This window comes from Oncorhynchus masou, chromosome 8 (genome assembly GCF_036934945.1).
Source record: "Oncorhynchus masou masou isolate Uvic2021 chromosome 8, UVic_Omas_1.1, whole genome shotgun sequence".
NCBI lineage: Eukaryota > Metazoa > Chordata > Actinopteri > Salmoniformes > Salmonidae > Oncorhynchus > Oncorhynchus masou.
Window position 1 is genome coordinate 43,922,938 of NC_088219.1, and position 142,515 is coordinate 44,065,452.

The window sequence follows — 142,515 nt, forward strand, 5'->3', positions numbered from 1 at the left end:
GGGATATTGTGGTTGACACTATCAAACAAAACTAGTGTGCAGCCAATTAAACATTTTTATGAAATTGCATTGCCTAATCAGTGATATTGAGTAAACAGAGGAGCTTACAGCTACAGTGAAGAAACTGACAGAGGCATTGGCTTTGCTGTATGTTGAGGCACCCATAGAGAAGGAACTACAACCAGAGGCTAGTTATTCTGTCAGTGAGCAGAGCTCTAGCCTGTCCTGACAGGCCTGTCTCTGCTCAGGAACTCATTGTTCTGTTTTTCCTCTCTGTGATTTCACCATAGCCTCAGCAAATGCATTCCACACACACAAAGTGTACACACCCACACACATACATGCATCAACACTCACCATAGCCTCGAGACATACATTCCCTGAAGTCAGAGGGCAGACCTGCTTCCTGTGACATGTTACACACTCACTCACACTATGAATATTTCTGCTGCAATTAAGATTGACTCCACACATTAAAGGACAAGGTACTATACAACAAAGGTATGCTTAGATTTTTGAGAATAGCTTGAGTCAGGTCAATGTCAACCTCTTCACTTGAGGTCCAAGATTCCACCCCATGCTTCTCCTAAATGACTAGTATTGGTATTCTAATTCCTAATTCTATGGCTTCTCCCTTGGCCCCTCGGGATAGCCGTGGGTGGATAAAGGATGATCCAGATCACTAAACACTGACAGAAGGGAATGCAGATCCACTCTGCCAGTCAGATCAATTATTCAGAACAAGAAGATAAGGGCATTCTCACACACTGACTTTTTCATGCTAGACATGCTGCTTTGTGAGTTAATTTATTTTGGCACTAAACCAAGATAATGTAGGCTAGCCTGGTTTGTTAGGCCCACCGGGGTTGACAGACAGAGACCTCGTACAGAATTATACTTTATAAGGCTTATAATATAAAATACTTATACAATACTTAGTTTGTAAAATATCCAGTATATATCCAGTATATATCTGTCAACAATTATATAGGCCTATAGTATTTGGTCAGAGTATTGTTATATAAATGGTTTAATTGTATTGCTCCCTCAACCTCTGAGCAGCCCAAACGTCTTCACAGATCGTAGCCACAGGGGGCACTTTCCACTGAAATTGAAACCCACCCGCTTGCTGACCAAATTACGTAGCTAACTCCAGGCGCAAGGGGGCGCTGCTGTCCATGTCGAGGACACACGGTTCACGGTCGTGCTGTGTTGGTCTCAGCTCCTCGCTCAGTGAAAATTGCTGGGAGACCGAGAAGAAACAGTTTAATACATCGTTTCATGTACATGTGTGTGTGCCACAAATTTGGTCTCGTACCTCCAGCGAATTCATCTCACGGACACGTGTGAAACAACAATGCGGAGATAATTGAGGGAGACACGGCGCGACAGTTTCTTGTTGTTTTTATTGCGAGTGAAATCAGTGCTGGCGACGAAATGTCGGGGAAAATAGAGAGCAAGCAAGGTAAGCGGTCCAGCCGACTGGCGCCTCATACCACTGCTCTATCCTGGGGACTGGGATATCACACACATTGGGGACGGGTAGGCCCGGCTTGGGGGTCTCGTTGCGTCCGGGACTCTTCACATATTTTCCATATGACACGTTTTTTTGCCAGCCGTGCTTATCTCTTACCCAGTAGAGTAAATGGGTTTTCCACACCATGTCTGTGTCGGGTAACGGTGTAGAAATGTTCGCCAGTTAGCTAGAATGTTGTTGGTCAACATACGCTAACTAACGTTAGCACTTTTCCTTAGCTTGTAAGATAGTAACGGTACGAACGTTCAAATGGTGCTAGTACTCGAAGAAATAACTAAGTATTAGCTCGCTCAACTTCATCTAGATACCTTTCTCCTTTACAGATGTTTTCTAGTTAATGTTAGCTTAACCAGCTGTGCTGGCTAAGTTTTAAACCAGTGGGGCAACGCCACACAGCAACAAGCATATCTTCTGTGCTAGACAACTTATTTGCAGGCTAAGTAACTCAATTTGACCTCCAGCTTTAACTGGGGTTGCAATCACACCGGACTAATGTATCACACCCGCCCTCCCTGTGTTGTCAAATTGACTTTCCATTGTGCACGTGGCATATCTGCTTTGCAATGACATGTGTTGCAGCAGTGTCTGACACAGTATTTACACGCTGTGATGCAAACGTGAACTATGTGTAATACAAAGTGAAGGCATCCTTATCTCGGAATATGGCGTTCAGTACAATGGGAGGCCTGACTTCATCGCCTGGTGAAGGGAACTATCTCCGCTAGTAGCCCACCCCTCCAGCTGTCTCTCTGTTTCGCCTCTTGACCCCCGCGGTGATGCCTGCAGCTCACGGTTGCACACACTACACATTGGGCAGTGGTGGGAGTGTGTTGTCCACAGAGAGACGGCCCACCAAACAGATGTAAAGTTTCCGAATGTATGTCTATTAGTTCTTATGGCAGTGGCAGAGCCATTGGATTGTTGCAACCTGGTCTAAGATCATTTCGTATTATTCTGTACATAAATCCAAGACAGAATTTAGTATGTTATGTTTGGTATGGTTACTTAAGGCTGGGTGGGTGTATAACACAAACATCTAGCAACCCAAAGCTAGCAGTTCGAAACTCATTATGAACAGCTTTAGCTTTTTAGCCCCTAACTTCATAGTACTTTTTAGCAACTACTTAGCATGTTAGCTAACCTTAAAAACTCCTAAACTTAACCCCTAGCCTCGCTAATGCCACCTAGCTAGAATTCGTGACATTTACGTTCAGCAAATTCGTAACATCTAGTATGTTGTGCAAATTTGTAACATAATACAAATTGTAATTTGTAACATATCATACGAAATGGGTGATGGACATCCAAAAAATAACCGTTACCCATCGAATACCGTTTGATGAAAAAACATCATACTAAATGGAACATCACAGATTTACGTACAGAATAATACTAAATGCTCTGAGACCGGGTTGTTTGTCTGACCTGCCCTAGATGTGTGCATATGTATGACAGAGTGATATGACATTATGGGGTATTGTGTTTAGATTGATGAGATTTTTATTTAGTTAATACACTTCAGAATAAGGTTGGAAAAATGTGTGAAAAGTCAAGGGGTCTGAATACTTTCCGAATATAGTAAAATGTTTTCTGCGCTATGAGAATGACTGAATGCCATGTGTGGCTGTCTGGCTGGTCCCTTGGGGTTTGTCCGCCTGCGCATGTTTACCAGGTCACCTGTTTAGTCTGCTGTCTTTGCCGCTCTGTTCTATATGTGTCCATCAATTCCAGATCTGTCCCCCCAGGGCAGGGCAAACAGACACACTATGTTGGATGCAAGTAAGCTGGAAAGAGGGACTAGGCCCAGCCTGGGCGCCATGGAAACAAACTAAGCTGAGGCACACCAGTGGCACAAGGGCTGGATCTGTAGCTACTGTAGGAGAGCTGGAGAAAAGCACATGTTTTGTTCCTCAGAGAGAGAGAGGGAATGAAGGAAAGATTAAAGGGTGTCTGTGTGGGCTGTAAGAGGAATCTTCAGAGAGCTTTGGTTTTATGGTCAGGAAGAGAGAATTTCTCAAATTCCTTGACACCTGGCAATACTTGAACTAAAGGGGCAGAGTGTATGTACAGTGCATTTGGAAAGTATTCAGACCCCTTGACTTGTTCTACATTTTGTTACGTTACAGCCTTATTCTAAAATGGATTACATAATATTTTGAATTAATCGGCCATTCCGATTAATCGGTCGACCTCTAATAGAGATAGCTGATGTAAGCGGGCAGTGGTGGTATGTCATGTCACTGTTAGTAATAGTGTCCGTGTAGAAACACAGGCTTTATAATTAGCTCAGTGACTTCTGTCTGACCGGACAGAGCCAATGGAGCAGCCGGCCACAGCGTAACTGATCCATCAATTTCCTTATTTTAGCCTCTCTGCCTGCCCTACCCCTTGCTGTGTGTGCATGCGTGCACACGCCTTACAGACCAGACCACAAGTCTTCTGGATGAGCAGGCAGCACAGCGACACTGGCGGCATAAAAAAATAGATATTTTGCTTCTGCTGCACTGTATAGACTAGAGATAGTCTCCCTTCTCCAGTGTGCTACAAACAAACAATACCAAAGTAGCTTTTATTATGACAACAGGGTGTCTCACAGGGTTCATGTAGGTTTTGGTGACTGAAAGAGTGCTCAGCTATAAGCTGTGGTGCTGCAATTTTGAGTATTTTAGCGGTCCCTTGGAATGAGAGACTTTCACTTACTCTGTAGACCTTAGATGTGCTTTAATTGTGTTTGGGAGCGCACAAGTGTGAGGGGGAGCCAGAGAGGGCGGAAACCGACTGGAGGCTTGGTTGGAATGTAGTTACTGACGGAGTACTGTCCTATCTGGAGGAACCAAGGATGGGATAAACAAATAGATGGAGGAGAGCAATGCAGAGCTGAATACTACATTGGAAGAACGCAATCTTCTTCCAATAGAATATTTTCATGATCAGAGTGCTTTACAGTAGCTACTGAGGACACTGTTGGCATCAGTTGGGGAGCCCAGTAAAACTTGTGCTAGGAGTTGCAACTCTGTACTCTTTTATGAAATTCCTCTTGTACAGATCCATTTAGCACTGAAGCGATTCTCTCAGGGGTTGTGCAGCCCAGTTCCAATGAATTCCTGTTTATTTGTGGTGTTGGGTCATTTGATGCAGTAGGACCAAGTGATTTGATCCCTGTATATACATCATGGGTCTGACCTCCCACCCCTTAGATCTAAATGCCAATCAATATTCAATGAATCCTTCTCTGGGTGTCACTGATACAGACAGCCATGGACTTGCTTCCCTTGATGACTGGCCTGGACTTGTTTACTAAGAACCCCTGCTAAAGGAGACTGGAGTATGTTACTCCTGAAGCCCATTTCTCAATACTTATACAGGATTCTTCTCCAACCTCTCGTGATCCAGGGAAAGTTTTGAGCCAGCTCATCGTTAAGGATATTCTATTCCTATGATCTTTCTACCCATGTTTTGGGGTCTAAGGACGGCAGTTTAGTGAGTGACTAACATGGACACACGTAGACTCTGAATTGGCCAATCTTCTGTCTACGTGAAGTGTGGAGTTCATCACACTTACAGCAGCAGCTTGACTGTCGACAACAGTTGTGAAATGACTTCTACTCTGTGAATTTGTCGGTGATCATCATCTAGGTAGCCTAGCTTACATTCCCCTGAGCTGACTGTAAACAGTTGTTGGACAGTAACTCAAGGTTGAGTCAAATTGGAAAACCTGGACCAAGTGTCTGAATGGAGGACTGCAGGACTCCTAGATAGGAAACACAAGCTGGAGGAGCCAAGGCTCTTCTGAAGATGCAGATTCTTTACACGGAGAACTAGATGAGGAACAATCAGGTGGTTTAAACCAACACACACCTGGTCACATCAACAGTAATTGCACAACTATGGGTATGTATGGTGATCCCCAAACACTGATCATGTTTCATATTGAAGCATTTCTATTTATGGTGGTTGTTGGTTGAACCGTTTTATTTTACTTGATCTGTTGATTAGATGAAGACCAATGGAAGTATTTGTTCGTTTGTTTCACTCTTGCACCTCAGTAGGCCTATTTATTTATTGCGCTAAATGCCTCCACGCTTGAATATGTTCTTCTTTTGGGATGGATGGAAAAACCTTATTTTCTTCTCAAAGTCGAGCCATTCAAAGCCATCCTGTTTTTAGAGCTTTTATGTAAAGAAAAATAGAAGTGCAGCACCGGGACATTCCTCCCTGGGCTTTTTGTGTATTGTGGCATTTGTAAAGGTGCTCATTTGCTGTACTGCAGTTTAGGGTGGACCCAGCCAGCCAGAGGAGTACACTAGCAGCTCTCCACAGCCTGGCCTGTGCAGAGTAGACTGCATGGGCCTGGGCTCTCAACCCTGAGGCTTCTCACTGTTTCATCCATCTGATCCATCTCGTTTCATCCACCAGCTTCAGATAGATTGAAAACAGTATTAGCCTCAATGAGGAAATGTGTTTGCACATTGTTATTATAATTGACCAACTGAAAAGATGGCGCTGAAGCACATGGCTGACGTTTTCTCCCAAACAATCATTTTTTTTGCCTTTTGTGTAACTTATTTTTTTACTTATTGTGTACATAATGTTGATGCTACCGTATCTTGTCACCCAAAATAACTTTTGGACATCAGAAAAGAGATTACTCACCGCGGACTGGAAAAAACTTTTCCTTGAACGAGTTTGATGAGAAGGATATCCTGCTTTCATTGGAACAGGCCCAGATCCACCACTTATGTGTGAAGAAAAAACGCCGGGAAGGGGGTTGCAGATCGGGGATCCTTCTGAGAAGTCGGAGGCGAGCGATGCCTTCCGTTCTCCTTGCTTACGTGCAATCGTTGGAAAAATAAAATTGAAGACCTACTATTAAGATTATCCTACCAACGGGACATTAAAAACTGTAACATCTTATGTTTTACCGAGATGTGGCTGAACGAAGAAACTAACAATATCGAGCTGCCAGGATTTTCCATGCACCGGCAGAACAGAGACGCTACCTCTGGTAAGACAAGGTGTGTGTGTCTTTTGTCATTAACAGCTGGTGCGCGATGTTTAATATTAAAGTCTCGAGGTGTTGCTCGCCTGAGGTAGAGTACCTTATGATAAGCTGTTGACCACACTATTTACCAAGAGAGTTCTCATCTGTATTATTCGTAGCCTAAGACCGCTCTCAACCCACTCTTTAAGGCCATAGGCAAAGAAGAACATGCTCACCCAGAAGCGGCGCTCCTAGTGGCCTGGGACTTTAATGCAGTCAAACTTAAATCAGTTTTACCAAATTAACAGCCTGTGCAACCAGAAAAAAAAATCCTGGACCACACTTACTCCACACATGGAGATGCATACAAAGCTCTCCCCCGCCCTCCATTTGGCAAATCTGACCATAATTCTATCCCCCAGATTCCCACTTGCAAGCAAAAACTGAAGCAGCAAAACTTGCTCAATACGGAAGTGATCAGATGACACGGATGCTACTCTACTGGACTGTTTTGCTAGCACAGACTGGAATATGTTCCGGGGTTCATCCAATGGCATTGAGGAATACGCCACCTCAATCATCGGCTTCATCAATAAGTTCATCGATGATGACGTCCCCATAGTGACTGTACGTATATATCCTAACCAGAAGCCATGGATTACAGGCAACATCCACATCGAGCAAAAGGCTAGAGCTGGCCGCTTTCAAGGAGTGGGAGACTAATCCGGACACTTATAAGAAATCCCGCTATGCCCTCAGACGAACCATCAAACAAGCAAAGCATCAATACAGGATTAAGATTGAATCCTACTACACCAGCTCTGACGCTCGTCAGATGTGGCAGGGCTTGAAAACTATTATACTACAAAGGGAAACCGAGATGCGAGCTGCCCAGTGACGCGAGCCTACCAGACGAGCTAAATGCTTTTTATGCTTGCTTCGAGGCAAGCAACAGTGAAGCATGCACTAGAGCGCCAGCTGTTCTGGATGACTGTGATAACGCTCTCTGTAGTTGATGTGAACAAGACCTTTAAACAGGTCAGCATTCACAAGGACGCTGGGCCAGACGGATTACCAGGACGTGTCCTCAAAGCATGCGCTTCACTGACATTTTCAACCTCTCCCTGTCCGGGTCTGTAATACCTGCATGTTTCAAGCAGACCACCATAGTCCCTGTGCCCAAGGAAGCGAAGGTAACCTGCCTAAATGATTACCGCCCCGTGGTCAGAGAATTTCCAGTGTGGTGCCAGGACAACAACCTCTCCCTTAATTTGAGCAAGACAAAGGAGCTGATCATGGACCACAGGAAAAGGCGGGCCAAACAGGCCCCCATTAACATCGACAGGGCTGTAGTGGTGTGGGTTGAGAGTTTCAAGGTTCTTGGTGTCCACATCACCAACGAACTATCATGGTCCAAACACACCAAGACAGTTGTGAAGAGGGCACGAGACTCGGGAGACTGAAAATATTTGACTTGGGTCCTCAGATCATCAGAGTTCTACAGCTTCACCATCAAGAGCATCCTGACCGGTTGCATCACAGCCTGGTATGGCAACTGCTCGACACTACAGAGGGTAGTGCAAATGGCCTAGTACATCACTGTGGCCAAGCTTCCTGCCATCCAGGACCTATATAATAGGCGGTGTCAAGAGGAAAGCCCATAAAATTGTTAGACTCCAGTTACCCAAGTTATAGACTGTTTCTCTGCTACCACCCGGCAAGCTGTACTGGAGCGCCAAGTCTAGGACCAAAAGGCTCCTCAACAGCTTCTACCCCCAAGCCTTTAGACTTCTGAACAATTCTTAAAAATCGCCACCGGACAATTTACATTGACCACCCCCTCTCTTGTACACTGCTAGTATTCGCTGTTTGTTTGTTACCTATGCATAGTCACTTCGCCCCCACCTACATGTAGAAATTATCTCAACTAGCCTGTACCCCTGCACACTGACTCGGTACCGGTGCCCCCTGTATATAGCCTCGTTATTCTTATTGTGTAACTTTCTATTATTACTTTTTATTTTAGCCTACTTGGTAAATATTTTCTTCTTCTTGAACTGCACTGTTGGTTAAGGGCTTGTAGGTAAGCATTTCACAGTAAAGTCTACACTTGTTGCATTTGGCGCATGTAGCAAATAAAGTTTGATTTGAAAATGTGCTGTATATCTAATTTCTTATCTTTTAGTTAATCTCTCCTCGTTTGTCCTTCAAGCATCCACGTGGGTTTGTATCATCCTGATATCCAATAAGGAGGGGACTTGCAGCGCATGCAACGTCTCAAATAGAACCAAGTTCTATTTTAGCTCTTGACTACGTAGATGTTCGTGCGATGTGGCCGGTGAGGTTTGAATGTTAAGGCTTTAACTTTGGTCAGGCTATTCTCAATTGTAGAAAATAATTGAAAATACGTTGATTCCACTCATTCTAGGTCAGTTTTGTTTAAAACTAGTCAGTGGCTTTGATTGTCTGTGCCATGTGAAAAGTAGCAGCAACATTTACTTGCGATATTTAGCATTAGCCTCATTAGCCCTGTTCATTTGTAACTTCGTAATAACTGCCTTTTTGGCTCAGCCAGTTAGCAGTGTGTGAACCGAGATACCCTGGTGTGCTGCTAGCTTCGCATAAAGAGAGAGGCTCCATAATTGAGGTGGTTGAGTCCATCATTGTGTAATTACACAGCGCAGAATGAGGTAATGCCTTGTTTGTATGTGTGTGTGTGTGTGTTAGAGGTCGACCGATTTATGATTTTTCGATTCCGATTATTGGAGGACCAAAAAAAGGAGATGCCGATTAATCGGCCGATTTATAAAAAATTAAAAAAAGTTTTGTTATAATAACAATTTAAAACAATACTGAATGAACACTTATTTTAACTTAATATAATACATCAATAAAATCAATTTAGCCTCAAATAAATGATGAAACATGTTCAATTTGTTTTAAATAGTGCAAAAACAAAGTGTTGGAGAAGAAAGCTAACGTTTAAGTTCCTTGCTCAGAACATGAGAACATATGAAAGCTGGTGGTTCCTTTTAACTTCTTGAAACTCCCCAACCCGGATCCGGGTTTGTGACTAAAGCCTCAGGCTCATTAGCATAACGCAACGTTAACGATTTCTGAAAATCGCAAATAAAATGAAAATAATGCGTCTTCTCTCAAGCTTAGCCTTTTCTTAACAACACTGTCATCTCAGATTTTCAAAATATGCTTTTGAACCATAGAAATTGACTAATTTGTGTAAGAGTATGCAAAGCTAGCATAGCATTTTGAGTAGCATGTAGCACGCAACATTTTCACAAAAACCAGATAACCAAATAAATAAAATAATTTACCTTTGAAGAGCTTCTGATGTTTTCAATGAGGAGACTCTCAGTTACATACCAAATGCGCAGTGTTTCCTGAAAGCGTCTGTGTGTAGGAGAAATCGTTCCGTTTTCTACATTGCGTCTGGCTACCGAAACGAACCAAAAATTCAGTCACCTACAACGTAAAACTTTTTCCGGATTAACTACATAATATCGACCGAAACATGGCAAACGTTGTTTGGAATCAATCCTCAAGGTGTTTTTTCACATATCTCTTCATTGACATGCAGTTCGTGGAAGCTTGCTTTCCTCTCTGTATCGCATGGAAAAATACTGGCAGGTGACTTTTGCGCACCAATTTCGGCGCAGGACACCGGGCGGACACCTGGTAAATGTGGTCTCTTATGGTCAATCTTCCAATGATCTGCCTACAAATACGTCACAATGCTGCAGACACCTTGGGGAAACGACAGAAAGGGCAGACTCATTCCTCTCGCATTCACAGCCATATAAGGAGACAATGGAAAACAGAGCCTCAAAAATCCTTGTCATTTCCTGGATGCCATCTCATCTTGGTTTTGCCTGAAGCTCACGTTATAGGGCACGCACAGAAAATATCTTTGTATTTCTGGACACGTCAGAGTGTTTTCTTTCGAATGGTAGCAATTATATGCATAGTCGAGCATCTTTTTGTGACAAAATATCTTGTTTAAAACGGGAACGTTTTTCATCCAAAAATGAAATAGCGCCCCCAGAGATGTAAGAGGTTAACATGAGACTTCAATTTTCCAAGAAGGAATTTTAGTTTGTAGTTATTATAAGACTATTTCTCTCTATACCATTTGTATTTCATTAACCTTTGACTATTGGATGTTTTTATAGGCACTTTAGTATTGCCAGTGTAACAGTATAGCTTCCATCCCTCTCCTCGCCGCTACCTGGGCTCGAACCAGGAACACATCGACAACAGCCACCCTCGAAGCAGCGTTACCCATGCAGAGCAAGGGGAACAACTACTCCATGTCTCAGAGCGAGTGACGATTGAAACGCTAACTAGCTAGCCATTTCACATCGGTTACACCAGCCTAATCTCGGGAGTTGATAGGCTTGAAGTCATAAACAGTGCAATGCTTGAAGCACAGCGAAGAGCTGCTGGCAAAACGCACTAAAGTGCTGTTTGAATGAATGCTTACGAGCCTGCTGGTGCCTACTATTGCTCAGACTGCTCTATCAAATCATAGACTTAATTATAACATAACACACAAATATGAACCGTAGGTCATTAATATGGTCGAATACTGAAACTATCATTTCGAAAACAAAACGTTTATTCTTTCAGTGAAATACGGAACCGTTCCGTATTTTATCTAACAGATGGCATCCCTAAGTCTAACTAGGCAAGTCGGTTAAGAACACATTCTTATTTTTAATGACGGCCTAGGTACGGTGGGTTAACTGCCTTGTTCAGGGGCAGAATGACAGATTTTCACCTTGTCAGCTCAGGGATTCAATCTTGCAACCTTACGGTTAACTAGTACAACGCTCTAACCACCTGCATCATGAGGAGCCTGCCTGTTACCGAATGCAGTAAGAAGCCAAGGTAAGTTGCTAGCTAGCATTAAACTTATCTTATAAAAAACAATCAATCAATCATAATCACTAGTTATAACTACACATGGATGGTGATATTACTAGTTTATCTAATATGTCCTGCGTTGCATATAATTGATGCGGTGCGCATTCGTGAAAATGGACTGTCGTTGCTCCAACGTGTACCTAACCATAAACATCAATTCCTTTCTTAATCAATACACAGAAGTATATATTTTTAAAACTGCATATATATAGCTAAAATAAATCCAGGTTAGCAGGCAATATTAATCAGGCGAAATTGTCACTTCTCTTGCGTTCATTGCACGCAGAGTCAGGGCATATGCCACAGTTTGGGCCGCCTGGCTCATTGCGAACTAATTTGCCAGATTTTTACGTAATTATGACATAACATTGAAGGTTTTGCAATGTAACAGCAATTTTGAAATAATTGGCATCCAAAAATACTGATTTCCGATTTGTTATGAAGAAAACTTGAAATCAGCCCTAATTAATCGGCCATTCCGAGGAATCTGTTGACCTCTAGTGTGTGTGTGAGTCCACCGTGGCCTGTTCAGTCACTTCAGCTGAGCAGTGTGTGTGAGTAATAGACTCTGTGTCCGACAAGCAGCAGACTGGTGGGAGATCTAAAGACCAGCTAGCCATAGTAGTTAGCCACTGCAACCACAGCTGAGCCACGCGGCAGTGGAGGCGGGTCCCTGCCTAAAAATGTCATGCTGATATGTCATGTCCACTTATTTGCTTCGTGCCGTGACAGAACCAACTCTTGACCTTCTCCAACACAAATGCACACTCTGGATATTGGGTAATCAATAATATACTTAATATGAGTCCATCACAGAAACACACACTGTCTGTCCTGCAGCAGTTTGTGTATGTAATGTGGACTCAAACTCTGCTGTATTGCGTAATATTATGTTTCTGTAGCCTCAGCAGAGCAGGGCAGCATAAATGGCAGCAGCCCAGGCTGACTAGGGGATGGGACGAGGCATGTGGGGAATGTGGAACTCCAGGGCTCCCTTTTTAGGTGTGTGGGAGAGAGAGCGCGCGCTAGGAAATGGGCAGGGCTGTATCAAAAGACAGAATGGGGGCTATTTGAAAGAAGGGGGATATTCCTTCACTCCATGGCAGCTGAGTATATCACATGACCATTTTCCCATTTCTGAACCCAGTTGAAATAGGAAGCAGAGAGGGGGGTGTGATACCTCATTCCCTCTCTTCCCAACCCCATGGCAAGGTTTGCCCTCTCACCAATCCCTTAGACATCTGACTCAAAACTGTGATCCGAACCATGAGTTTTGTGATCTGTTGCACCACCAATAGTTACATATCTGGATATTATTTTGACAATATCGCAATACTTCTGCGTATTGGCACCAAAGCATCGTGGCGTCAGGGTAGCCTAGTGGTTAGAGCGTTAGACTAGTAACCGGAAGGTTGCAAGTTCAAACCCCCGAGCTGACAAGGTACAAATCTGTCATTCTGCCCCTGAACAAGTCAGTTAACCCACTGTTCCTAGGCCGTCATTGAAAATAAGAATTTGTTCTTAACTGACTTGCCTGGTTAAATAAAGGTAAAATGAAAAAAATGATAGTATCGTGAGGTCCATGGCAATTCCCAGCCCTGCAAACCATATCTTTCCTCATGATTTGCCCAATTGCATTTGATTTAATGCTATTGCCCTCCAAGATAATGAAATTGGACAAATCATGGTGAAATATACAGTCGTTGGAATCCTGGACAGAGGCGAAGTGCATCCAAGTCTTTTCTAATATTCCTTTCTGGTGGAGATTCAGCATGGAGCGTGTGAGTGTGTGTGGCGCGCTGTGATGGAGCAGTGATTGTCTAATGAGAAACGGTCTTATACCATAGTGACGTCATGGGCTAAATAGAAGCAGTCTACTGTCTTCAAAACTGGATCATTTCTTTTTTTGCCTCATAAAATTATAGAAAAAAAAATAGTTTGTTCTATCATAAAGCTGTGATTGACAATAGGCTTAGGCTATAGGCTTTCATTCTTGTTATTTTTGAAATGCCCAACTTTAGGACAGCACCTTCATTGGCTAGAATATTTGGCAAATAAGCTATTGTTCATAACTTTTATGATATGTTATTGGACTTTGGTTTTCAACCTCGCTTGGAGGGATTTTCCCAGCCTGTATGGATAATTTCTTTAATAAGCTTAAACTTGATTCAACTTGTCATTTTATTTTTCTAAAGGCTATTGATATTGTTTGCTCTCTCATTATTAGTCTCCTGACTACCTTACGTTTTTAGCCTATTCAAATAAACCAAATAAAATCATGCATAAAACGGCGAAGCGTAGCTTTCATATTTATATAGCCTATCGAATGTGGAGAAATGGGAATATAGGCAAAAAAAAATTAAATGGCTAAACACAAGATATTAAAGAAGTATCTGGTTCTATAAAAAAAAATGAACAGGTTAGGCTATAGCCCATGCATCCGACAGAGAACAAGATTTTCTGACTGAACATTTTGTGCTGCTTTGGTCAAATTTTCCGCTCTGTCTGGCCTATATTCCTCCCTTGCCATCTGTATCAGATATTTATTGAAATAGGCTATAGTGAATAGTTAAATTACTCGGAATGTCACTTGCTGCCCTGTTGTGCGCTGCGAGTCTCCATGCCAATCAAGTTCAAATAGGCTAAACTCCTCAAACTCAACTCTGTACCTCGAAGCCAGTTCCACTGCTTTTTGTCATTGTCGCATCACAATGTCGTCACCATTGACGATGGCTGTCAATCATAATCGATAGGTGATGCTATTGTAATATTGCCCAAAACTTTTCCCCTCCTCTCCCCCTGCAACAGGCCGTCTGGAAGCCAGACCGAGGCAGGGACCAAACCTTGCAGGTCCTGCCCCACTCAGAGCCTTTCCTGTGTGTTAAATGTTTCCCGCCATCGTTCTCACCTAGTGCCAGCAATGAGAGATCATTTTCAGCACTGACACAGAGAGAGAGCTGAATGAACAGGATGATTGTGTGGCGCGCGAGGGAGAGGCAGAGCGAGAAAGAGGCTAGTGGTACTCTCTTCTCGCTAATGTGCTGAAAGCCATTTACTCATAGTCATCAGTGCTTGCTCACTTCAGCACTGCTTAAGTGTAATTGGCTCTTCTGGGGACTTTGTGCTCAAGAGTGTCTGACTGAAGAGCTTTACAGTGGCTGGCGGCCTTTCTCTAGCCATCTATCTCTATCTCTAGCTGGTCTGTCTCCTCTGTTTGTGGAGCAGTTTCCAAAAATCTATTTTGGTTGTTGAACCTCAGTAAGTGAAGTGGATTCACACCTGGTGTGTCTTGCTCGAGGGCACATAGATTATTGTTTTTTTCCCACTTTGTCGGCTTAGGCATTTGAACTAGTGACCGTTCGGTTATCTATCTGCCACCCCCCAGGACATTAGTGTACTCAACTCTGAACTACATTCCGCTCTACAGTAGAGTACTATACTCTACCTTTACTCTACTGTCCAAACTTGTGAAACGTAGACGTCCATGATTGGTTAAGATTTAGTCCAGACAAAACCGAACCAATAATGGACATCTATGTTTAGGCCAAATGAAGACCGGTCCAGATCAGATGTCTGTGTACATTGAAATCAAGGCTGGTCCGGAACAGACCAAAAAACGACATGTTGACATTGAAATCAAGACCAGGGTGGCCTGACCAAATTTCGGCTACTTTTCAATGTGAGGATGGTGGTTACAGTAAATAGAAAGCAGGGGATTATGGCTGGTATCAGTAAGAGCCAGGAGAGGTGACATTAATTGTCCAGACGTGCCTTTGATCAAATCAAATTTGATTGGTTACATACACATGGTTAGCAGATGTTAATGTAAGTGTTGCTAAATGCTTGTGCTTCTAGTTCCGACTGTGCAGTAATATCTAACAAGTAATCTAAGAATTTCACAACAACTACCTTATACACACAAGTGTAAAGAAATGAATGAGAATATGTACATATAAATATATGGATGTGCGATGGCCGAACGGCATACGCAAGATGCAGTAGATTGTATAGACTACAGTATATACATATGAGAGAGCTAGAGAAGCTGTTTTTCAGTCTCTCGGTCCCAGCTTTGATGCACCTGTACTGACCTCGTCTTCTGGATGATAGCGGGGTGAACAGGCAGTGGCTCGGGTGGGTGTTGTCCTTGATGATCTTTTTGGCCTTCCTGTGACAACGGGTGCTGTACGTGTCCTGGAGGGCAGGTAATTTGCCCCTGGTGATGCGTTGTGCAGACCTCACTACCCTCTGGAGAGCCTTACGGTTGTTGGGCGGAGCAGTTGCTGTACCAGGTGGTGATACAGCCCGATAGGATGCTCTCGATTGTGCATCTGTAAAAGTGTGAGTGTTTTAGGTGACAAGCTACATTTCTTCAGCCTCCTGAGGTTGAAAAGATGCTGTTGTGCGTTTTTCACCATGCTGTCTGTGTGGGTGGACCATTTCAGTTTGTCCGTGATGTGTACACCGAGGAACTTAGCTTTCCACCTTCTCCACTACTCTCCCATCGATGTGGATAGGTAGGTGCTCCCTCTGTTGTTTCCTGAAGTCCACCATCATCTCCTTTGTTTTGTTGACGTTAAGTGCGGGGTTATTTTCCTGACACCATACTCCGAGGGCCCTCACCTCCTTCCTGTAGGCAGTCTAGTCATTGTTGGTAATCAAACCTACCACAGTAGTGTCATCTGCAAACTTGATGATTGAGTTTGAGGCGTGCATGGCCACGCAGTCATAGGTGAACAGGGAGTACAGGAAAGGGCTGAGAACGCACACTTGTGGGACCCCATCACCCAATTGAGGATCAGCGGGGTGGAGATGTTTCCTACCCTCACCACCTGGGGACGGCCTGTCAGAAAGTCCAGGACCCAGTTGCACAGGGCGAGGCCGAGACCCAGGGTCTTGAGGTTAATGAAGAGTTTGGAGGGTACTATAGTGTTGAATGCTGAGCTGTAATCGATGAACAGCATTCTTACATCGGTACATCTCTTGTCCAGATGGGTTAGGGCAGTGTGATTGCGTTGTTTGTGGACCTATTGGGGCGGTAAGCAATTGGAGTGGGTCTAGGGTGTCAGGTAGGGTGGAGGTGATATGATCTTTGACTAGTCTCTCAAAGCACTTCATGATGACTGAAGTGCGTGCTACAGGGCGATAGTCGTTTAGCTCTGTTACCTTAGCTTTCTTGGGAACAGGAACAATGGTGGCCCCTTGAAGCATGTGGGAACAGCAGGCTAGGATAGGGATTGATTGAATATGTCCGTAAACACACCAGCCAGCTGGTCTGCGCATGCTCTCAGGACGCGGCCTGGGTTGCCGTCCTGGCCGGCAACGTTAACACGTTTTAAATGTTTTACTCACATTGGCTGCAGTGAAGGAGAGCCCGCAGGTTTTGGTAGCGGGCAGTGTCAGCGGCACTGTATTGTCCTCAAAGCGAGCAAGGAAGTTGTTTAGTTGGTCTGGGAGCAAGACATTGGTATCCGTGACGGGGCTGGTTTTCTTTTTGTAGTCCGTGATTGACTGTAGACCCTGCCACATATGTCTCGTGTCTGAGCCGTTGAATTGTGACTCTACTTTGTCTCTATACTGACGCTTAGCTTGTTTGATTGCCTTGCGAAGGGAATAGCTGCACTGTTTTATATTCAGTTATGTTTCCGGTCGCCTTGCCCTGATTAAAAGCAGTGGTTCGGCTTTCAGTTTTGCACGAATTCTGCCATCAATCCACGGTTTCTTGTTGGGGAAGATTTTAATATTCACCATGGCTACCACATCACCAATGCACTTGCTAATGAACTCTCTCACCGAATCAGCGTATACATCAATGTTATTGTCCGATGCCTTCTGGAACATATCCCAGTCCACGTGATCGAAGCAATCTTGAAGGGTGGAATCAGATTGGTCGGACCAGCATTGAACAGACCTGAGCACAGGCGTTTCCTGTTTTAGTTTCTGTCTATAGGCAGGGAGCAACAAAATGCAGTCGTGGTCAGACTACAGAAAGTGAAAGAAAACCGTTATCAGCTGAATATAACAATATGCCAGTGGAAGGGAGGACAGTAGCAAGTGACCCAATTGTGGTTTGTGACTATGATTTCCGATTGGAGCCAATTCAATTATTATAATAATTTTTTAAAACAACCTTATGGAACAATCCTTGGATAGCTTTTCAGAATTCACCGATTTTAAATTGGTCCAAAGGCGTAGAGTAAATGACTTGGTAACAAGAAATTAATTTATTTCCATGACCGAATAAAAAAGGGCATTTTTCCCTGACCAATGTAGATAGTTTCAAATACTTGTAACTTAATTTACATATCACATTTCGAATTTGGAGTCTTTGTTCTGATGTCAATCTTGAGGGAAACTTATTTGAGCCAGAAAAGGATGTTCATATGTGACCAACCGGCTCGATTCGGCCTTATGTAGCAAATTTTGAAAGTATTTCTGCTTTGAAAGTTGAGAAACTTGTATCCTCCAATTTTGAGAAAATGGCCTTTGAATGTATTTGGTACCTACTGGAGAGCTCTTCTTGGTCTACACCCATTCAGCATCGTTCCCACCCTCTTAAGCTTTAGACCCACCCATCTCTTTTAGGATTAATCTGAGCGTTCTGTTCTAACAGCAGTCAAGCACCCAAGCCTGCTATTAAAAGACTCCTCTGTGCAAGTAACCATTTCAATGGAATGTCACTGCGAAACTGTTGATAGACGTAGCTGGTAAATTCGCTCTGGCTATCTACTCTGATTCCATAACGCTCTCGTCGGAATGCGCAGAATAACTGACAAATTTACGAACGCTCCACACCTGTTGAATATGGCAGGCGTCAGTAAACATTGGCAAAAAAGCATAAAATTGTTGTAAGCAGCACATTTGCATTCGCCAACGCTCTGGATAACATAGAAACAGCTTAAATAGCTCTGCTAGGGCGAGTAAAATGATCAGGTAGCTGTCCTCTCGTGTGTCTGGAAGTAGTTAATAACATTTTGGAACTACCCATCCCGGATCCGGGAGAATTCTCATCAACTACACTAATTAGCATAGCGCAATGGTCAAAAAATATTACTAGAAAATATTCATATTCATGAAATCACAAGTGCAATATAGTAAAACACAGCTTAGCCTTTTGTTAATCACCCTGTCATCTCAGATTTTGAAATTATGCTTTACAGCCTAAGCAAGACAAGCGTTTGTGTAAGTTTATCGATACCCTAGCATAGCATTATGTCCAGCTAGCAGCAGGAAAATGGGTCACGAAAATCAGAAAAGCAATCAAATTATTTGTTTACCTTTGATGAGCTTTTGATGTTTTCACTCACGCGACTCCCAGTTAGACAGCAAATGTTCCTTTTGTTCCATAAAGATTATTTTATACCCAAAATACCTCTGTTTGTTGTTCACGTAATGTTGAGAAATCCACCGGAAATAGCGGTCACGACAACGCAAAATTCCAAATTATATCTATAATATCGACAGAAACATGGCAAACGTTTTTTATAATCAATCCTCAAGGTGTTTGTCCAGTGAAAGGAAATATTGATGCGACAGCAGACAATGACGTTCTAGACGATTTTGTGCTTCCAACTTTGTGGCAAAAGTTTGGGGAAGCCCTTTCCTGTGGAAGAACTTGACTGGTCTGCACAGAGCTCTGACCTCAACCCCATCTAACACCTTTGGGATGAATTGGAATGCCAACTGCAATACAGGCCTAATCACCCAACATCAGAGTCCGACCTCACTAATGCCCTTGTGCCTGAATGGAAGCAAGTCCCCGCAGCAGTGTTCCAACATTTAGTGGAAAGCCTTCTCAGAACCGTGGAAGCTGTTGAAGCCGCAAAGGGGGGAACCAACTCCATATTAATACCCATGATTTTGGAAAGAGATGTTCGAGGAGCAGGTATCTGCATACTTTTGCATGTAGCCATCCCTTAACTAAAAAAAAAATATAGACTCTCAGCTTTCATGTCACAACCAACTTGACATGCTCCTATAAACTTCAAGTTGGTGCTCATGGGTCCTTTTACATGGAAATGACCCATAGTGTTTGTCTCCCTGGATCAGATTTTATGTGGCTCGCTGCTGTCAGCTGGTGTTTGAGCAATTGACTGTGTTTATATCAATACAGAAAAGGCCCTAGACAAGACTGGAGGAAAGATGGCAAAACAATTTGCACAATTTCAGTGTATAAGAGACAAAGACCAGAGTTCATCTCATTGTCACTGCATGTAGCTGACTGATGCAAATTTCAGTTTGTGATTATTTAGTTAGCCTGCTTGTTTCAGCTCAGCCAGCCCAGCCTCTCACAACAATACGCTAAAACACACAGCGGCCAAAATACATGCTGAGAAATGCACCAAACTACAATTACTGTACACAAAAGGTCACTTGAAAGGCCTGGCTGGTGTGTGTGTGTGTGTGTGTGGATCTAACTTGTGTGTGTGTGTTGTCAGCCTGGCGTGCACATCTAGCTCTCCCACAGAACAGTAGAAAACATGACTACTGTGAGCAGGTTTAGGTCTTACTGACTGGAGGGGATGTGACAGAAATACCCATAAAATCATTATCCATAGTGTTGTAGGATAGGCTCTTTGGACACAATCGTGTTCAGGGTGTATAGGCCAAGATGTAGTGCATTCGGAAAGTATTCAGACCCCTTGACTTTTTCCACATTTTGTTGCGTTACAGCCTTATTCTAAAACAGACATTTTTGCAATTGTATTAAAACAAAACAAAATATAACAAAATAAATCACATTTACATAAGTATTCAGCTCCTTTAGTCAGTACTTTGTTGAAGCAACTTTACCAGCGATTACAGCATCGAGTCTTCTTTGGTATGATGCTTTGGTATGATGCTACAAGCTTGGTAAACTTGTATTTGGGGCGTTTATCCCGTTTATCCCATTCTTCTGCATTCTTCTCTGCAGATCCTCTCTGCAGATCCTCTCAAGCTGTCGGGTGGGATGGTGAGCGTTGCTGCACAGCTTTTTTTCAGGTCTCTCCAGAGATGTTCGATTGAGTTCAAGTCTTGGCTCTGGCTGGGCCACTCAAGGACATTCAGAGACCTGTCCCAAAGCCACTCCTGCTTTGTCTTGGCTGTGTGCTTAGGGTCATTGTCTTGTTGGAAGGTGAACCTTCGGCTCAGTCTGAGGTCCTGAACACTCTGGAGCAGGTTTTCATCAAGGATCTTTCTGTACTTTTCTCCGTTCATCTTTCCCTCGATCCTGACTCGTCTCCCAGTCCCTGCCAGTGAAGAACATCCCCACAGTATGATGCTGCCACCAACACACCTCATCGTAGGGAGGGTGCCAGGTTTCCTCCAGATGTGATGTTTGGCATTCATGCCAAAGAGTTCAATCTTGGTTTCATCAGACCAGAGACTCTTGTTTCTCATGGTCTGAGAATCCTATGGGCACCTTTAGGCAAACTCCAAGTGGGTTGTCATGTGCCTTTTACTGAAGAGTGGCTTCCATCTGGCCACTTCCATAAAGGCCTGATTGGTGGAGTGCTGCAGAGATGGTTGTCCTTCTGGAAGGTTCTCCCATCTCCACAGACGAATTCTAGAGCTCTGCAGAATGAACACCATTCTCCCCGATTGCTTAGTTTGGCCGGGCGGCCAGCTCTAGGAAGAGTATTGGTGGTTACAAACTTCTTCCATTTAAGAAGGATGGAGGCCACTGTGTTCTTGGGGACCATCAATGCTGCAGAACATTTTTGGCACCCTTCCCTAGATCTGTGCCTAGACACAATCCTCTCTCTGCGCTTTATGGACAATTCCTTCAACCTCATGGCTTGGTTTTTGCTCTGACATGCACTGTCAACTGTGGGACCTTATATAGACAGTTTGGTGCCTTTCCAAATCATGTCCAATCAATTGAATTTACCAAAAGTCGACTCCCATCGAATTGTAGAAACCTCTCAAGGATGGTCAATGGAAACCGGATGCAGCTGAGCTAAATTTTGAGTCTCATAGCAAAGGGTCTGAATACTAACGTAAATGAGTTATGTCTTTCATAAACACATTTTTTAAATGGGCAAAAATGTATAAAGTGTTTTCGCTTTGACAGTATGGGGTATTGTGTGTACATTGAGGAAAGCCTTATTCTAAAATGTATTATATTTTTATACATTTTAGAATAGGGCTGGAACATAACGTGGAAAAAGTCAAGGGGTCTGAATACTCTGAATGCACTGTATTGCTTGTGAACGTATTTAGTTTCTGTCTGTAGGCTGTGTGTATTGAGTGTTACACTAGTATTTGGATCACAGCATCAATGGCAAAAGCCATTTGAATTCAGAGCAGTTGGTTCATTCTTGCCTATGGCCATTTCTATATAAAAAAAAAAATCCCATGAGCACTTACTGTGAAGTTCATAGGAGCATGTCAAGTCTGGCGTCAAATGAAAGCTAATAGTTGTATTTTGGGGGGGAGAAATGAAGGCATATATTTTTTTAAATTGTTTTTATTTCACCTTTATTTAACCAGGTAGGCTAGTTGAGAACAAGTTCTCATTTGCAACTGCGACCTGGCCATGATAAAGCATAGCAGTGTGAACAGACAACAGAGTTACACATGGAGTAAACAATTAACAAGTCAATAACACAGTAGAAAAAAAAGAGTCTATATACATTGTGTGCAAAAGGCATGAGGAGGTAGGCAAATAATTAAAATTTTGCAGATTAACACTGGAGTGATAAATGATCAGATGGTCATGTACAGGTAGAAATACTGGTGTGCAAAAGAGCAGAAAAGTACATAAATATAAGCAGTATGGGGATGAGGTAGGTAGAACTGGTAGGGCTATTTGTTGATCGACTATATACAGCTGCAGCGATCGGTTAGCTGCTCAGATAGCAGATGTTTAAAGTTGGTGAGGGAGATTAAAAGTCTCCAACTTCAGCGATTTTTGCAATTCGTTCCAGTCACAGGCAGCAGAGAACTGGAAGGAAAGGCGGCCAAATGAGCTGTTGGCTTTAGGGATGATCAGTGAGATACACCTGCTGGAGCGCGTGCTACGGGTGGGTGTTGCCATCGTGACCAGTGAACTGAGATAAGGCGGAGCTTTACCTAGCATAGACTTGTAGATGACCTGGAGCCAGTGGGTCTGGCGACAAATATGTAGCGAGGGCCAGCCGACTAGAGCATAGAGTTCGCAGTGGTGGGTGTTATAAGGTGCTTTAGTAACAAAACGGATGGCACTGTGATAAACTGCATCCAGTTTGCTGAGTAGAGTATTGGAAGCTATTTTGTAGGTGACATCACCGAAGTCGAGGATCGGTAGGATAGTCAGTTTTACTAGGGTAAGTTTGGCGGCGTGAGTGAAGGAGGCTTTGGAGGTGCTCTTGTTCTCCATGGACTTTACAGCGTCCCAGAACTTTTTGGAGTTAGAGCTACAGGATGCAAATTTCTGCCTGAAGAAGCTGGCCTTTGCTTTCCTGACTGACTGCGTGTATTGGTTCCTGACTTCCCTGAACAGTTGCATATCATGGGGGACTTTTCGATGCTATTGCAGTCCGCCACAGGATGTTTTTGTGCTGGTGGAGGGCAGTCAGGTCTGGAGTGAACCAAGGGCTAAATCTGTTCTTCATTTTGCATTTTTTGAACGGAGCATGCTTATCTAAAATAGTGAGGAAGTTACTTTTAAAGAATGACCAGACATCCTCAACTGACTGGATGAGGTCAATATCCTTCCAGGATACCCGGGCCAGGTCGATTAGAAAGGCCTGCTCGCAGAAGTGTTTTCGGGAGCGTTTGACAGTGATGAGGGGTGTTCGTTTGACTGCGGATCCGTAGCGGATACAGGCAATGAGGCAGTGATCGCTGAGATCCTGGTTGAAGACAGCGAAGGTGTATTTGGAGGGCAAGTTGGTCAGGATGACGTCTATGAGGGTGCCCTTGTTTACAGATTTAGGGTTGTACCTGGTGGGTTCCTTGATGATTTGTGTGAGATTGAGGGCATCTAGCTTAGATTGTAGGACTGCCAGGGTGTTAAGCATATCCCAGTTTAGGTCACCTAATGGAACAAACTCTGAAGCTAGATGGGGCCGATCAATTCACAAATGGTGTCCAGGGCACAGCTGGGAGCTGAGGGGGGTCTGTAGCAGGCGGCAACAGTGAGAGACTTATTTCTGGAGAGAGTAATTTTTAAAATTAGTAGTTCAAGCTGTTTGGGTATGGACCTGGAAAGTATGACATTACTTTGCAGGCTATCTCTGCAGTAGACTGCAACTCCTCCCCCTTTGGCAGTTCTATCTTGGCGGAAAATGTTATAGTTGGGCATGGAAATCTCAGACTTTTTGGTTGCCTTCCTGAGCCAGGATTCAGACACGGCAAGGACATAAGGGTTAGCGGAGTGTGCTAAAGCATTGAGTAAAACAAACTTAGGGAGGAGGCGATGGAAACCCATTTTAACTTGTATTTTTTATTCGATACATGGGAACTCAACCGCAAAAGCTTTTTATATGCACTATGTCATTAAGCCAGCCTTTTATCTGTTAGTCATTTTCGACGGAAACACTTCTCTGATAAGAAAATGTGCAGTTTATATGCGTATTCTAGAATATTCACATGAAAATCTGTCCTAAATTGGATGGAAACTAAGCTACTGTCTAGCTTTTTGTTTTGGTGATTGATAGTTCTCAAAGATTATATTATAAAAAAATCTTTGTCCATTATCTTGTCTACATACTGTACTTTATCTGGTTTCAGTCATTTAAGTGTACACTGAGCATTTTTCCATCCCAAAAATGGAAAAGTACACTGTTTGGACATGGACTTCTTGAAAAAATGCTGGATTTCAATGGCAGAATAAGACCTTATGTCCAAAAGTTATTTTCGGCGGTAGGTACTAATACTACAAATGTTCTGAGCAGATAATTTAAGAAAAATACTGGAAAGTTGGCTTGGAGCTATCGGCGCCATCTTGTTATACTGTACAGTAGAGTGGAATAGAGCACACTAGTGTTGAGTTCACAAATGTACTGTACTGTACAGCTGAAGTAATTGGCCTGGCTGACGTGACTCAGGGAGAGCTTAGACCACACTGGTCTGGAAAGGAGGCCGTTTGTTAATGCAACATTTGCTCAGAAATTGTGCAGTCTTTGATTGGTTCTCTCAAATGTTTTTTCCGAAACCTCTCATTGTTTGGAAAGGGGCGGCGCTCGTGGGCTTTGAGTGTTTGAGTGAGAAAGAAACAGAGAGCCAACAAGTAAAAGTATAGCCCCCTTCATTATCGACAGATTGTGCCAACATTAAAGAGCCTTTGCAGAATCTGAAATCAAGAGGACTTCGAGAGTTAGGTGTTAGCCACAATAGGGTAGTATGGTTTGTTAAATTTTGAAATCAATGGTTTTTGTTTGGCATAAAATCTTAATAAAAATATCAACAGAATTCCATTACTGAGGATTTTCCCCTATATTTGCGTCTATATTGAGTTGGTCTGTTTTTCTCTTGTTGGTGTTATTGTTGTCCTTGGCAGGGCCTGTTGCATCCTCTCAGCTACACGGTTTGAATGAATAGCCTCATGAATAGCCTAGAGTGGTCTTTGTGTGTGTGTGTGTGTGAGCACTTTGAGTGTGTTTTTGGGTCCGTTTGTGTGCCTGTGTGTGTTTGTCCGTGTTTTTAGATTTGGGCGGTAGAAACAATGTATTAGATTATTTTATGTATACATTTGAGTAGTGGGTAGCTTCGTTCAAAATCAAGCTTCATAACAGTGAGCATTCTCTATGGGATTTGACATTTAACTTGTTAGCATTGCTAACCTAAGGATTACAAAGGATCATTAGCATTGCTAACCTACAGATTGCACATGCTCAGTGGGATTTGAAAGTAGTGTCCCATGTGTTCAGTGTCTGTGTTACCGAATATCCCGGTATGGCACAAGGTCAGTATGACTATCTGGACACCGCCCAAGCTTTGTGTCTGTGTGTGTTCCATGAGTGTGTGCCTGCGTTTTTGTTCCATGTGTGTGTGCCTGCGTTTTTGTTCCATGTGTGTGTGCCTGCGTTTTTGTTCCATGAGTGTGTGTGTATATACAGGACAATTGAATGACCCAGCCCCCAGGCACAGTGCTGCCCCCATGAACACCCATAGGGGAGAGTGCGGTCATTTGAGCCACTCTTGTTTTTAGGAAAACATACTCAAAATCAATCATTTGACCAAATATTGAGGAAGAGGTCGTCATTTCATGGAAAGAAGAAACAGATCCCCAAAGTTTTTTCACCAAGTCTAACAAATGTATTATGTTAGAGGATTCATGACGCTTGTACCTAAACCAAAGTTGATATTTATTATTTTGTTCTATACATCAGTTGGGGTCTCCTATAAGCTTCAATATAAGGTCCTGAACCTAACATGAAGTGCATCCGTATAGCTGTGTGGGCGAATATAGTCAAAATGTAATGCAAGGCATTATCGCTGGATAACAGCAAGGCCTGCCCTATGTAAAAACGGTTCATTTTTGGGGGGTAAAACAGTTTTTATTCTGTGTTAAAAGATTCTTAAAATACAAAAAAAAGAGATTGTGGTTGTGTTGAATTGTGTTTGGGAAATGAAGATGGACATAGTTTTAAAACAGTAGTGGCAACCACTTAAAAAAAAACATCCTGAAATACATGTAGATGTCTTTGTTAGAAAGAATACCATATTTCCCTTGATGGAGTGATGCTGTGATGTACAAAATCACACATCTTACCCTACTGGCTGACCTGAGCTGGTGACATGCCCTCAAAAAGATCTGTCGTCAAAATAATGTTTTTACATGTATTTTATGTTGGCGTACACATGTGTATGCCTGGTACGCCCACTGCACTTGGAAACATTCGATCCAATAACTAGTCTTTATTGGGAACACGCTGGAAAGGGGAGAGGGAGTACTTCAGTTTCAGCCTTACTTTGGAATCGAAATAGTTGACCTTGCCTTTTTCCAGCCTTTTGCATATGGATTAGTTATAAGCCCAGGAGGCTTTCTGCTAGTTGCTGGGCTGTTTGAATATGCTGGATAGGCTATATCGGACACACACAGGCCTTTAGTTTGTACCACTAGGCTATTCTCTTTGATGCAGCGTGTGTGCGACAGGAGAGACTCATAGATTTAATGGGTTTTGTGTGTTTGTTTCCCCCCCCCCCCCCTCAGGCCCCTTATGGTGTAGCATTGTGTTTTAGCACCGGCCCTAATACGGCTTGTGCCTTGCACCACTCACCAATATAATCAACACGCCATTAGTGAGAAACGTCACTCCCCAAGGCAGAATGAGAGAGGGTGTGATGGGGACTTTTTGGCTCCATACTTGGTTGAACAGCGGGGCATTGAGACGAGACTCGGCCAGTGTTTGTGTGCTCCACACAATGTACACACAAACCCTTAACCCAACCATTTCCTTACTGTCAAAGTGCTACTGTCTTACATTTGACACAATGGCTTCTCTGAGTAGGTGTTGGAGCATGTTTCTCGTAGTTCTATTCTTCGAAGGAAGACTATGACTAAGTGGTATCATTGTAGTCCTGGCACAGTGTATTGGAATGGTATTAATGGGCTATGGCTCATTCAGTATTGTTTCAACAGTATGTGTCTTAAGTTAGGCTACCTTTTTATAAGCTTTAATACCCCCCACATATAGTTATCTTTAAATCTCCTCAACAAAGAGCTACTAATTTCCTGTTTGGAGTCGCAGTTTGTGTCAGTGATTGCTGTATACTACATCACGGCTGCCGTTATTTTGACTAGTTTTCTTATCTTTCTAAAGGTGTGATCTTGACGAATTTGGCAGTGATAAGACTTCCCCCAGATAGTGGCATGATAGGCATACTTCCTCATCAGACTTAGATGTAGAACATAATAGTTTAGAGCCTACGCGAATATCACGTTTGTCAAAAATAGATTTTATAGTGGTGTCACAACCATAGAGGGAGATCAAAACACATTCCAGGGTGTGCGTTATAATAGTACTATAGATCTACTAGTACTGTCTATTATAGAGTCCTAATATGGATCCCTCTGTACATTGCATTCTCACTATGCTCTGTTAGACATGGTCCACCAGTCCGTCAGTTCCCATTATCTCCAGTGTTTTCCGTAAATGCAGGGAGTTCCGGGCTGGGATTTTGTCCAGGGGGCATGCAGAACGAGCTTTATTTTGGTGGCCTCTAATACCTACAGTGCCTTGCGAAAGTATTCGGCCCCCTTGAACTTTGCGACCTTTTGACACATTTCAGGCTTCAAACATAAAGATATAAAACTGTATTTTTTTGTGAAGAATCAACAACAAGTGGGACACAATCATGAAGTGGAACGACATTTATTGGATATTTCAAACTTTTTTAACAAATCAAAAACTGAAAAATTGGGCGTGCAAAATTATTCAGCCCCTTTACTTTCAGTGCAGCAAACTCTCCAGAAGTTCAGTGAGGATCTCTGAATGATCCAATGTTGACCTAAATGACTAACGATGATAAATACAATCCACCTAATTTTGCACGCCCAATTTTTCAGTTTTTGATTTGTTAAAGTTTGAAATATCCAATAAATGTCAACATGGATTACTGAAACAATATAGAATTGCAGGAAAATGGTTTTAAAATTGCAACAAAAAAAAAAGATACCCTCCCCGCCAGATTGTGCACCCCCACTTTTATACAAAGTCATGCGCCCATGAGTAGTCCTACAGGTATGATTGAAGAATGCAGCAAGTGTTAAACATGGGCTTTACTACACAGAAAGCAGAAGTTGACTACTCCATTGTCAACACTTTTATCAAATCAGTAGGCCTATATCTACCTTTTAATAATAGCATATACATATTTTTAGCTTTAATAACCTTCAATCTGTTTTCTGTTAGCATATTTTGGACCAAAATGGGTCCCTTTCTCCACTACCTATTTTTCCTGCAGTGAGGATTGAACATTTTCATCTAATGTTTATAATTTATCTGCATATAATCGGCAAAAAGCATTATGCTCATTAGGGACCCAAATGATTGACTCTTACTGATGCGATTTGGTCCCTTTCACCTAAAAGAGCTGTTCCTTCCTAGAAGAATGGGTAGACACACCAGAGGAAGGAAGCTTCCCCCCCATGCCTACAAGTCATTGAGTTAACATGTGGCATAGTCACACTAGTCAAGCATTCTATATGGGAGTAGATGGAGAGTGGTTGGTCACTGGAGTCCCACAGAGGGTGTGCACCGACAACGCTCCCCTTTACACAGTCTGATTTCCTCTCCACCCCAGCACTCCTTCCTGTGGCTCATTGTTCTGGAGCACGGCTCAGACCGGAAACCCACCAGGAACAACTCCACCAATCGCTGGACTCGACCCAGTCCTCCATGACTTCTCACCTCACGTGCCTAGAGTAGTCTAGCATTCCATTCCTCCGTTCCATTTCTCTGTAGGTCTCTTGCTCAGTGTTCTACAGTGTGACCATATACTCACATTTACATCTAAAAATAGATGTGCGAACTGAAAAAGTAAATGAGCTAGGGATATGCTAAATAAGGCTAACAAAGTACGAAATTAGCATGAACGTTAGCAAGCCAAATGCATAGCTGGAGCCCTGAGCTGGAGAGAAAATATTTGGCACATCCCTTAGAGGGATTTGTAACTAAACTCATCAAAAAAGGAAACGTCCCTTTTTCAGGACCCTGTCTTTCAAAGATAATTCGTAAATATCCAAATAACTTCACAGATCTTCATTGTAAAGGGTTTAAACACTGTTTCCCATGCTTGTTCAATGAACCATAAACAATGAATGAACATGCAGCTGTGGAACAGTCGTTAAGACACTAACAGCTTACAGACGGTAGGCAATTAAGGTCACAGTTATGAAAACTTAGGACACGAAAGAGGCCTTTCTACTGACTCTGAAAAACACCAAAATAAATCTGCGTGAACATCTGCGTGAATGTGCCTTAGGCATGCTGCAAGGAGGCATGAGGACTGCAGATGTGGCCAGGGCAATAAATTGCAATGTCCATACTGTGAGACGCCTAAGACAGCGCTACAGGGAGATAGGACGGACAGCTGATCGCCCTCGCAGTGGCAGACCACGTGTAACAACACCTGCACAGGGTCGGTACATCTGAACATCACCTGTGGGACTGGTACAGGATGGCAACAACTGCCCGAGTTGCACTTGGAACGCATATATCAGTGCTCCGACTGTCCGCAATCGGCTGAGAGAGGCTGGACTGAGGGCTTGTAGGCCTGTTGTAAGGCAGGTCCTCACCAGACATCACCGGCAACACCGTCGCTGGACCAGATAGGACTGGCAAAAAGTGCTCTTCACTGACGAGTTGTGGTTTTGTCTCACCAGGGGTGATGGTCAGATTTGCATTTATCGTCGAAGGAATGGGCGTTACACCGAGGCCTGTACTCCGGAGCGGGATCAATTTTGGAGGTGGAGGGTCCGTCTGTGGTGGTGTGTCCACAGCATCATCGGACTGAGCTTGTTTTCATTGCAGGCCATCTCAACGCTGTGCATTACAGGGAAGACATCCTCCTCCCTCATGTGGTACCCTTCCTGCAGGCGCATCCTGACATGACAATGCCACCACACACAGAATGAGCAGTATTGCAGATTTCCTACAAGACAGGAATGTCAGTGTTCTGCCATGGCAAGCGAAGAGCCCGGATCTCAATCTCATTGAGCACGTCTGGGACCTGTTGGATTGGAGTGTGAGGGCTAGGGCCATTCCCCCCCTGAAATGTCTTGGACCTTGCAGGTGCCTTGGTGGAAGAATGGGGTAACATCTCACAGCAAGAACTGGCAAATCTGGTGCAGTCCATGAGGAGGAGATGCACTGCAGTACTTAATGCAGCTGGTGGCCACACCAGATACTGACTGTTACTTTTGATTTTAACCCCCCCCTTTGTTCAGGGACACATTATTCCATTTCTATTAGCCACATGTCTGTGGAACTTGTTCAGTTTATGTCTGTTGTTGAATCTTATGTTCATGCAAATATTTACACGTTTCAGTTTGCTGAAAATAAACGCAGTTGACAGAGGACATTTCTTTTTTGCTGAGTTTATCAAGCATTAGCAGTGAAATTCAAGTGTAACTTTGTCTCTTGCGCTGCACAACAGTGGATAGGCACATTACGAAGCTTCCGTTTTCTCCATGAGCTCTTTGTAAACAAACATACCATGTGACTAGCTTAATCAGTTGCTTTGAGGAACGGCCCTGTAATGAAAAAATAATGCAAAGTATTTCTGCCATGTTTTCATAGCTGGTAATTTATCATACAAACTACCTAGAGTCCAATAAATCCCACCTAGGTCTGTGATGATACCAGTATCGCAAAAATTTCCATGGCAGTAATGAAAACACGACGCAGACAACTCTTTGGTCCTTCAAAATCTGCTGTATCGTCCAGAACCCTAATCGTTAGTGCTTGTGCATTTTGTGAAGTGTTGAAATATATATATATTAAAAGTTTTGGTCGAGTTGACCCGGAAGTCTGTGACTTTGTCCTCGTGTTTTCTTGGCTTTTTACTTTTTTTTCACACACTAGATTAGTTTTTTTCCATTTTAGTTTGCGCTTGCTCAAATGCTAGTAAACAGATCCAATTTGTAAGTCGCTCTGGATAAGAGCGTCTGCTAAATGACTTAAATGTAAATGTAGATGTAGGAGAAGCTCATGTCTCACAGACAGACATGTGAGTTCCCCCTTTACTTACCATGGTTACATCCCACCCTTAAAGGGGCAGCAGAACATTTTGGTCTCACCTAAATGACTCAAATATTTGAGGGTACATAGTGCTTGATTTGAGCATGGAACACTCCAAAAACCTTTATTTATGAACTTTTAGCAATTTCTTATCATAAAAACTATTCCTTAAATACTTTAATTGTGCTCCTTCTTTTTTTGCTACTTGTAAAAACGTCAGCATTAGCGTTAGCCATGCTCTTGCTTAAAGATTCTACTTGGTTGCAGCCTCATTGTGGTTGAACCTAGTTTAGCCTCACAGGTTTCTGTGGTCTTCGTTTAAAACGTAGGCTCACAGCTGTTACTTAGTGGGGTCTTCATTAGTGACTGAGACTGCTTGAGATGCATTGCAGATAGTCTAGCACTCAGGGCTCTAAATGGTGCTCCCAATTTTTGTTTGTATATGTTTGGAGAACCACATGAAATTAAGGAGCACCAGAAAATTAGTATTTTTTTTAAAATTGATTGTCATCTAGGCTATATGAATTCTCGATGCTTTTGAATGTTGTGCCCTAGAAACTAATATTTAACACTGTAATGACATTTGTTTATTATAAAGCCTTAAATGTTGATTTGAATACCTGTCATTGTATTTAAAAGGTCATTGTATTTAAAAGGTCATTTGTGGAATATTAGGTTATTACCTACATTGTGTAAAAGCACATTTTTCCTATTGAGATGCATTACATTAAATTGTACACTGTCTCTTGTTAAAAACGTCAGGTTTGTAATGACAACATACAAGAGAGCAGTCATTCATTCATTCATTGCTATGATCATTGATCATCTGAAGAAACTGTGCCTTTTCCTTTCTTTCCTTTCTCTTTCTTCCTTTCACGTGTTTGGATATACTGGTAAAGTTGCCACATTGTTAGCTAGCCAATGAGGTAACATGACTGACCAAAGTGTAAAAATGGTTTATGAATGTAAAATGTGGTTCCTGTAATCCGCTATGGGAAGATAAACATGTTCCACTGGTAATATGGGTCAGATATTTTGACCTGTTTGGGCTATAAGGAAGCCATTTTTGCTGTAAACTGAAACTATGGTACAGCGAAGCCTCATTACTACTATTATTATCTTGGAGATGTCTTTCCTAGTCGCACATTGCTCCCAAAATAAAACAACTAGTCACACAGAAAAATATTTTATCGCATATGCGACCAAATTGGTTGCATTTTAGAACCCTGCTAGCACTAGCCTCTGTTCTGCGAGGTCTCACGGCACGATTTCAGTAATACACTATATATATATATCCTGTATTATAATTCATTTTGCCATTATGTAGTACACCCATGATGGTGGAGCGTTCCAGTATAGAAGTATTCATTTATGCGAAGACGAGCGTGTGTATGTACTATGGTTGTGGTGATAGCAGAACCACATTACATCTAGCTTGTTTTTTTTGCAGCTGACAGACTTTCTCTCCTTCGGCGTCACGATTGCAACGTTTCAGATCTAGGGGAACGATTGCAACAGCTGAGTTATTTTAGACTATTGAGACTGCGTGCGCTGGTGAGCATGGTGTGTGTCTAGTCTCTTCATGTCAGCCTCTTAGTGAAGCTGTTTTTAATGCTTCTTATTATGGGCTTTTAACTATACATGTTTCTACATCACTGGTGTTTTCATAGTGTCACACGCACGCACACAGTCCGTAGCTCCGAGCCTCCCATTGTACCCATCTCACTACGGAGAGAGGAGAACAGAACAGGGAAGTGGTTGCTTACTCTAATTTAGTCATTCTCCACACACCAATTTATGATAATGTGCTTGATGAAATGGGGGGAGTCTTGCTTTGTTCAGAGGATGATTCACTCATTTAATCATCCCTGCGCTACTTTTAGCTGATATTCTCTCGCTATCTCTCTGTCTCTCTCACCCTCTTTCTGTTCCCCTTTCTCTCTCCTGCTCTCACTGGCGGTCACATTGAACTCTTCCCATTTCTTAACATCTGGCACCGGGACCCATGTTTCTCCCTCTGTCATCATTTTGCCTAGCAGCCTCCAATTACACACACACACACACACACACACACACACACACACACACACACACACACACACACACACACACACACACACACACTTCAATTGAACATTACCTACTAGCTCTGTGGTTCAATGGTGGGTGAACAGCTGTAATAACCCAAAACACAGTGACTCCTCTCCTCAGACCACAACAGTGGGTGGGGATGTAGCTGTCATGTAGAGTAAACACCTGTACAGTTGAGGCCAAAAGTTTTGAATGACACAAATCTTAATTTCCAAAGTTTGCTGCTTCAGTGTCTCAATAATTTTGTCAGATGTTACTATGGAATACTGAAGTAAAATTACAAGCGTTTCATAAGTGTCAATGACATGAAGTTGATGCAAAGAGTCAATATTTGCAGTGTTGACCCTTCTTTTTCAAGACCTCTGCAATCTGCCCTGACGTGCTGTCAATTCACTTCTGGGCCACATCCTGACTGATGGCAGCCCATTCTTGCATAATCAATGCTTGGAGTTTGTCAAAATTTGTGGGGTTTTGTTTGTCCACCCGCCTCTTAATCCCATTGAGAACTTGCAGTCAATCCTTAAGGTCTGGGGAGTTTCCCGGCCATGGACTCAAAATATCAATGTTTTGCTCCCATTTAGTTATCAGTTTTGCCTTAGGGGAAGGTGCTCCTTCATGCTGGAAAAGGCATTTTTCGTCACCAAACTGTTCCTGGATGGTTGGGAGAAGTTTCTCTCTGAGGATGTGTTGTTACCATTTTATTCATGGCTGTGTTCTTAGGCAAAATTGTGAGTGATCCCACTCCCTTGGCTGAGAAGCAACCCCACACATGAATGGTCTCAGGATGCTTTACTGTTGGCATGACACAGGACTGATGGTAGCGCTCACCTTGTCTTCTCCGGACAAGCTTTTTTCCGGATGCCCCAAACAATCGGAAAGGGGATTCTTTAGAGAAAATGACTTTACCCCAGTCCTCAGCAGTCCAATCCCTGTACCTTTTGCAGAATATCAGTCTGTCCCACCAGGCCATCCTACAAAAGTTTTTGCCTCACTGTGTGTGCAGATGCACTCACACCTGCTTGCTGCCATTCCTGATCAAGCTCTGTACTGGTGGTGCCCCGATCCCGCAGCTGAATCAACTTTAGGAGACGGTCCTGGTGCTTGCTAGACTTTCTTGGGCGCCCTGAAGCCTTCTTCACAACAATTGAAACGCTCTCCTTGAAGTTCTTGATGATCCGATATATGGTTGATTTAGGTGCAATCTTACTGGCATCAATATCCTTGCCTGTCAAGCCCTTTTTGTGCAAGACAATGATGACGGCACGTGTTTCCTTGCAGGTAACCATGTTTGACAGAGGAAAAACAATGATTCCAAGAACCCACCCTCCTTTTGAAGCTTCCAGTCTGTTATTTGAACCCAATCAGCATGACAGAGTGATGTCCAGCCTTGTCCTCGTTAACACTCACACCTGTTTTAACGAGAGAATCACTGACATGATGTTAGCTGGTCCTTTTGTGGCAGGGCTGAAATGCAATGGAAATGTTTTTTGGGGATTCCGTTCATTTGCATAGCAGAGGGACTTTGCAATTAATTGCAATTCATCTGATCACTCTTCATAACATTCTGGAGTATGCAAATTGCCATCATACAAACTGAGGCAGGAGACTATGTGAAAATAAATATTTGTTTCATTCTCAACTTTTGGCCACGACTGTACATACAGTATGACTGACCCAGGTCAATCTGCTAACTGACAGACCTGGTGATTCACACTCACAGCAGCACAGTGTGTGGTAAACACCTAACAAGGCAATTCAATCTTTAAATTTCTTTACTCCGTTTACTCTCTGCTTGAGATGAGACACCGTTAGTGCATTCGGAAATTATTCAGACCCCTTGACTACACATTTTTACACATTTTGTTAAAATTGATTAAATAAAAAATGTTCCCCATCACTCTACACAGACAATACCCCATAATGACAAAGCGAAAACAGGTTTGATACTGATACCTTGTTTACATACAGTACCAGTCAAAAGTTTGGACACCTACTCATTTGAGGGTTTTCCTTTATTTTTACTATTTTCTACATTGTAGAATAATAGTGAAGACATCACAACTATGAAATAACACATATGGAATAATGTAGTAAAAAGTGTTAAACAAATCAAAATATATTTTAGATTCTTCAAAATAGCCATCTTTTGCCTTTAACAGCTTTGCAAAACAAATCTGCAGCATTGAAGATCCCCGAGAACACAGTGGCCGCCATCATTCTTAAATGGAAGAAGTTTTGAACGCCCGGCCTAACTGAGCAATCGGGGGAGAAGGGCCTTGTTCAGGGAGATGACCAAGAACCCGATGGTCACTCTGACAGAGCTCCAGAGTTCCTCTGTGGAGATGAGAGAATCTTCCAGAAAGACAACCAGCTGTCTGTGACCATGCGAAAACCCCTTTCCAAGCCAAACCTTCATCTCATAACCGCTACACACAGCCTACATCGTTGTCACCATATTAGCCAACATCATACCAATGATTTTTATAACTAACCCAAGATTGACCAGAGCCTGTCGTTTCCAATGGGAGAAAATTAATCCTAGTGGGCAGAACAAGCAAAGGTGGTGGGCAGAGCCAAGGACGAGCCAGTGAGATCCTATTGGCACGTTCTAACATTTATTTGCCTATTTCCTCTAGGAAACGCTTACTCTGTTTATTATGCGTATGCCACAACTCAATTTGCCCTCCTAAACAATGCAGCTTTTAGAAACAATTGGTGAAGTCTACAAAACATAGTCCACTCTTACAGATTCTAGCTTTGGAAACAGAAAACTGTATGGAAATAAAATGTTTAATCAATGACTAAATGTGCATAATGTCTGAAAAAATTCATCTCGCTCCATCTTCTCCCACTGCCGGCCACTGGGCTTCCTCTCTTCACCATATTTGGTAGTGAGTATAAACACCAACAGGATGCTTCACATTTATACATCCAGTGAAATATCTGGCTCATTATCTATTATCTATGGACATAGCGACCTGAACTAACACGTTAGTAAACCCGCTACAATCATGCAGTGCAATAAGCAAGCAGTGTCGCAGTTACACCGGCGGGCCCCTGTGGCAATAAATTTCATAAAACCAAAAGCTTACCTTGACTTGTAAGAGTTCCAGTGTTGGATATCCATAGCCAGCTAGCAACATAACATCCCTCTCAGTTTGAATGTGTATGAGTAAGCTAAACTAGTTAGCTGCATTTGCTAGCTAAGTGGAATTTTAAAAAAATGTTATAAAAAATAATATAAAATGTTTTATACCTTTTTTTTATTTAACTAGGCAAGTCAGAACACATTCTTATTTTCAATGACGGCCTAGGAACGGTGGGTTAACTGCCTTGTTCAGGGGCAAAATGACCTATTTTCACCTTGTCAGCTCGGGGAACAAATCTTGCAACCTTACAGTTAACTAGTCCAATGCTATAACCACCTGCCTCGCTTGTTGCACTCCACAAGGAGCCTGTTACGCAAATGCAGTAAGCCAAGGTGAGTTGCTAGCTAGTTAAACTTATCTTATGAAAAACAATCAATCAATCATAATCGCTAGTTCACTACACATGGTTGATGATGTTACTAGATATTCTCTAGCGTGTCCTGCATTGCATATAATTTGACTGAGCATACAAGTATCTGACTGAGCGGTAGTAGGCAGAAGCAGGCGCGTAAACATTCATTCAAACAGCACTTTCGGGCATTTTTCCAGCAGCTCTTCATTGTGCGTCAAGCATTGCGCTGTTTATGACTTCAAGCCTATCAACTCCCGAGAAGAGGCTGGTGTAACCAAAGTGAAATGGCTAGCTAGTTAGCGAGCGCTAATATCGTTTCAAACGTCACTCGCTCTGAGCCTTGGAGTGGTTGTTTCCCTTGCTCTGCATGGGTAACGCTACTTCGAGGGTGGCTGTTATCATTGTGTTCCTGGTTCGAGCCCAGGGAGGAGCGAGGAGAGGGACGGAAGCTATACTGTTACACTGGCAATGCTAAAGTGCCTATAAGAACATCCAATAGTCAAAGGTTAATGAAATACAAATGGTATAGAAGGAAATAGTCCTATAATTCCTATAATAACTACAACCTTAAACTTCTTACCTGGGAATATTGAAGACTCATGTTAAAAGGAACCACCAGCTTTCATATGTTCTCATGTTCTGAGCAAGGAACTTAAACGTTAGCTTTCTTACATAGCATATATTGCACTTTTACGTTCTTCTTAAACTTTGTTTTTGCATTATTTAATCCAAATTGAACACGTTTCATTATTTATTTGAGGCTAAATTGATTTTATTGATGTATTATATTAATTTAAAATAAGTTTTCATTCAGTCTTGTTGTAATTGTCATTATTACAAATATATATTTTTAAATCGGCCGATTTAATCGCAATCTGCTTTTTTGGTCCTCCAATAATCGGTATCTGTATCGGTATCTGTATCGGCGTTGAAAAATCATAATCGGTCGACCTCTAGTTTTTTATAAATTATTTGGTGACGTGAATATATTTAGTGTAGTTTTATCTAAATAGGACAACTTTTTTATATTTCACTTTTTTTTTTTTTTTTTTTTTTTTTGCTGAGGAGGATGGTCTTCCCATAACTCCTCTGTGGACCCTCTGAGTCTGCTGCCCTCTCCCTACGCTGAGACTGACCAGGGTCCATCAGCCCAGTAAAATAAAAGGCAAATTATAAAAATCTATGCTCACTCTGCTGTGCCTCACAAGTAATACAAAAAACTGATCTGTTACCAGTGTGATCATTTAGCCTACCTCAGATGTTGAAATACAATTTAAAAATGGTCTGAGAAGAACAGCAATGCATTGGCAGGGCAATTCAAGCAAAGCCAATATGCAGTGATAATGATTTAAGCCTAAAGCCTACTGTACCAACTTCATTACTACCGTACTGTTTTTAAATATGTTCATGTTACATGGGCTTATGTTTTTTTTTAATATATACAATCTGAATGATAGATCTCAGCTTGCGTTTTGACTCAGAAAGTGATCTTGACTCAAAAAAGGTTGGTGACCACTGCTCTAAAAGGAGCACCTAGTCTAAGAGACTATTGATCGAGCCAGAGAGAGACAGGACCAGCAATGTGTTGCATTGTCTCTACTTCCCCCAGGATCTGTACTGCATGTGTCTAGACAGTGCCCCCCCACCCCCCTCTCTCTGTTCCACTTACTGCTGCTGGCACTATAAGGGACAGACAGACCGAACACGCACACTATTTATAGGCTATCCCCTCTAAAGAGAACACTAGCTACTAGCTCATAGCTGCCTATCTGAAGCTCTACGGGCTTTCAGCCATTGTGATTTTAGGCCATTGCATGTGTATTAGGTACCACAAATATAAGAAAGCAAAAAGAGCAGGCAATAGAAAATTCTTTAGATAATTTTGTTGCCCTTAGAATTGATAACAAGTGATGCAATTTTTATCTCTTTGAATGAATGTCAAGTCATTGAAGCATTTCTAATCCAAATAGTCAGTATGATTCTGTGTGAAAATGAGTCAGACATTATCTGAGCATTGTAGTTTGGGGGCAGCCAATCATGTTCATATCAGGCTAAATGTTGGATCAAATAACAATGCACTGTTCAATCATAATTCAGAGAAATAGACTGAATTAAAGGTTAAAATGAGTGATTCTTTTTTATATATGATTTGTCAGTACATTATGTAAATGTTTTGATGATACAGGTCACGTTTGGCTATAACTGGATGCATATCTCAATATTATTACTAGCTCTCCTCCTAGGGGCGAGTGACGTCATCTCACAGTAATGAAGGTGTGTCCAGGAGTCATACTGGATGGATGTCTCATAACCACACCAAACACGTGCTACTTGTTCTACTTAGAAGCCTGCTGATCTATGGCTGCATTCATGTGCTGGTTATGGGGAGATGGAGGAAAAGAGGGATTTGATTTTATTAGGATCTCTTTTAGTCCCCATTTGGACTAATCTTCCAAGAGTCCTTAAACATTAAAATACAATTTATAATACAGTCACATTTTCACATATAACACAATGTTAGAAACATACATAATACAAATCAAATCAAATGTTATTTGTCACATACACATGGTTAGCAGATGTTAATGATAAATACTGTGAAGACGGGGGACATCTATTTGTATCTGTCTTTCTCTTTAACCTCTCTTTCCTGGTGGCTTACAATAGTGCTGTTTAGTATTTATCTCTGTCAGTCTGTGTGTGTTGTGGGGGAGGGGGGCAATTCACCCGGGTGGAGAGAAGCATGGATCACTCCCCTCTCGCCCAAATCTCTAACAAACTTCAGCGGCTTGGGGAAACTCAGCTAAATTATGACCCAAAAAATGATTCATGCTAAAAATTAAAGTAAAAAAAAACATATAGTTGCAATTAACTGTCTGAACAACTCAATGTTATATGGCTACTTTTCAATTTTGATTTGATATCCAATTAATGAAGCATTTCATGCATTAGTGCTTTGAATGTGTCCTCAGGTGTGATGACATAATTCATGTTAATATAAAGGTTTAAAGCCAGACTCAGTCCCAAATAAATGTTCTCTTTTCTGGTTTAAATTATCTAAACATGTATAGACGAAAGATGAATTTGCCATTTGGGTCACTTCAAGGTAAGGGTGTAATGACATGTATTTTTACCGAACCGTTCGTAAGGGGACCTCTGTTTGGTCTGCACTGTGAACCCAAATGGATACATTAAAAATAAAAAGATATCTTACACTGTTTATTTTTTTATTGTAAAAAACATGTCATGCTATTCTGTTAAAACAACTAGAGCCTATGTGCATGTTGTAATCAAAATTCAAATCTTAATTGGCTCATTTCAAACTGCTTTTGAGGTGCAGCCAGGAACTAGTTCTGTACGATGGCGAATGGTGGGGTCGATAAACCAGAATTGGAGGATCTGCCATAATTGTTTAATTCTCCAGGTTGCATTTTGGCTTCCTTGTAGGTTACAACGGCAATGGACAGACCATAGTGGATAAAACGATTATATCGCCACGCTCAACAAAAATAGCCTATGCAGCTGCCAACATCTAAAATATGTTGACACATTTACACCGACATCCCCCTAGTATACCCGGAGGAAGACCGAAACGCAAATATACAAAATATCAAATAAAATTGTATTAGTCACATAGACATAGTTAGCAGATGTTAATGTGAGTGTAGCGGAATTCTTGTGCTTCTAGTTCCAACAGGTGCAGTAATACCTAACAAGTAATCTAACAATTCCCAACAACTACCTAATACACACGAATCTATAGGTGTGAATGAGAACATGTACATACAAGTATATGGATGAGCGATGGCTGAGCGGCACAGGCAAGATGCAGTGGATGGTATAAATACAGTATATACATGTGGCATGAGTAATGTAAGACATGTAAACATTAATAAAGTGGCATTATTATTAAAGTGACTAGTGATCCATTTATTAAAGTGGCCAGTGATTGGGCCTCAATGTAGGCAGCAGCCTTTCTGAGTTAGTGATTTCTGTTTAGCAGTCTGATGGCTTTGAGATTGAAAAATGGCTTCTATCTCTCTGTCCCAGCTTTGATGCACCTGTACTGAACTGACCTCGCCTTTCGGGTGGTAGCGGTGTGAACAGGCCGTGGCTCGGGTGGTTGTTTTCCTTGATGATCCTTTTGGACTTCCTGTGACATCGGGTGGTGTAGGTGTCCTGGAGGGCAGGTAGTTTGCCCCCGGTGATGCATTGTGCAGACCGCACCACCCTCTGGAGAGCCTTGCGGTTGAGGGCAGTGCAGTTACCGTACCAGGCTGTGATGTGATACAGCTCGAAAGGATGCTCTTGATTGTGCATCTGTAAAAGTCCTTCAGGGTTTTGGGTGACAAGCCAAATTTCTTCAGCCTCTTGATTGTGCATCTGTAAAAGTCCTTCAGGGTTTTGGGTGACAAGCCAAATTTCTTCAGCCTCTTGATTGTGCATCTGTAAAAGTCCTTCAGGGTTTTGGGTGACAAGCCAAATTTCTTCAGCCTTCGGAGGTTGAAGAGGTGCTGTTGGGCCTTCTTCACAATGCTGTCGGTATGGGTGGACCATTTCAGTTTGTCTGTGATGTGTATGCAGAGGAACTTAAAACTTTCCACCTTTTCCACTGCTGTCCCTTCGATGTGGATAGGGGGGAGCTCCCTCTGCTGTTTCCTGAAGTCCACAGTCATCTCCTTTGTTTTGTTGACGTCAAGTGAGAGGTTGTTTTCCTGACACCACACTCCCTCACCTCCTCCCTGTAGGCTGTCTCGTCGTTGTTGGTAATCAAGCCCACTACTGTTGTGTCGTCTGCAAACTTGATGATTGAGTTGGAGGCGTGCATGGCCACGCAGTCGTGGGAGTACAGGAGAGGGCTGAGCACGCACCCTTGTGGGGCCCCAGTGTTGAGGGTCAGTGAAGTTATGTTGTTTCCTACCTTCAACTCCAATTGCACAGAGCTGGGTTGAGACTCCGGGCCTCCATCTTGATGATGAGCATAGAGGGTACTATGGTGTTTGAATGCTGAGCTGTAGTCAGTGAACAGCATTCTTACATAGGTATTCGTTTGGGGACCTGTTGGGGCGGTATACAAACTGAAGTGGGTCTAGCGTGGCCGGTAAAGTGGAGGTGATTATAATCTTTGACTAGCCTCTCAAAGCACTTCATGACGACAGAAGTGAGTGCTACGGGGCGGTAGTTATTTAGTTCTGTTATCTTTGCCTTCTTGGGTACAGGAACAATGGTGGCCATCTTGAAGCATGTGGGGACAACAGACTGGGATAGGGAGCGATTGAATATGTCCGTAAACACACCAGCCAGCTGGTCTGCACATGCTCTGAGGGCGCAGCTAGGGACCAGTCTGTCGGTGCCAGCAGCCTTGCGAGGGTTGTCACATTTAAATGTTTTACTCACGTCTTCCACGGAGGGGGGGATGCAGTCCTTGTTTGCTGATTCTGGTTGGGCCAAATAACTTACAAGAACAATATGTAGGCTATGTTTTACAGGCTTTGGTTTATAGCCACGGATATGCGCCCATTCTCAGTGGTTGAGAATAGGGGATTCCAGCACTTAGTGAAATTCACACGTGTTTTCCCAGCTCCGTAGTTGGTGAAGAAATGGTGCATGTAGTTGATGACATCGCTGCTGCCTTTGCTTGCTTGGGCCAGTTCTCTTTTTGATGACCATATGACTGGTGGATTAGTCAGGTGTGTTGTACTGATGAATGCTGAAAGACAAATTCCAGATACAAATATTTTAGCATTATTATACAATAGATGTGAAATGGCATTCTGAGAACATCACTAACGTTACACACAAGTTAATGTTAGCTAGCAAGCCAGCCCCCTAACCTCAGCTAACATTAGCTAGCTAACAGCAAGCTTCAACTTGGGATCTTTTGTTTAGACATGTCACGTTAACGTTAGCTAGCTAGCTAAAAAATGAACTATAATCCCAATCCATAGAGTAACGTTACTAGCAATACAAACCGATTGTCATCACTTACGTAAAGCTGGCAGCAAGCTATAGCTTGCAATGAAAACAACTTTCTGACCACATTAGAAACGTATGATATCTGTAGCTATATTCTTGCCTGTATACTTGGATGAAAGCTTCAAGGCAACTGCAACCCCTTTTTATAAAACATCCTGTGTTTCCATTTAGTTTACATAGCTTGTTTTGACCGTTCTGTTCCACTGATTTCAAAATGTGTTAATAAATGAGAGAGTCCGTATTGCATGGCACGATGATCGTCCAGAAGGTAGTTCATCACATCATTTTTCCCACTGACCTTTGTCGATAGCTCCTGGTGATAAATTCAGGGCAGCAATGTTACTGAGGGCAGTAGCAACATATTTGCAGTTCTCCATGGATAAAATATCTTTCGAAAACTGCAGTCAAGTTATTATCTACGCAGCAGCTCATTTTATAGACACAAGATGCAACACCGCAGACCAATCCAAACTCCTATTTCGGCATGTCCAGCCCACTCATTATCTCAGCCAATCATGGCTAGCGATAAGGTTGCCGACTTTTTTTTTGTGGCTAAACCAACTAGGCTCGTCATTTAACAATTGTATTCGTATTTACAGATGACATGCTTGAGTTTGATTTTAAGGCACATGACAGTTCGAGAAGGCATTTCTGACAAACGCATTTTGATTTAAAACAATGTACGTTCAAAAGGCTCTCCTGCGATGTAGTGACTTATTTGGTATGCATTTGGTATGCATTTGGTATGCTTGGTATGCATTTGGTATGCTTGGTATGCATTTGGTATGCTTGGTATGCATTTGGTATGCTTGGTATGCTTGGTATGCATTTGGTATGCTAGGTATGTATTTGGTATGCCTATTGTCCTTTAAATCAGTTTTTACTAATTATTCTGTCTTTAAATCAGTAATCATATTCTGTCATTTCAAATGAAAAACATCAATTTCCTTAATAACAATAACCCATTGCAATAACCAATTGTCTCACTATTATATTTTTAGTAAGATTCACAGTAATTTTGCTAAACCTAGATATAAAAAAAAGCCATTTTATTATAATATTATCTGCCTCATGCTTAACAATTGTTAATACATTTGGTATAGGACATCTTTTTTCCCATGTGTGCGTGCAGATGCTTGAGCGCCTGTGTGTCTGTGAGCTGCTGTATGCGTGCGTGGCTGCATCTGTCCGCGCACTCACTATCAGCCTGGCTTCTCCAAGATGGGAGCAGAGCCTGGCAGTGCGTCGACCAGACTGCGACCAGCAGCAGTGTTATCGACCAGGGGACGCTGAGGACAGCGTGGAAATGTGAACATGATTAGACCTGATAGCATCTCTGTTGTACCCTCAGCTGGACACAGACAGATAGGACTACACCAGCCTGGCTGCTGCTACTGTTGGGCCCTGCACTAATACAAACACACATCTACTGCAGTGGTATTTTGTCAAGGCTATGATCATTGATTGGCGCTCTCACTTATTGATCTGCTTCTAATTATATTATTTCTCTCTGCCTTATATTTTAGCCTGGGTGGTGTTCATTAAGGCACCGTAGCAAAAAACTTTGCAACAGAAAAAAAAACTGTGTTTTCTCTTGGACAAGTTCAGATCGTAACTCCCAGTTTCAGACAGTTTTGTGCCTGCTGAACACAACCCTGGTCTGTGCTTTAGCCTACTTCTCTGACATTTACTATGGTTCCAAAGTCCTACATATCTAATAGGCTACTTCAATCTTCCCTGTCTTCCTCTCCTCCTCCTCAGACTCGCAGCGCTCCCACCTTTCCTCCTTCACCATGAAGCTGAAGGACAGGTTCCACTCTCCAAAGATCAAGAGGACCCCATCGAAGAAGGGCAAGCAGCTGCAGGTCGAGCCAGCCATCAAGAGCCAAGAGAAACCTGTCAACAAGGTGGGTGGGTGGGTGGGAGGTAGAGCTAAGCAATACTAAAAATTATATTGTGATAAATTGACCGTTTTTAGGCACAGTTACTTTCCATTGGGGCTCTAGACTGATTTTTTTTTTCCAGTGCCAAGTAGGACATAAAAGGAGTTGACTATTTCATCTAACATGATCAGGGAATGCATGATGGATATTTTGATGTTTTGATCCAGAATAATCAGATGTATCTTTTTGGCTCTTTATAAATGAATTTGCCGGCATCTCTTTAGTGCATTTTGGCCTAGGTTATGCTACATTATTCACCACCTGAGGAAGTAGGAACTCGAAAAACATTGGCTAAGTATGATATTGTTGCTAGATAGTCATGCAATTGATCTAACAGTAGTTTCACCGCAAATGGCACACTCCGCTCTGTTCCGCCAGCGCGTCATCTGAATTACATACTCCGTTACTTCCTAAATATTGAGAGTTGAGAAATCATTTTTAATTGTTATACTCGCATAAAGCTGAGTCTATCCTAATATTTTTAACAGAAGTTTCAGTAGCAATTTAATTTTGAAATGTTGCTCAACTGACCTACAATGCCTTCAGAAAGTATTCATATCCCTTGACTAATTCCACTTTATATTGTTACAGTCTGAATTCAAAATGCATTAAATATATGTTTTGTCACCCATCTACACACAATACTACATAATGACAAAGTGTTTTAAGAAATGTTTGCTAATGTAATGCAGATGGCTGATTTACAGTAAACACGAGTCAATACTTTTATAGAAACGCCTTTGGCAGCGATTACAACCGTGAGTCTTTCTGGGTAAGTCTCGAAGAGCTTTCCACACCTGGATTTTGCAACATTTGCCCATTATCCTTTCAAAATTCCTTAAGCTCTTTCAAATTGGTTGTTGATCATTGCTAGACAACCATTTTCACGTCTTGCCATAGATTTTCAAATGGATTTAGGTCAAAACTGTAACTCAGCCACTCAGGAACATTCACTGTCTTCTTGTCCTGCTGAAAGGTGAATTGATCTCCCAGTATCTGCTGGAAAACAGACTGAACCAGGTTTTCCTGGAGGATTTTTCCTGTAATTTTCTCAATTCCGTGTATTTTTATCCTGAAAAACTCCCCAGTCCTTAACAATTACAAGCATACACATAACATGATGCTGCCACCATTATGCTTGAAAATATGGAGTGTTTTACTCAGTAATGTGTTGTATTAGATTTGCCCCAGACATAACACTTTTTATTCAGGAACAAAAGTGAATTGCTTTTCCACATTTTTGCAGTTTTACTTTAGTGCCTTGTTGCAAACAGTATGCATGTTTTGGAATATTTTTATTCTGTACAGGCTTCCTTCTTTTCACTCTGTCAATTAGGCTAGTATTGTGGTGTAATTACAATGTTTTTGATCCATCCTCAGTTTTCTCCTGTCACAGCTATTAAAACTCTTGAACTGTTTTAAAGTTACCATTGGCCTAATGGTGAAATCCCTGAGCGGTTTCGTTCCTCTTGGGCAACTGAGTTAGGAAGGACGCCTGCATCGTTGTAGTGACTAGGTGTATTGAATCACCATCCAAAGTGTAATTAATGACTTCACCATGCTCAAAGGGATATTCAATGTCTGTGTTTTGTATGTTTACCCATCTACCAATTAGGTACCCTTGTTTGTGAGGCATTGTAAAGCCTCCCTGGTCTTTGTGGTTAACCGGTCTATGAAATTCACTGCTCGGCTGAGCGACCTTACAGATAATTGCATGTGTGGAGTACAGAGATGAGGTAGTCGTTAAAAAATCATGTTAAACACTATTATTGCTCACATAGTGAGTCAATGTAACTCATTATGTTGCGTGTCAAGCAGATGTTTACTTCTGAACTTGGCTTGTCATAACAAAGGGGTTGAAAACCTATTGACTCAAGACATTTGAGAATTTGTAAAAATTCAAAAATTCTGAAAAACATAATTCCACAGGCCAGTGACATAAAAAAATAAAGTAATACATTTTAAATTCACACCAACATCTGTAAAACGTCTAGGTGTGAATACTTTCTGAAAGCACGGTATGCTTGGGCTTACCAGAATGCATCTCTCCCTTCACACAGGTTCATGCACGTTGCTGTTGACCAAATCATTGTTTTATAACCAAATAATCATCAGGACGTTGTGTAGCCTAATCACCGAAATTACAGATTGCTTCAGGAAGAGGACATTGTGGTAAGAGGAGGGAAATGTCAGAGTCTTTCATTTTCGGTTTATGGTTCCAGCTCTCGTGGGAGGGGTGCTAGTGTGTGTACTCGCATGTCGTGGGAAACCAAGCTCTCCCGCCTATCCCATGCTCTTGTTTACCTGTGTGTGTTTGTGTGTGTGTCGTTTTCCATCCTGTGCCTTTCTATTGCTCTGCCATATTGTGTGTTTGTGTGTGTGAGAGGTTCCCGTGGGTTTTCTGTTGCTGAGCTGGCTGGGGTATTGGTGCTAGCCTCAAAAGTGTGAGACCCAGGCTGCTTCCCAAATGGCACCCAATACCCTATATAGTGCACTACCATAAAGCCCTGGACAAAACTAGTGCACTATATAGGGGATAGGGTGGTGGAGTACCCATACAGACATGAATGGAGCTGAAGCTGGCCAGTTTCATGAATGAACACTCATTCCCAATGCTATTAAGATAATGACTTGACTTCCCCAACAGTGTTGTATATGGCTTAGTGCCATATGAGATAGGGATTCTCATGGTGGTGCTTGTAACACTGGAGCTGTGGGTTTGATTTAGGGTTGGGTGATATTACGATAGCATCGTCCATCAACGTTGATGGGGACGACATTGTGACGTGACAGACAATTGTTTAGCCTATTTGAGTTGAGTTGACTGGCGCAGCGCATAGAATAGCTGAGTCTTGCAGCTCACAGCAGGGGAGCAAGTGACATTCTGAGTAATTTGACTGTTCCTATTTTCTGTATCCTATTTCAATGAATATATTATATAGCCTACAGAAAGCAAGAGAGTAATGTAGGCCAGACAGAGCGGAGAATTCCTTCAAAGCAGCACGAGATGTCCGATCAGAAAATATTGTTTCGCTCTCTGTCGAGCATTAGACTATAGCATTTGGGCTCCCGAGTGGCGCAGCGGTCTAAGCCACTGCATCTCAGTTCAAGAGGCGTCACTACAGTCCCTGGTTTGAACCCAGGCTGTATCACATCCAGCCGTGATTGGGAGTCCCATAGGGCGGCGCACATTTGGCCCAGCATCGTCCGGGGTTGGCCGGGGTAGGTCATCATTGTAAATAAGAATTTGTTCTTAACTGACTTGCCAAGTTAAATAAAGGTTAAAAAAAAAAAGATTAAGAAGAAATGAAAAAATATTTACGTATTTATTTATATTATAATAAATCTTGTGTTTATCTGTTTTAAAAAACAGCCTGTATTTCCTCCTTCTATAGTCCATGAATATGACTGAAAGTCGCGCGTCATCGTTTTATGCATGGTTTCTCACCATCCATTTTTATTTCCAGGGTCCAACTTTTCCTCAGATATCCCTCATTATAAACAATGTACAGTCCCTAGTAATAAGAGAGAACAAGGAAAATCCATATACACTTGTTGACTGACAGGTTTTAAAGCTATTGGGTCTCTATCTTGGCATTCCCTCTCCATTGTAATTTTTATTTTATTTAGGAAACTATAGAAATGCGTTTATTAATGTTTACATTTGTTGTTTGGTTTATTCTATTACAGACACCTTAATGTATCTGGTTGTCAATGTCTTAATTGAAAGGAAATTAATAAAATCCCGCAGACCCTCCATGGAACGAGTTTGACACCCCTGCTTTAAGACAATTTAAAGTTATGAAAAGTAGCTTATTTCCCAAATATTCTAGTCGAAGGTGTTGTCCTAAAGTATTTGTGGCTTTCAAGAGTAGAAGTTTATAGCTAAGCCTAGGCTATTCTCAATCGCATCTTTGAGGGATAGAACAAACATTATTTATTTTTTCTATTATTTCTATGTGGCAAACAAAGCCTGAAGGCTGTAGACTGCCTCTATCCAGCCCATGATGTAGGCCTATATCACTACGATAAAACAGCCTGTTCCTCATCAGTCACTGTTCCGTCATGTGCACGACACACAAGCCTGTTCTGCTCTTCCACCAGAAAGGAACATTTGAAAAGTTTTGCCATTGCCTGCACTTAACCTCTGCCCAGGCTTTCAACATTATCTTTTGTCATGATGCGTCCAGTTGCATTTCATTTTGCGCTATATCCCTCCTCTTGTTTTAGCTGATTTTATAAATGTTTTAAATTTTAAAAAATAGGCCAATAGGGACGATAGCATCGTGTATCACAATGTTTTATGGGTACATAATCGTGATAGATCAAATGTTGACATTGCCTGAACCACGTTAGGATATTTGGGTATAGTGGTTCCTCCTTCAAAAGTTGCGAGCTTGCTCCGTGGGACTTAGAGGTACCCAGCATCACGGCTTCATTGCTCCAGACCACCACAAGGGGGAGTTAGAGCACTCATTATGCATTTGGTTCCCATGGTTTTTATATGACCAATCATACGACGAATTTTGACGTTAGCCACCCGTGCCTTTGGCGTTCTTCAACAAAGATGGCTGACAAAACATTACGGTGGAATGAAATGTAAGTTGTTATAACGTCATAACGAAGTCAATCAAACATTTTACAATTGAGAGGAATATGTTAATGTAGAGAAACGATTGTGCATATTTTTTTGTCATAAAGTTAATTTACGAAAATCGCTATTTATCAAGTTATCTTACTAGCTACCATTAGCCAGCTAGCTAATGGAGAATGAATTGGAATTTGTGTTTAATGTTTTAGGGACTCCTGAGAATACCAGCAAACCAGGCTGCCGTCATGTGAAATGGATGTGGATGTAAAGAATCTAGCTAGCTAAAGCATTTACTGCAAATTGAATGTACAATTGTGTAAGCTTGCCTTGCAATGCAGCTGAAGTAACATAGCTAGCTAACTATTTACTTGCTTCTTGTGTATTTGAGGATGAAAATAACTGTATGCCTATGGATGTGTAGCTAGCTACGTATGTAGCCAATCTGTGTATGGAACCTAAAACATTAGGTTCTGAACTAATATTAATACCAATCTGTAAACCTCGGCTATCATAGTTGTTGTATCAACTTCAAGTCTGAATGGCATTAATGAAGCCTATGTGTGAAATGGTTAGCGAGTTAGCGGGGTGCGTGCTAATAGTGGTTCAATCAATGACGTCACTCCCTCTGAGACCTGGAAGTAGTTGTTCCCCTTGCTCTGCAAAAGCAGCAGCTTTAGTGGATCAATGGGTAATTATTCTTCGAGGGTGGCTATTGTCGAAGTGTGCAGAGGGTCCCTGGTTTGAACCTAGGTAGGGGAGAGGAGAGGGATGGAAGCTATACTGTTCCATATGGATAGAGTATAATAGCTTTATTGTGCAAGTCCTTAATTACACATGTACTGTAGTTATTACCACGCATGAGATCCCCACATTGTAGCCTGTACATTGAATATATTCACTGATCATGTACTCTTCCTTGGCAAATAAAGGTGCGGTTCAAATATAAATCTGAGACATTCTTTTTCAGTCATTTCAAACTCCATTATTTGAATGATGCTGTGTCTGCATGTACAGTGGGGCAAAAAAGTATTTAGTCAGCCACCAATGGTGCAAGTTCTCCCACTTAAGATGAGAGGCCTGTGATTTTCATCATAGGTACACTTCAACGATGACAGACAAAATTAGAAGAAAAAAATCCAGAAAATCACATTGTAGGATTTTTAATGAATTTATTTAAAAATGATGGTGGAAAATAAGTATTTGGTCAATAACAAAAGTTTATCTCAATACTTTGTTATATACCTTTGTTGGCAATGACAGAGGTCAAAAGTTTCTGTAAGTCTTCACAAGGTTTTCACACACTGTTGCTGGTATTTTGGCCCATTCCTCCATGCAGATCTCCTCTAGAGCAGTGATGTTTTGGGGCTGTTGCTGGGCAACACAGACTTTCAACTCCCTCCAAAGATTTTCTATGGGGTTGAGATCTGGAGACTGGCTTGGCCACTCCAGGACCTTGAAATGCTTCTTACGAAGCCACTTCTTCGTTGCCCGGGCGGTGTGTTTGGGATCATTGTCATGCTGAAAGACCCAGCCACGTTTCATCTTCAATGCCCTTGCTGATGGTAGGAGGTTTTCACTCAAAATCTCACGATACATGGCCCCATTCATTCTTTCCTTTACACGGATCAGTCGTCCTGGTCCCTTGGCAGAAAAACAGCCCCAAAGCATGATGTTTCCACCCCCATGCTTCACAGTAGGGTGAGATCTTGCGTGGAGCTCCAGATCGAGGGAGATTATCAGTGGTCTTGTATGTTGTATAATTGCTCCCACAGTTGATTTCTTCAAACCAAGCTGCTTACCTATTGCAGATTCATTCTTCCCAGCCTGGTGCAGGTCTATAATTATGTTTCTGGTGTCCTTTTACAGCTCTTTGGTCTTGGCCATAGTGGAGTTTGGAGTGTGACTGTTTGAGGTTGTGTACAGGTGTCTTTTATACTGATAACAAGTTCAAACAGGTGCCATTAATACAGGTAACGAGTGGAGGACAGAGGAGCCTCTGAAAGAAGAAGTTACAGGTCTGTGAGCCAGAAATCTTGCTTGTTTGTAGGTGACCAAATACTTATTTTCCACCATAATTTGCAATTAAATTAATTAAAAATCCTACAATGTTATTTTCTGGATTTTTTTCCCCCTCATTTTGTCTGTCATAGTTGACGTGTACCTATGATGAAAATTACAGGCCTCCTCTTTTTAAGTGGGAGAACTTGCACAATTGGTAGCTGACTAAATACTTTTTTGCCCCACTGTATGTATTACAATTATACACTTCAACAATGTTTACCACTCCTGCTGCTGGGACATCAATGATTACACATTGTAACTATGCAATAGACTAGAAACATGATTGATTTGTAATTCATATATAAAGAAAAACTACGCATATCTAACTCCCTTCATTCCTCATTGATACTTCAATGAGATACTTAATTTCAACCAGTGGAGAATGTGAAACGCTTTTATTGAAAGGAGTCCATTATCCAGGTGTTATAAACACATAGATGCATGAAAATTATGATATTTGTAATATTGTATTATAAATACAATTTCAATCTGTACAATGCACATATGGTGTACTTTATAAAATGAGGAAGAATGACGGGAGAGAGGTAAGAACAGTAGCAGACAGCATATGATTCTTGAATTACAGTGCTACCCTAATATTCTCTCAGTTCATCACATTTGCTGTGTCTCCTAACCTCCGGGCCAACTAGGGGGCCATCTTAAGTGCGGGTGAGGTGGCGCTGATGGGACTGGCTTCCTCTCTCACATCAAAACATACCTGCAGACGAGTGACAGCTGCATAGAGAGCATAATTATGCCTTGGTTTTTTTTTTATTCGAATTTATTATTATTTCAATGTAAAGCATCTCTTCAATAATACTTCCTGTTGACCCGACCCAAGTGACATCTCAACTATGATCATGCTGTGCCCTCTGCGTCAGCCAGTTCAGATGCGGGAGGGGTTCACCAAAACAGCTGATATAACCTAGAGGATTTAGGGAGAGGGATGAAGTGAAGAAGAGAGACTTATTGTGTGTGTGTGTGTGTGTGGTCTCACCTGGTGTTATGCTGAAAAACAGACACATGAGGACAAACAATAGAAGATGATGTCAATAGAAGATACTGTATGTGACGCAGACACCTATCGGAGTGTACCTGAAACATTTAAATATAGAGAGCTATGTGTCTCATCACTTGGTTATTCCAAGGCTAACACCCAGGGAAATCATGACTTGGCAGCAACAGATAGTCCAGTGAAAATGTCTGTGTTTATGTGGTGTAAATCTGACAATTAGCAGCTGACATCTTACGGGTTTTTTTAATAAATGCATGTGAGACAGGTTCCATGTACAACAAGACAGGCAGAGATGGAGAAAAATAACAGAGAACATTTCAATTACCTCTGGTTATGGACTCTTTTGCCACAGAAAGCTTCCACGGCCAGTTCCTCGGACTGTGAACATCTGGAAATATCTACATTTTCGACCCCTTGATCAGCTTGCTCTCTGAAAGTAAAGAAAACAACTTTTTTATAGATATGAAAACAATAACTGAAATATGACCGTTCAATCTAAAGCAGCAGATGTCATTTTCAGGATACGTCAATACAGCCCAGCAGGTTGGGGAGGGGGGCTAATAGCTGAACAATAGACTATTCAACCTTTACTAAAGAATAGTCTAATAGTTGAGCTAGGTGTGAAAACCCCCCTCCTATCAGAGACCAGATTTGCCCTGACGACCAAAGTAATGACTTTTCAAATAAGTTACCTTACACGTTATGTTGGCTGACAATTTGTTAGCTACGCTGTCCTTACGACAATAGAATGAGTTAAAATTCACCCAAAGCTGAGAAACGGCTTAAGAACGTTGGCTAAACTGGAACACTAGCAAATTAATGGAATCAAACTTTCGCAGAGCCTGTTTTGACTGGAGGGATGCTTAGAAATCCATAAAAAAATGTATCTCTTGTTATTTTACCACTACAATATGTTCGTTGGACGAAACTGAAAAAAAAACTTGTGTTGAAACACCTCGATGGTGTCAACTGTGCTTATGTCTGCGTAATAAAAAAATTAAACCTGACTATTTCTGGTCTAGCGATCGATGACAAACGAGCTCGCTGCCCAGACTTACATAATTAGAAAGAGGATATTCTCATGATTTAAAATGGCGTCCGACTTGCGATGTGTATATTTAGATATTTTTCAAGATATTTGGCAAAATAGACAGACATGCCTATATTTCCCCCATAGGCAACAATGGGAAGACCAGAGTTCCAATATTAATTTAGTTTACATTTTAACTATAAAACAACGTGAGCAGTTCTCATTGCCAACAATAGCGAAGCAAGCGTTGTGACGTTGACGATAAGCTGGTAATAGAATGGTCGGAAAGCGAGTTGGTACTACGGGGCTCAATAGAACTAACAGGAGCTGGCATGGTGAAAAATGCAGATGTTGATTTAGTTATGTATCCATAACGAATTACTATGGGAATAAATATCGCTGATTTACAGAAATATTGGAACAAAGTTGTCTCAATAAGGCAAACAATTTAGAATCCTGTAGCCTACTCCCGACTGTCACGTTGTACAGCGCCATATTTTCCACTCCATCCTAACGTAAACCCTGAGGGTTTAATTTTTCTCCGAATGGAAATACCATAATATTAGTAAAATTAATTAAGTCACATTTCTTCAAATCAATCCCATATACTATGTTATTACAAAAAAGGTTTTAAAATCTCTGGTAATGCCAATAGGGAATACTATCAAATGCTTCTCAAAGATGCCCTCTGGTGGTAAAACTAGAAATAACTTGCAGAAATATAAGAAATGGCAGAGAATTAAATGACGTGCCACAGAATGCAGGCAGCAGCATGCAGTGTCCGCAGTATGGCACAACTTTTAAAGGAGACACCACTGTGTTTGTGCGGAATCTATGTCTCTTTGGACAATGCTACATTTCGTATTTTTTTTGTCAAAATGTGTGCTGTCATTTTTAAAGAGAGAGATCGGGATTTTGGCAATAACGCCCTTTCTCTACTTCCCCAGAGTCAGATGAACTCACGGATACCATTTTTATGTCTGCATTCAGTTTGAAGGAAATCGCTAACTTGCGTAAGCGCAATTGATAACCAGCGTTAACGCAATAACCCCAAGTCTATGGGAACAGCTAGCATGCTAGCTGTACCTGTAGAATTCCAGTCATTGCACTAATGCTAGTTAGCAGGGGCTTGCAAAACTACCTAATATGTCCTTCATTCTGGACAAAGGTACATAAAAATGGTATCCATGAGTCCATCCGACTCCAAAATCCCAAACCATCCCCTTAAGGCTGGAGTGACAGACTTACTGCCCAATCCGGCCCGCGGGTGGTTTGAGTAAAACCAAATCACAAAACTGTGTAGAAATTATAATGGACCTATATTCATTATGGGGCGGCATGGTGCCCTACTGGTTAGAGCGTTGGACTAGTAACCAAAAGGTTGCAAGTTCAAATCCCCCAGCTGACAAGGTACAAATCTGTCGTTTTGCCCCTGAACAGGCAGTTAACCCACTGTTCCTAGGCCGTCATTGAAAATAAGAATTTGTTCTTAACTGACTTGCCTGGTTAAATAAAGGTAAAACAAATAAACAATACAGTTTACTGGCTGTGCAGCTCTCTAATAAGCACTAGACAGTCAGGGAGCATTAAATTCCACAAGCAATAGATAGAGGACTATTTTCTGCAAATTTTGACGTCAAGGAAATATAACTAATTTTCATTACAGCCTCGTTGAAGACCAACTGCGGTCCCTGGGCATAATTAGTTTAGACACCCCTGCTTTAAGGGCTGGATTAAGCTTCCTTTGAAAATGCTAATTATATTATATGAAAAGGGTTTCCTCCAAGTTACCATGTTTCATTGTGTTCATTGGGGCCATTATTTGATTTGACTTATTAGGATCCCTATTAGTCGATGCCAATGGCGATAGATTATTGCGATAGAAAATTACAACAGGTTCGAATAGTACCTCCCCGATTCACTGTTTCCATCCTTTTGTTGCCTACTGAAAACGACTCAGATTTCCTCTAAGCTTGTCCATGATTTTCATTCATTCTGTTCCGTAGAAGGTGAGTCGGCTGGAGGAGCAGGAGAAGGAGGTGGTGAGCGCTCTGCGTTACTTCAAGACCATAGTAGACAAGATTATGGTGGAGAAGAAGGTGCTGGAGATGTTGCCTGGCTCGGCCAGCAAGGTCCTGGAGGCCATTCTACCCCTGGTGCAGGTGGAGGCTCGGATAACACACAGGTATGTGGGCTGAGAATGTAGAAGGCCTTATAGTGAGCACAAGATGTTTAAAATGTCTTTTCAATCAAAAAGATGCATTTTCAACGTGTTTTCAATGTATAGGGGGCTAGCATGCACAATAGTATGCAGGTAAAAGTAGATGGGCTTAGGAGTATTTAGCATAGATTAGTGGGATCTTAGTCTGTCATTTCTCATATATTGTAGCCTAGGCATGTTGCAACTTAGTGATATGGGCTTTGTGCTACATCACAAAGCATTCTTGCAGATTTGCCACAAAATAACAGAAACAAATGGTGGCCCCAAGATGTAACTTCATGTTGTGATTTGGGTGAGATATCCCTATTAGTTTCCTTACCCTGTAAGCAGTCTATGGACAAGGTATGACAGCGATCCATGCTTTGGTTTTGTTTACCTGGCCACTGTTTCAAATGCAACATTTTTAGCATTTGTGGCACAAATCCAATGGTGTGATCACTAACTGCTAGCTAGCTGCTTGTGGCTGCGAGAAGGAATGTGTTGTAACATTTCTCAAAAAAAGGTAAGTATGTTGCAAAATGATCAGGATCTCCACCTGACAAATATGTATTCCATACCGGGGCATATGCTATTTCAGGAAGTGCCCACATGGGGCGCTATTTCTTTAAAAATAAAAATGCATTTGGGCACACAAAACAATTTAGGGTCTTGATTCCAGGAGGAGATTGATTGTCTCTGCTGTCAGCGAGAAGCTTGATCTTGCCGTCTTGCAAGTTATCAAACCAAATACATTGCTGGAGCCCTGAGCAAATATAATATATTTGGCACATCTTAGATAGTTAACTTATAGTTAATCAGTGGCATAGTATGCACCCCCGTATTTAAAATCATACCAAAGGTATGTATAGATACCGTGGTGTATGGTATATTGCCCGAGCCTAATAGTGAGGCATAATCACCTTCCTGGACTATTCAGTGTACATCTTGACCGGTCAGGTGTTTCATACCATCGTGTTCATGTTGTCCCTATTAATCTCCTCATCTGGAATGTGATTCCCTGTGGTGGAAAAATGTAGTCGGCCGTAGCTGTTTAGAACACTTACAGCTGGTTAGAAAGAGAACCGGGTCGCATTCATTAGTGCACACCTTAACAAAATGTTTTGTCACAGAAAACAAAGTTCAGGTAGTCCCTCCCCCTGTTTCAGTCCTTTTTCTTCTGTTTGGTGCCAAATGAATATGGCCAAGAACAAATCCTTCACTTAACAGTATATTTTATAGAACAGTCTTTTTTTGTAGAGCCCTGAAAGAGACACTTGGAGTTCTCTCCTCTGGAATGGCTGTGCTTGCCAGAACTAGCGTACTGCTAGCACAGCGCCATCAGTCATTGTTGAAGGGGGTCAGATGTGACAGGTTTTGTATCCGGACCCTGTTTTTAGTGCTGAGTGACAGATAGTGCTTACAGTGATTGAGGAATGGGTCTCTGGGGGTCTGACCTCAACTCACACACACATCAGCCTCCTTGTGCTTTTCCAGCCGCAGACCCCAAACCCGATAATACTTCTCAGGCCCCTAGAGGTCAAACTCACACTCCCCAAGTTAACCATACAGGTCTAGATCACCGATCACACCCCCAGCCTCAGGGACTCAAGTCCTACACCTCTGCTTCTGGAAGAACCTGGGTCCAGTGCCCATTTTCATAAAGAGTCAGACCGGATCCCCACTGTCCATGTAATCTTAATTATTGTGATTTAAAAGGAGAAAGTGATTGAGATGCTTATGAATACAGCCCCAGTTATTGCTGAGTTCTTTACTTGATTCTCCTCTTGCCTGTGTAGTTAGTTCATCCTGGCTACGAGCCATAGTCTTTGGCTCCACTTTGCCCATACAGCCCAAATGTAGCTGTGTCATAGAAATATAATCTATAGACCGGGCTTGGAACCACTAACCCACTAACCCTGACAATTTGACTAGTAAACTCACAGGGAGGCTCGTTCTATAGATTATATTTCTATGAGCTGATTCCTGTAGAGGCACTGGAGGGATATTCCAGAGTTGTGAATCAGCTGCAACGTGTTGGAACTGGTCTGAACCTTCACCACACCCTACTGTTTCTCAATGCTCAATTCAGAACAGACACTATACTGTAGTTACCAACCAGACAATTCCCTCCAGTACACAAACACATTCTGCATTTAATACCACCACAGGGGAAATATTGAGTTAACCCCATGTGTGGATACATCTGGCTGTTGAAAAGATACCCTAGTAGTTCTTTAGTCTAGTTGTCTGTGTTATCAATCTATGGAGTCTGACATGAAATGTCGGCGTCCACGCCCTCCCACCCCCTATCCCACCTATCACTCGTGACTTCCCCCTTCGCTCTCCTTAGTTCGGCGGTGTCGTCGTGTCACAACCGTGTGTACCAGAGCCTGGCCAACCTGATCCGCTGGTCCGACCAGGTCATGCTGGATGACATCGACCTGGACGACAAGGACAACGTGGTCGCGGTCACCACCGTTATCAAGGCTGTGCTAGACGGGGTCAAGGTGAGAAGAGACGGTCGTGGGAATGTGAAACGATAGTTTTCAGCTCTCCGGGGCTCACAGAGGGTCATATTCCCTGTTTTCTCCCTTGCAGACCTGGGTTGAATACATTTGTCAAATATGCCTACTTTCAAATACTTACAAAAGTACAAATGCCAAGCTGAATCAAGTGCATCTCAAATGTATTTTTGTTTAACCAGGTAGTTCCATTGAGGTCAGAAGACCTCTTTCCCATGTGAAACCTGGTCAAATTCTTTAACAAGTCATTCAATATGATAGTGTATTGGACACTATTTTAACCTCTGTCCCTTATAATAAATTGACACCACTTACAACAGTAGTTGTACATTAAATTAATATCAATAGTTGTTGACTGGAGTTGCGTGCTTTTCTTAAAGGAACTGGTCAAACTCACCATAGAGAAACAGGAGCAGCCCTCGCCCACCACTCTCAACAAACCACCACCACCTATTGCCACACCTGAGAGGTAAGTGGACGTGCGCACATACAAACACCCACACCAGACTTGACCATTTCTCTCACTCACACATTCTCCTGTTATGTCTCCAGCACATCCGAGTTGCCCCTGACGGAACGGGAGCGGGAGATCCTGAGTAAGACCACGCCCACTGTCCCGCCCACCGAGGCTATGACGGACATGGCAGAGGAGGACATAGCCCCGCCCAAACCCCCCTCCCTAGCCTGAAGATGGATGCGCTCAGGTTAGGAACATTGGGAGGCCATCTTTAGATATTATCGACAGTGTCTTGTCAATAGTATGCAGCAGGACCCACCAGACTGAATCTTTGGGCCTTTTGCTTTTAGGGCCTAACGTTTTAACATTAGGGCCCACAGTTTTCCTGGTCAAGTCAGGTGGTGAGAAGAAACTCAGGGTCTGATGATGTATTCAAAATGTTAAAATAATCTTATAGCGCTTCATCTTCTCATCCACCTGTCTTCATCTGCAATGAATTGAATTTGCTTTGAGATATTTAAAAAAAAACATTGGAGGCGAGGAAGCTACTTTAGACTATTGAGATGCACCCATTTGAGAGTGGTCTGTTCGTCTTTAAGCGGTCATGTAGATCAACTTTTTCACTCACGAAAAACTTCATCATTGCGGAACATTCCGCCCCCCTCCGAACGTCCGGCTGGATATTGCCATCTATCGGCGTACTGTAGACCCATGCAACCTCCCCCACCACGGTCTTATGCAGAAAGAGAAGTCCCCCCCCCCTTCCCACAGTCTATAAGAAGGAACCGGACCTGCAATCTGTCTGCGGTCGGAGAAAGCAGAAGCGGGCCTGCCGCCCGCATTGTGTCAGCGATTGCTTCTGTGATCCTGTAGCATTAGAACTTCTGAACTTGTTCTTCAGTGTAGGCAAATCTGTTTGTAAACTGAACAAGAATATAAAGTGTTAGTCCCATGTTTCATGAACTTAAACAAAAGATCCCAACAAATTTCCATACGCACAAAAAGTGTTTCTCTCAAATGTTCTGTACAAATTTGTTTACATCCCTGTTAGTGAGCATTTCTCCTTTGCCAAGATAATCCATCCACCTGACAGGTGGGGCATATCAAGAAGCTAATTAAATAGCATGATCATTACACAGGTGCACCTTGAGCTGGGGACAATATAATTCCACTCTAAAATGTGCAGTTTTCTGTCACACAACTTCACAGATGTCTTAAGGTAGCGTGCAATTGGCAGGAATGTCCACTAGAACTGTTGCCGGAAAATGGAAATCAGCCGCGTCCATCGTTTTGGTGAATTTTGGTGAATTTAGCAGTACTTCCAACCGGCCTCACGAGCGGTTTGCTGATGTCAACATAGTATCGCATGGTGGCAGACAGGCCCAAACTACTGACAACGAACACTATTGCATTTTTTTCGATTTGCAATTTGAATGCACAGAGATACTTAGGCCCATTGTCATCCACCACCATCACCTTATGTTTCAGCATGATAATGCACGGCCCCATGTCGCAAGGATCTGTACACAATTCCTGGAAGCTGAAAATGCCCCAGTTGTTCCGTGGCCTGCATACTCACCAGACATGTCACCCATTGAGCATGTTTGGGATGCTCTGGTTCAAAGTGTACGACAGCGTGTTCCAGTTCATGCCAATATCCAGCAACTTCACACAGCCATTGAAGAGGAGTGGGACAACATTCCACAGGCCACAATCAATAGCACGATCAACTCTATGTGAAGGAGATGTGTCGCACTGCATGAGGCAAATGGTCACACCAGATACTGACTGGTTTTCTGATCCACACCCCTACCTTTTTTTAAGGTATCTGTGACCAATAGATGCATATCTGTATTCCCAGTCATGTGAAATCCATAGATTAGGGCCTAACAATTTTATTTCAATTGACTGATTTTCTTATATGAACTGTAACTCAGTAAATTGTTGCATGTTGCGTTTTATATTTTTATTCAGTATAGAATTCTACCAAAGAGGAAGTGAAGCGAAGATACAACTGAAACGTTGACTAAGTCAACATTAATCATTTTTTATTGACTTGAGATGAGGGTTTATTTATGAACTAAGCCTAATTGAGTCTGTGAAACTCACTTTCATAGTATCTCATCTGCTTCTAAGGATGTGTCTCCAAATAGCACCCTAGTCCCTATGTAGTGCACTACTTTTGACCAGTGCCCCATAGTGTTCTAGTTAAAATCAGAGCATTATATAAGGTATTCACTATGTAGTACAGTTTTTAACAGTGATTTAGTTAAAAGTAGGGCACTATTTAGGGAATATGGTGCCATTTGGGACATCCACTGTCAATGTGGAAAAACCAGACTATGTTCAGACTTTTAAAACATTTTATCTCAAAGGGGAATTCTAATAATCTAGAATTGTTAAGCCTAGAATATCTTCCTCTCTTAAATTGAAAATGATAGTCATAAGAGGTTGGAAACTGAGGGTTATAGGCAGGCAGTCACTTATTCAGTCACTATGTGCTTAAGGAAGCAGAGCTTTGACAAATCCATAGACCTTGGGCTGAGCCAGTAGATCAGATAATATGACAACTAGGATTTTGAATTGCACTGCTGTCTCTCTTTTTCTCACTCTTCCTCTCCTCTCTCCCTCTTCCTCCCGCTCTCTCACTTCATATTTTTTTCTGTGCTTTCCATCCCTCTCTCCATGTCTGTTGGGGAACAGAGCACACTTGGCTACTGACCACTTTGTAGCTGCCCAAAGGAGATCCACAAAGACTGACACGTATGTTAGCCTATAGGGTCATTCCCCTGCATCATGAAATCCCGCCCCCTTTATAAGTATCCAATCCGGATCCCAGAAGTGTCTTGATTGCTAGAGGAACTGATTAGTGGAGTGCTGTATCTTGCACGTTTGAGTTCCTAATTATGCGTCATTGCCTCATGGCGCACAATGAAGCCCACGTCCAATCAGGGGAAAGCTTGGTGCATGATTGTGTACCAATGATGTCATGTAATCATACATACAGTGGAAGTCTAAAGTTTACACACACCTTAGCTGAATACTTTTAAACTCAGTCTTTCACAATTCCTGACATTTAATCCTAGTAAAAATCCCTGTCTTAGGTCAGTTAGGATCACCAATTTATTTTATTTTAAAAATGTGAAGTGTCAGAATGATAGTAGAGAGTGATTTATTTCAGCTTTTATTTCTTTCATCACATTCCCAGTGGGTCAGAAGTTTACATACACTCAATTCGGATTTGGTAGCATTGCCTTTACATTTTTTACGTGGGTCAAATGTTTTGGGTACCCTTCCACAAGCTTCCCACAATACGTTGGGTGAATTTTGGCCCATTGCTCCTGACAGAGCTTGCTCGCACACGCGTTTTCAGTTCTGCCCACAAATGTTCTATAGTATTGAGGTCATGGCTTTGTGATGGCCACTCTAATACCTTGACTTTGTTGTCCTTAAGTCATTTTGCCACAACTTTGGAAGTATGCTTGGGGTCATTGTCCATTTAGTTGGAAGACCCATTTGCGACCAAGCTTTAACTTCCTGACTGATGTCTTGAGATGTTGCTTCAATATATCCACATCATTTTCCTCCCTCATGATGACATCTATTTTGTGAAGTGCACCAGTCCCTCCTGCAACAAAGCACCCCCACAACATGATGCTGCCACCCCCGTGCTTCACGGTTGGGATGGTGTCCTTGGGCCTACAAGCCTTCCCCTTTTTCCTCAAAACATAACGATGGTCATTCTGGCCAAACAGTCCTATTTTTGTTTCATCAGACCAGGGGACATCTCTCCAAAAAGTACGATCTTTGTCCCCGTGTGCAGTTGCAAACCGTAGTCTGGCTTTTTTTATGGCGGTTTTGGAGCAGTGGCTTCTTCCTTGCTGAGCGGCCTTTCAGGTTATGTCGATATATTGATTTGCACTTTTTGCACCAAAGTACGTTCATCTCTAGGAGACAGAACGCATCTCCTTCCTGAGCTGTATGACGGCTGTGTGGTCCCATGGTGTTTAAACTTGCGTACTATTGTTTGTACAGATAAACGTGGTACCTTTAGGTGTCTGGAAATTGCTCCCAAGGACGAACCAGACTTGTGGAGATCTACAATTTTTTTTCTGAGGTCTTGGCTGATTTCGTTTGATTTCTTTTGATTTTCCCATGATGTCAAGCAAAGAGGCACTGAGATTGACAGTAGGCCTTGAAATACATCCAAAGGTACATCTCCAATTGACTCAAATGATGTCAATTAGCCCATCAGAATCTTCTAAAGCCATGACATAATTTTCTGGAGTTTTCCAAGCTGTTTAAAGGCTCAGTCAACTTAGTGTATGTAAACTTCTGACCCACTGGAATTGTGATACAGTGAATAATAAGTGAAATAATCTGTCTGTAAACAATAGTTGGAAAAATGACTTGTGTCATGCACAAAGTAGATGTCCTACCCAACTTGCCAAAACTATAGTTTATTAACAAGAAATTTGTGGAGTGGTTAAAAACAAGTTTTAATGACTCCAACCTAAGTGTATGTAAACTTTCGACTTCAACTGTATCTATGTATGTCTATGGTGTGTACACATCTTGAATGTCATCCATTTCTAGGGTTGGGGTCAATTCCATTTAAAAGTGTTCAACACGGGATTTTCTTCATTTCAGAGAATGTCCATAATACTAGTGGGGAAATAATACATTGAAACACTATCATTTCACAATTAGCACCAGATGTATATTGGACATTTTCTGACATGACAATACAAAAATTCAAACAAATCCTATGTGTACCATTAAAAAGGTACACCAAATGGAATTTCAGTGTACTTCCTGAATTCACTGGAATTGAAATGAAGCTGTCCCCAACCCTGTTACTTTCCTTGTCATGGTCTCCATGGCCTGCTGATTTTATGCTGTGCCTTTAAACTGTCATTGCCTTGTGGTGATTGCAGTGTTATAACCTGGAAGGACCAACTTGCGGATGTCATTGAAAACGAGGCATTAAGCACGTAATGCTGATTTTTACCAGAGGTGTGGATTCGAGTCACATGACTTGGACTCAAGTCTGTCTCGAGTTACATTTGATGACTTGACCTGATAGAAAATAAACTAACTTGAGACTTGACTTGGAGTGTCAAGACACGGGACTCAACTTTGACTTGAGACTGATGGCTTTAAATGATCTGGCCAGGTTTGTTACTCTTTTTGTGTGCACAGAGTCTCCGTGGATTACTCTCCACGCAGCCAGAGACCGTATCACACTTGGGGGGGGAAATGTGTTGGCTAGTGAAACGCTTACTCTGCTCTCTGATTTGACCAGCAAATTGTCAATCAACAAGCTAGCGCATTGACAAGGTTATTTTAATCGGCTACATATAGACTACCATTTGTATTTAGTTTTTACTTATTCGATCTGGTCACTAACATAGGCCTACGGCATTGGACCAAATTCTTATTTTAAAAAAACATCTTATCTGTGCTTTAGTTGCAGGTCTTGACTCTTGACCAATAGCCAGTCATCAGCATTGGTGTACAAAGGCAGACCAGAAAGCGCCTGTTTAATTTTCTCTGGTTTTGCCTGGAGAAAACAGAGAAGCCTACCTAAATGAATACAATCCATATAAGGTACCATTTAGAAATCTGCTACGGGTGTATCTTTGCCAAAACAATAGGCTACCTGGTGATTTCATATTTCAGATAGGCCTAGTTTGGGTGGGTTATAATTATATACCTCAGTGGTGATACTGGCCATATGTCTAAAGATAGCTTTAACATTGTACTACCTTCGATACTTATGGGATGAAGATGTAACATATTCTGTAAAATACATTTTTGTGGGGAAGAAAAAGGCTACAGACAGATCATGCTTTCCATTCAGTCCTGCAAACCCTGCCGCAGGTAGGCCATATCATCCTGCTTACTCTGGACTCCAGAGAAGTGACAATGTGACATGATATCCCTAGTTGATATTGACTGCTAACATGCTTTAAGCTCAAAATGCAGGTGTAAAACGCAGTTTATTTCTGTGTCTTGAAAATGCATCTGCGTTTATGGCTGTAATGACAGGCTACATTTGGTTGGTCGCAATGTGCATACGCGGGTGTCGCAAGCTTTGAACCACTGCTTTTCGGGGGTCCCAGGTCAAAAAGCCACTGAACTACCGAACAGATCGCTGATTTTCTGTACAGCTATCCGTAGGATCGGGGTACGGCGCAAACGTAAAATTGTAGGGAGAGAGACTTGCCATAAATGAAATATTCAGCTCCACATAAACGAGGTGCTCAAGAATATGAACCCATTACTTTGCTCACCAACAATGGGGCATCAAGCAACAATTACTAGCATAAGCCGACTGGTCTTTTGGTACATCAAAATTGCTTGAATTGTATAATTTACTTATGAAGCTTGCAATTGGAATATGTTTACATTAATAATCAATGTGTTGTAGACAAAATAATAAAAGGGCTGTCTGGTAGCCTCAATAAATAGACAAAGATTGGTAGTTGAACAAGTCCTTGTCTGTATAGATTTTCTTTATGTTTTTTACTTGAAAAAACTTGACTCAACTTGACTTGCTCTTTGTATGAACGACTCGGATTTTACTCAAGACTGGACCGGTTCTACTTGGGACTTGATTTGAGACTTGGACCTTGAGACTTGCTTGTGACTCGAATAATAGTGAATTGGTCCCACCTCTGGATTTGACCATAATAACCCCTCAGTAACCAGGTTTCCATCCAACCTTTTTATGCGAGCAAAGTACTGTTGGAAACAGCACAACTTTCCATATGTCGACAAAACAAAATACGCTAGACAAGGTGGGTTTTTTTTTTGTCTTTATGCGCAAATATTGATATAATAACCATCATATGGAAGTCAAATTGGATTCACGCGATGATATGTTGTGTGGTTCTCCCACTACGACTCGATAAAGAATGCAGTTTATTGGACTATAGATTCATTCATCCAGCTCAAGGAGCAGTAAACTGTGTACCAATGCCCCTACTTGTATTTGTGAGCCTGGTTGTGTGTGTGTACCAATGTCCCTACTTGTATTTGTGAGCCTGGTTGTGTGTGTGTACCAATGCCCCTACTTGTATTTGTGAGCCTGGTTGTGTGTGTGTGTGTGTACCAATGCCCCTACTTGTATTTGTGAGCCTGGTTGTGTGTTTGTACCAATGTCCCTACTTGTATTTGTGAGCCTGGTTGTGTGTGTGTACCAATGTCCCTACTTGTATTTGTGAGCCTGGTTGTGTGTGTGTACCAATGCCCCTACTTGTATTTGTGAGCCTGGTTGTGTGTGTGTACCAATGTCCCTACTTGTATTTGTGAGCCTGGTTGTGTGTGTGTACCAATGTCCCTACTTGTATTTGTGAGCCTGGTTGTGTGTGTGTGTACCAATGTCCCTACTTGTATTTGTGAGCCTGGTTGTGTGTGTGTGTACCAATGCCCCTACTTGTATTTGTGAGCCTGGTTGTGTGTGTGTACCAATGTCCCTACTTGTATTTGTGAGCCTGGTTGTGTGTGTGTACCAATGCCCCTACTTGTATTTGTGAGCCTGGTTGTGTGTGTGTGTACCAATGCCCCTACTTGTATTTGTGAGCCTGGTTGTGTGTGTGTGTACCAATGCCCCTACTTGTATTTGTGAGCCTGGTTGTGTGTGTGTACCAATGTCCCTACTTGTATTTGTGAGCCTGGTTGTGTGTGTGTGTACCAATGCCCCTACTTGTATTTGTGAGCCTGGTTGTGTGTGTGTACCAATGTCCCTACTTGTATTTGTGAGCCTGGTTGTGTGTGTGTGTACCAATGCCGCTACTTGTATTTGTGAGCCTGGTTGTGTGTGTGTACCAATGCCCCTACTTGTATTTGTGAGCCTGGTTGTGTGTGTGTGTACCAATGCCCCTACTTGTATTTGTGAGCCTGGTTGTGTGTGTGTACCAATGCCCCTACTTGTATTTGTGAGCCTGGTTGTGTGTGTGTACCAATGCCCCTACTTGTATTTGTGAGCCTGGTTGTGTGTGTGTGTGTACCAATGCCCCTACTTGTATTTGTGAGCCTGGTTGTGTGTGTGTACCAATGCCCCTACTTGTATTTATGAGCCTGGTTGTGTGTGTACCAATGCCCCTACTTGTATTTGTGAGCCTGGTTGTGCATCAGAAGCCCGAAAATCAGTGTTGGGGTCAATTTGAATTGAAGTCAGTCAATTCATAAAGTAAACTGAAATTCAAATTGACCCCATAAACTTCCGAAAAATGTCCATTCTCACTGATTGTCATACATCCTACTTCACTCTCTCCAGTCCTCCTCCGGCCCTGCCCCCAAAGAAGCGCCAGTCGGCCCCGTCGCCCACCCGGGTGGCAGTGGTGAGCCCCATGAGCCGTGGCTCCAGCCTACCCTGCAGCGTCCATAGACGGGTACCAACACACACACCTCACCAGAGACACATACCACTACTTTGTGAGGTTAACGTTGAGTAACACCCACATATTCCACTAGTCCAATGGTAACGGTAGTACAGTGGTCTAGAGAAACTTTGTCAGAGTATGGTGTTGAATAGGGTGGATTACCAGGCAATTATAATGGGCAGATACAGATTAGTGATCAGACTTGATTAGGCCAGCCATTAACAGATCCTAGCTCCACAAAGGTCTCTCTTATTTCCTGAAACTGTGTTGCTGACATCTGTGTCTGTTTTTCATTGTGTTCGTCTGTCTGTCTGCCTGCCTGCCTGTCCGTCTGCCTGCCTGTCCGTCTGTCTGCCTGCCTGTCTGTCTGCCTGCCTGTCTGTCTGTCTGCCTGCCTGTCTGCCTGCCTGTCCGCCTGTCTGTCTGCCTGCCTGCCTGCCTGTCTGCCTGCCTGCCTGTCTGCCTGCCTGTCTGTCTGTCTGCCTGCCTGTCTGTCTGCCTGCCTGCCTGTCTGCCTGCCTGCCTGTCTATCTGCCTGCCTGTCTGTCTGCCTGCCTGCCTGTTCGTCTGTCTGCCTGCCTGTCTGCCTGTCTGTCTGCCTGCCTGTCCGCCTGTCTGTCTGTCTGCCTGCCTGTCTGCCTGCCTGCCTGTCTGTCTGCCTGTCTGTCTGTCTGCCTGTCTGTCTGCCTGTCTGTCTGTCTGTCTGCCTGCCTGTCTGTCTGCCTGTCTGTCTCTGTGTCTTTGCAGCAGCAGGACTATGAGCAGGAGTTACTACAGAGGCGCTTCTCGGGCGGTAGCCAGTCGTACAGGGGCAACTCCCCGCGCCTCTCGCCCTGCAGCAGCATGGGAAAGCTCAGCAAGTCTGACGAGCATCTCTGCTCCATGGAACAGGACAGCGGACGGTGCTCCCAAAATACTAGTTGTGAGACGCTGGGTAGGGTTGCACACACACGCATATATAGATACATACATACATTAGATACATACATGCATGCATGCAGTTGAAGTCAGAAGTTTACATGCACTTAGGTTGGGGTTATTAAAACTCAGTTTTCAACCACCCAACAAATTTCTTGTTAAACAAACCATAGTATTGGCAAGTCGATTAGGACACTATTAATTTTTCCAACAATTGTTTACAGACAGATTATTTAATTTATAATTCACTGTATCACAATTCCAATGGGTCAGAAGTTTACATACACTAAGTTGACTGTGCCTTTAAACAGCTTGGAAAATACCAGACAATGATGTCATGGCTTTAGAAGCTTCTGATAGGCTAATTGACATCATTTGAGTCAATTGGAGGTGTACCTTTGGATGTATTTCAAGGCCTACTGTCAATCTCAGTGCCTCTTTGCTTGACATCATGGGAAAATCAAAAGAAATCAAACGAAATCAGCCAAGACCTCAGAAAAAAAATTGTAGATCTCCACAAGTCTGGTTCGTCTTTGGGAGCAATTTCCAGACACCTAAAGGTACCACGTTTATCTGTACAAACAATAGTACGCAAGTTTAAACACCGTGGGACCACACAGCCGTCATACCGCTTAGGAAGGAGACGCGTTCAGTCTCCTAGAGATGAACGTACTTTGGTGCGAAAAGTGCAAATCAATCCCAGAACAACAGCAAAGGACATTGTGAAGATGCTGGAGGAAACAGGTACAAAAGTATCAATATCCACAGTAAAACGAGTCCTATATTGACATAACCTGAAAGGCCGCTCACTGCTCCAAAACCACCGTAAAAAAGCCAGACTACGGTTTGCAACTGCACATGGGGACAAAGATCGTACCTTTTGGAGAAATGTCCTCTGGTCTGATGAAACAAAATAGAACTGTTTGGCCAGAATGACCATCGTTATGTTTGGAGGAAAAAGGGCAACGCTTGCAAGCCAAAGACACCATCCCAACCGTGAAGCACGGGGGTGGCAGCATGTTGTGGTGGTGCTTTGCTGCAGGAGGGTCTGGTGCACTTCACAAAATAGATGTCATCATGAGGGAGGACAATTATGTGGATATATTGAAGCAATATCACAAGACATCAGTCAGGAAGTTACAGCTTGTTCACAAATGGGTCTTCCAACTAAATGGACAATGACCCCAAGCATACTTCCAAAGTTGTGGAAAAATGGCTTAAGGACAACCAAGTCAAGGTATTGTAGTGGCCATCACAAAGCCCTGACCTCAATCCTATAGAAAATGTGTGGACAGAAGTGAAAACGCGTGTGCGAGCAAGGAGGCCTACAAACCTGACTCAGTTACACCAGCTCTGTCAGGAGGAATGGGCCAAAATTCACCCAACTTATTGTGGGAAGCTTGTGGAAGGCTACCCAAAACAAACAAAACGTTTGACCCAAGTTAAACAATTTATAGGCAATGCACCCAAATACTAATTGAGTGTATGTAAACTTCTGACCCAATGCGAATGTGATTAAAGAAATAAAAGCTTAAATAAATCGCTCTACTATTATTCTGACATTTCACATTCTTAAAATAGAGTGGTGATCCTAACTGACCAAAGAGAGGGAATTTTTACTAAGATTAAATGTCTGGAATTGTGAAAAACTGAGTTTAAATGTATTTGGCTAAGGTGTATGCAGACTTCCTATATATGAGGTTTGCCCTCATTGGCTTCCATGCATTTGAAACGAGAGCTTGTGTGAGGATGACGGACACGAGCTTGGTTAGAGACGGTTACTATCCAACGGAGTGCTGCGATTGGTTGCCCCAAATTCTGGGGGCGGGGCATTTTTTTACGTGTGCACTTATCATACCCAGAGGCATATTGTCTCACACTCTATTTTTAAAATACTCACTTCAAATGTCAACAGCTTAACCGTAACCGCCAATACTGCATTTCAAAGACCGTTTCCCTCTTTCTCTCTATCTCTCCTCTGTTTCCCTCTTTCTCTCGATCTCTCCTCTGTTTCCCTCTTTCTCTCGATCTCTCCTCTGTTTCCCTCTTTCTCTCTCCTCTGTTTCTCTTCAGACACGGAGAGTTACGACCCGGACTATGACTTCCTCCACCAGGACCTCTCAGTCTTCACTGGGGACCCCCTCGCCCCCTCAGGGGTCACCTCTCTGTCGCCCCTCCCTGAGTCCCACAGCGAGTCATCCTCCCCCGTCCCTCCTCCCACCCGCTTTAGCTCCCCACCCGCCCCCCACCCTCACCACTCCGAATACTGGACCCCCCAGCCCGGTTCTCACATCAGCCCCTTGCACCCTTGCCGCCTCAGCGCGCCTCCAGCGTTACCCCAGAAGAAGCGACGCAGCGCCCAGGTGTCGCCCTATCCGGACGGGTGTTGGGGTGGTTCCTCGCGGGGGCCCCTCTACGAGAGGTTCCCCTCGCAGTACGATAACCTGTCGGAAGAGGAGCTGCTGCACCCCACGCCCCCCTTCCCCCTCTTCACGCCCATCTCACCCATGCCCCAGAGCAACGGGGGCGTGTTTGTGGCCCAGTACCTGGCCAGCGAGAACGCAGACGTTCCCTCCAGTCCACCGCCGCTGCCCGAGAAGAGGAACAAGCACGGTGAGTGATGGAGAGATGGGGTGTGGGGGAGAAAAGGATAGAAGGAGTGGAAGAGAGAGAATTACAGGAAAATTGAGAGAGAAGGAAAGAAAAAGATCAGGAGGATGATTGAGGAAGGGAAGGAGACGGTTTAGGGAGATAATTGAGCAAAACACAGAGAGAGAGAAATGAAACAAGAGGAAGATTGAAGGAGGAAAGGATAGAGACTGAGGTTAGAGTGATAACTTAGCTGCAGTGTCATTCATGCATGACTCATGTTTAAGAAATCTGCCACAGAGAATAGAGGGCGGAAGTGTAACTCCAGGACAAGCACAATGGACTCCTGATCCACTGGCAGTTGGGTACAGAGGTCGCAAATATGTAACTTCCTGCCAAGCTATGATGTCATTTCCTGTTGACATTTTTATATTTACATTTTTGTCATTTAGTGGACGCTCCAGAGTGGAAATCGAACCCACAACCAATGTTCCCTTTAAGCTGCGTGGGCGCAGTAGCCCTTCATAAATATTAGCCCATAGAGAGAAGCATGAGATTGAACTTCACTCTACTTTCTGGAACAGTGGTCACCAACGGGTCGACTGGTCGATCTCCAAGGCATTCCTAGTCGATCGCAAAACATTTCTGTAAACAACGGTAGATGCACCCGATTCAGCTGCCCTGCACTCCAGGTAGGCGAACGGCCCGCCTTCCTAGCGTGCCCAGAGTACAAATTAACTGTGCTATAGGCCTACCGCTGGCCAATCAGATGGCTTAGATGACCATGTCTGCAGTAATGTAGCAGGCATCAAAGAAAGCTACAGCAAAGTTGATACTCTGAGATTTCAAAACGTTTAAAACCATGGCTGGAGAGAGACTGTCAACGAATACAGCAAAGAGATGCTGTTTTTATGAGTTCATGTTTAAGTTGTTACTCAGAAAAGTGTTGACAGTTCTAAGCCATGAATTGCGTATTCTTCCTATTTCCACTCAGCGCTACAACCAGCACTGCAGCAGTAATGAAAGAGTAGGAAAGTATATCTATAGGCTTGTGGTGTTGTTATTATTCTACACCTGCATTGCTTGCTGTTTGTGGTTTTAGTCTGGGTTTCTGTACAGCACTTTGAGATTTCAGCTGATGTAAGAAGGGCTATATAAATACATTTGATTTGATTAGCGGCCGGGGTCTTTTTTAATATTGAGGAATATTTCACTTTCTCAGTTCATTGGAGTAACAACAGAGGCAGAAATAATGCGGTGCGACTCTAGTTTCATCTCTGTCCCTTATTGGTAAGGTATAGCGGAGGGATGTTGAGAGGTGGACCCTCAGTCTGCTGCTCTCTCCCTCCTCTGAGACAGACCATTTCGATGCACCATCAGCCCAATAAAATAAAAAGCAAATTCATTAAATGTATGCTCACTCAGCTGTGCTTCACAAGTAGATCAATTCACAACAGATCAATTACCAGTGCGATCATATAGCCTACGTCAAATTTTGAAATCATTTTTAAAAAATGGCCCCGAACAAGAATGCATCGGCAAGGGAATTCAAGCAAAGCCAATGTGCGGTGGGCCTATAGCTCACTGCACAAACCTCATTGCTGTTTTTAGTTGGTTAATGTTGCATAGGTTTAAATTTTTAAGTCATGTAAAAAAAGAAATCTGAGCAGTAGATCTCTGTTTGCATTTTGAATCCCAAGTGATCTTGACCCAGAAAAGGTTGGTGACCACTGTTCTAGAGGTTTCCCTGTTAACACCATCAACGTTTCCCTTTACTGTGGCAATTGTGATCAAATCAACGCAATATTAGCCACTTTCAATGCAACATACCGAAACAGAACTAACTATGCAAGAGATTTTGTTGCAGGCAAAATGCATCGGAGTAGGATTTCTATTGCACTGACATGCTCTACTCAGCCCATACTCTACACAGACCGGTGTGGTATAAAAAAACAGAGCTGCAGTAAGCCTATATGCAAATAGACCATTGCCAATTATGGATCTCTGCCGTTTACTTTGAACTGGACTGTGTTAACAGCATGAGCGGTCGTGAGTAGATTAGCTTGTTTTGAGGTCAAACCGAAAGCTGCATGCAGCCAAGTGTGTATTTTGTTCATATCCTTTGCTAGTTAGTGAGTTATTAGTCCAGTTATAGATAATCTGTAGTCAGCAATAGAGGAGTGATTGCTTTTACAAAGCGCAAAATGTGTACATTACTAGACATATTTGAAAAGCGAATCAGGTAAAGAGCTTATTTTTTGCCTTAAAGGGACAGTATTGCATTTTGAGACGGGCTTGAATAAGCTAAGTGGCCAATAGGCAGAGGGGAGCATAATTTGTCTGATTCTGTGTAATAATAATATGGGAATAATAATGCATTGTATTTTGTAAAATGGTTTCTTGCATCAAACAACACAATAACATGTTCAGTCACCTCATTGTCTGAAGGTGAAGTGGATAAACGGGTTAATGTCAAGCCCAAAGGTCTCATGGAATGTAGGGCTACATTGAACACCACACATTGGCTGCTACTGTAGGCTGAATGATAGAACAGCTATTTCCATGTTAAATTGTTATGGGAGGCATTTTCTGCATAGTTTTTGATGGGTTTTGCGCTCAGCAAACCTAAAATTTGCTCAGTGCCAGAAAATGTTTGAGGGAACATTGCCCACAAGCCTGGGGTTGCAAGCTACATGCTCTACCAACTGATCCACTCCCGACTGTTGAACTATGATGCCACTTCCTGTCAAGCTATGCCATTTCTTGTCAAACTGACCCCTTTTAACATTACATGACCTCACTCCTATCTTAGGAACATGCAGAGCTTATATTGTGTTTAAGGGAGTTATCGTTTCTATGATTACGCTAATTCTTGCAGTTATAATTCCCTGCATCACCTGTGATTGATGCATGGTAGTGTGCATATTAACATTTCACTTGAAATAACTTTTAGTGTCTCGCCATGCCCCCCCCCCCCCCCCCAGTTCTGGCGTACATGCAGTTTGTGGAGGACTACTCGGAGCCCCAGCCCTCCGTGTTCTACCAGACGCCGCAGAGCGAGAGCATCTACGAGCAGAGGAACAAGCGCTTCCAGGACGTCTACGGCCTCAACGACTCCTTCAGCAGCACCGACTCGGTCCACGAGCCCGTACCCCTCTTCCCGCCTCCCGCCTTGCCCCCCAAGCAGAGGCAGCTGGTGAGTGTCTGTGTGTGTGTGTTCCTCCTCAAGTCCTCACCACCCAATCACACATTATTTCACCCTTACTGACCACCCCGCCTCAGACCTCACCAGTGGAATTTCGCAGTCCTCCGTAGAGATGCACTGGTTATGATGTTGGAGCGAGCAAGTGCACACTGGGAAAGTGTGGAGAATTTGGATCCAACGGTTTCTTTGTGTAAGGTCTCCTTTCCAGGTCGACATCCATGCAGTCATGGTTGAGTGCTGAATGATGACATATTTTACTTGTAGGAGTTTAAGGTTGGTGATTTAACACTTAGTTTTAAATCAACAATTAAATGAGGAAATGTAGAAGGTGACAGTTTAAGCCCCCTGTGGGGAAACAGTGAGGTCATGGTGCTACACGCTGTGGAGATCACAACAGTAGTTATTGCCTGGAGGTCAAAGGTGAGAGGTCCGATTCCCACGGTGGTCATATGCTGTATAACACCCCAGAGGACAGTTGACCCCTGTCTATATGTCATTGGCAACCAGTGGTGTGGAACATGTGTCAACTATAAACTATTTTAACACTTGCCCCCAAATCCCCCTACCCCAAAACATGTAAATGTTGGACTACAAATTGTGCCTTCCTGTGTTATAGTTAAGCCAAAATGTTTTCTATTCTACTGAGCCATTTACTTTTATGTTCATATTCTTATGTTTTATTTCTTATTGTTGTTGCATCACTGAGAAGGAACCTGCCTCTAGTTGTACAGTGTATACCATGTGTATCCCGCACAACTAATAAAACAAAACTACCCCCTATGGAGGTGAATGTGAAGCAGGGTTGTGATCATGAGGGCATGCAACATATAACAGTTAAATTAAATAGAGCATTTCTTATTGGACAATTCTAGGTAGTCCCTCTCCTGTTTCAGTCCTTGTTCATCAGTTTGAGGCCTGATGAACACGACCCAGAAGAAGAACTCTGAGGTAACTTGTGCTAGTGTAGTGGTTGTTGGCTGGGAAGGACAGTATTCCAGAGCTCCCTTCCTCCAGGAATCCATTCCTCATCAATGTTCACTTTATCTCTCCCCTCAGATCAGTCTCTCGTTCTATCTCTCCATCTACCCCCAGTCCTCTTCAGTCTGCCTCGTCTCTCTCTTTCTCGCTCTAAGTGGTGTGTGTCGGTGGTAACCCCTACCAGACAAGTTGAGACTTGCCTTTCTCAATATCATTCTCTCTATCAAATCCAGTCATTTTATCTTAGTCCTGGTTGCCCTAGGTAAGTTGAGACGTCTGTCTGATTGACAGTCCGGTCGGTCAATCAGTCAATGGAGGTGGGAACCCAGGGAGAGGGGCTAAGGAGGTCAGGGGGTGGTCAGATAGATTTGATTGGCCCAACCTTCTTCAGGTTAATGGAGATTGGTTCAACTTGGCTGTGGGTTGAGGTATAAAAGAGGTTAGATTCTACACACTGGTGTCATGTGGTTTGTCGGCCATTTTACTAAAGACTACACATGGGTAGAAACTAGATGGCTACTGGACTGCTCAATGGATTCATGGGCTATTGACTGCGAGCCAGTAAGGGTGCAATGGATTCTGCACCCTTGAGTGGATATTGCGCTTAGTGCCGGATTAATCCACAACTAGAAACCCAGAAAATGAAAATAGCCTGCTGGAGTAGACTTATGTAAACCATTGACCTCACTGCAGTACAATACTATACATAACCTACCACTGAGCGACAGAGGGGTCATTATCCTCTGGTCCGCTGTTCTCCTTCTGCAAACCACCAACCGCTGTCTATTGGAAGACTCCCAGCCTTCTGCAAACCACCAACCGCTGTCTATTGGAAGACTCCCAGCCTTCTGCAAACCACCAACCGCTGTCTATTGGAAGACTCCCAGCCTTCTGCAAACCACCAACCGCTGTCTATTGGAAGACTCCCAGCCTTCTGCAAACCACCAACCGCTGTCTATTGGAAGATTCCCAGCCTTCTGCAAACCACCAACCGCTGTCTATTGGAAGAATCCCAGCCTTTTAGTTTGAGGATTTCTGTTGTTCACTTTACTTTACTGTACTGTACAGTCCAACTGTATTTCTCTCCTCCTCCTCCGTCTCTCTGGGCTGGTGGTGTAGGGGGCTTGAGGAGGGTGTGGCCTGGGTAGGATAAGCCTGTTTGTATCTCCTAGTCCTCCTCCTGCCTTCCAATAAGCCAACATGTTACAGGCTTTAAGAACTCTGACTTTACACGGCTTTGGGGAAATTAAAAGCAATTTAGATGGTCTGCCAGTCAGTTAATAAGTTGGCAAGAGATAAAGAGAAAGCGAAAATCATATTTCTAGTTTCTCCTGTTTCGAGGTGTGTAGTTTGACCTGGTTTCTTTGAAGCAATACAGTTCAGAGAGCAAGACGTCTGGTTAGGTTTATTAAGATGGTCAGATCCAAACACTGTCTGAGCGATGGGCTAAACAGGTCTCGACTCTTTTGTGTTGTTCCAACCCCTAGAGATGACGCTTAGCAATGCCCTTTTCTGACCCTGTGGCTGGCTTCATGTTCAGTGTCCGCAACAAGGAGTCTTCTGTGTGTTTCTTCTTCTGTGGTAGACGTTTCTGCAAGACTTCATTTTGTACTAATGCTATCAACTTAACTCTCTTTAACTCTGTCTTTCATAGCTCTGAAGGCTTTGAGGCCGATACGTAAAGCTTATTAAAGAGCAGTGATACGATCAAGTGTGCGGGTTTCTTCTTCTTTCTCATTGCTCTGATTCTGAAACGGGATTTGATCTTACACTGCTTTCTCTTCTTAGTGTGATAAAGTCTTTATTTTTTCTGTCTTCTGCCATTCTCTCATCTTCTCTTTAATTCTTATTTTTCTCCCTCTTCTGACTTCCCCTCTCTTCTTATTTGTCGATCCCCTCTCCTTTTTTTCATTCGTTCTCTCTTCCTCAGGCCTCCCACTCTTCATCCCCCTCTTCTTCCTCATCCTCCTCTCTGCCGTGCCACCTCCACCCTTCATTGGTGGCGGCAGCAGAGGAGGTGGGCTCTGGCCTGGGGCTCAGCCTATCGGTCTCTAGCTCCTCCTACCTTAGTGGACACTCCTCGCTGACCACGCCCATGGTGAGTCTACCTGATTGGCCCCCGGTGACCCAAAGGCTGGGCCTCCCGTGTGCTGTGTGTTCTGGTTCCGTTTGCTGCTGTGATCTTGCGTGTTGTGTGGAACTGCCTGTATGATTTCCCTGGATCCACGTGGAGTGGTTCTGATTGTCCAGAATGGCACATGGTCTCTGGCATGGTTCCGACATTGATGGCGATAGCGGGATAGCGGTGTGTGTGTGTACTGACATGTGCATTTAATGCCGTGTGTTGTAATACTTCGGTTTAGCATCATAAGATGCAAAGTAATGCATTTCTGATGTTTTATTTGTTTATTTCTCCTGAAAACAACCGGCACAGAAGTGGTTATGTGGAACAGGTGGAGTCAAAGAGGAGTCCCAAATGACAATCTTACAAAGCAGGGAGCAGATAGAAACCTGGTGATGAAGGAGGTTGTGGTGGGTGGCTTAGCACATGACCGAGTTAACACTTGACACGGTTTTCCATCTCATAACCTCAAACCTCTATTCGATAGCAGGCGGATGATGTTGATCTTAGGGTGTGGCCTGACCCCGTGTGACCCCTGGGTGTGAGGGGCACACTGAGGAGGTCGGCGGGAGGGGGGAGAAGTGGTGTGTATCTTCCTGTGGAATCTAGAGGAATGCATGACATTTGGACCCGGCCTGATGTAAAACAGATTCCTCCTCCTGTCCTTCTCTTCTTTCTCCTCTTCGTCCTCTCTCGTTCTTCTACCACCTCCTACTCTACCCCTTTCTCCTTGCTGCTGACCTCTACCCTCTTCTGCCACTTAAATCTAATCCAACATTATTTCTAGTTTAATTTCCCTCCTCCTCTCTCTGATACACATATTTTGCCTCCCCCCCCCCACCCTGTGTAATGTTCACATTCCTCGAGTCCTCGAGTCCATGATGTTTTGAGGCGATGTCATGGAGATGGGAGTCATTTAAAGGAATTGATTTATTGCCAACAATGTAATTTCAGTGGAAAATTGTTATTCTACGCTCTGTGTGTCTGTCTCTGTGTCTGTCTCTATGTCTGTCTCTGTGTCTGTCTCTGTGTCTGTCTCTGTCTCTGTCTGTCTGTGTCTCTGTGTCTGTCTGTCTCTGTGTCTGTCTCTGCCACTGTCTGTCTGTGTCTCTGTCTGTCTGTGTCTCTGTCTCTGTCTGTCTGTGTCTCTGTCTGCCTGCCTGCCTGTCACTGTCTGTCTCTTTCTGTCTGTGTCTCTGTCTGTCTGCCTGCCTGTCACTGTCTGTCTCTTTCTGTCTGTCTCTTTCTGTGTCTCTGTATCTCGGTCTGTGTCTCTGTATCTCTGTCTGTGTCTCTGTATCTCTGTCTGTGTGTCTGTCTGTGTGTCTCTCTGTATGTCTGTGTGTGCGCGCAGACCTGTGTTGTCAAGTAAATTTTATGGTTGTTTGTGGAGAATAGTATGGAGAACATTTGTTGGATGGAAAGAAAGAAAATAAGCTGTCCTTAAGTTTTCAGTGGAAACATCATAGTTCGTTCTCCCTCCTCTTTTGCATACCCTCGGTGCTGTAGGTTTAGTGTGTGTGGGGGGAGCATGCATGCCAGTGTGTGTGTGTGTGTGGTGTTTATCAGTGATCTATGTGCTGGCTGCTCTGTGTGTCCTGGTATGTATGCAGGAACATGACGGGGTTGATATGCACAACGGTTTACACACACATTCTCAGACAAACACGAACACACACAATCTCAGACACACATTTGTGCATTGTAAATATACCTTTATCTGGTGGTGTTTGTGGTGAAATAATTGCTTTAGGTGTGTTGTATGCTCAGTTGTGTTCTTGGCTATGTGAAAGGCATAGAAAGGTTGATATCATTCCATTTATTGTTATAGTATGTTGAATTACATTAGTTAGTAGGAGCTTAGGAGGTGCTGGAGACTTTCAACTTCACTTCCTTTTCAGCTTTGACCTGATCCTATCTGCTGTCTTTACCTTGTTCTTTTCTCCTTCTTCCTGGTTTCCCTTCCTACTCTCCACCAATCGCAGAGCTCGGACCAGGTCGCCTTGGCCAATGCCACCCTATTGGCTGGCAGCGGGGATGGGCCCGACTGTTCCCTGGCCGACCTAGTGGGCTCTGTGGCCGTCTGTCTTCCTTCCTCTGAGACCACTTCTCTTCTCACTGACTCTCTCCTCCACACCTCGACAGTGGTGAGCTTGCAGGCAGGCAGACAGACAGACAAATCTAACTCCCAGACCTTATATTTTGGCTATTTTATTACCCTACCTTGTGACTATTCTCCTATTCACTATCATGTGTAACACACACATTTTACTGAAATACTGTACAGACTAAACACTAATCACCAGTGCCACCTGGTGGCCAATTATTGACAGTTAGAAACCGTCCAGTAGAAACCATACAACACAATGGAAGTGCTTCTCCATGCCTCGTCTTACCTCTGAGCTTGCTGTCCCCATAGAGATAAAATGTGTTCTATTTAATTCCATGGTCGTCCCTCTTCTCTTCACGTAGAGTGTGGACGAGGGTGGCGAGGGTGAGTATGTCAACCTGTACTCATCCAGCCAGGCCAACGGGGAGCTGCCACTCTGCCACAGAGTAAGTTACACTCAACCTAGATCATAAACTCAGCAGTAAAAGAAACGGCCCGTTTTCAGGATCCTGTCTTTCAAAGATAATTCGTAAAAATCCAAATAACTTCACAGATCTTCATTGTAAAGGGTTTAAACACTGTTTCCCATGCTTGTTCAATGAACCATAAACAATTAATGGACATGCACCTGTGGAACGGTCGTTAAGACACTAACAGCTTACAGACGGTAGGCAATTAAGGTCACAGTTATGAAAACTTAGGACACTAAAGAGGTCTTTCCACTGACTCTGAAAAACACCAAAAGAAATGTGCCCAGGGTCCCTGCTCATCTGCGTGAACGTGCCTTAGGCAGGCTGCAAGGAGGCATGAGGACTGCAGATGTGGACAGGACAATAAATTGCAATGTCCATACATTGAGACGCCTAAAACAGCACTACGGGGAGACAGGACGGACAACTGATCATTCTCACAGTGGCAGACCACATGTAACAACACCTGCACAGGATCAGTACATCTGAACATCACACCTGCAGGACAGGTACAGGATGGCAATAACAACTGCCCGAGTTCCACTAGGAACGCAAAATCCCTCCATCAGTGCTCAGATTGTCCGCAATAGGCTGAGAGAGGTTTGTCTGAGGGCTTGTAGGCCTGTTGTAAGACAGGTCCTCACCAGACATCACTGGCAACAATGTCGCCAATGGGCACAAACCCACCGTTGCTGGACCAGACAGGACTGGCAAAAAGTGCTCTTCACTGACGAGTCACGGTGTTGTCTCACCAGGGGAGATGGACGGATTCGCATTTATCGTCGAAGGAATGAGCGTTACACCGAGGCCTGTACTCTGGAGCGGGATCAATTTGGAGGTGGAGGGTCCGTCATGGTCTGGGGCGGTGTGTCACAGCATCATCGGACTGAGCTAGTTGTCATTGCAGGCCATCTCAACGCTGTGCGTTACAGGGAAGACATCCTTCTCCCTCATGTGGTACCCTTCCTGCAGGCTCATCCTCGTGTGCGTGATTTCCTGCAAGACAGGAAAGTCAGTGTTCTGCCATGGCCAGCGAAGAGCCCGGATCTCAATCCCATTGTGCACGTCTGGGACCTGTTGGATCGGAGGGTGAGGGCTTGGGCCATTCCCCCCAGTAATGTCCGGTAACTTGCAGGTGTCTTGGAAGGAAGTGGGGGTAACATCTCACAGCAAGAACTGGCAAATCTGGTGCAGTCCATGCACTGCAGTAATTAATGCAGCTGGTGGCCACACCAGATACTGACTGTTACTTTTGACCCCCCTTTGTTCAGGGACACATTATTGCTGTTCGTCACATGTCTGTGGAACCTGTTCAGTTTATGTCTCAGTTGTTGAATCTTGTTATGTTCATACAAATATTTACACATGTTGAGTTTGCTGAAAATAAACGCAGTTGACAGCGAGAGGACGTTTCCTTTTTTGCTGAGTTTAAGTCCTCACCACAGATCTAGGATCAAATCATTCTACCCACAATCCTAACAGTAACCATTAGGGGGATGATCAGAGATCTGATCCTGTATCAATGGTTAATATCTTCTACCTGTTCCATTCTACCTGTGCCAACCGTTACTTTATGAAGACTGCATTTGTGTACATGATGTGTTGGTGTTCCATGCTCCTCATCCTACCTTGACAGAGCTTACTCTTTCCCCAACAGGAGCCCAACTCTGCTGACGACGTCCTTGAAGATCCCTCTCCGCAGATGCCCTCCTCCAATAGCAAGGAGGCTCTGGACAAGGACAGGTAAGGGATTGAGTGGCCACTAGGGTTACATTGCATAAACACTCTCCCCGTTCAGTCGTTACGTCATTACTTGATCCGGTAATCCTAGAAGATTAAACGCCAATTGAATTAAATGGATACTGATTAATGACCAATTCTATTTGTAAGCATAGAGAGAATTATTAGAAGAGACAAAGTCCATTCATGAATTTGAATGGAACATTTTTCATGGGTGACTATTCTATTATAGGTAGTCATTCTATTTCTATGTATATAAATCCAGCTACACTGATCTAATGCCGCGTCTGTCTGTCTCTGTCTGTCTCTGTCTGTCTCTGTCTGTCTCTGTCTGTCTCTGTCTGTCTCTGTCTGTCTCTGTCTGTCTCTGTCTGTCTCTGTCTGTCTCTGTCTGTCTCTGTCTGTCTCTCTCTGTCTCTCTCTGTCTCTCTCTGTCTGTCTGTCTGTCTGTCTGTCTGTCTGTCTGTCTAGGAGGCAGAAGTCAACAGACTCTGCGCCTTGTGACGAGGAAGTGGATGAGCTCTCTCTCATTGACCACAAAGAGATCATGTCCAGGATTACGCTAAAACAAGAGGTAACGGGTCCCTCATTCACTACGGCACTAACAGTATTACCACCAATGTCTATTGGCTAAGCATTGTATGTGGTTGTCTTTGGCTACTGCGCTTTCTTTCAATGGGATTCTATTCATAATAACAATATAATATAGTCCATTCAGCGGACACTTTTATTCAAAACTAGTTCATCATCCGTTTTAAGCCTTTTAAGAATGCGTGGTCCCAGGTATTCATGATACATAATGTTAGTGAGACGCTGAAACAAAAGACTACAAATAAGAAAACTCTCAGTCCACTACTGACATCTAGAGGAAATTCTGGAACTGCAGGGCACGTTTCTCCATTAAAATGTCTTTTCCTTTTTTCTGTTTGGTGCAGTCTGACAGGCAGGAGAGTCTGTGTGTGTGATTTGTGTGAAATGGTGGTCCCCACTCTGCAAGGTCAGATGTAGCAAGAGGGAAGGAGAGAGAAATGGGAGGAAAGGGTGGGAGGGAGGAAAGGGTGGGAGGGAGGAAAGGGTGGGAGGGAGGGTGGGAGGGAGGAAGGAAGGAAATGGTGGGAGGGAGGGTGGGAGGGAGGAAAGAGTGGGAGGGAGGGGTGGGAGGAAAGGGTTGGAGGAAAGGAGGGAGGGAGGGGTGGGAGGGGGGGAGGAAGGAAAGGGTGGGAGGGAGGGGGGGAGGAAAGGGTGGGAGGGAGGGAGGAAAGGGTGGGAGGGTGGAAAGGGTGGGTGGGAGGGAGGAAGGGAGGAAAGGGTGGATGGGAGGGAGGAAGGGAGGAAAGGGTGGATGGGAGGGAGGAAAGGGTGGGTGGCTGGGAGCGAGGAAAGGGTAGAAGAGAGGGAGGGAGGGAGGAAAGGGTGGGAGGGAGGGAGGAAAGGGTGGGAGGGAGGGAGGAAAGGGTGGGAGGGAGGGAGGAAAGGGTGGGAGGAAGGGAGGAAAGGGTGGATGGGAGGGAGGAAAGGGTGGGTGGCTGGGAGGGAGGAAAGGGTAGAAGAGAGGGAGGGAGGGAGGGAGGGAGGGAGGGAGGAAAGGGTAGAAGAGAGGGAGGGAGGAAAGGAAGGAAGGAGGGAGGGAGGAAAGGGTAGGAGGAAAGGTTGGGAGGTGAGGGAGGAAAGGTTGGGAGGTGAGGGAGGGAGGGAGGAAAGTTGGGAGGGAGGGAGGAGAGGGGATAAGAGAAGGGAGGTCTGATTAAACAACAAAGGACAGCTGTAGCGGTAAACAAGGGTATTTTTGTTGGGGATCTGTCAGCTTGTGTGATCAGCCTGTGTCCTGCGTATGCCAGCCCTCTCTCTCTCTCGTCAGTGGAGCTGGTGCAGGGCTGGAAGGGAGGGAGGGTGAGCATGGACAGAGAGGAGAGAGCTGCATTTTGGGCTAGACTGCATTTTTGCCCTAATCCTCATCAATTCTCTACCTAACCCTCTCTCTCTCTACCCCACCCCCCCTCTCTACCCCACTCCCCTCTCTCTATCCCTCTATGCCCCCTGTGCTCTTTTTCATCTATTCATCTCTCCCTCCATCTGTCTTTCTCATTCTCTCTCTCAGAATGATGATGGTCCTGACGTGCGTGCTGGATCAGGGGATATTCTGTTAGTCCACGCCACAGAGACGGAACGCAAAGGTAGGTCACGTTTATCTCCGTTTGACAGCAGCCCCCATTAGAATGTGTGGTTCTGGGTCAGTGGCACAGGCTGTGTATGTGTGTGGGTGTTTTCATACTGGACGGGATCCGATTACACTTTGTCTGTTAAATTGTATGTCACTATATTGTGATGTCAGTATATTCTCCCTTCTCACTCTGACATGTGAACAGTTATAGAATAGATATAACAGAACAGTTATAGACATTACAGTTATAGAATAGATATAACAGAACAGTTATAGACATTACAGTTATAGAATAGATATAATAGAACAGTTATAGACATTACAGTTATAGAATAGATATAACAGAACAGTTATAGACATTACAGTTATAGAATAGATATAACAGAACAGTTATAGATATTACAGTTATAGAATAGATATAACAGAACAGTTATAGATATCACAGTTATAGAATAGATAGAACAGAACAGTTATAGATATCACAGTTATAGAATAGATATAACAGAACAGTTATAGACATTACAGTTATAGAATAGATATAACAGAACAGTTATAGACATTACAGTTATAGAATAGCTATAACAGAACAGTTATAGATATTACAGTTATAGAATAGCTATAACAGAACAGTTATAGATATTACAGTTATAGAATAGATATAACAGAACAGTTATAGATATTACAGTTATAGAATAGATATAACAGAACAGTTATAGATATTACAGTTATAGAATAGATATAACAGAACAGTTATAGATATTACAGTTATAGAATAGATATAACAGAACAGTTATAGACATTACAGTTATAGAATAGATATAACAGAACAGTTATAGACATTACAGTTATAGAATAGATAGAACAGAACAGTTATAGATATCACAGTTATAGAATAGATAGAACAGAACAGTTATAGATATCACAGTTATAGAATAGATAGAACAGAACAGTTATAGATATTACAGTTATAGAATAGATATAACAGAACAGTTATAGACATTACAGTTATAGAATAGATATAACAGAACAGTTATAGACATTACAGTTATAGAATAGATATAACAGAACAGTTATAGACATTACAGTTATAGAATAGATATAACAGAACAGTTATAGACATTACAGTTATAGAATAGATATAACAGAACAGTTATAGATATTACAGTTATAGAATAGATATAAGAGAACAGTTATAGACATTACAGTTATAGAATAGATATAACAGAACAGTTATAGACATTACGGTTATAGAATAGATATAACAGAACAGTTATAGACATTACGGTTATAGAATAGATATAACAGAACAGTTATAGATATTACAGTTATAGAATAGATATAACAGAACAGTTATAGATATTACAGTTATAGAATAGATATAACAGAACAGTTATAGACATTACAGTTATAGAATAGATATAACAGAACAGTTATAGATATATCTCGCGATAGATAGAACATTCCTGTTTTCCAGATTGTTCTGTCAGGAATGGAGATGACCTATTACCTCTCTATTCATGACCCCTCTCCATGCTTTCTACAGTTCATAGGATCCATCATTAGTTCTCGACCTCAGACTTAAAGGGGTGGTGTTCTCCTCTGCTCCCCGACAGATCTGGTGTTGTACTGTGAAGCCTTCCTGACCACATACAGGACATTCATTAGCCCAGAGGATCTCATTAAGAAGCTGCACTACAGATATCCTTTCGAAACTCACCGGACGTGTTGGTCGCCTTGTGTCTCGATGGCTGGATACTGTGTGTGTTTGAAAGACAGTGGGAAATGTTTATGTTTTCATTTCCTATGAGGAGGAAGAGTTGAGAATATGTATTCTCCTTCACCACCAAGCACATATACCAGGTTCTGTCACAGTCCAGACACATTTAAGAAGCGAGTCAGCAAGAACACCTTCTTTGTGCTGGTTCGAGTGGTGGATGAGCTGTGGTGAGTATGGATGACCCACTCTCTCCATAGAGCCACACAAATGGCTTTTTACTCCAACAAGAGTCTCCAACTGTTTTTCTGGCCTGTAGCCAGAATAGATTGAAGATATTTTGAAGCAATGATTTATTTATTGTCAAGTTGGTCTTACAGGATTAGTTGGCACGTTATTAAACCCATATATATTACAGTGATAGATGGTGATGGTCAGATGTGGAGGCGTTGCCTCACTTGTCCCCTGCTCTTTTCCTCCCTCTCGTTCTTCCCTCCCAGTCTGGTGGAGTTGACGGAGGACATCCTGAAGCAGCTGATGGACCTGGTGTTCAGGCTGGTGTGTAACGGCGAGCTGAGCCTGGCCCGCGTGCTCCGCAAGAACATCCTGGACAAGGTCTGTTTTCTGTTTCACATTACTTTGGACATGAAAGGCACCGTGCGATCTACTGCAGGTCAAATACAATGGCATTCTAAACGTTCTGTTGTCCAGGTGGAGCAGAAGAAGCTGCTACGCTGCACCAACTCTCTCAAGCCGCTGGCCGCCCGGGGCGTGTCCGCCAGGTAGGGGTCAACACGGGTTCAAGGGTCAGGAGAGTATGGGAGGGGGCTAGGAGCAACCTCTTCTTGTATTTGCTTGTGCTATTGATTCGTTTGCTTTCTCTGTCATGAAGCATTTGTGTGGGTGTGGGTGGGTTGGTTATGCTGTCCGAAAGGACAGGAAATCAAGGAACATTCTCCCTTGTGGGGGACATTTCCCACGTCTCATGGAGGACGAGAGCTATACTTCATGACTAAGAATATGTGTGGACACCTGCTTGTCGAACATCTCATTGCAAAATCATGGGCATTAATATGGAGTTGGTCGCCCCTTTGCTGCTAGAACAGCCTCCGCTCTTCTGGGAAGGCTTTCCACTAGATGTTGGAACATTGCTGCAGGGACTTGCTTCCATTCAGCCACAAGAGCATTAGTGAGGTCGTGACCTGATGTTGGGCGATTAGGCCTGGCGTTCTAATTTATCCCAAAGGTGTTCGGAATGTTCTGTGCTTCCAATTATTTGCCACAAAATTGGGAATCGTCTAGAATGTCATTGTGTGGTGTATTGTTAAGATTCCCCTGAAACTAAGGAGCCTGAGCTTTGCACCACTCCGGTCGACACTTGGCATTGCACACTGATCTTAGGCTTGTGTGCGTCTACCCAGTCATGGAAACCCATTTTGTGAAGCTCCCTACATACAGTTATTGTGCTGACATTGCTTCCAGAGGCAGTTTGGAACTCGGTAGTGTTACAACCGAGGACAGATGATTTTATGCACCCATTTTTACGCGCTTCAGCACCCGGCAGTCCTGTTTTGTTGCCTGAGCCGTTGTTGCTCCTAGACGTTTCCACTTCTTAATAACAGCGTTTACAGTTGAGTAGGGCAGAAATTTGACGAACTGACTTGTTTTAAAGGTGGCGTCCTCTGACGGTGCCACGTTGAAAGTCATTGAGCTCTTCAGTAAGGCCAATGTTTGTCTATGGAGATTGCATGGCGGTGTGCTCGATTTTATACACCTGTCAGAAACGGGTGTGGCTGAAATAGCCGAATTCACTCATTTGAAGGGTTATCCATGTTTTTTTAAATATTTTGTCTATTCTAAGCTTAGTGTTTAGGGTTAGAATTAGGGTAAGAGGTTAGGGAAAAAATGATTTTGAATGGAAATAGATTTTAGGTCCCCACGAGAACAGAAGGATATAACTTGTGTGTGTTACTCCAGGCCCGGAACGCTGCATGACTTCCGCAGCCATGAGATTGCCGATCAGCTCACACTACTGGATGCAGAACTGTTCTACAAAATTGAGGTACCAGAGATCCCCTAACTATCTCTGCTTTTCTTCACCTTCGCTGCAGAGAAAATGATTTAACTAAATCTCTCCTCTCTCCTTATTTTTTCTATTTTGATAGATTCCTGAGGTGTTGCTTTGGGCCAAGGAGCAGAATGAGGAGAAGAGTCCAAATCTGACTCAGTTCACAGAGCACTTTAACAACATGAGCTACTGGTGAGAGCTGGACCTGAGCTTCTACATACAGCCTGTCTATGCATTACCATATAAATCACCTTTGTAATGACCAGTCAACATCTCACAATGGCACATTTTCATTTTCTCACACACACACCCACCATCTCGCTTTCAGTTCAATTCAAAGGGCTTTATTCGCATGGGAAACATACAGTACCAGTCAAAGGTTTGGACACACCTACTCTTCTGGGGTTTTTCTTTATTTTTAGTATTTTCTACATTGTAGAATAATAGTGACGCCATCAAAACTATTAAATAACACACATGGAATCATGTAGTAAAAAAAAGTGTTCAAAATATAAATCAAAATATACTTTAGATTCGTCAAAGTAGCCACCTTTTGCCTTGATGACAGCTTTGCACACGCTTGGCATTCTCTCAACCAGCTTCATGAGGTAGTCACCTGGAATGCACATTTCAATTAACAGGCGTGATGATTTAAGTTAATTTATGCAGTTTATTTACTTCTTAATGCGTTTGAGACAATCAGTTGTGTTGTGACAAGGTAGGGGTTGAATACAGAAGATAGCCCTATTTGGTAAAAGACCAAGTCCATATTATGACAAGAACAGCTCAAATAAGCAAAGAGAAACGACAGTCCATCATTACTTTAAGACATGAAGGTCAGTCAATCCGCAAAATTTCAAGAACTTTGGAAGTTTCTTCAAGTGCAGTTGCGAACACCATCAAGCGCTATGATGAAACTGGCTCTCATGAGGACCACCACAGGAAAGGAAGACCCAGAGGTACCTCTACTGCAGAGAATAAGTCCATTAGAGTTACCAGCCTCAGAAATTGCAGCCCAAATAAATGCTTCACAGAGTTCAAGTAACAAATCTCAACATCAACTGTTCAGAGGAGACTGTGTGAATCAGGCCTTCATGGTCGAATTGCTGCAAAGAAGCCACCACTAAAGGACACCAATGAGAAGAAGAGACTTGCTTGGGCCAAGAAACATGAGCAATGGACATTAGACTGGTGGAAATCTGTCCTTTGGTCTGATGAGCCCAAATTTGAGATTTTTGGTTCCAGCCGCCATGTCTTTGTGAGACGCAGAGTCGGTGAACAGATGATGTGTGTGGTTCCCACCGTGAAGCGTGGAGGTGGTTTGATGGTGACGCTGTCAGTGATTTGTTTAGAATTAGTTTAGAATTCAAGGCACACTTAACCAGCATGGCAACCACAGCATCCTGCAGCGATATGCCATCTGGTTTGCACTTAGTGGGATTATTATTTGTTTTCCAACAGGACAATGACCCAACACACCTCCAGGCTGTGTGAGGGCTATTTGACCAAGAAGGAGAGTGATGGTGCTGCATCAGATGACTCTCCACAATCACCCGACCTAATTTAGATGGTTTGGGATGAGTTGAGCTGCAGATATATGATTCCATATGTGTTATTGCATAGTTTTGATGTCTTCACTTTTATTCTGTAGAAAATCTATATATTTTTAAATGAGAATAAAGAAAAATGAGGTGTGTCCAAAGTTGACCTGTACTGTATGTTTACATTGCCAAAGCAAGTGAAATAGATAATAAACATAACTGAAGTAAACAATACAAAATGAACAGTAAACGTTACTCACACAAGTTTCAAAGGATTAGAGACATTTCAAATGTCATATGTCTATATGCAGTGTTGTAACGATGTGCAAATAGTTAAAGTACAAAAGGGAAAATAAATAAACAGAAATATAGGTATTTACAATTGTGTTTGTTCTTCACTGGTTGCCCTTTTCTTGGGGCAACAGGTCACCAATCTTGCTGCTGTGATGGCACACTGTGGTATTTCACCCAACAGAGAGAGGAGTGGGAGTTTATCAAAATTTGATTTGTTTTCAAATTCTTTGGGGGTCTGTGTAATCTGAGGGAAATATATGTCTCTAATATGGTCATACATTTTGCAGGTGGTTAGGAAGTGCAACTCAGTTTCCACCTCATTTTGTGGGCAGTGTGCACATAAACTGTATTCTCTTGAGAGCCAGGTCTGCCTACGGCGGCCTTTCTCAATAGCAAGGCTATGCTCACTGAGTCTTTACATAGTCAAAGCTTTCATTATTTTTGGGTAAGTCACGGTGGTCAGGTATTCTGCCACTGTGTACTCTCTGTTAAGGGCCAAATAGCATTCCGGTTGTCTCTGTTTTTTGGTTAATTCTTTCCAATGTGTCAAGTAATTATCTTTTTATTTTCGCATGATTTGGTTGGGTCTAATTGTGTTGCTGTTGCTGTCCTGTGGCTCTGTGGGGTCTGTTTGTGTTTCTGATCAGAGCCCCAGGACCAGCTTGCTAAGGGGACTCTTCTCCAGGTTAATTTCTCTGTAGGTGATGGCTTTGTTATGGAAGGTTTGGGAATCGCTTCCTTTTAGGTGGTTGTAGAATTTAACTGCTCTGTTCTGGATTTGGATAATGAGCAGTTATCGGCCTAATTCTGCTCTGCATGCATTATTTGGTGTTTTGCGTTGTACACAATGTTTTTGCAGAATTCTGCATGCAGTCTCAATTTGGTGTTTGTCCCATTTTGTGAATTCTTGGTTGGTGAGCGGACCCCAGACCTCACAACCATAAAGGGCAATGGGTTCTGTAACTGATTCCAAGTTTTTTCATCCAGATTCTAATTCTCTCACACGCAACACTTTGTTTGTCCTCTAGGGTGCGCTCTCTAATCATTCAGCAGGAGAAAGGCCAGGACCGAGAGAAGCTGCTCCTCAAGTTCATCAAGATCATGAAGGTAACCAATCTCGGCATTTATACAACCACAGCTCTTCCTCTTAACTAGTATATTTAGTTGATGATTAACTCTCTGGACAACTGTTCTTGTCCTGTTTTTCTTTTCCTCATGTAGCACTTACGGAAGTTGAACAATTTCAACTCATACTTGGCAATACTGTCTGCGCTGGACTCGGCCCCCATCCGCAGGCTGGAGTGGCAGAAACAGACCTCAGAGGTGAGTCAGACAGTAGTGGATCAAGTCTGACATGGAGAGATCTAGATATTCATACTCGTGTTTCAATTCTTTCTCTTGGAGTCTCACTTTAATATACTCGTGGTGTGCTATGGGTATAACACATTGTAACACACCTGTTCTCTCACAGGGATTGGAGGAATACTGTACGTTGATTGACAGCTCGTCGTCTTTCAGAGCGTACCGGGCGGCTCTGGCCGACGTGGACCCTCCGTGCATCCCATACCTGTGAGTCTGTGTTTCATGTACAACTGAGCTAGGTAATGTTCAATGAAAGTGTTTGTGTGTTTTGCCTGTTCTTCCTAGGACTGTTTGTCTATATTTAGCCTAATCTCTCTCTCTTCCATTTCTCTTCTTCTCTCCTTTTCCAGTGGTTTAATCCTGCAGGACCTGACCTTCGTCCACCTGGGGAACCCGGACCTCATCGACGGGAAGGTCAACTTCTCCAAGCGCTGGCAGCAGTTCAACATCCTGGACAGTATGAGGCGCTTCCAGCAAGTGTGAGTATTTACATTATTTAACCTTTATTTAAGCAGGTAAGTCCCATTGAGATACGAGGGGGACAAGTGTGAGTAGAACTGTCCCATGAGAAAAGCATCCACAAAACTCCAAACAGATTGAGAGTGTGGTAACCTCACATTATGATAGATGAATATGGTATATTTAATGTAATTCAATAAGACTACAAGAATTATCCCACGAGGTAAGCAGTGATCCACAGTGTACATTACAACCTCCATGTTAACCCCCATACAACAGACGGTTGACCATGTACACTGAGGAACACCTTCCTAATATTGAGTTGCACCCCCCCCCCCCTCCCTTTTCCCCTCAGAACAGCCTCAATTCGTCGGGGCAAGGACTCGACAAGGTGTCAAAAGCGTTCCACAGGGATGCTGGCCCATGTTGACTCTAATGCTTCCCACAGTTGTGTCAAGTTGGCTAGATGTCCTTTGGGTGGTGGACCATTCTTGATACACGGGAAACTGTTGAGCGTGAAAAACCCAGCAGCGTAGGAACGGCACACACCTGAATAGCACACATACTCAATCCATGTCTCAATTGTCTCAAGGCTTAAAAATCCTTCTTTAACATGTCTCCTCCCCTTCATCTACACCGACTGATGTGGATTTAACAAGTGACATTAATATGGGATCATAGCTTTCACCTGGTCAGTCTGTCATGGAAGGACATAGGCATCTCTTTGATCGACGCGTTCTGTCTTTCCCACCCACCCCAGGCATTACGAGCTGAAGCGCAACGACGACATAGTCTGCTTCTTCAACGACTTCAGCGACCATCTGGCCGAGGAGGCGTTGTGGGAACTCTCACTGAAGATCAAGCCTCGCAACATCACCCGGCGGCGGACGGAGCGCGAGGAGAAGACTTAGGAAGGGGGAGGTTAGCGGTGCGGTGTGGCCCCCGAGACCACAGCCAGGGTTCGCCGAGGGACCTCCACTGTGGACAGATGGACAGAAAGGATAGATGGACACAATCAACTGGACCTCACTAACAGGGGAAGAAAGACTGACTAGGGCTGGACCAGACCAGAGGATATACAGTAGGCTAGTAGGGGGGGAAAAGACTGCCATGGTTTATAGTGACTCTGTGCTGCTCTGATACACTGGGGGATTATGGGGAGGATTGGGGTTACATTGGATTCTCTCCACCCAGAACTGCAGCTGGCAGGAGACAAATTCCTAACCAACGGTAGGAGAAAGACCGGTGCCAAGGAGAAGAGGAGAACTTCATATGAGGAGAGGAGGTGGAGAAACAACGGAAGAAACTGCTCCCTGTCCTCTCCCATTTGAATGTATAAATGTGTGTGTCAGCGAGTGTGTGAGGTGAAAGCTCCTCTAGATCCCCAGATATTCCCTCCCTCACCCTACAGAGTGTGGGCCATCCTGGGTGTCAGTCCCGACTGCTCCCTCTCCTGACTTAACTTCCTTGTATCCTTGGAATCCTCAGTGTTCTGGACTCTGTCACAATGCAGACTCGACTGGGCAGCAATGTGGTTTTGGAAATGGTCATTTGAGGGGTTAGGCGAGTTGGAGGACCACAAAGGGACTAGACTTGTAACAAGAGTGTATTATTAATATTATGAATCATATATGGTTATGATTTATTATATACTGTGCTCCTTTTGTTCTTAAAAAGGATTGTCTATTAAGAGAAGTGCCATACAAATGTGCACTCAAAAAAGCTAAGCAAAAAACTAAACCCACAAAAAGAGAAGTACTAAAGATGCTGTGATCTATGTCTGACATATTCAATCGTCATGTGCCATGTTTGAGTAAGAGAACTGTCAGGCAACCAGGCCTGTGTCCCAGTAAAGGGGGGGGTGTGTGTCTGGGTTTGTCAGTCCATTGTGTGCTGTAGTTATTCATTATTCCTTTGGAGTAATGGTGTCATCCAACTCATCACACTGTGCTTTCCAACTCCAATAAAACTGCTCTGTTTCTATACATCACCGTCTGCTGAATGGAAGAGGTTTGTCAACTGTTCTGCCTTATTATTATTCGACCATGCTGGTCATTTATGAACATTTGAACATCTTGGCCATGTTCTGTTATAATCTCCACCCGGCACAGCCAGAAGAGGACTGGCCACCCCACATAGCCTGGTTCCTCTCTAGGTTTCTTCCTTGGTTTTGGCCTTTCTAGGGAGTTTTTCCTAGCCACCGTGCTTCTACACCTGCATTGCTTGCTGTTTGGGGTTTTAGGCTGGGTTTCTGTACAGCACTTTGAGATATCAGCTGATGTACGAAGGGCTATATAAATACATTTGATTTGATACTATGCTACTTCCTCCTTATGGGCCAAATCCCAACAAGATCTGCACTCGTAACGTTTACATTATCATGCATTGATGTCAATGGGAGGCTTGTTGTGCTCGCACATTAGGGTAAAAAATAACCACAAGCCTCTGATAGTGAACCTATTTTATTTCTTAAATATCATGGTCATTAGGAAAATGCTTTAAAAAATAAACTCACAAGGCATGAATTTACCATGGCATCAAGGGATGATCCAGCAAATATTTCACAATCCAAACAGCCTACACATTAGGTGATAAATATTGTACTTATCTGATTTCCACATGTTCAGATACAATATAACACATTTTAAGCAGCAAACAAAGCCAAAATCAAAACAGACATTTAAAAAAGGGAAAAAAATAAGCTTTTTTTCTACCATCTCACTCCTATGTTAGCAGGTAGTCAAACCACTGCAGGCTAAAAATGTACACATGGAAGACGGAGTAATTAAAAAATAAAGAGTTGTCATACCTGCTCATGATATCTATATCAGTGATATATTAATTAATCATCTTGGATGTATTATCAAGGCCTCCCTATCTGATTGGATAGTCTGCAGGTGAGTTACAGGAGCTAGTACCCCCCCCAGCTCTCTCCCATCCCAAACCTAGTCAGTAAATGCATCAACCCTCAATTCTAAATACATACTACAAAACACACACACACACATATATAGTAGACAGACTGACAGACAGTAAACACTGATTTTGGTCTCAGTGGGGGCGACTGCTGGGCTCTAGTAGGACCCTCTTCCCTGGGGGGAAGTTGGCCAGGTCCCCCTGCTCCGAGGCGGCCCGCTTGAAGCCCCGGCTGTGCCCGTTGACCGCTCCTCCACGGTGCCACTTGCAGAGGTCCCCATTCAATATGTCCTGGATGTGCTGCACAATGAGGTTGATGGCCACTGCGGAGAGAAAGGCAGATTCATATGAGTGGGAAGGGAAAGAAGAGGGATGGAGATTCTTCATGATTCATGAGTGTTATTATTACCCATGTTGTCAACTCCTCGAGGAATAATGACATCTGCATATTTCTTGGTCTGGAAAAAAAAAAAAAAAAAAAAAACATTATCAACCTCATTTTGATAGCTAAATGCTCTGAAAAGACTGGATTTTGAGCAGAATATACAGTACCAGTCAAAAGTTTGGACACACCTACTCATTCAAGGGTTTTTATTTTTTACATTGTAGAATAATAGTGAAGACATTAAAACTATGGAATCAATCATGTAGTAACCAAAAACGTGTTAAACTAATCCAAATATATGATATATTTTAGATTCTTCAATGTAGCCACCCTTTGCCTTGACAGCTTTGCGCACACTTGTAATTGAGTCACATTTAAACGTCTCACTGACGTAAATCAGCTGACTGAATGTGTGTCATATTGTGTATATAATTGGGCCTATTAATAATGTATTAGTGTCCAGTATCTGTTTGTGTATTGTAAGTGTGGCAGCGCTGGACATTTACAGGCAAGCAGAACTCCTCGAAGGCTGGCTTAACGAACGTGGTGTACTGGGTGAGGATCTGCTCCAGGTCTCTGCCTCTCTTCATATCCCGCAGAACTGCAGGTAAAGTCCACAACAAGCAGATCAGGACCAAGACGTGACAAATATGTATATCCAAGATGCTAGAGTGAAGTATGAGTATGGAAGTACATATGACAAAGATGGTACATGCTCTTAATTTGTGTGTCAGTAGTACCTCTGCGAGACAGTCTGACATCAGAGTCTGTGTCCACAAAGAGCTTCATGTGAAACATATCCCTCACTTCCTGTGAGTAGAAAACCAGGATCCCTTCAAACAGCACCACGTCAGCCGGGTACACTGTTATCCTGTCCTGCAGCCTGGAACACACACACATAAACTAAACACATTTAGTACACACAAAGACACAATCTATACACAGACAAACTTTCATGATTGGTATGTTTACTGAACAAAAATATAAACGCAACATGCAAAAATTTCAAAGAGTTACAGTTCAAATATGGAAATCAGTCAATTGAAAAATTAATTAGGCCCTAATATATGGATTTCGCATAACTGGGAATACAGATATTCAGCCATTGGTCACAGATACCTTAAAAAATTAAAAGGTAGGTGTGACCACCATACACCTCAAGAAGTGTGAAGTTGGTGGATATTGGCGGGAACTGGAACATGTAATCGGTCCAGAGCATCCCAAACATGCTCAATGGGTGACTGGTGTCTGATGAGTATAAGAAGAATGGAAGAACTGGGACATTTTCAGTTTCCATGAACTGTGTACAGATCCTTGCAACATGGGGCCGTGCATTATCATGCTGAAACATGAGGTGATGGTGGCAGATGAATGGCATGATAATGGGCCTCAGGATCTCGTCACGGTATCTCTGTGCATTCAAATTGCAGTCGATAAAATGCAATTGTGTTCGTTGTCCGTAGCTTATGGCTGCCCATAGCATAACCCCACCCCCACCATGGGGCACTCTGTTCACAACGTTGACATCAGCAAACCGCTCGCCCACACGACACCATACACGTGGTCTGCATTTGTTAGGCCGGATGGACATACTGACAAATTCTCTAAAACAATGTTGGAGGCAGCTTATGGTAGAGAAGTTAACATTAAATTATCTGGGAACAGATGTGTTGTATTACTGTTGATGATATCTGGAAATGTGCATGTACACCCTGGCCATCTACTGTTGCTAGCCCCAATTCTGACTTGTGCTCTGATATCTGCTTCACTGATTTCTGCTCTCGTAAAAGCCTGTACCCTACCTGCCCTAAACTCTTTCCTGGCCCCTTACACCAAGTCTGAATTTGTCCTGCTCGGTGACCTAAACTGGGACATGCTTAGACCACCTGACCAAGTCCTAAAGCAATGGGAATCCCTAAATCTTTCTCAGATTATCACCAATACCACAAGGTATGACTCCAACCACCCAGAAAAGGCTACTCTCCTCGATGTTATCCTCACAAATAATCCTGATAGGTACCAGTCTGGTGTTTTCTGTAATGACCTTAGTGATCACTGTTTTACAGCCTGTGTTCGTAATGGCTGCTCAGTGAAAGGACCTGTCCTGATTTGTCATAGACGCTTGCTAAAAAAACTTTAATGAGCAAGCCTTCCTTCTTGAACTGGCCTCTGTAAAATGGTATAGAATCAGCTTGTCAAAGACGCTTGGACATTCTTTATTGATATTTTCAGTGACATTGTTAAACACGCCCCCATCAAGAAAATGAGAATTAAAAACAGGTTCAGCCCCTGGTTCGACCGTGATCTTGCAGAGTTACTCCAGAGTTACTCCACCTCAACAATTACATTTATCTGCTATCTGGAAGGCCAAAGTTAGTTACTTTAAGAAGCAGTTCTCTCTCTGTGGGTCGAACCCCAAGAAGTTCTGGGAAACGGTTAAAGACTGAGAGAATAAACCCTCCTCCTCACAGCTGCCTATGTCCCTTAATGTTGATGATGTGGTTGTTACCGACAAGAAGCACATGGCTGAGCTCTTCAATCACCACTTCATTAAGACAGGATTCCTATTTGACTCAGCCACGCCTCCTTGCTGTCCAACATTTCCTCATCTCCCACCCCTTCTAATGCGACTATCCCTGATGCTCCTCCCTCTTTTTCCCTGCCCCACTACAAAGTTTCTCCCTGCAGGCAGTCACTGAGTCCGAGGTGCTAGAGGAGCTCCTGAAACTTGACCAAAAAAAACATCTGGGTCAGAGGGTTTAGACCCTTTCTTCTTTAAGGTTGCAGCCCCTATCATCACCAAGCCTATCTCCGATCTTTTTAATCTCTTTAGTTTTTGGGGAGGTTCCCATTGCTTGGAAGGCAGCCACAGTTCGTCCTTTATTTAAAGGGGGAGATCAAGTTGATCCTAACTGTTTTAGGCCTATTTCTATTTTGCCCTGTTTATCAAAAGTGTTGGAAAAACTTGTCAATAATCAACTGACTGGCTTTCTTGATGTCTATAGTATTCTCTCTGGTATGCAATCTGGTTTCCGCTCAGGTATGGATGTGTCACTGAAACCTTAAAGATCTTCAATGATGTCATCATTGCCCTTGATTCTAAGCAATGTTGTGTTGCTATTTTTATTGACTTGGCCAAAGCTTTGTATACAGTAGACCATTCCATTCTTGTGGGCCAGCTAAGGAGTATTGGTGTCTCTGAGGGGTCTTTGGTCTGGTTTGCTAACTAACTCAAAGAAGGTAGGAATCAGCTTGTCAAAGTCAGGGGATCTGCTGTCTCAGCCACTGCCTACCCCAAGGCTCAACCCTAAGCACTACGCTCTTCTCAATTTACATCAACAACAGCTCAGGCAGTAGGAAGCTCTGAGCCAGAAATTGTAGTTTTTCTAGGTGGCTCCCATTTTGGCTGTAGTGTTTCCAAGCGTGTGAATGAGAGCGCGTTCTTCTGTATTTTTCTCTGTTAAAGACCATAACGATTCTCCATCTTAAATTTTGTTTATTTATATATTAGGGTACGTAAATGTTCTGGCCCAGCAACTCCAAGATTTTTGCACATACTGTTGACTAAAAATCAGAAACAAAATTTCAGTTTGATGATAAGGTTGGGGCATAGCCATAGCTGAGTGAAATAGCTGGTACATTTCAAAATTGTCACAGACAGAAAACAAGCCAATAATTTAATAGATGGCTTGGTGTCAAGTGACATCCTGATGTGTCTGTTTCAGTGTTTAGCTCACTATTCCCCGAGGTTTGATTATAAACGTTGTTTGACTTGTTTGGAAAAGTTTATTAGTGACGTTTGGGATTCATTTTGTATGCTATGCATTTTGATGGAGGGAAACTGGGTGGATTATTGAATGAAGCGCGCCAGCTAAACTGAGTTTTTATGGATATAAAGAAGGACATTATCGAACAAAAGGACCATTTGTGATGTAACTGGGACCGTTTGGAGTGCCAAAAGAAGAATATCATCAAAGGTAAGGCATTTATTATATCGCTGTGTCACACCTGCCTGGTGGAAATATGTTTTTCATGGTTTTGTATGCGGGGCGCTGTCCTCAAATAATCGCATGGTGTGCTTTTGCCGTAAAGCCTTGTTGTTCTCATGTGTTGCTGCCTTGCTATGTTGTCATCTTAGGTCTCTCTCTCTCTCTCTCTCTCTTAGGTCTCTCTCTCTATAATGTTGTGTTGTCTCTTGTCGTGATGTGTGTTTTGTCCTATATTTATATGTTATTTATTTATTTTTAATCCCAGCCCCTGTCCCCCGCAGGAGGTCTTTTGCCGGGCTGTCATTGTAAATAAGACTTTGTTCTTAACTGACTTGCCTAGCTAAATAAAGGTTAAATAAATTTTAAAAACAGCTCTGGTGGACATTCCTGCATTCAGCATGCCAATTGCACACTCCCTCAACTTGAGACATCTGTGGCATTTTGTTGTGTGACAAAACTGCACATTTTAGAGTGCCCTTGTCTAATGTTCATGCTGATTAATCAGCTTCTTGATATGCCACACCTGTCAAGTGGATTCTTTATCTTGACAAAGGATAAATGCTCACTAACAGGGATGTAAACCAATTAGTGCACAACATTTTAGAAAAATAAGCTTGATGTGCGTATTCATTTTTTTATTCATTTTTTCTGCTCATGAAACATGGGACCAACACTTTACATGTTGCATTTATATTTTTGTTCGGTGTGTTTGCAGATGAGCTGGGTTAGAGACATCTTAGGTCAAAGGTCATGTCTTAGTTCAAGAGTCAACAATCTGAGGTCTGGAATGTGTAGGGTGGGCCTTTTTGACCCGGCCTGTCTGAATTCAAAAAGGGCATTTCCAACTGAAATGGTATGTTTCCGTATGGAGTGTTTACCTCACCTCAACTGAAATGGTATGTTTCCGTATGGAGTGTTTACCTCACCTCAACTGAAATGGTATGTTTCCGTATGGAGTGTTTACCTCACCTCAACTGAAATGGTATGTTTCCGTATGGAGTGTTTACCTCACCTCAACTGAAATGGTATGTTTCCGTATGGAGTGTTTACCTCACCTCGAATGCGTGACAAAGTCATATGTTGGCACCTCCACCACTGTCCCCTCCACAATATGCTTCAGGGTTTGGTACATCAACTCGTTGTCGAAAGCATCTGTAATAAATATTTCAACGTTATTCACTTTTTCCACCCAGATATGCATTTATTTTATGTTTATAATAATGATTACTTAAGTTAAACTACAGTTTTCACATTGTAGCTATAGTTAGAAGAACATTTGCCATTGCTTGATGTAAATGCATGAATTAATTGAATGAATGTAATTTAGTGAGTGATAAGTGCCTGATAGAGAGTATGTTAATTACAACAATTATACTTATGTTATTACAATATCCATACAGGCCTGTAGTACCTGGGTGGTCAAAATTGTACTGGCCCTTGAGTGCCCTGGCCTTCTGGTCAGGTGTCAAGACTTTGTAGAAGCTGTCTTGGCTGATGATGGCCACTTGCCTCTGACGATGGTCCACCTTATTCTGGCCCAGCAACTCCATGATTTTTGCACATACTGTTGACTAAAAATAAGAAACATAAATTCAGTTTGTTGATAAGGTTGGGGCATAGCCATAGCAGAGTGAAGTAGCTGGCACATTTCAAAATTGTCAGACAGAAAACAAGACAATAATTTAATAGATGGCTTGGTGTCAAGTGACATCCTGATGTGTCTGCTTTTAGTGTTTTGCTTTCAGTTCATAGGAAAAACGAAAACTAGCTAACGTTAGCTAGCTACTTTACTGATTGTTGAATCGACCTAGCTAGCTACCCAGACAGCTAGCTAGATGGCTATTATTATGTAGCTAGTTAACGTTACCTACCTTGCCACTGGCAGTTCCTCCGCTAACACCGATCAGAAACGGACGGTGCCTTGGCCGCTCCATCTCAAGCGGTCTGGCAGCAGTCATGTCGGGTCAATTGTCGAAAAACAGCACGCTTTTGTTGCTAGTCAGCTGCCTTCCAAAACAATAATCTTTTCCCGTTCATATTTGTAAATACGCGAGAACACGGCCAAGCACTTCCTGGGGCAAAACTAATGTTTGTAAAAACGTCAAAATAAGAGTCCTCATTTGAAACTCTTTAAATGTGTTTATTCTGTAATGTTGCCATTCAATTGGCCACCATTCAGCTGTTATAATCACGTTATATTGCTTAGGTCTACTGGTTATCTCGGGGGGTTGGGGGCGGACCGACGTTCCAAGGATCCCAGATAGCAGGGACAAAATACACACAGGAGACCACCAGGAGGAGCCCAATATAATTTTCATAGAAACAATCATAAACTGCATCAAATGCCATGCTTATGTGGAGGGATGCACAATGATGATTAACAACCACTCAACAGTTGTTCCAGTGTTCGTTTTCTACATGTAGGCTATTTTAGACTCAAATGTCTAAGGGGGTGGGGGGAACTGCACACAGCACAGTATCTACTGAAATTCCAAATTCAGACAAAGTTTGTGCTTTCAAAACAACTGGGAACTCTAAAAAAAAAATTTTTTTTTTTCTTGAATGCACTGAAGTTTCCAAGTTCCCAGTTGTTTTGAATGCACCAGGTGTCCCCCATATGACCTCACAATTATGTCATAATGAGTATTAAAATAAAACAACCTGCAGAGACAGTGCAAAGGTTTTTCAAAACGCTGCCTGCATCCTGAAGAGTATTTGTTTTAGCTTTTACCATTGACAACTGGAGTGAATCCACACTGTAACCTTTATTTAACTAGGCAAGTCAGGTAAGAACAAATTCTTATTTAAAATGACGGCCTACACCAGCCAAACCCGGACGACGCTGGGCCAATTGTGCCCTATGGGACTCCCCATCACGGCCGGTTGTGACACAGCCTGGATTCGAACCAGGGTGTCTGTAGTGACGCCTCGCACTGAGACCGCTTGCCTTAGACCGCTGTGCCACTCAGGAGCCCTAATAGGTACCTAATTAGGTGCCTAGATTTTTTTCTAATGAATACATGTTTCTTTTTAATTGCAGTTGTCCCAGAATTTCTATAGACATTTCTTTATTTCCACTTGGAAAAAAACTATTTAATATTGAGGCTAAACTGATTGTGTGGACAAACTATAGGAATATACTTGTGAGGAGCTTAGGCTATTAGCCTACCTCAAAACACAAGATAGGCCTACAAAGATATCCTGGTAGACTGAATGGTCGACGTTTTTTTTTTAAAGTGCCTATTCACATAGATAGCCTACTCTTTACAGGTACCCCACTAGTAAATAGCCTGTAGGGGAAGAGGTCTGAAGTGATTTTTACATAGTTCTAGCTTGCATCCCAAATGGCACACTATTCCCTATAATGTGCACTACTTTTGACCAAAGCCCTATCGACCCGGGTCAAAAGTAGTACACAATGTAGGGTATAGGGTGCCATTTTAGGACATAGTCAGACTGTATCTTGGACTATCATAAAACACCAATTCAATATGTACAGTATCATTGACAGTAACTGTGCAGTTATACATATTGTTACAGTGTGGTTTTTATTATTTTGATGAGATACATTGTATTTCAAGCATAGAAGTGGGTTAATTGGTTAAAGGAAAACTACACCCCAAAACTATCTTTTGGTATTTGTTTCATTAGTCTACTGTTGATATAGTCCCAAAATGTTTTGCACATCAGCAATCGAGTTTTCAAGATGTTTAACTTTCAAAACACAGACCTGACCTGTATGATGCATTTTGCAATGGACTAATGAAACAAATAACAAAATATAGTTTTTGTAAAAAACAAAATGAAAATAGGCTTCTATCGATCTGGTCTGGTGATTGCTTGTCTGTCAGGGTGGGTGTGTGTCATGATAACATTATGTAACTGACAGTTAACTTGTAAGTCTATGTCGTTGTCTTTTGTTTGAATTGTTTACGTGTCCGCTGTGCGGGGGAAATGATAATACAAGCGGAACTACGTAGCTAATACTGTTGTAACGGGGATCCTTATTGTAGCAACACACTTTTGGAGGGAAGGCAATCCTGCGCTGCGTTAGCTAAGTTTTCATGTCATCGGGTGTAGTTCATAAAGGTTGAAGAGTGTATGTTAGGATGAAGTGTGAATTCATGCCAGGAATAATAAGTGTGAAGTTTGATTTCCTCCCTTCTGTAATAAGCAGCCAATGAGGTATTTTTCCTTTATTCATGTGTTTAATCTGAACCCGTTATAACGCTGGTTAAACTGTTATGTATGTAAACACTTCAGAGTTATACCAAGCTAATAAGTCACTCGTAAGATAAGGTTGTAAGAGTGTGTTTAACTGTATTTTTCATTTACTTTATAGTTCTCACGGAAGATAATTCTGACTAAAACTACAGAATAAAGCCGCCAGTTAAAATCAAGGAACGGTTGTGCTCGTGGTTACTGAAGGGAGCTACACATTACATCACAATCTTTACGTCATAAAAAAAAACAGTGTTTAGAGATGTTGACAGCATAAGTGGTTTGCCATAGCATTACTGTCACTTGACTGCAAATTGTCACTTAAGAGTTCAATTCGGGTTCAAAATCATTGTTATATCTTGGATGGTTATTTTGAAGTGTTTGGTAAGTAGTTGTGACCACTTGTGGATTTAGTGGAACAATTTAATTGAGATTATTTAAATAATGTAAGAAGATTTATAAGCCATAGTGTCTATTTTTCAGGATTACAGTAATAAGGGAACTATGGAAAAGTTCTCCTTCCCAAGGTTCATCATAAGAATGGTTAGAATCTCATTTCTTTCTCACAACCTTCATAAAGTCAAAACTCCAATGCTTTAAAATCATAATTTTGACATATGAGCTTTTCTAAGACTGAAAATGACCAGCTTGTGTCATGATGACTTCATATTTGTCATTATTTTAATTTTCTAGCCAATCAGACTGCACAGGACGATTCCCAAACTCCCCAGGCTCACAACTTCTCACAACTCCCCAGCCTCACAACTTCTCACAACTCCCCAGCCTCACAACTTCTCACAACACCCCAGCCTCACAACTTCTCACAACTCCCCAGCCTCACAACTTCTCACAACACCCCAGGCTCACAACTTCTCACAACACCCCAGGCTCACAACTTCTCACAACACCCCAGCCTCACAACTTCTCACAACACCCCAGCCTCACAACTTCTCACAACTCCCCAGCCTCACAACTCCCCAGACTCACAACACCCCAGCCTCACAACTCTCACAACACCCCAGCCTCACAACTTCTCACAACACCCCAGCCTCACAACTCCCCAGCCTCACAACACCCCAGCCTCACAACCTCACAACACCCCAGCCTCACAACTTCACAACACCCCAGCCTCACAACTTCTCACAACACCCCAGCCTCACAACTTCTCACAACACCCCAGCCTCACAACTTCTCACAACACCCCAGCCTCACAACTTCTCACAACACCCCAGCCTCACAACTTCTCACAACACCCCAGGCTCACAACACCCCAGCCTCACAACTCCCCAGCCTCACAACTCTCACAACACCCCAGCCTCACAACTTCTCACAACTCCCCAGCCTCACAAGGCTCACAACTCCCCAGGCTCACAACACCCCAGCCTCACAACTTCTCACAACTCCCCAGCCTCACAACTTCTCACAACTCCCCAGCCTCACAACTTCTCACAACTCCCCAGCCTCACAACTTCTCACAACTCCCCAGCCTCACAACTTCTCACAACACCCCAGCCTCACAACTTCTCACAACTCCCCGGCCTCACAACTTCTCACAACACCCCAGCCTCACAACTTCTCACAACACCCCAGCCTCACAACTTCTCACAACACCCCAGCCTCACAACTTCTCACAACATTCCAGCCTCACAACTTCTCACAACACCCCAGCCTCACAACTTCTCACAACACCCCAGCCTCACAACTTCACAACACCCCAGCCTCACAACTTCTCACAACACCCCAGCCTCACAACTCCCCAGCCTCACAACTTCTCACAACACCCCAGCCTCAACTTCTCACAACACCCCAGCCTCACAACTTCTCACAACACTCCAGCCTCACAACTTCTCACAACACCCCAGCCTCAAAACTTCTCACAACACCCCAGCCTCACAACTTCTCACAACACCCCAGCCTCACAACTTCTCACAACACCCCAGCCTCACAACTTCTCACAACACTCCAGCCTCACAACTTCTCACAACACCCCAGCCTCACAACTTCTCACAACACTCCAGCCTCACAACTTCTCACAACACCCCAGCCTCACAACTTCTCAGCCTCAAAACTTCTCACAACACCCCAGCCTCACAACTTCTCACAACACTCCAGCCTCACAACTTCTCACAACACCCCAGCCTCACAACTTCTCACAACACCCCAGCCTCACAACTTCTCACAACACCCCAGCCTCACAACTTCTCACAACACCCCAGCCTCACAACTTCTCACAACACCCCAGCCTCACAACTCCCCAGACTCACAACACCCCAGCCTCACAACACCCCAGCCTCACAACTCCCCAGACTCACAACTCCCCAGCAGACTCACAACTCCCCAGACTCACAACACCCCAGCCTCACAACACCCCAGCCTCACAACACCCCAGCCTCACAACTCCCCAGGCTCACAAATCCCCAGCCTCACAACTCCCCAGCCTCACAACACCCCAGCCTCACACTCCCCAACAACTCCCCAGCCTCACACACCCCAGCCTCACAACACCCCAGCCTCACAACACCCCAGCCTCACAACACCCCAGCCTCACAACTTCTCACAACACCCCAGCCTCACAACTTCTCACAACACCCCAGCCTCACAACTTCTCACAACACCCCAGCCTCACAACTTCTCACAACACCCCAGCCTCACAACTTCTCACAACACCCCAGCCTCACAACTTCTCACAACACCCCAGCCTCACAACTTCTCACAACACCCCAGCCTCACAACTTCTCACAACACCCCAGCCTCACAACTTCTCACAACACCCCAGCCTCACAACTTCTCACAACACCCCAGCCTCACAACACCCCAGCCTCACAACACCCCCAGCCTCACAACTTCTCACAACACCCCAGGCTCACAACACCCCAGCCTCACAACTCCCCAGGCTCACAACTCCCCAGGCTCACAACTCCCCAGGCTCACAACTCCCCAGGCTCACAAAGGCTCACAACTCACCAGCCTCACAACTTCTCACAACTCCCGGCCTCACAACTTCTCACAACACCCCAGCCTCACAACTTCTCACAACACCCCAGCCTCACAACTTCTCACAACACCCCAGCCTCACAACTTCTCACAACACCCCAGGCTCACAACACCCCAGCCTCACAACTCCCCAGGCTCACAACTCCCCAGGCTCACAACTCCCCAGGCTCACAACTCCCCAGGCTCACAACACCCCAGCCTCACAACTTCTCACAACTCCCCAGCCTCACAACTTCTCACAACACTCCAGCCTCACAACTTCTCACAACACCCCAGCCTCACAACTTCTCACAACACCCCAGCCTCACAACTTCTCACAACACTCCAGCCTCACAACTTCTCACAACACCCCAGCCTCACAACTCCCCAGCCTCACAACTTCTCACAACACCCCAGCCTCACAACTTCTCACAACATTCCAGCCTCACCTTCTCACAACACCCCAGCCTCACAACTTCTAGCCTCACAACTTCTCACAACACCCCAGCCTCACAACTTCTCACAACACCCCAGCCTCACAACTTCTCACAACACCCCAGCCTCACAACCTCTCACAACACCCCAGCCTCACAACTTCTCACAACACCCCAGCCTCACAACTTCTCACAACACCCCAGCCTCACAACTTCTCACAACACCCCAGCCTCACAACTTCTCACAACACCCCAGCCTTTCTCACAACACCCCAGCCTCACAACTTCTCACAACACCCCAGCCTCACAACTTCTCACAACACCCCAGCCTCACAACTTCTCACAACTCCCCAGCCTCACAACACCCCAGCCTCACAACTTCTCTCCCCAGCCTCACAACTTCTCACAATGCCTCACAACTTCTCACAACTCCCCAGCCTCACAACTTCTCACAACACCCCAGCCTCACAACTTCTACCCCAGCCTCACAATCACAACACAGCCTCACAACTTCTCACAACACCCCAGCCTCACAACTTCTCACAACTCCCCAGCCTTCACAACTTCTCACAACTCCCCAGCCTCACAACTTCTCACAACTCCCCAGCCTCACAACTTCTCACAACTCCCCAACAACTTCTAGCCTCACAACTTCTCACAACACCCCAGCCTCACAACTTTCACAACACCCCAGCCTCACAACTTCTCACAACACCCCAGCCTCACAACTTCTCACAACACCCCAGCCTCACAACTTCTCACAACACTCCAGCCTCACAACTTCTCACAACACTCCAGCCTCACAACTTCTCACAACACCCCAGACTCAAAACTTCTCACAACACCCCAGCCTCACAACTTCTCACAACACCCCCAGCCTCACAACTTCTCACAACACCCCAGCCTCACAACTTCTCACAACACCCCAGCCTCACAACTTCTCACAACACCCCAGCCTCACAACTTCTCACAACCTCACAACACCCCAGCCTCACAACTTTCACAACACCCCAGCCTCACAACTTCTCACAACACCCCAGTCTCACAACTTCTCACAACTCCCTAGCCTCACAACTCCTCACAACACCCCAGCCTCACAAACTCCCCAGACTCACAACACCCCAGCCTCACAACTCCCCAGCCTCACAACTCCCCAGACTCACAACTCCCCAGACTCACAACTCCCCAGACTCACAACTCCCCAGACTCACAACACCCCAGCCTCACAACACCCCATCACAACACCCCCAGCCCCACAACACCCCAGCCTCACAACTCCCCAGGCTCACAAATCCCCAGCCTCACAACTCCCCAGCCTCACAACACCCCAGCCTCACAATCCCCAGCCTCCAACTCCCCAGCCTCACAACACCCCAGCCTCACAACACCCCAGCCTCACAACACCCCAGCCTCACAACTTCTCACAACACCCCAGCCTCACAACTTCTCACAACACCCCAGCCTCACAACTTCTCACAACACCCCAGCCTCACAACTTCTCCACAACACCCCAGCCTCACAACTTCTCACAACACCCCAGCCTCACAACACCCCAGCCTCACAACACCCCCAGCCTCACAACTTCTCACAACACCCCAGGCTCACAACACCCCAGCCTCACAACTCCCCAGGCTCACAACTCCCCAGGCTCACAACTCCCCAGGCTCACAACTCCCCAGGCTCACAACTCCCCAGGCTCACAACTCCCCAGGCTCACAACTCCCCAGGCTCACAACTCACCAGGCTGCCTCCACAACTTCTCAAACTCCCCGGCCTCACAACTTCTCACAACACCCCAGCCTCACAACTTCTCACAACACCCCAGCCTCACAACTTCTCACAACACCCCAGCCTCACAACTTCTCAGGCTTCACAACTGCTCACAACTCCCCAGGCTCACAACTCCCCAAAACTCCCCAGGCTGCCTCACAACTCCCCAGCCTACAATGCCTCACAACCCAGCCTCACAACACCCCAGCCTCACAACTTCTTAAAACACCCCAGCCTCACACTCCCCACAGCCTCACAACACCCCAGCCTCACAACTTCTCACAACACCCAGCCTCACAACTCCCCAACCTCCAGCCTCACAACTTCTCACAACACCCCAGCCTCACAACTTCTCACAACACTCCAGCCTCACAACTTCTCACAACACCCCAGCCTCACAACTTCTCACAACACCCCAGCCTCAAAACTTCTCACAACACCCCAGCCTCAAAACTTCTCACAACACCCCAGCCTCACAACTTCTCACAACACCCCAGCCTCACAACTTCTCACAACACCCCCAGCCTCACAACTTCTCACAACACCCCAGCCTCACAAACTACACCCCAGCCTCACAACTTCTCACAACACCCCAGCCTCACAACTTCTCACAACACCCCTTCACAACTGCCTCACAACTTCTCACAACACCCCCAGCCTCACAACTTCTCACAACACCCCAGTTCACAACACCCCAGCCTCACAACTTCTCACAACTCCCCAGCCTGCCTCACAACTTCTCACAACTCCCCAGCCTCACAACTCACAACTCCCCAGCCTCCACAACTTCTCACAACACCGCCTCACAACTTCTCACAACTCCCCAGCCTCACAACTTCTCACAACTCCCCAGCCTCAGTAACTTCTTCCCCAGCCTCACAACTTCTCACAACTCCCCAGCCTCACAACTTCTCACAACTCCCCAGCCTCACAACTCACAACACCCCAGCCTCACAACTTCTCACAACACCCCAGCCTCACAACTTCTCACAACACCCCAGGCCTCACAACTTCTCACAACACCCCAGCCTCACAACTTCTCACAACACCCCAGCCTCACAACTTCTCACAACACCCCAGCCTCACAACTTCTCACAACACCCCAGCCTCACAACTTCTCACACACACCTCACAACTTCTCACAACACCCCAGCCTCACAACTTCTCACAACACCCCAGCCTCACAACTTCTCACAACACCCCAGCCTCACAACTTCTCACAACACCCCAGCCTCACAACTTCTCACAACACCCCAGCCTCACAACTTCTCACAACACCCCAGCCTCACAACTTCTCACAACACCCCAGCCTCACAACTTCTCACAACACCCCAGCCTCACAACTTCTCACAACACCCCAGCCTCACAACTTCTCACAACACCCCAGCCTCACAACTTCTCACAACACCCCAGCCTCACAACTTCTCACAACACCCCAGCCTCACAACTTCTCACAACACCCCAGCCTCACAACTTCTCACAACTCCCCAGCCTCACAACTTCTCACAACACCCCAGCCTCACAACTTCTCACAACTCCCCAGCCTCACAACTTCTCACAACTCCCCAGCCTCACAACTTCTCACAACACCCCAGCCTCACAACTTCTCACAACTCCCCAGCCTCACAACTTCTCACAACTTCTCACAACTCCCCAGCCTCACAACTTCTCACAACTCCCCAGCCTCACAACTTCTCACAACACCCCAGCCTCACAACTTCTCACAACTTCTCACAACTCCCCAGCCTCACAACTTCTCACAACTCCCCAGCCTCACAACTTCTCACAACACCCCAGCCTCACAACTTCTCACAACTCCCCAGCCTCACTCTAAGGCCCAATCTGTATGCTAAATATGTCTTCCTTTTCTAAAGTGGTCCAGTCTAACAATTCATGGTCAATTGAACTAACTATGGCTTAATCTAGTGTCAACATTATACCTTCTTGATACTCTATATCAGGTATTCCCAAACACCTTCGGGGGTACGCCAAATAAAAATGTGATAAACATTTATTTATTTATTTTTATCTAAAAAAAAATAAAAAATTTCTTCACATTTTCAAACAGTCCATTTATGTTTTCCAACGGGGCTATACATTTGGCTGAGGTTTTTTTCTCGCCTGAGTAGCCTTGTTTCACTGCCAAAAATAAAATGAAACCATCTAGTGTTCAGCGAAATAACAACACAATGTCAAATACAGGTCGCTTAGTCAAATAATGAACATCCAATCACATAAACCGTTACTGTCTCGCAGGAATTCCACTAACGGTCCGTATGTAGCCAAACGTAGCTGCTGCTCATTCGGTTTGCTCGAAAATTGATAAATGTTTTTTAAAAAGCAAGGCACACGTCCATAGAGACAAATACCAGCTCTACTGGTAGTACTGCTACTACTAGCAGAACTACACCTTCACCTGTCGACGACACAAGTTGTTCTGCTTCCACGAGAACATCCAATGCCAGCATCAGTAATTCTACATTTGTTGTTAGCCCAGCTAGCATGTACACTGACAGTTGTAAATCTGATTGCAGCCGAAGAGCTACTGCCCCCTTACCCCGGAAAGCACCGAACAACAGACAGGGATGTTGGACCATCGAAGAGACGCAAATATGATGAGAACTACATTGATTTGGGGTTCACTTATATTGGGAGTAGTGGAGTGGTAATGCGCGTAGTGGTGTGGTAATGCGCGTGCAAGCAGATGCTCCCGAAGCCACTTGGGTACATTGCAGCATCCACCGAGGCTCTTGCTGCCAAGGGAATGCCTGACAGTTTGAAAGACGTTTTGGACACTACAGTGAAAATAGTTAACGTTGTTAAAGCAAGGCCCCTGAACTCTTGTGTATTTTCTGCACTATGTAATGATATGGGCAGCGACCATGTAACGCTTTTACAACTGGTTATCAAGGGGCAAAGTATTGACACTTTTTTAAAATTTGACCATAATTTTCACTTGTCTGACCGCTTGCATGATGACAAGTTTCTCACACAACTGGCCTATCTGGGTGAGGTTTTTTCTTACCTGAATGATCTGAATCTAAGATAACAGAGACTCTCCGCAACTACATTCAGTGTGTGGGACAAAATTGAGGCTATGATTATAAAGTTGGAGCTCTTCTCTGTCTGTATAGAGCTTATCGGACTCCTTTTTCTCCATATCATCAGAATCCCACCGCAAGCTCTGAACCTATTCACCTGGATCATCGCAGCTAGCTAGCTGCTATCCAATTGGCTTCTCCTGGCTAACGTCTCTGTCCCGAAGCAAGCACCAATTAGCCTGGAGCTAGCCTATGCTAGGCCCATCTCCCGGCTAGCTGAAGAGGTCAATCAGCTATTCCTTGGGCTACAATACCTATTTTGCTAATTGGTCTGGACCCCTTCTATTGCCGATACGGAGCCCCGCCGATCCATCACGACTGAACTACCGACGTAATCTGCCCGAGGGGGTTTTTCAACAGTCTCCTTCGTCGCGATGTCCCCTGAATGCCCATCTGCTAGCCTGCTAGCTGTCTAGAGCATACCGGACTGTTAGCTGAAGTGGTCCATCAGTCAATTTCCTGGGATACTATCAAATCCAAGTTTATTTGTCACATGTGTTGAATACATCAGGCGTAGACCTTACAGTGAAATGCTTACAGGCTCTAACCAATAGTGCAAAAAAGGTATTACGTGAACAATCGGTAAGTAAATCAATAAAACAACAGCAAAAAGACAGGCTATATACAGTAGCAAGGCTATAAAAGTAGCGAGGCTACATACAGACACTGGTTAGTCAGGCTGATTGAGGTAGTATGTACATGTAGATATGGTTAAAGTGACTATGCATATATGATGAACAGAGAGTAGCAGTAGCGTAAAAGAGGGGTTGGCGGGTGGTGGGTGGGTCACAATGCAAATAGCCCGGTTAGCCAATGTGCGGGAGCACTGGTTGCTCGGCCCAATTGAGGTAGTACAGTGCCTTGCGAAAGTATTCGGCCCCCTTGAACTTTGCGACCTTTTGCCACATTTCAGGCTTCAAACATAAAGATATAAAACTGTATTTTTTTGTGAAGAATCAACAACAAGTGGGACACAATCATGAAGTGGAACGACATTTATTGGATATTTCAAACTTTTTTAACAAATCAAAAACTGAAAAATTGGGCGTGCAAAATTATTCAGCCCCTTTACTTTCAGTGCAGCAAACTCTCTCCAGAAGTTCAGTGAGGATCTCTGAATGATCCAATGTTGACCTAAATGACTAATGATGATAAATATAATCCACCTGTGTGTAATCAAGTCTCCATATAAATGCACCTGCACTGTGATAGTCTCAGAGGTCCGTTAAAAGCGCAGAGAGCATCATGAAGAACAAGGAACACACCAGGCAGGTCCGAGATACTGTTGTGAAGAAGTTTAATGCCGGATTTGGATACAAAAAGATTTCCCAAGCTTTATGTGGCAAAAGGTCGCAAAGTTCAAGGGGGCCGAATACTTTCGCAAGGCACTGTATGTACATGAATGTATAGTTAAAGTGACTATGCATATATGATAAACAGAGAGTAGCAGCAGCGTAAAAAGAGGGGTTGGGGGGAGGAACACAATGCAAATAGTCCGGGTAGCCATTTGATTACCTGTTCAGGAGTCGTATGGCTTGGGGGTAAAAACTGTTGAAGCCTTTTTGTCCTAGACTTGGCACTCCGGTACCGCTTGCCATGCGGTAGTAGAGAGAACAGTCTATGACTGGGGTGGCTGGGATCTTTGACAATTTTTAGGGCCTTCCTCTGATACCGCCTGGTGTAGAGGTCCTGGATGGCAGGCAGCTTAGCCCCAGTGATGGACTGGGCCGTATGTACTACCCTCTGTAGTGCCTTGCGGTCAGAGGCCGAGCAATTGCCGTACCAGTCAGGATGCTCTCGATGGTGCAGCTGTAGAACCTTTTGAGGATCTCTGTACCCATGCCAAATATTTTTAGTTTCCTGAGGGGGAATAGGCTTTGTTGTGTCCTCTTCACGACTGTCTTGGTGTGTTTGGACCATTCTAGTTTGTTGATGTGGACAGCTCTCAACCTGCTCCACTACAGCCCCGTCGATGAGAATGGGGGCGTGCTCAGTCCTCCTTTTCCTGTAGTCCACAATAATCTCCTTAGTCTTGGTTATGTTGAGAGATAGGTTGTTATTCTGGCACCACCTGGCCAGGTCTCTGACTACAATACCTATTCTGCCAATTGGCCTGGACCCTTTTACTACACGGACCCCTGCTGATCCATCACGACTGGTCTGCCGGCGTAACCGCACAAGGGGGCTACTACAACAACCTTCTTCCGTCGCGATGTCCCTCTAAGGCCCTTCTGCTAGCCTGCTAACACCGGCCCGCTAGCTGTCTGAATCGCCGTGTCTCCTGCCCGTCCAGCTACTCATTGGACCCTATGATCACTCGGGCTACACATGCCTCTCCCTAATGTCAATATGCCTTGTCCATTGCTGTTTTGGTTATTGATTATTGTCTTATTTCACTGTAGAGCTTCCGGCCCTGCTCAATATGCCTCAACTAACCCTCTTGTCCCACCTCCCACACATGCGTTGACCTCACCTGGTTAAATTGATGTCTCTAGAGACAATACCTCTCTCATCGTCACTCAATGCCTAGGTTTACCTGAACTGTATTCACATCCTACCATACCTTTGTCTGTACAGTCGTGTCCAAAATATTAATTTTCACAAAGTTTGCTGTTTCAGTGTCTAGATATTTTTTGTCAGATGTTACTATGGAATACTGAAGTAACACACACACACACCGGACAAGCTTTTTTCCGATTCCCCAAACAATTGGAAAGGGGATTCATCAGAGAAAATGACTTTAACCCCAATCCTCAGCAGTCCAATCCCTGTACCTTTTGCAGAATATCAGTCTGTCCTTGATGTTTTTCCTGGTGAGAAGTGGCTTCTTTGCTGCCCTTCTTAACACCAGACCATCCTCCAAAAGTCTTCGCCTCCTGCCTGCTGCCATTCCTGATCAAGCTCTGTACTGGTGGTGCCCCGATCCCGCAGCTGAATCAACTTTAGAAGACGGTCCTGGCGCTTGCTGGACTTTCTTGGGTGCCCTGAAGCCTTCTTCATAACAATTGAACCGCTCTCCTTGAAGTTCTTGATGATCCGATAAATGGTTGATTTAGGTACAATCTTACTGGTAGCAATATCCTTGCCTGTCAAGCCCTTTTTGTTCAAAGCAATGATGACGGTGCGTGTTTACTTGCAGGTAACCATGGTTGACAGAGGAAGAACAATGATTCCAAGGACCACCCTCCTTTTGAAGTTTCCAGTCTGTTATTCGAACTCAGCATGACCGAGTGATCTCCAGCCTTGTCCTCATCAACACTCGCACCTGTGTTAACTTGAAACTCTGGGGGCGGTATTCCATTTTTTGATAAAAAACGTTCCCATTTTAAACGGGATATTTTGTCACGACAAGATGCTCGACTATGCATATAATTGAGCTTTGGATAGAAAACACTCTAATGTTTCCAAAACTGCAAAGATATTGTCTGTGAGTGCAACAGAACTGATGTTACAGGCGAAACCCAGATAAAAATCCAATCAGGAAGTGCCCCATATTTTGAAAGCGCTGCATGCCAATGACTCCTTATATGGCTGTGAATGGGCTACGAATGAGCTTACGCTTTCTACGTATTCCCCAAGGTGTCTACAGCATTGTGACGTATTTTTACACATTTATGTTGAAGAATAGCCGTAAGGGACTACATTGAGCAAGTGGTCACATGATGGCTCCCGCAGAAAATCTTGCGTAAAGCACAGAGGTAGCCATTATTCCAATCGCTTCTAATGAGAGACCAATTGTCCTGGTGGATATATTATCGAATAGATATGTGAAAAACACATTGAGGATTGATTCTAAACAACGTTTGCCATGTTTCTGTCGATATTATGGAGCTAATTTGGAAAAAAGTTTGGCGTTGTAGTGCGTTTTCCGGTCGATTTCTCAGCCAAACGTGAAGAACAAACGGAGCTATTTCGCTTACAAAAATAATATTTTGGGAAAAAAGGAACATTTGCTATCTAACTGTGAGTCTTGTGAGTGAAAACATCTGAAGTTCTTCAAAGGTAAATGATTTAATTTGATTTCTTTTCTATTTTCGTGAAAATGTTGCCTGCTGCTAGCAGGGCATAATGCTATGCTAGGCTATGATAAACTTATACAAATGCTTGTCTAGCTTTGGCTGTAAAGCATATTTTGAAAATCTGAGATGACAGGGTGATTAACAAAAGGCTAATATATTTCTTTGGTGATTTTCATGAATAGGAATATTTTCTAGGGATATTTATGTCCAATGCGTTGTGCAAATTAGTGTCAGGCGATGATTACGCTCCCGCATGCGGGATGGGGAGTTAGTAGAGGTTAACGAGAGAATCACTGACATGATGTCAGCTGGTCTTTTTGTGGCAGGGCTGAAATGCAATGGAAATGTTTTTGGGAGATTCAGTTCATTCGCATGGCCAAAATGGACTTTGCAATGAATTGAAATTCATCTAATCACTCTTCATAACATTCTGGAGTATATGCAAATTGCCATCATACAAACTGAGGCAGCAGACTTTGTGAAAATTAACATTCGTGTAATTTTTAAAACTTTTGGCCACGACTGTACATTATGTATGGAATCTATTCTACCTCGCCCAGAAACCTGCTACTTTTACTATCTGTTCCAAACGTACTAGACAACCAGTTCTTATAGCCCTTAGCCGTACCCTTATCCTACTCCCCATTTGCTCCTCTGGTGATGTAGAAGTTAATCCAGGCCCTGCAGTGCCTAGCTCCACTCCCACTCCCCAGGTCTTCTCATTTGTTGACTTATGTAACTGTAAAAGCCTTGGTTTCATGCATGTTAACATTAGAATCCTCCTCCCCAAGTTTGTTTTATTCAGTGCTTTAGCAAACTCTGCCAACCCGGAATTCCAAGCTGTGTCTGACTCCTGGCTTAGGAAGGCCACCAAAACCCCAGAAATTTCCATCCCTAACTATAACATTTTCCGACAAGATAGAACTGCCAAAGGAGGCAGAGTTGCAATCTACTGCAGAGGGAGCCTGTAAAGTTCTGTCTTACTATCCAGGTCTGTGCCCAAACAATTTGAGCTTCTACTTTTAAAAATCCACCTTTCCAGAAACAAGTCTCTCACTGTTGCCGCTTGCTATAGAACACCATCTGCCCCCAGCTGTGCCCTGGACACAATATGTGAATTGATTACCCCCATCTTTCTTCAGAGCCTCGTGCTGTTAGGTGACCTAAACTAGGACATGCTTAACACCCCAGCCATCCTACAATCTAAGCTTGATGCCCTCAATCTTACACAAATGATCAATGAACCCACCAGGTACAACCCCAAATCTGTAAACATAGGCACCCTCATAGATGACCCTCTCAACCAATCTGCCCTCCAAATACACCTCTGCTGTCTTCAACCAGGACCTCAGCAATCACTGCCTCATTGCCTGCATCCGTAATGGGTCTGCGGTCAAACGACCACCCCTCATCACTGTCAAACGCTCCCTAAAACACTTCAGCGAGCAGGACTTTCTAATCAACCTGGCCCCGGTATCCTGGAAGGATATTGACCTCATTCAGTTAGTAGAAAAAGCCTTGTTATTCTTTAACCTCTTACACTTATGGTGGCGCTATTTCATTTTTGGAAGAAAAACGTTCCCGTTTTAAACAAGATATTTTGTCACAAAAAGATGCTCGACTATGCATATAATTGCTACTGTTCGAAAGAAAACACTCTGACGTGTCCAGAAATACAAATATCTTCTCTGTGCGTGCCCTTTAACGTGAGCTTCAGGCAAAACCAAGATGACTTGGCATCCAGGAAATGACAAGGATTTTTGAGGCTCTGTCTTTCATGATCTCCTTATATGGCTGTGAACGCAAGAGGAATGAGTCTGCCCTTTCTGTCGTTTCCCCAAGGTGTCTGCAGCATTGTGACGTATTTGTAGGCAGATCGTTGGAAGATTGACCATAAGAGACCACATTTACCACGTGTCCGCCCGGTGTCCTGCGCCGAAATTGGTGCGCAAAAGTCACCTGCCAGTATTTTTCCATGGGGCACAGAGAGAGAAGCAAGCTTCCATGAACTGCATGTCAATGAAGAGATATGTGAAAAAACACCTTGAGGATTGATTCCAAACAACGTTTGCCATGTTTCGGTCGATATTATGTAGTTAATCCGGAAAAAGTTTCACGTTGTAGGTGACTGCATTTTCGGTTCGTTTCGGTAGCCAGGCGCAATGTAGAAAACGGAACGATTTCTCCTACACACAGACGCTTTCAGGAAACACTGCGCATTTGGTATGTGGCTGGGAGTCTCCTCATTGAAAACATCAGAAGCTCTTCAAAGGTAAATGATTTTATTTATTTGGTTATCTGGCTTTTGTGAAAATGTTGCGTGCTACATGCTACACAAAATGCTATGCTAGCTTTGCATACTCTTACACAAATTAGTCAATTTCTATGGTTCAAAAGCATATTTTGAAAATCTGAGATGACAGTGTTGTTAAGAAAAGGCTAAGCTTGAGAGCAAACGCATTATTTTAATTTTATTTGCGATTTTCAGAAATCGTTAACGTTGCGTTATGCTAATGAGCCTGAGGCTTAGTCACAATCCCGGATCCGGGATGGGGAGTTTCAAGAGGTTAAAAGTGCTTTCCTCACAATCTTAAATAAGCATGCCACATTGAAAACATTTAGAACCAGGAACAGATATAGCCTGTGGTTCACTCCAGACCTGACGGCCCTTGACCAGCACAAACATCAAATAGCCCCCACAATATGCAACTTTCAGGGAAGTTAGGAACCAATATACACAGGCAGTTAGGAAAGCAAAGGCTAGCTTTTTCAAACAGAAATTTGCATCCTGTAGCACAAACTCCAAAAGGTTCTGGGACACTGTAAAGTCCACGAAGCACCTCCTCCCAGCTGCCCACTGCAATGAAGCTAGGAAACACTGTCACCGCCGATAAATCCGATACATTTCTGTATAATTGAGAATTTCAATAAGCATTTTTCTACGGCTGGCCATGCTTTCCACCTGGCCACCCCTACCCTGGTCAACAGCCATGCACCCCCCACAGCAACTTGCCCAAATGTCCCCCATTTCTCCTTCACCCAAATCCATATAGCTGATGTTCTGAAAGAGCTGCAAAATCTGAACCAAAATCTGGATTGGAAAGCTGCTGCACTCATCCCCAACTTCAAAGGGGGAGACACTCTAGATGCAAACTGCTACAGACCTATATCTATCCTACCCTGCCTTTCTAAGGTCTTCAAAAGCCAAGTTAACAAACAGATCACCGACCATGTCGAATCCCACCGTACCTTCTCCGCTATGCAACCTGTTTTCCGAGTTGGTCATGGGGTGCACCTCAGCCACGCTCAAGGTCCTAAATGATATCATAACTGCCATCTATAAGAAGCAATACTGTGCAGCTGTATTCATTGACCTGGCCAAGGCTTTCGACTCTGTCAATCACTACATTCTTATTAGCAGACTCAACAGCCTTGGTTTCTCAAATGACTGCTTCCCCTGCTTCACCAACTACTTCTCAGATAGAGTTCAGTGTGTCAAATCGGAGGGCCTGTTGTCCGGACCTCTGGCAGTCTCTACGGGGGTGCCACAGGGTTCAAATCTCAGGCCGACTCTCTTCTCTGTGTACATCAATGATGTCGCTCTTGCTGCTGGTGATTCTCTGATCCACCTCTACGCAGACGACACCATTCTGTATACTTCTGGCCCTTCTTTGGACACTGTATTAACTAACTTCCAGACGAGCTTCAATGCCATGCAACTCTCCTTCCGTGGCCTCCAACTGCTCTTAAATGCAAGTAAAACTAAATGCATGCTCTTCAGCTGCCCGCACCTGCCTGCCCATCCAGCATCACCACTCTGGACAGTTGTGACTTAGAATATGTGGACAAATAACTGGGTGTCTGGTTAGACTAAACTCTCCTTCCAGAATCACATTAAGCATCTCCATTCCAAAATTAAATCTCATGCTGCCAAACACACCCTCGTAAAACTGACTATCCTGCCGATCCTCGACTTCGGTGATGTCATTTACAAAATAGCCTCCAACACTATACTCAGCAAATTGGAAGCAGTCTATCACAGTGCCATCCGTTTTGTCACCAAAGCCCCATATACTACTCACCACTGCGACCTGTATGCTCTCGTTGGCTGGCCCTCGCTTCATATTCGTCGCCAAACCCACTGGCTCCAGGTCATCTATAAGTCTTTGCTAGGTAAAGCCCCACCTTATCTCAGCTCACTGGTCACCATAGCAGCAGCCACCTGTAGCACGCGCTCCAGCAGGTATATTTCACTGGTCACACCCAAAGCCAATTACTCCTTTGGCCGCCTTTCCTTCTCTGCTGCTAATGACTGGAACGAATTGCAAAAAACACTGAAGCTGGAGACTCATATGTCCCTTGCTAACTTTTAAGCACCAGCTGTCTGAGCATCTCACAGATCACTGCACCAGTACATAGCCCATCTGTAAATAGCCCATCCAACTACCTTATCCCTATACTGTTATTTATATTTTTGCTCCTTTGCACCCCAGTATCTCTACTTGCACATTCATCTTCTGCACATCTATCACTCCAGTGTTAATGCTAAATTGTAATTACTTTGCCGCTATGGCCTATTTATTGCTGTATGTGGACTATTTTTTCTCTATTGTGTTACTGACTGTATGTTTGTTGTTTGTGTTGCTTTGCTTTATCTCGGCCAGGTCGCAGTTGTAAATGAGGACTTGTTCTCAACTAGCCTACCTGTTAATTAAATAAAGGTGAAATAAAATTTTAAAAAACATTTGAGAGTGCGCAGCTGGAAGTTGAATGTTTGAAGGTGTACGGGACATTAAAAAGTTTGGGAACCACTTCTATAACAATGGAATGCACATAATAATCCAATGAGTAAAATCAAATATAACATGTTCTATTCTAAATTTCCTTCATGCCCCAAGGGTACGTAGGCAGGGCATGGAAAACACAGATTCAACCCCAAAGAAGAGGAAAAAGAAGAGGCCCAATGAGAAGAGGACCCAGGTTGAACTACGCATGCGGGAGGATATCCATGATCTTGAGCTTACCTATTGGAGATTGGCTAGAGGGACTTGGAGTACTGAGCGAGGAAACATGAGGGAGATTAAGGCGTTGTATGGAGAAATATTTAGGCTGCATGAGCTGTTGGAGGAGGTATCATCAGTTTCCTTAAATCAGACTTTCATAACAGTAGATGGTTGCTTTGCCCAATCCTGATACATGGAAATAATATGTTAAAAGAAAGGAAAGCTGCACACTGGTAATATTCTTAGGAAGGTTGGCATTCTTGGAAAAGAGTTGAAAAAGAATGGAAGAATCTATGAATTGGAATAAATATTTTTCACCTTTATTTCAAGAGTGTGGACCTTGCTATTTTTCTAATAGGCTGAGATACAGTAATATAAGCGTGTTTTCTCTATGAGATGTACTACCCATAGAATTGTTTTAATATAGTTATAACTTGGTCCATTAAGCTATTAAGTAATAGAATCGTGTCTGTCATCATGCAGATTGGGGTGGATAAAGGACTGATCAAGCAGCGCTACACCTCCTCCATTCTTCGACCTATCTCCCCGACCCGGTGGAGTGCCACCACCCACCTCAAGCAACGCTACACCTCCTCCATTCTTCGACCCATCTCCCCGACACAGGGGAGTGCCACCACCAACCTCTGGGTCTAGGGCTTGCTTGTGTGCCTGCTTGCTCCTTGGGTCGTCCTTCCTCCCCTCTGCAGATCCAACACCAGTCCCAGCACTAACCCCAGCATCCGACCACCACTCGAGGTGCGGTGGGACCAAAGATCGAACCTTCACCCAGAGTGAGCAGGCCACAGGAAGGTGCCAGCCCTAATCTTACGGCCTTGGACTCCCTTGTGTGCCTGCTTGCTCCTCAGGTTGTCATTTCTCCCCTCTACAGTCCCAGATCCAATCCAGCACAAACACCAGTTCCCGGTTACCGTCCCAGTACTAGTACCGGCTCCAGTACCAGCACGGTTTCCAGCCCCGGCCACAGCACCAGCATGATTGGAGATTGTGAATTACTGTATGTGTATAAATGCATTTATCCAATGCCTTTATCCCAAAGGCTTCTTAACAGCTTTTACCCCCAAGCCATAAGACTCCCGAATAGCTAATCAAATGTCTACCCAGACTATTTGCATTGTCCCCCCACCCCCATTTTTACGCTGCTGCTACTCTCTGTTTATTATCCATGCATAGTCACTTTACCTCTACATATTACCTCAATTACCTCGTCTAATAACCGGTGCCCTCGCACATTGACTCTGTACCCCCTGTATATAGCCTCACTACTGTTATTTTATTTTTTGCTCCATAATCATTTATTTTATTCATTTATTTTTTTACTTCAGTTTATTTTAGTAAGTACTTTAACGCTTTTTTTCTTAACTTCATTGTTGGTTAAAACCTCTTAAGGTTGTTGGTTAATGGCTTGTAAGTAAGAATTTCACTGTATGGGACAATTTCATTTCGGCCCATGTGACAAATACAATTTAATTTGATTTGATTCAACTAAAAACTACATTTTTGTTTGTTTTACAGCACCATATGATTACATTCTGTATGGATTGGAGGCATTGCTTCCAATGAGCGACTGGAGGACACCATGGAGGAAGAGGGAGAGTGTCCATGATAGGTAGTTTGCCATGGCCCTAAATGGGCTTTTGGATTTTTATTTTTCCTATATCAAATAACTTCACAATAAAAATGAATTCCAAGCATCAGCCTTTTCTGTTTGACTGTGATCAGTGCAGTAGTAGTTGTAGGATAAGTGTAAACGCATTGTCTGTTCACTGCCTCAGCATACCACACCTGCTGTTCTATTCTGACCCTGGCAACCTCAACCTGTCTCTCTCGCACCGAGCACTTCTGATCCCCAGCAACTTGGGCAACTCCACAATTGACACAAAACTACACATTCCTTTGTCCTTGGTGGTGGCTTTGTCCCATGCCCTCCTGCACACTTCTCATATCTTGGAATCTCCCTCCTACACACTGCTGCAACATAACCATAAGCTTGGCATCTGAACACCTTAGTGGGTTTGGCACAAAAGCTCTCACTGAATAACTGACATATCCTAACATGACTTTATCAGGTAAAAACTGCTTCAAAACTCAGAAGAACAATGTGTTCTCAGTTTTACCATGCTCGCCACCGGGTCTGCGTCGCACCAAGCGGTGTTCGTCAGACACAGGGAATTTCCCATTTCAGTCCACCTCAACACTTAATGCCACCCCAGTAATCACTCAAAGACACCCTGCTCTGGAGAGCAAAGCAAGTCATAGGTATTGTCCCTAGTCACGTGACATGAAGCGCACGCTCTCTCGGGATGGAATAATCAAAGAAAATCATCACAAGACCACTTTGAGCCTTCACCAATTTAACATTACCCAACTTCTTTTCTACCCAGCCTGAGACTACATATGAATCAGCCAAAAGGCAGGGATCCAATGCGAGTGCAGTGTCCAGATTGGAGGTCAACCGATTAATGGCCGATTTCAAGTTTTCATAACAATCGGAAATCCGTATTTTTGGGCGCCGATTTGTGTTTTTTTTTTTTTTTTTTTTTTTTACTTTATTTAACTAGGCAAGTCAGTTAAGAACACATTCTTATTTTCAATGATGGCCTAGGAACGGTGGGTTAACTGCCTCGTTTAGGGGCAGAAAGACAGATTTTCACCTTGTCAGCTCGGGGGAGCCAATCTTGCAACCTTACAGTTAACTAGTCCAATGCAATAACGACCTGCCTCTCTCTCTCGGTGCACTCCACAAGGAGACTGACTGTTACGCAAATGCAGTAAGCCAAGGTAAGTTGCTAGCTAGCATTAAACTTATCTTATAAAAAACAATCAATCATAATCACTAGTTAACTACACATGATTGATTGATATTACTAGATATTATCTAGCGTGTCCTGTGTTGCATATAATCTGACTGAGCATACAAGTATCTAAGTAACTGACTGAGCGGTGGTAGGCAGAAGCAGGCACGTAAACATTGTGCGTTTTGCCAGCAGCTCTTCGTTGTGCGTCAAATATTGTGCCGTTTATGACTTCAAACCTATCAACTCCCGAGATGAGGCTGGTGTGACCGAAGTGAAATGGCTGGCAATTTAGCACGCGTTAATAGCGTTTCAAACTTCACTCGCTCTGAGCCTTGGGGTGGTTGTTTCCCTTGCTCTGCATGGGTAATGCTGCTTCGATGTGGTGGCTGTTGTCATTGTGTTGCTGGTTCGAGCCCAGGGAGGAGCGAGGAGAGGGACGGAGGCAATACTGTTACACTGGCAATACTAAAGTGCCTATAAGAACATCCAATAATCAAAGGTTAATGAATGAAATACAAATGGAATAGAGGGAAATAGTCCTATAAAAACTACAACCTAAAACTTCTTACCTGGGAATATTGAAGACTCATGTTAAAAGGAACCACCAGCTTTCATATGTTCTCATGTGCAAGGAACTGAAACGTTAGCTTTCTTACATAGCACATATTGCACTTTTACGTTCTTCTCCAACACTTTGTTTTTGCATTATTTAAACCAAATTGAACATGTTTTATTATCTACTTGAGGCTAAATTGATTTTATTGATGTATTATATTAAGTTAAAATAAGTGTTCATTCAGTATTGTTGTAATTGTCATTATTACAAATATATATATATATATATATATATATATTTTTTTTTTATATATAATCGGCCGATTAATCGGTGTCGGCTTTTTTGGTCCTCCAATAATCGGTATCGGCGTTGAAAAAACATAATCGGTCAACCTCTAGTCCAGATATGCATTTCCAAGCGCTCTGATTGGTTGGGAATGGCAGGGCAACTAAAGGGACAAGGAGGGGAAGTTAGGTCGAGAGGAGGGGAGTAGGACAGTTTTTTTTTCAGACGCCCCAATATTTCTTATGGAAATATTAACTTCCACAAAAAGGCCTCTAACCTAAATGGCACAGTCTCTAATGTGGGTCTATAAAGGGGGCCTAGTAAGGCAGGAGGCTCTAAACCTGGCGGAATAGGCAACTGCCAACCAACGAAGGCAGAAGGCTGCAATCCAAACAGGGCAGGAGACTGCAAACCTTCAAACGGACTAGATAACTTAGGGCCTAGCATGGCAGGGGACTCTAAGCCTGGCAGGCTAGGATGCTGCGTACCCAATAAGGCGGGCATCTGCGGTCCGTGCAGTGCAGGATACTGCAGACCTGACGACAAAGTGAACATGTGTCCTAGCTAGGTAGGATTTTTTTTTAATTTTACCTTTATTTAACTAGGCAAGTCAGTTAAGAACAAATACCTAGGGCCTGGCAGAGCAACACACTTAGGGGCTACTATTACAGGGAACTGTGGACCTAGAACGACAGAGACCTGGGGGCCTAGCACTATTGCAGGAGTCCGAGAATCGGGAAGAAAGGGAACTCCAAACCTACCGTGCAGGAAGGGAACTCTGACCCTACCGTGGAGTAGAGGTCTTCACAGATCCACCTACATCCGAATACCCGAGCCCCGATCCTGGACCCGAGTGGGTCCGGATCCTTAATTCTAAATAATTTTCTATTAAGGTATCTATACTTTTACTCAAGTATGACATAGAAGCACCACTGTTACAGTGTTACTGTCCACAATCAAAAAGTAATCAGAAACCGTGCGTCTTCTCTCTTTGTACAACAATAACACTGACCTGAGTGGGTGGGTGCAATGTCCAGATGCGCATTTCCAAGCTCTGATTGGTTGGGAATTGCAGGGCTATGATGGGTGAGTGACAACTAGTTAAACTGAGCAGCCAAACTACCTCGACACAATAAGAAAAACTAAGGGGACTGTTAGCGGGAGTTAGGTGGAGAGACGGGGAGCCAGGCCAGCCTTTTTTACACTTGTATTGATCAAGATAAAGACGAGAGGTCGACCGAGTATGGTTTTTCAACGCCAATACCAATACTATTATTGGAGGACCAAAAAAAGCCCATACTGATTAATTGTCTGATTTCTTTATATATATATTGTGAGCGTTCAAGTAATTGGGCGTCACTCTAAAACGGAAAGGTGGAATAAACGGGTCAGGAGTAGGTTTTCTTGATTGAACACAGTTCTCTATTGAGGGCATTTGGTCAACACAAACACTCCAACATAATCAATGAAAATCTCCCAAGGACAAAACATACATCTTCTTCTCCAGATGAAACAGGAACACAATACGATTATCTTTAAACTATAACAAAAGTCACGAGATTGTCACCGTCTTAGTGGTTCTTCCTGGATAGCTCCTCTGTCTCGGTGGCCATCTTCCAGAGAGTTTTTCCCCCTCTCTCTGCTGGTTCCATGCTCTCTCTTATAGGGGAAGGAGAATATGTCATTAGTACTGTCAGCTGTGCTTAATTGCCTCTGGTTACTTTGTCTCCCATGCCTTGTTGGGCTACTATCCATGAACCCAGCCTGCCCTTTGGTGGTCCTTCCACATACCGGAGAGTTGGGCGCCAGAAGCACCGTCTTGGTCGCGTCGGGACAGCCCGTCTGCATTCCCGTTCCTCGATCCGGCCCTGTGGATGACATGGAAAGAGAACGGTTGTAAAGACAAAAACCATCTGGCTATTCTGTTATTGTTTCTCTTACCAGCCATCCATGTGAGGGGCGCATGGTCAGTAGCTAATGCAAACCTCCGACCCAGTAGGTAGTACCGGAGATAATCGAGGGCCCACTTAATGGCTAAGGCCTCTTTCTCTACAGTAGAATATCTCTGTTCCCGATCGCTGAGCTTCCTACTTATGAAGAGAATTGGCTTCTCTGCTTCTCCTTTACCCTGAGCTAGTACGGTCCCGAGCCCCGTATCCGAGGTGTCGACCTGCACAATGAACTCTTGTGAGAAGTCCGGAGCCTGCAGGACTGGATCAGAACACAGGCCATCTTTTAGCAATTGAAAGGTCTCTTCCGTCTCGTCTTTCCACTCTACCTGGTTTGGCAGGTTTTTCTTGATGAGGTTTGTGAGAGGGTTGGCAATGGTTGCATATCCCGGGATAAAATGCTGATAATATCCCGTTATCCCTAAGAAGGCACGGACATCCTGCTTGGTCCGGGGTCGAGGCCAGTCCTGAATTGCCCTGGTCTTCTCTGCCTGTGGGCGTATTTTCCCATTCCCCACGGTGTACCCCATGTATTCCGCTTCGGACGGGCCCAGGCAGCATTTATTTGGATTGGCTGTCAACCCTGTGGCTTCCAAACTCACGACCACCGCCCGTAATCGCAGGAGGTGACTATCCCAGTCTTCACTGTGGATGACCACATCATCTATGTACGCCGCTGCATACTCTTGAAGGGGCCGTAGAATGGCATCCATGAGGCGTTGTAAAGTTGCAGCGGCACCATGCAGTCCGAAGGGTATCCTCACGTACTGGAAAAACCCCTCTGGGGTGGCGAAGGCAGTCTTTGGGCAATCCTCCGGAGGCACCGGCACTTGCCAATACACCTTCATCAAATCTAGTGTGGTGATGAACTTGGCCTTTCCTAAGCGCTCCAAGAGTTCATCCACGCGGGGCATGGGATACGCATCGAATGTAGAGATGGCATTCACTCCTCTAAAGTCGTTGCAGAGTCTCATACTACCATCGGATTTGGGGACCAGGACTATGGGACTGGACCACTCACTCGTCGATGGCTCGATCACACCCATCCTCAACATCTCCCTTACCTGATTCTTAGCTATGACTTGGCGAGCCTCAGGAATCTTGTAAGGGCGGATACGCACCTTCTTGCCGGGTTCAGTGTGGATATGGTGGAACAGGACATCTGTTTGTCCTGGGAATGGAGAGAATATTCGTCCGAAGTTCATAATCAGCATGTCTAGCTGTCTTGACTGCTCCGGCAGGAGAGTTTGGCCACGGCGCACCTGTGGTAAAGCCTCCTCTTGTCTTTTGCCCTCCAGGGCCATCAAAGCCACTCCTCCTCTCGTCCATGATACGTCTTCAATAGGTTTATGTGATAGAGTTGGACCTTCTTCCTCCTGTCAGGTTGCTTGATGAGGTAATTGACCGGTGAGACCCTTTTCATTACCTCGTAGGGCCTCCTCCACTGCACCAGCAAGCAATGTTTGGCTGTGGGCACGAGCACCATCACTTTCTCTCCCACGGTGAACTCACGGGGGGTCGCGGACTTATCATAGGCCCGGCCTTGTGTCCTTTGTGCCTTCTTGACTATGGGCCACACTTGACCATATGCTCCTTGACTATGGACCACACTGCTAACAGGCGGTCTCTCATCAGGGTAATATGTTCTATTGTGGATCAAAAGGGGCATGGTTGGGTCTCCCAGGTCTCCTTGGCTAAGTCGAGGATCCCTCGACAGGGTCTGCCATAGAGCAATTCAAAGGGAGAGAATCCAGTGGATGCCTGGGGTACTTCTCGCAGGGCAAACATTAAGTGTGGGAGAAGCATGTCCCAGTTTTTCCCGTCTCGGGACACCACTCTTCTCAACATGCTTTTAATCGTTTTGTTCCAGCGTTCACACAACCCGTCTGTTTGAGGGTGGAATATGCTGGTACGTATCTGTTGAACCTGATACTACCGACACAAATCCTTCATCAACCGGGACATGAACGGGGTTCCCTGATCTGTTAAGATCGTCTTTGGGAGGCACACACGAGAGAACATCAGGAATAACTCCTTGGCAATTCCCTTTGACGACATGTTACGCAGGGGTATGGCCTCCGGGAACTTGGTAGCATCATCTATAACCACTAGGATGTACTCGTGTCCTCTGGTGGATTTTGGGAGGGGTCCTACGAGGTCCATAGCTTTGCGTTCAAAGGGAGTCTCTATGATGGGGAGAGGAATCAAAGGGTTACGTAGGTGTGGCCGTGGAGTGTACGTTTACATTGATCACACGTCCTACAATACCTGGCCACATCCCGGGTGACCCGGGGCCAATAGAATCTCTGCATGATTCTGTCAATAGTCTTGTGTTGGATGTCATAAGGTGAATTCACCAATTTGTAAGTCGCTCTGGATAAGAGCGTCTGCCAAATGACTTAAATGTAAAATGTAAATGTCGTGCCAGGTGTCCTCCTAGGACGGGGGAATGGGATAACTGTAGAACTAATGACTTAATTACTTAAAATCATACAATGTGATTTTCTGGATTTTGTTTTAGATTCCGTCTGTCACAGTTGAAGTGTACCTATGATAAAAATTACAGATCTCTACATGCTTTGTAAGTAGGAAATCCTGCAAAATCGTCAGTGTGTCAAATACTTGTCCTCCCCACTGTATGTAATAACGACTATTACAAAAATACTGAATGAGCAATGAACACTAATTTTAACTTAATATAATCCATAAATAAAATCTATTTAGTTCCAAATAAATAATGAAACATGCTCAATTTGGTTTAAATAACGCAAAAACAGTGTTGGAGAAGAAAGTAAAAGTGCCATGTAAAAAAGCTCAAGTTTAAGATCTTTTTTGAGAACATATGTAAGCTGGTGGTTCAATATTGCAAGTTCTTCAATATTCCCAGTTAAGAAGTTTTAGGTTGTAGTTATTATAGGAATTATGACGCGTCAACTATTTCTCTCTATACAATTTCTATTTCATATACCTTTGAGTATTGGATGTTCTAATAGGCACTTTAGTTTTGCCAGGAGATGACAGACTTGAAATCATAAACAGCGCTGTGAATCAAGCTTTGTTAAGAGCTGCTGGCAAATATCAAATCATAGACTTAATTATAATATAATAAACACAGAAATACGAGCCTTTGGTCATTAATGTGGTCAAATTCGGAAACTATCATTTCACTTATTCTTTCAGTGAAATACGGATCCGTTCTGTATTTTATTGAACGGGTGGCATCCCTAAGTCTAAATATTGCTGTTACATTGCACAACCTTCAATGTTATGTCATAATTATGTAAAATTCTGGCAAAGTAGTTTGCAACGAGCTAGGCTGCCCAAACTGTGCATATATCCTGACTCCGCATGCAATGAACGCAAGAGAAGTGACACAATTTCCCTAGTTAATATTGCCTGCAAACATGAATTTATTTTAACTAAATATGCAGGTTTGAAAAAATATGATTCTGCGTATTAATTTTAAGAAAGGCATTAATGTTTATGGTCAGGTACATTCATGCAACATTCGTGCAACGATTGTGCTTTTTTCGCAAATGGGCTTTTGTTAAATCATCATCCGTTTGGCGACGTAGGCTGTGATTCGATGATAAATTAACAGGCACTGCATTGATTATATGCAACACAGGACAAGCTAGTTAACCTAGTAATATCAACCATGTGTAGTTAACTAGTGATTATGTGATGATTGATTGTTTTTTATAAGATAAGTTTATTGCTAGCTAGCAACTTACCTTGGGTCTTTGCTGCACCTGCGTAACAGGTGGTCAGCCTATCACGCAGTTTCCTCATGGAATGCAATGTAATTGGCCATGATTAGCGTCCATAAATAACGATTACCGATTGTTATGAAAACTTGAAATCGTCCCTAATTAATCGGCCAGATTGCAAACAATCACCAGAGCTACCTTGATTGATGTTTCTTCTGCAAAGTACTGTACTCATGGCCATAGACGTGGGAAATAGGGGTTGCTGAAGGTGCTGCAGCAAGCCCTGAAAACTCATAATAAAAAAATTAAAAGCTGGTTGAGAGAATGTCAAGCGTGTGCAAAGCTGTCAGCAAGGCAAAAGGTGGCTACTTTAAAGAATCTCAAACATAAAATATATTTTTATTTGTTTAACACTTTTGGTTACTACATGATTCCACGTAGTCCATATTTCATAGTTTTGATGTTTTCACTATTATTCTACAATGAAGAAAACAGTAAAAAAAAATAAAACAAAGAAAAACCCTTGAATGAGAAGGTGTCCAAACTTTTTACTGGTACCGTAAATCAACGCATTTCCTTTCTAGTTAATTCATTCAGTCACTATTACAGTTTAACAGGGGGCTAAGTGTCAACGAAGAAGCAGAGCTGGCTGTCACCGGATTTTGTGATGTATATGGGCGTGTAGGCTGTGCTGAATATGCACATCATTTTGACATTACAAATTATGCGGATAGAACTCAAACGCCTCTACCATGTGGGCGGGCGGCAGTTACATCCAGGTACTACAATTTCAACATGTCTGCAACACTGCACATGGTTCGATGCACAAGTACAGCCGCAGTGTGAAGGGACACTGTCACGATCGTCATAAGGAGTGGACCAAAATGCAGCGTGGTATGTTTCCATCCTTTTTTATTAGGAAGAGAAAACTCAAATAACATAAACAATAAAGCGAAGAAACGAAACGTGAAGCTCAGAGTAGTGCTCACAGGCAACTATACCTAGACAAAATCCCACCAAGCACAATGGGAAAATGGCTACCTAAATATGATCCCCAATATGGTCAACGATAAACAGCTTCCTCTGATTGGGAACCATATCAGGCCAACATAGATATACAATTCCCCTAGATAATACACCCTAAATCACACACCGACTCAACCAACATAGAGAATAAACAGCTCTCTATGGTCAGGGTGTAACAGAAACACTGACTGTGTTCAAGAGCTTCAAAAAATGTGATGTATCATGGGCAAATTGTGACTTACTGATCTACAAATAATTATGAGTTGTTTTTTATGATTTAAGGTGATTTGTAGATCAGTCAGTCGGCAGTCGCCTGCAGTGTCGGCTGCAATGTCAAACAAGCCAACTCATTTCACACCATTTAGCATTACGGGCGGTGCTATATGTGATGGTTTGGCATGGGTTTCAAAGTGCAAGGATGACTCAAAGCACGTCTATGTTCAACAGAGAACCCTCTTAAGATATGGGGCATTCATACTTCACAGTTTAGCCTACAATTTCCCTTTCAAATTAGTCATAATTTGATTTATTTGAACTAACGACAGCTAGCTACCAATTCCCAAACGTGAATGATGTGTAACATCAATTGCTTGCTAACCAACCAACAATGTCAATACCGCTACCAAGTCAATTTACAAAACTGTCATAAATTATATATAAAACTGATCATGATCATTGAATCACATTTCAATGTGATTACTTATTCAGCACGCAATAATACCTATATAGACTGTCAATCACTGACAATAATTATTTGCGTTGCTGGTTTCTTAAAAACTGTTAATCTGAATAGCTTTGAATGTCCTTACACGATGCTGTGCTTAGATGGTAGGAGGTAGATGGCAAGCTGGAAGTCATTATTTTCAATAAGAGCACAACGGAAAATGCTGTTGAGAATGTGAATGCCGTCAGCTGCCACGGTAGACGGGCCTTGCCGCCAGAGTTCAAATATTTCGCCTTCTGCCATAGTGTTGTTTTCTACTGGATGTTGATTTGCACTGTTTATTTACTGAACTCACCATAGCAATGCATATTGTCATGCTGGCTTTCTTTTGCGTCACTCTCCTTCTTGCTTTCTTGTCCCGCTATACCGACTGGTATGACGCTTTTTGTGTCCCTCGTCTAAACCATGAGGCAAATTTTACAATTATCGTGGAGGATTACTTGCACAACCAATTGAATTACTTTGCATGAATGATATCTCAACTTTAAACTTTGCGAAATTTGAATACAAAATAATTTGTTTAGCTTTCTATTCTGTGGCTGCATGAAATAGCAAACAACGTGAATTCAGCGATTACATTTGTTTACTTCATCTTTGTGGCTCTCTGATGAAACAGTAACATCTATTACATACCCCAACCAGAAGCCATGGATTACAGGGAATATTCACACTGTGTTAAAAGGTAGAGCTGCCACTTTCAAGGAGCGGAACTCTAACCCGGAAGCTTATAAGAAATCCCGCTATGCCCTCCAACGAACCATCAAACAGGCAACGCGTCAATAGAGGACTAAGATCGAATCGTACTACACCGGCTCCGATGCTTGTCGGATATGGCAGGGCTTGCAAACTATTACAGACTACAAAGGGAAGCACAGTGACACAAACCTACAAAATGAGCTGCCCAGTGACACAAACCTACCAGATGAGCTAAATTACTTTTATGCTCGCTTTGCTCCAAGTAACACTGAAACATGCATGAAAGCACCAGCTGTTCTGGACGACTGTGTGATCACGCTCTCTGTAGCCGATGTGAGACCTTTAAACAGGTCAACATTCACACGGCCGCAGGGCCAGATGGATTACCAGGACGTATACTCCGAGTATGCGTTGACCAACTGGCAAGTGTCTTCACTGACATGTTCAACCAGTCCCTGACTGAGTCTGTAATACCAACATGTTGCAAGCAGACCACCAAAGTCCCTGTACCCAAGAACACTAAGGAAGCCTGCCTAAATGACTCCCGACCCGTAGCACTCATTGGTAGCCATGAAGTTGCTTTGAAAGGCTGGTCATGGCTCACATCAACACCATCAACCCAGAAATCCTAGACCCAGTAGATCCACAGATTATTCAATCCCTATTGCACTCAACACTGCCCTTTCCCCCGTGGACAGAAGGAACACCTATGTGAGAATGCTGTTCATTGACTACAGCTCAGCGTTCAACACCATAGTACCCTCAAAGCTCATCACTAAGCTAAGGACCCAGGGACAAAACACCTGCCTCTGCAACTGGATCCTGGACTTCCTGACGGGCCGCCCCCAGGTGGTAAGGGTAGGGAACAACACATCCGCTACACTGAACCTCAACACGGGGACCCTCAGTGGTGTGTGCTCAGTCCCCTCCTGTACTCCCTGTTCACTCATGACTGCATGGTCAGGCATGACTCCAACACCATCATCAAGTTTGCCGATGACACAACAGTGGTAGGCCTCATCACCGACAACGATGAGACAGCCTATAGGGAGGAGGTCAGAGACCTGGCAGTCTGGTGCCAGGACAACAACCTCTCCCTCAACATGATCAAGACAAAGGAGATGATTGTGGACTACAGGAAAAGGAGGACCGAGCACGCCCCCATTCTCATGACGGGGCTGTAGTGGAACAGGTTGAGAGATTCAAGTTCCTTGGTGTCCACATCAACAAACTATCATGGTCCAAACACATCAAGACAGTCGTGAAGAGGGCACAACAAAGTCTATTCCCCCTCAGGAGACAAAAACGTTTTTGTTTATGAAGATATAGTTTGAGCACAACAGCGTTTGGGTTTCGTCCTGCTTTGATCTATGGTGCTTAAATAAATTCAGGAGTTCTAAACCTGCAGCTGCCTCCTACCTACTCCTCTCTACACCAGTGACAGGGTTGTTATTTTACCTGATATTTACAAGGTCCTCTACTCTGACAATTAATCCACAGATAAAAGGGTAAACCGAGTTATTTTCTAGTAATCTCTCCTCCTTCAGGCTTCTTCTTGTTTGGACTTTATAAGGCATTTGGCAACCAACTTTAAGGTGCATTACCACCACCAACTGGACTGGAGTGTGGACCTCAGTTCATCTTTCAATCACCCACATGGATATATGCTCCTAAAAACCAATGAGGAGATGGGAGAGGCGGAACTTGCAGCACGTCAAGCCCCACAAATAGAACCATGTTCTATTTTAGCGCCTGGCTACGCAGACGCGCATAAACAGTGTGGGTGCAATGATTGAATAACTTCTGTGTACATTTATTTTGCAACGCTCGCAGACGGCGTGGTCAGCATTTAATGCTTTGTCTTTCAGTACAAACTGTTCCGCAACAGCAAATGTTTAAGCGAATTGAACGCACCACAATTGTCTTGAAAACACCAACTGTTGCAACCCGTGGTTGTGGTTGGTAGTAGTGTGGTTGTGGTCAGTAGTTGTGGTCAGTAGTTGTGATCAGTTGTTTTGTGGTTGTGATTAATAATTGTGATCAGTGGTTGTGGTCAGTAATTGCAGTCAGAAGTTGTGTTCAGCAGTTATGATTTAGATGCACTATTGTAAAGTGGCTGTTCCACTGATGTCAGAAGGTGAATTCACCAATTTGTAAGTCGCTCTGGATAAGAGCGTCTGCTAAATGACTTAAATGTAAATGTAAATGTTATGGAATGTAGTTGTGGCCAGTAGTTGTGTGGCTGTGGTCAGTTGTGTGGTTGGGATCAGTAGTTATGCTCAGTAGTTGTATGGTTTTGGTCAGTACTTGTGGTCAGGAGTTGTAGTCTGTCGTTGTGTTGTCGTCGCCAGTAGTTGTGTGGTTATGGTCAGAATTTGTGTGTGTTGTGTTCACTAGTTGTGTGTCTACATTGTTGGCAAAGTAGCTGATTTGTGTCAAAAGTTGTATTGTTGCATTTACAGTGAATGGAATGTTGTAAGTCTTGATGTCACAATGGGACTTTTAGAATGGTGAGGAAATCCCATGAAAGTGGAGAACAAAAAGAAGGATAGAACATTTGATGTGCTGTTATCAATAAAACGTCACAATATGGTGCAGAGCATTCCATTGGGCTGCTGGGGGGCAAGGGGACGCCGAACTCTGCTAAAACCATTGACAACTAAGTGCCGTTTTCGAGGGATTGTTAAAGAAATGTTATAATAAAACTATTTGATTTTAATATCGTTATCTCTAAGTTCACTCAGAACTACACTTTTTAGCACCGTGCCAGTCTCCTGGGGCTAAGATACTCCGGGGCTAAGAACAATGCAGTGTGAAATGGCCTTAGGTCTACTTACCACTGCACGGCAAATTCACCCTTCTGCTGCTTGAAAGGCAGAGCCCACAAAGGACGAGAAATGAACCTAGTCCACTCATGCTTGTATAGTTTACTTTAATTTTATATCAGTCAAATATCAAATTAATGGTGGCCAATATTGAGGGGCTACCAGCACATATCTGAAATTACATGATCAATTTATGTTTACTGATCATAAACAGCATGCAGTTACTTGCTTTATAACTCTGATGATAGAGCTAAATGTGCACAATTACTTTGCATGGAATAATCAGAAATGTGTAGTTCCGACTATGCTCTTCAAGATCGAGGATATTACAACCAAATGGTAAACATTTATTTAACAATCCCGTGAAAATGGCACTCAGTTGTCAATGGTAGGGGAGCTGGAGAGTCCCCTTTCCCCCCAGGAGGCAAATGGAACGCTCTGCACCATATTGTGACATTTTATTGATTACGATCTCTTCATGTGTTGCAACTCGGTCGCATCGTTACCATTGTTTTCAACGTTCTTCAGATGTCGCAGCATATGACGTCTGACTGATGGTTAATGGCAAGTCTCTCAGAACGGGGGATGATGCTACGACGGGCATAGTTAACTGATTGTCTTTGTACGAAGGGAGTGAGACGATCAAATGACAGTGTCGCGTGCGAAGAACAATCGACTTTCGTTTTCTTGCCTGACAGACTAACTACAGAGTTCGCCAATGTTAGCTTATTAGCTAGTTACGAATATGGGACAGTTTCCAAATGAATAGCATCTGTAGAAACAGGACAAAACAAGCAACTTGTTAGCTGGCTATGTAAACAAATATCACCGCCACTCAATATCTTATGAGTTCCACTGCGCGGGCATGTCCACTAAGACGACAGCTAAACTGTCAAATAATAGGAAAAGAGCAACGTATAGCCTATGAATATCTGTACCTACCAAACATGACAAACCATAACCTTATCCCAACAGATAAACACAAATTGCTCTCATCTCCATTTTGGTGGCTAGTTAGCTGGTTGACTGTATGGATAGCTGAGGTTGATGCTTCAAGAGCGCAGCCCACATTTACCAGCACACAACTTTTCACCACATTTACCAGCACACAATCTTGCCTTACAGACTAGGTAGCTATAGCAAGCAGCTTGAGCCGTCTTCATATGAATTACATTTGTAGTAACAAGACAAAACAGCCATCTAGTTAGCTGACTATACACAGCTAAATGCTGGAGCTATTTCCATGAGACAGAATGCAATCATTCAAGCATTTTGAGTAATTGAAAGAGAAAGAAAATCACACAAAAAAACCTAATGACAGCATACCCTGTTTCCGGTGTCTGGTTGATGACAACAGCCATGTGAATACTAAAACAAAGTTGTTAGCGAGTTCATTTTGTGTTATTGACAGAGACGTTATTGTGAGAAAAACAAGACCGTTCGCGGCCGCTATATTCATTTAAAGAAATGCCATTGAAGGCCGATATGGATTCTAAAGGGTCAAAAAGTTGTATACAAGCAGCGCAATCCAGACCACCATTCCAAAAAAAGTCCTACAGGAATCCTTCACAAGAAATTTTGCAGGAATCCTGGAGATTATTTATCCTGCAGGAATAGGAAGTCCTGCAGGATATCCCACAGGATTTTCGGGGCCACTTTCCTGTATGACAATTCCTGCAGGATCCTGTAGGAATCATGCCGGTCGTCCTTCAGGAAAACAATCCTGCAGGGATCCTGCAGATAGTCCTCAAAACAATCCTGCAGGACTGTTTCCTGAAGGACTACATGAAGCAATTGTCCTACACCAAAATGGCCCCAAAATCCCGTGGGATATCCTGTAGGTAAGAGTCCTGCAGTTAATTCCACAAGATTTCCCGGGAAGAATTCCTGTGGATTCTTTCCTCATCCTTCAGATAATTTCATGAAGGTCAATCCACATTCCTTCAAAAGAATGCACAGATTGCACAAGATATAAGGTTGCATGGCAATTGTATTATCCAATCAAGACACACCTGACGTGTTTGATTGTCCATTTCACCAGCAATGCATAAAGTATAATTCCTAGCAGAAAGAAAATACGAGATTTTTAATAAATATGGTAAACGCTGACTTTATAACAAGAGTGAGAGAAATGGTGACATCACATGAACAGCTTACAGTGTGTGTGTTGGTGTGAAGGGAAACAGATGTCTGTAATGGTAAACTTGGTGAGAGTTGGTTTTAATATGGCTGTTAAACCAACATCTGTGAGTATGCATGTGTCTTCGGCTCCGTTTTAAAGGGAGAAGTGAGAGGCTGAAACTGTGTGTGGTGTTATCGTCGCCTGCATGGCTGTCCAGTACTGCCTTCTGTGGTGTCTCACTGTTGTTTACAGGCTCTGTTTTAACTGGGGAGGTCAGGAGACAGATGAGGGGCAGAGTTCAGAATAGAACTGCAGAACATCTGTGTGTTACATGAAAAACAGCGACTAAATACTGCAAATTATATATTGAAGTAGCAAAAGACAACCTACTCACCTTTAACTAGTGGACTACTGGACTAATTGAGCTCCACATGAGACAAAGAAACAAGATTAATTAGTAAATGTATTGTTTTCTCATGCACTTACCAACTCTAATGTGTTGTGGTGGCCTTCTGCTAAACTGTTAGAAATACAAGGTAAAGAATTACAGTGAAATACTAAGTGTGTGTATTTTCTGTGCTCTGCACTTTCTGATTGTTTCTAGTCTAAGCTGTAAGGGGAAACAAGGTAACTCACATGGTGGTGGTTGTGAAACTGTCCAAGCAAGCTGAAAGTAAAACAGAGAAAGTCAAATCAAAATAAAATGTCATTAGTGACATGCGCCGAAAATGCTTTACTTACAAGCCCCCAACAATGCACTTTTAAGAAAAATAAAAGTTAAGAAAATATTTACTAAATAAATAAAAGTAAAAAAAATTAAAAAATAAAATAATAACAAGGCTATATACAAGGGGTACCGGCACCGAGTCAATGTGCGGGTGTACAGGTTAGTTGAGGTAATTAGGTAATATGTACTTGTAGGTAGGGGTAAAGTGACTATGCATAGATAATAAACAGAGTGTCAGCAGTGTAAAAAAAAGGGGGGGACTCAATGCAAATAGTCTGGGTAGTCATTTGATTAACTGTTCAGCAGTCTTATGGCTTGGGGGTAGCAGCTTGTCACGACTTCCGCCAAAGTTGGTCCCTCTCCTTGTTCAGGCGCCGTTTGGTGGTCGACGTCACCGGCCTTCTAGCCATCGCCAATCCACTTTTCATTTTCCATTTGTTTTGTCTTTGTCTTACACACCTGGTTTCAATCCCCCAATTCCCTGTTCATTATTTAACCCTCTGTTCCCCCATGTTTGTTTGTGAGTGATTTTCTATGTAGGAAGGTCCGTTATTGTGGGCTCTGTATTTGTATTGCATATGTCCTGCGCCTGACTCCTATACACCTGCTACACACAGACTTCCTTACAGAATCACTCACCCGAAAGAATGGAGTCAGCAGGAGCAGACACCCTCCTTTCAGAGATAGAGGAGCGTGTCCAGCAGCATGCGCCCATATTGCAAACATCTGAGCACCGCCATGGATTGTATGCTGCAAAGGATGGATCGTTGGGAGAGAGGAGGAGGTTTTCCAGCGCCTCCACCAGCCCCACTACAACAGGTCCCTCTGTCCACCTCTCCTTCACCCGGTCCCAGCGGGATTCGACGTAGGCTCCTGAGGGAGAATGATCGGACGGCTGCCGGATGCCGGGGGTTTCTACTACAGCTGGAGCTCTACCTGGCGACCGTCCACCTGGCTCCTTCGGTTCGCGAGAGTGTGTCTGCCCTCGCTCTGGAGAGGGCCAACCCGTATGGAGTGAGGGAGACACGGCATTGGACAATTACGCAGACTTCACCCGCCGCTTTCGGGCAGTGTTCAACCACCCGCCTGAGGATCGAGCGACGGGTGAACATCTGTTCCACCTGAGGCAGGGGACGAGGAGTGCACAGTTGCCTTGGACTTCCGGACCCTGGCCGACGAGCACGGGAGAGAACGACAGGGCCCTGATCGATCACTACAGATGCAGTCTGCTCGAGGACGTCCGTCGGGAGTTGGCCTGCCGAGACACCACCCTCACATTGGACCAGCTGGTGGACCTGTCCATCCGGCTGGACAACCTGCTGACTGTCCGCGGACGTCCGGATCGGGACCTGTCAGTTCCGTCCCCCAGCACCTCCGCACCGACGCCCATGGAGCTGGGAGGTGCTGCACTTAGGGCGACCGGAGGAGGGGCCATTCCCTGCACCATCTGTGGCCGCAGAGGGCACACTGCTGGTCGTGCTGGGGGGTTCCTCAGGGAGTCAAGGCAGGGCACTATCGTGTCAACCCAGGTGAGTTGGCACCAGGCTCACCCAGAGCCCCCTGTTGCTCACATGTATGTGTTAATTTCATTTCCTGAGTGTTCCCCGCATTCCCAGCACAAGGCGCTAGTAGATTCAGGGAATTTTATTGACCGTTCATTTGCTCATAGTTTAGGGATCCCCCTTGTTCCTGTGGATATGCCCTTTCCCGTGCGCCCTAGATAGTCGACCATTAGGGTCAGGGCTGATTAGGGAGGCCACCGCTTCACTTGACATGGTTACACAGGAGGGTCATAAGGAGAGAATCAGTCTCTTCCTTATTGATTCTCCTGTGTTTCCCGTGGGGCTGGGCTTACTCTGGTTGGCCGGTCATGACCCCACTATTTTGTTGAAACAGAGGGTTCTCAGGGAGAGGTGTGTGGTGGTTTCCAATGGTGCGACTACTCAAGGCTGAGAAATGTCTGTTCTTCCAACAGTCCGTCTCCTTCCTAGGGTACCGCATTTCCATATCAGGGGTGGAGATGGAGAGTGACCGCATTTCAGCCTTGCGTAATTGGCCGACTCCCCACCACGGTAAAGGAAGTGCAGCGGTTTCTAGGGTTTGCCAACTACTACCGGAGGTTTATCTTGGGTTTTGGTCAGGTAGCAGCTCCCATTACCTCATTGCAGAAAGGGGGGACCATTGCGGCTGCTGTGGTCGGCTGAGGCAGACAGGGCCTTTGGTCACCTGAGGGCTCTGTTTACCTCGGCTCCCGTGCTGGCTTATCCGGATCCCTCTTTGGCGTTCATAGTGGAGGTGGACGTATCCCAGGCTGGGATAGGAACAATGCTCTCTCAGTGCTCGGGCACGCTATCAAAGCTCCACCCCTGTGCATTCTTTTCAAAGAAGCTCAGCCCGGCGGAGCGAAACTATGATGTGGGGGACCGAAAGCTGTTGGCTATTATCAAGGCTCTGAAGGCGTGGAGATATTGGTTTGAGGGGGTTAAACACCCTTTTCTCATCTGGACTGACCACTGCAATCTGGAGTACATCTGGGCGGTGAGGAGACTGAACCCTCACCAGGCAAGGTGGGCCATGTTCTTTATCTGTTTTTTTTTCTCCATTCTGTCCTACAGACCAGGTTCCCATAACGCTAAGGCACTGTCCCAGATGTATGACACAGAGGAGCGGTCCATGGATCACATTCCCATATTTCCGGTCTCTTGCCTGGTGGCACCGGTGGTGTTGGACGCGGACACAGAGCGGGTGTTACGCACAGAGCCCACTCCCCCCCCAGTGTCCAGCTGGGTGCCTGTACGTTCTGTCTACTGTCCACAACCATTTGATCTATTGGGCCCACACGTCACCCTCCTCTGGTCACCCTGGCATCGGTCGGGCGGTGCGTTGCCTTAGTGGGAAGTACTGATGGTCCAACTTGGCCATGGACGTGAGGGTGTATGTTTCCTCCTGCTCGGTGTGCACCCAGTTCAAGGCTCCCAAGCACCTGCCCAGAGAGAAGTTACAACCCCTACCCGTTCCACAACGGCCGTGGTCGCACCTGTCGGTGGACTTCCTAACAGATCTTCCTCCATCACAGGGCAACACAACGATCCTGGTCGTTGTGGATCGGTTTTCTAAGTCCTGCCGTCTCCTCCCTTTGCCCGGTGTCCCTACGGCCCTACAGACTGCGGAGGCCCTGTTCACTCACGTCTTCCGGCACTACGTGGTGCCTGAGGATATAGTTTCTAATCGGGGTCCACAGTTCACATCCAGGGTCTGGAGAGCGTTCATGGAACATCTGGGGGTCTCGATCAGCCTTACCCTCGGGGTTTCATCCCGAGAGTAATGGGCAGGTGGAGAGAGTGAACCAGGATGTGGGCAGGTTTCTGTGGTCGTTTTGCCAGGATCGGCTGGGGGACTGGGCTGAGATGGCTCAGTACTCGCTCCGCCACTCCTCCATTAACCTCTCCCCCTTCCAGTGCGTACTGCGGTACCAGCTGGTTCTGTTGCCTTGGCATCAGTCAGACCGAGGCTCCTGCGGTGGATGACTGGTTCAGGCGCGCGGAGGAGACACGGGATGCCGCCCATGTTCACCTCCAGCGGGCTGTGCCGCGCTAGAAAACCAGCGCAGAACGTCACCGCAGTGAGGCCCCGGTGTTCGTACCGGGGGACCGGGTCTGGCTCTCGCCCCGGAACCTGCCCCTCCGCCTGCCCTGCCGGAATCTGGGTCCGCGGTTTGTGGGGCCTTTTAAAGTCCTGAGGAGAGTGAACGACCCGCTCCAGGAGTCTGAGGTGCGAGAGGTTCCTCCGCCCGGGGGTACTCCATTCGCTCTATACTGGATTCGAAGCGTCGGGCGAGTGGCCTTCAGTACCTCATGGAGTGGGAGGGGTACGGTCCGGAGGGCATATTGGACCCTTCAATGCTGTGGGAGTTCCACCGTTTCCATCCAGATCGCCCTGCGCCTCGCCCTCTGAGTTGTCCCCAAGGCCGGGTCTGCGTCGCCGGTCTTCTAGCCATCATCGATCCGGATCCATTCATTTTCCATGTGTTTTCTTGTTTTTCCTCACACCTCACACCTTGTTTTTCCTCAGACCTCACACAATTCCCTCAATTACTTGTTGCATATTGAACCCTCTGTCCCCCCCCCCATGCCTTTGTGTGGGATTGTTTATTATAGTGCCTGTGCACGTTCCCCGTTAGCGCACGGTGGGTTATTTTTGTGCCTATTTATCTTGTTGTTCTAGATGCCGTTGGTTTTACATAATAAATCTCCTGTTATCACACAGTTCTGCTCTCCTGCGCCTGACTTCTCTGCCACCCATTACGCACCCGCTACAGTCAGACTTGATTTTTCCTCACAAATGTATCAACCCCTACAAAAATGTTAATTAATTATAATTCTCATTCCCTGTTGTTGCATGATTATTGTCTTACTGTAGCAAACTGACTCAAATTAAGATCCTACATCTATGACCCCAAAGTGATGACATTTCAGATTTACATATGATCATTTATCACGAAGTAGGTTGGATGTAGTGAATTACTTTCAAAGTAATCTAGAGGCGAAATAAACTACACCTATTTAGTCTTGCTGCTATCGGAGTAGAACATTTGAAAAAATGGAGAGCCGGACACTAGGAGCTCAGATGCAAAACTATTTATGTCCAACGTTTCGACAGACAAGCTGTCTTCATCAGGGTATAATAACAAACGCTGTGAGATTACTCATTTATATAGTGTCAAAGGACACACACAGGTGTCTGTAATCATGGCCAGTTGTGGCCTGATATTATTGGATAATTCTCAAATATTAAAATAACATACATAAAACATAAATGGATAGCATACAATCATAGATACAATTTGGCTACATAAGCCTACAAACATTTACAATAGCAAAATCACAATAATCACAAGAATGGCTTCAGATCAAAGTCTACGTTGAGACCGAAGGGAGCAAGGGACTTTAAATTAAAGATCCAGGCAGCCTCTCGTTTTAACAATAAATTGTCGAGGTCACCCCTTCTCCTTGGGAGGGTGACGTGTTCGATGCCAATATAACATAGAGAAGATATCGAGTGGTTTTCTTCCAAGAAGTGGGCCGCAACTGGGTAAGTAAAGTTTTTGCACCTAATGGTGCTACGATGCTCTGAGATACGTACTTTTAATTCACGCTTTGTTTTACCCACGTCATTTATACCACAAGGACAAGTTATAAGATAAATAACTGCCTTAGTGGAGCACGTGATAACACCTTTGAATGGGATTTGTTTCCCGGTTTTGGGGGTGTTTGAAGGATCTACATTTATGAGTGCCATTGCATTGAGCACAGCCATTACATTTGTAGTTTCCATCCATCAAAGTAACTTTAGTTAAGAAATGTATATTTTGCGAGGGTAGTTTTAGTGTAGCTTAATTAACTTCATCCAGATGGAACTACATGGTAACTTAATAAACTTCCAGAGTAGCTTCTCCACACTGCATTTCACGGGTGCACAATCCATAGGTCAGGCTGTGCAGTTCAATATGAGTGTTCAATATACTGACTGGGATGGTGATTTCCCACAGTTAAAGCCTTGCAATAAGAGCTAAAACACTAATATTTGTGTAAATTCTACATTGTGGTGTTCTGTGGGTGTCACTGAGTGGCTGATCTCCCATTTCATGGG

At 43.8% G+C, this 142,515-nt stretch overlaps 2 protein-coding genes and 1 long non-coding RNA gene across 3 annotated transcripts; 2 read left to right on the top strand and 1 right to left on the bottom strand.

Moving 5' to 3' along the window:
- The first annotated feature begins 1,202 nt into the window (after positions 1 to 1,202).
- Positions 1,203 to 92,606, top strand: LOC135544718 (rap guanine nucleotide exchange factor 1-like). Its single transcript, XM_064972559.1, is given in 29 exon segments — positions 1,203 to 1,465; positions 44,441 to 44,586; positions 55,326 to 55,504; positions 57,870 to 58,026; positions 58,422 to 58,510; positions 58,594 to 58,715; positions 58,718 to 58,745; positions 61,202 to 61,261; positions 66,783 to 66,897; positions 67,636 to 67,822; positions 69,880 to 70,419; positions 73,380 to 73,591; positions 76,509 to 76,673; positions 78,677 to 78,847; positions 79,173 to 79,256; positions 80,938 to 81,023; positions 81,492 to 81,594; positions 83,119 to 83,194; positions 84,795 to 84,879; positions 85,033 to 85,125; positions 85,396 to 85,510; positions 85,607 to 85,677; positions 86,873 to 86,957; positions 87,061 to 87,155; positions 89,827 to 89,905; positions 90,020 to 90,121; positions 90,270 to 90,367; positions 90,511 to 90,639; positions 91,380 to 92,606. Coding segments are annotated over 29 exon segments (3,651 nt in total). The 5' UTR covers positions 1,203 to 1,437; the 3' UTR covers positions 91,531 to 92,606.
- Positions 92,607 to 93,065: 459 nt separating this feature from the next.
- On the bottom strand, positions 93,066 to 100,099 carry LOC135544717 (uridine-cytidine kinase 1-like). Its single transcript, XM_064972558.1, has 7 exons — positions 99,781 to 100,099; positions 99,321 to 99,480; positions 98,965 to 99,061; positions 94,661 to 94,803; positions 94,427 to 94,521; positions 93,945 to 93,993; positions 93,066 to 93,858 (listed from the first exon to the last, which is right to left on the bottom strand). Exons 1-7 carry the CDS (start codon positions 99,865 to 99,867, stop codon positions 93,671 to 93,673), a joined length of 819 nt encoding a protein of 272 aa, XP_064828630.1. The 5' UTR covers positions 99,868 to 100,099; the 3' UTR covers positions 93,066 to 93,670.
- Positions 100,100 to 119,303: 19,204 nt separating this feature from the next.
- Positions 119,304 to 121,127, top strand: LOC135543959 (uncharacterized). The gene is made up of 3 exons (XR_010456278.1): positions 119,304 to 119,557; positions 119,914 to 120,445; positions 120,964 to 121,127. It is a non-coding gene; the product is annotated as an uncharacterized LOC135543959 (long non-coding RNA).
- The last annotated feature ends 21,388 nt before the right edge of the window (positions 121,128 to 142,515 follow it).

Coding starts and splice junctions, on each gene's coding strand:
- LOC135544717 (XM_064972558.1), bottom strand. CDS start 99,867: ATGACTGCTGCCAGACCGCTTGAGATGGAGCGGCCAAGGCACCGTCCG. Junction 99,062..99,320: donor GTACAATTTTGACCACCCAG/GTACTACAGGCC, acceptor TATTTATTACAG/ATGCTTTCGACAACGAGTTG. Junction 93,859..93,944: donor TCGAGGAGTTGACAACATGG/GTAATAATAACA, acceptor TTCTCTCCGCAG/TGGCCATCAACCTCATTGTG.